This window comes from Hemitrygon akajei, unplaced genomic scaffold, assembly GCF_048418815.1.
Source record: "Hemitrygon akajei unplaced genomic scaffold, sHemAka1.3 Scf000089, whole genome shotgun sequence".
NCBI classification, from domain to species: Eukaryota; Metazoa; Chordata; class Chondrichthyes; order Myliobatiformes; family Dasyatidae; genus Hemitrygon; species Hemitrygon akajei.
Genome location: NW_027331975.1, coordinates 2889115 through 3033293, shown reverse-complemented (window position 1 = coordinate 3033293; position 144179 = coordinate 2889115). Strand labels below are relative to the sequence as shown.

The 144179-nt window shown below is 43.9% G+C and overlaps 2 protein-coding genes and 1 pseudogene across 12 annotated transcripts; 1 reads left to right on the top strand and 2 right to left on the bottom strand.

Moving 5' to 3' along the window:
* Nucleotides 1-25240: 25240 nt before the first annotated feature.
* On the bottom strand, nucleotides 25241-28278 carry LOC140722797 (uncharacterized). The gene is made up of 2 exons (XM_073037461.1): nucleotides 28258-28278; nucleotides 25241-27218 (listed from the first exon to the last, which is right to left on the bottom strand). Exons 1-2 carry the CDS (start codon nucleotides 28276-28278, stop codon nucleotides 25941-25943), a joined length of 1299 nt encoding a protein of 432 aa, XP_072893562.1. The 3' UTR covers nucleotides 25241-25940.
* Nucleotides 28279-42334: 14056 nt separating this feature from the next.
* LOC140722799 (uncharacterized) lies at nucleotides 42335-86964 on the bottom strand. 11 transcript variants are annotated; one of them, XM_073037464.1, is made up of 8 exons: nucleotides 86808-86963; nucleotides 82136-82308; nucleotides 80761-80937; nucleotides 71116-71411; nucleotides 62020-62127; nucleotides 58276-58435; nucleotides 53566-53653; nucleotides 44450-49431 (listed from the first exon to the last, which is right to left on the bottom strand). In XM_073037464.1, the coding sequence occupies exon 8, from the start codon at nucleotides 48581-48583 to the stop codon at nucleotides 46943-46945; it is 1641 nt and encodes a 546-aa protein (XP_072893565.1). In that variant the 5' UTR covers nucleotides 48584-49431; nucleotides 53566-53653; nucleotides 58276-58435; nucleotides 62020-62127; nucleotides 71116-71411; nucleotides 80761-80937; nucleotides 82136-82308; nucleotides 86808-86963; the 3' UTR covers nucleotides 44450-46942. The 11 variants fall into 11 exon arrangements, 10 of the variants coding, with proteins under 10 accessions (XP_072893565.1, XP_072893566.1, XP_072893563.1 ...); XR_012097748.1 differs by lacking the exons at nucleotides 44450-49431; nucleotides 62020-62127 and adding an exon at nucleotides 42335-44357 and having other exon boundaries at nucleotides 86808-86956; XM_073037465.1 differs by lacking the exon at nucleotides 62020-62127 and having other exon boundaries at nucleotides 71106-71411.
* Nucleotides 86965-124287: 37323 nt separating this feature from the next.
* Nucleotides 124288-128128, top strand: LOC140722796 (uncharacterized; annotated as a pseudogene).
* Nucleotides 128129-144179: the final 16051 nt, after the last annotated feature.

The following is a 144179-nucleotide window of genomic DNA, read 5'->3' as shown; positions in this document are numbered from 1 at the left end:
GCGATCTTTAAATGCTTGTGTTTGCATATCCACCGTCAACCCTTTAAGTATCATTTGCCAGTCTGTCTTAGCTAATTCACGTCTCATACCTTCAAAGTTACCCTTCTTTAAGGTCAGAACCTTTGTTTCTGAATTAACTATGTCACTCTCCATCTTAATGAAGAATTCCACCATATTATGGTCACTCTTACCCAAGGGGCCTCGCACGACAAGATTGCTAACTAACCCTTCCTCATTGCTCAATACTCAATGTGGAATGGCGTGCTCTCTAGATAGATAGATAGATACTTTATTCATCCCCATGGGGAAATTCAACCTTTTTTTCCAATGTCCCATACACTTGTTGTAGCAAAAACTAATTACATACAATACTTAACTCAGTAAGAATATGATATGCATCTAAATCACTAACTCAAAAAGCATTAATAATAGCTTAAAAAAAGTTCTTAAGTCCTGGCAGTTGAATTGTAAAGCCTAATTTCATTGGGGAGTATTGACCTCTTCATCCTGTCTGAGGAGCATTGCATCGATAGTAACCTGTCGCTGAAACTGCTTCTCTGTCTCTGGATGGTGCTATGTAGAGGATGTTCAGGGTTTTCCATAATTGACCGTAGGTTCCTCAACATTCATATGCAATGGCAAGCATTTAAAGATTGCATGGATGAACTACAACAAGTGTTCATCCCGGTTTTGCAAAAGAATAAACCAGGGAAGGTAGTGCACCCGTGGCTGACAGGGGAAATTAGGGATAGTATCAAGTCCAAAGAAGAAACATACAAATTAGCCAGAAAAAGTGGCACACCTGAGGACTGGGAGAAATTCAGAGTCCAGCAGAGGAGGACAATGGGATTAATTAGGAAAGGGAACAAAGATTATGAGAGAAAGCTGGCAGGGAACATAAAAACTGACTGTAAAAGCTTTTATAGATAAGTGAAAAGAAAAAGATTGGTTAAGACAAATGTAGGTCCCTTACAGTTAGAAACAGGTGAATTGGTCATAGGGAACATGGACATGACAGACCAATTCAATAACTACTTTAGTTCTGTCTTCACTAAGGAGGACATAAATAATCTTCCAGAAACAGTAGAGGACCGAGGGTCTAGTGAGATGTAGGAACTGAGGGAAATACATGTTAGTAGGGAAGTGTTGTTAGGTAAATTGAAGGGATTAAAGGCAGATAAATCCCCAGGGCAAGATGGTCTGCATCACAGAGTGCTGCAGCCCAAGAAATAGTGGATGCATTAGTGATAATTTTTCAAAACTCCTTAGGTTCTGGATTAGTTCCTGAGGATTGGAGGGTGGCTAATGTGACCTCACTTTTTTTAAAAAAATTGAGGGAGAGAGAAACTGGGGAATTATAGACCACTGATATTGATGGTGGGGAAAATGCTAGAGTTGGTTGTGAAAGATGTGATAACAGCACATTTGGAAAGAGGTGAAATAATCGGACAACTTCAGCATGGATTTGTGAAAGGAAAATCATGTCTGGCGAATCTTATAGAATTTTTTGAGGATGTAACTAGTAGAATGGATAGGGGAGAAAAAGTGGATGAGGTATATTTGGATTTTCAAAAGGCTTTTGACAAGGTCCCACACAGGAGATTAGTGTGCAAACTTAAAGCACACAGTATTGGGGGTATGTTATTGATGTGGATAGAGAATTGGTTGGCAAACAGGAAGCAAAGAGTGGGAATAAACGGGACCTTTTCAGATTGGCAGGCAGTCACTAGTGGGGTACTGCAAGGCTCAGTGCTGGGACCCCAGTTGTTTACAATATATATTAATGATTTAGACGAGGGAATTAAATGCGGCATCACCAAGTTTGCGGATGACACGATGCCGGCAGTGTTAGCTGTGAGGATGCTAAGAGGATGCAGGGTGACTTGGATAGGTTAGGTGAGTGGGCAAATTCATGGCAGATGCAATTTAATGTGGATAAATGTGAGGTTATTCACTTCGGTTGCAAGAACAGGAAAACAGATTATTATCTGAATGGCCGATTAGGAAGAGCGGAGGTGCAATGAGACCTGGGTGTCATTGTACACCAGTCATTGAAAGTGGGCATGCAGGTACTGGGATGGCAGGACTTTCATATGAAGAAAGACTGGATCGACTAGGCTTATACTCACTGGAATTTGGAAGACTGAGGGGGGATCTTATTGAAACATATAAAATTCAAAAGGAATTGGACAGGCTAGATGCAGGAAGATTGTTTCTAATGTTCGGGGGGTCCAGAACGAGGGGTCACAGTTTAAGGATAAAGCGGAAGCCTTTTAGGACCGAGATGAGGAAAAACTTCTTCACACACAGAGTGGTGAACCTGTGGAATTCTCTGTGACAGGAAACAGATGAGACCGGTTCATTGGCTATATTTAAGAGGGAGTTAGATATGGCCCTTGTGGCTAAAGGGATCAGGGGTATGGAGAGAAAGCAGGTACAGGGCTCTGAGTTGGATGATCAGCCATGATGATACTGAATGGCGGTGCAGGCTTGAAGGGCCTAATGGCCTACTCCTGCACCTATTTTCTATGTTTCTATGTGTGGAAAATTAAAACCTCCCACAATCACAACCTTGTGCTTACTACAAATATCTGCTATCTCCTTACAAATTTCCTCCTCCAATTCTCGCTCCCAATTAGGTGGTTTATAATACACCCCTATAAGTGTTACTATACCTTTCCCATTCCTCAATTCCACCCAAATAGGCTCTCTAAATGAGCCCTGTAATCTATCCTGTCAAAGCACTGCTGTAATATTTTCTCGGACAAGCATTGCAATACCTCCCCCTCTTGCCCTTCTGATTCTATCACACCAGAAGCAACGAAATCCAGGAATATTTAGTTGCCAATCACACCCCTCCTGCAACCATGTTTCACTAATAGATACAACATCATATTTCCAGTTGTCAATCCATACTCTAAGCCCATCCACCTTTCTCTCAATGCTCCTAGCATTGAAATAGATGCATTCAAGAAACTTTCCACCTCTTCCTCTCTGTTTATCCCTCACAGTGCAAACAACTTTATTATCTCTTTTTTTTCCTTCTCTCCTACATCTTCGGTCTGAGCGCTCCTACATCAGGGCGGAAGTTCAAATCAGCTCTGTGTTGAAAGTTTAGCCATCACAGTGACTGAAGGCAGCTGCAGGTTCATGAGGGACTGTTACTGTCAGATTCTGCAGTTCTTGTGGCTGCTCATCGCACCCAGGACTGAACCCTGGTCACTGAGCCTTGGAGGAGTCTGTTCTGCTGATGTTAGCCTTAACCTAGACTGGCATTTAATATTGTGTATCTGTGAACGATAAATCAGTTCTGTATCACATCCCGTGTCTGAGGTACTTACTGTCTCTACCACACTCACAATGTACACTAGAAAGGCCACTCAGCCCATCTGGTTCCTGCCCATGTTTCTGTTCCATATCAGTATATCAAAATCTACCCTGCCGTTCCCCTCTCACTCTCCCTGAGATAACAGGTTGCAACTAGTCACCACTCCGTGGGATAGGAGATTTCCCATGAATTTCATGGAAACATATAAATTCACAACACATTACAGATGCTTTGTCCCACATTGCTGTGCCGACCATGTATCTTACTCTAGAAGCTGCTTAGAATTACCCTGCCACATAGCCACCTATTTTCCTAAGCACTATGTACCTATCTGAGAGTCTCTTAAAAGACCCTATTGTATCCGCCTCTACCACCGTCGCTGGCAATGCATTCCACACACACACCACTCTTTGCTTAAAAAACTTAGCTCTGACATCTCCTCTGTACCTACTTCCAAGCAGCTTAAACCTATTCCCCCTCGTGTTAGCTGTTTCAGTCCTGGGGAAAAAGCCTCTGGCTATCCATACGACCAATGCCTCTCATCATCTTATACACCTGCATGATTTTCTCCAGGGTGAATAAGACGATGAGCTCACTGTGGTTTTGACGTTCTCTCTCTCTCTCTCCTTGTGTCTGACATCACAGTCCCGCCTCACTCATGCACTCAAGCGACACTCACAGTAAATGAACCTGCGGTCTTGTAACACAATGCACCTCTAAAGTCTGACAGCAGACTAGCGAGTGAATCTTTGATGGAGCAGAGTCAGAAACCAAAGTGTTGCCAGCCTGAGTCAGGGCTTTGGGGCTCCAGAGAGAGAGAGATGGGGTCTAGAGTTTACGAGGAGGAGGAGGAGGAATCAGACCAGCAGGATGTGGCTATAAAAGAAAGGTCAGAAACATTTGGAAACTGGTTGACCGGAAAAAAGGTTAATTTCAGGCAGCAATTGTGGAGAGAGGAATAAATAGAAAACGTTTAGGCCGAGCCCCTTCAGTGTGCCTAGACTGTGTATTCCTCTGCTTAGTTGCTCTCTGAATTGCAGAGTTCCTCCAGCATTTTGTGTGTGTGCGTCTCTGTATTTCCAGCAACTGCAGAATATCCTGTGTTTTTTATCTGCATTTAAATTTGGCGTTAGATACACGTTGGTATTGAGTATATTGTTTATGGGAGCCGATTTCTGCGTTAAAACAGCTGCTGATTTTTTCTATACACACACAAAAAAAAATGAGGTATGGGCATTGAAGAAATGTTGAAGGAAAGCTTGCAGAAATGTTTAATGGCACCGTGATTACCCATAGGGCCACGTGTTAAGAATTTCACCGGTGCTGAAGTGCCGATGAAATGCGCAGGCGTCAGGCTGAAGACGTCCCTGAGTTTCACGCATGCGCGCAGTACACAGAAGGCCTTGAAAATGTCGGCTGCCGGTAAGAGCAATTCTCCGTGTTTTTATATTAAACACTGACTTCGCGACAATTCCTGTGAAATCCAGACACCGTAGCCAACAATCCCAGGGCTGTCCTGCTCTCGTCCCTCTCTCTCAGCCCCACGATTCGTACACGGGCCCCGGGGAGCTTCCGGCTGATGAGGGAATGGGAACTGATGGATCTCTCAGACAGAGCTGAGCTCCAGCTATATAAATGCAAGGATTAGGAACTCAGAGAAAGGGAACAAAATCTTTTACATCACCAGTTGAGAAAATCACCTTTGTTCTACCTCCAATCACTAATAAGAGAAAATCTGCAGATGCTGGAAATCCAAGCTACACATATTGCTGGAGGAATTCAGCATTAGTACTCTTTTCCATAGATGCTGCCTGGCCTGCTGAGTTCCTCCAGCATTTTGTGTCTGTTGCTTGTTCTACCTCCTCTTGTTCTGGATTTTTCTACCTGTGAGAGCATGTTTTGTCCCATTCTCTCTGTGTACATGATGATATCAAACACCTTTGCCCTGGGCAGCAAGTAGCTGTCACATCACAAATGTGCCAGACTCCAGTGAGACAGACTACTGCCCTTCCCTTCATATTCATTGGCATTGCATTCACTGAGTTCACCACTGTCAGTCAATCGGGGGGGGGGGGGGGGGGTGGGGGTGGGGGAGGGTTCAGGGGAAATATTTATGTAGAATACAGAAACTGGTGATACTTGAGTCCCCTGTGTGCATGTGGTGTTGCAAAAGTTGCTGGAGAATTTACAAGTGGGAAGAAGTGGAGTGATACTTGGAAATATGACTTTTTAAAGCGTAAATTCGCAAGCAAACCACATATGGACAATATACAAAATCTTTGGTGAGAAAATCCTTCATTACCCATTACAGGCCTGCTACATAGGTTGTGTGAGAGTGCAGATGAACTGGATCGAACTCAGAGGAGATCAAAGTTCCTATTGACCGTGATTTGCTAGCTGTGAAAATGAATACCTCTCTATAAAAAATAAATAAATAATTACCAAGTGCACATCTTGTCACTGGGTAAAAAAAATGCACAGTGCAAGACTTATGTACACACTGGTTATTACAAATTAAAGTGGGTATTGGAGGGAAGATGGGGAGACCTGTAGTGTCCCTGATGCCCTCACTTACAAGATGTGCATCCAGCTGCAGCTTGTAACCCTGCACTTTAAGGAGTTGGAACTTGAAACACATATGGGGATTGATGGACATTCCAGATACCAGCACTCTGCCCAGTCAGGAGATTATTTCTCTTCCAACTTGGGTTTAACCTCACTGTAACAGTGTGATACCAAATTAAACCTTGGCAACTCAAGTAATCTCATCTGAAATGTTGTCCTACACCCATTGATGGATTTTGTAAATCTTTTGCAGGTTAAAAACGGGAAGGAATTTGTCTCCAGGAATCTCAAACACGACACGCCAGTTTTGTTGTCTCTGTCGAGATATTTAAGAAGTGGAGCAAGGGATTCAATTGACAATCCTTCCTGCTCAGACTGTAGGGAGGAATTCATTCGGTCATCTGAGCAACTAGCAAGCCCGGCATTTTACACAGGAGAAAGGCTGTTCACCTGCTCAGACAGTGGGAATGGATTCACTCGGTCATCTCAACGGAAGGTACATCAGCAAGTTCACACTGGGGCTGGTCATCTGCTGAATTTCGGGGAAGGGATTCTCTCGGTCATCTGACCTAATGGCACACCAACGTGGTCACACCAGGGGGCAGCCATTCACCTGCACAGTCTGCGGGAAGGGATTCACTCAGTCATCCCATCTACTGAGTCATCAGCGAGTTCACACTGGGGAGAAGCTGTTCACCTGCTCAGAATGTGGGAAGGGATTCATACTGTCGTCCTACCTACAGAGACACCAGCGAGTTCACACTGGGGAGAGGCCATTCACCTGCTCAGACTGTGGGAAGGGATTCACTCGGTCATCCGCCCTGCAGAGTCATCAGCGAGTTCACACTGGGGAGGAGCCGTTCAGCTGCTCAGAATGTGGGATGAGATTCACTCAGTCATCCACCCTACTGAGTCATCAGCGAGTTCACACTGGGGAGAAGCCATTCACCTGCTCAGACTGTGGGAAGGGATTCACTCAGTCATCCACCCTCCAGAGTCATCAGCGAGTTCACACTGGGGAGAAGCCGTTCACCTGCTCAGACTGTGGAAAGGGATTCATACTGTCATCCTACCTACAGAGACACCAGCGAGTTCACACTGGGGAGAAGCCATTCACCTGCTCAGTCTGTGGGAAGGGATTCACTCGGTCAACCCACCTACTGAGACATCAGCAAGTTCACACTGGGGAGAAGCCATTCACCTGCTCAGTCTGTGGGAAGAGATTCACTCAGTCATCCCACCTGCAGAGTCACCAGTTAGTTCACACTGGGGAGAAGCCGTTCACCTGCTCAGTCTGTGGGAAGGGATTCACTCAGTCATCCCACCTGCAGAGACATCAGCGAGTTCACACTGGGGAGAAGCCATTCACCTGCTCAGTCTGTGGGAAGAGATTCACTGATTCATCCACCCAGCAGAAACATCAGCGAGTTCACACTGGGGAGAAGTCGTTCACCTGCTCAGAATGTGGGAAGAGATTCACTGAGCTATCCAACCTACAGAATCATCAGCGAGTTCACACTGGGGAGAGGCCATTCACCTGCTCAGTCTGTAGGAAGGGATTCACTCAGTCATCACAACTACTGAGTCATCAGCGAGTTCACAGTGGGGACTGGCCGTTGTTCTGAATCCCTGGGTTTCATTTGCTGTGGACTGTCATTTTAAGAGAGAGAGATTAAGAAGGCGAATCAGTCTGACTTGCAGCTTGTTTACATCGCTCGCAGCTTGTTTAGTTTTAACCGAGAACACAGACACTCGGAGTCAGACGGAGACGAAGGAGGAAAAACTGAAGGATCAAAACCAGGGAACTAGTGGCCAAGGGTCACTGTTTGGAACTTTCCTATGCCCACAAGATGGGTTAATTATCGATTCACCGTACATCGAATATGTGGTTGTCACCTTGTTTGATCCATAGTGGATCTGATTTGGCACATCCTGTGGAGACCACTGATGTGTTAACCCTTGACTGGCTGTGGTGTGGTAGTTCATTTGAAGACGATAAACCTTGTGACAAGTCACTTTCAGTGATAATTTGTATGTGGATTTGGAATGATGACTGTAAAATCTACAGCGACTGTTCTCTCATTTTACCACCATGGAACCTGTGGAATTCTACATAATTGCCTTCTCTCACCATTTACCCTGGATTACAAATCTCTCTCTCTTATCTCCTATTCTGTAGTTGAAATGAACTTTCATACTTTACCATCTCAAGACTCAAAACTCGGGTTTCCCGCGAGCTCAATAGTTTGGGAGTTACATTTAAACACCTTTATAAACTCAACACTGTTAACTTCTGTTTATCTTCTTTAAGTTGCAATATTACAAGTAGATTCTAATAAAGATAGATTTAACATCAAAACCAGACTCCAGATGTAGTCTAATGCTGCTGGCTTGTTTCTAAAGCATTATGGTTCGTAACAAATTTGGGGCCTAAGTCTGGGATATGAACAAATTTGGGAGTTATTGATCGATGAGTTATCGATTTGATTGGGAAATCCCTTTTGATTTATTTGTGTGTGGAAATCAGCAGCAGTGGACATTTAAAAAATTTCTGGAAGCGCCAACCCCTGAGGCATTAGGAAAAGCCAAAAAGAATGTATTACTGACTGTTGCTAATGGGCTGAATCTTAAGCAGGCAAGCATAAAACTGGGAGAGGAGGTAAAGTTAAAACAATAGGGGTTTTATTATAAAATATAGGCATCCACCCCCTTTTTCAGAGACTGGGATCCCGAGTTCAACCGGTAATGATGTGCATTTCAATCTGTTCACCTCTCAGTCCTCGATTCTCTAAATGAAAGGATTATCACATTTGATCTTTCTTTATATGATGACCCAACCATTTCAGGGATCAGTCTATTGAAACTTCATTGCACTCTCTGGAATAAATACTCTCTAACCACTTTGTTAATCCTCTGTGAGAAAAATGTCCATCTTCCGCAGCCCCGTGTTGCCCCAACCACTCACCTCCTACCCCTGTCATTGGCCCCACTTGCAGGTCAACCGTCTACCGGTGTTTCCCCCCCAATGTGAATCCCTGTGTTCACCACCATCGTGGGCTCAGACATTTCCACAGATTTCCACCGGGACAAACATCCTGTCCGCCCCCTCTCACACCATCTTTTTCCTTTCAATAGAAACCCTCCTCTCCCTCCCCCGGGAACTGGCATCAAACCGACGGGCCGAGCGGTCTCCTACCTCTCGGCGACACATCAGACTCCGGCCGCAGAAGACGCTTCACAAACACCCCAACTTCCCTTGGAGGGAAATGGAAATAAATCAAAAAACAGACATTTACTCCACTGTGATGTGGAGTTTGAGGCCGGAGCGGGAGGCGAACACAGCGGGGGTAACGCCCTCTGGACTTGTCCACCTCTGCGACTGGTGGTAACAAGCGATTGACGTCGATTTGCACCAATGGGAATAGCGAAACCCCTGAATCCTCTGTTGACAGCGGTGGGGGGGGGGGGGGGGGAGGTGGGCTGGTCACGTGATTATTAGCCCAGCTATTAAACTAATAAAGCCCGAGCTCACCAGCGCATGGATGACGTAAGACGCTGTGCTCGTAAGGGCAGATCCCGGTGTGGGAAGCCCATGCGTGACGTCAGGCGCGAGGGGGTCTGTGTGACGTCACCTGTGGGGATGCGCTCGCATTTAAATGCACCTTAATGTGCGTTTCTTATGATTTGAGAGGGACAACAACATTAATCACGGGTTTCATTACTGAATCCAGTGTTGTGGGATGTAAAGTCCCCTGTTATGTGTCCGGCTGTGCCGTGTTGTTTGGGGGCTTTTGATCGATTAATTATCGTTTTGATTAGGCATATCCCTTTTGATTTATTTGTGTGTGGAAATCAGCAGCAGTGGATATTGATAAATTTCTGTAGGTTGGATGACTGAGTGAATCCCTTCCCACGTACTTCCTCATCCAGGTCATCCACTCTTGGTCTTCCTGGAATCATTCTTTGAAACTTCTGTGGACCCACTCCAATACGAGCACATCTTTTGCTCAGATAATAAGTCGGAAGTACAGGTCGGAATCTGCTCACCATACACCAACAGTGATCTGCCCAATGCGTTATAAAGCTATAGTATCGCATCCTTGCTCTTATATTGCTAACATTGCAGTTGTCATCCTTAATCAACTCAATCTGCAAGCAAACCTTTAGGGCCTCTTGCTCAAGGACTCACAAGCACTTATGCACCTCTAATTTTTTCAAGTTTCTCCCATTTATTTTTTTTCTACGCCCAATTACTTCTACCAAATGTACATGACTTGCATACACTGTATTTCAACTGCTACTTTGCTGGCATTCTCTAGACCTATCGAAGTCCTTCTGCAGACTCCCGCTTTTCTCTGAACTACCTGTCCCGTACCTATCTTTGTATCAACTGCAATGTTCGTCACCAAGGTAACAATTCCGTCATCCATATCATTCAGATTTAACATGAAACGATGCGGTCTCAATACTGACCCCTGCAGAACAGCATTAGTTACCGACAGCAAAACAGAATTGCCCACATTATTCTGACTCTTTCTCCCTTGTCAGTACAAGTTTCTTTCCTGTAATTCCATGAGCTGTGATCCTGTTAAGCAGCCTCACGTGCAGCACCTTAGAAACATAGAAAACCTGCAGCACGTTACAGGCCCTTTGGCTCACAAAGCGATGCCGAACATGTCCTTGCTCTAGAAATGCCAAGGGTTACCTACAGTTCTCTATTTTTCTCAGCTCCGTGTACCTATCCAGGAGTCTCTTAAAAGACCCTGTCGTGTCCGTCTCCACCACCATTGCCGGCAGCCCATTCCAAGCACTCACCACTCTCTGTGTAAAAAACTTACCCCTGACATCTCCTCTGTACCTACTTCCAAGCATCTTCAAACTATGCCCTCTCGTGCTAGCAATTTCAGCCCTGGGAAAAAGCCTCGAACTATCCACACGATCAATGTCTCTCATTTTCTTGAACACCTCTATCAGGTCACCTCTGATCCTCCATCACTCCAAGGAGAAAAGACTGCGTTCACTCAGCCTATTCTCAAAAGGCATGTACCCCAATCCAGACAACATCCTTGTAAATCTCCTCAGCACCCTTTCTATGGCTTCCACATCCTTCCTGTAGTTTGGCGACCAGAACTGAGCAGAGTACTCCAAGTGGGGTCTGACCAAAGTCCTATATATCTGCAACATTACATCTCGGCTTTTAAACTCAAGCCTGCGGTTGATTAAGGCCAATGCACAGTGTGGCTACTTAACCACAGAGTCAACCTACATAGCAGCTTTGAGTCTCCTATGGACTCCGTCCCCAAGGTCCCTCTGTTCCTCCACACTGCCAAGAGGCTTACCATTAATACTATATTCTATCATACTTGACCGAAGAAAATGAACCACATCACACTTCTTTGGGTTGAACTCCATTTGCCACTTCTCAGCCCAGGTTTGCAGACTATCAATATCCCCCTGCAACCTAACCCAACCTTTGTGTCATCAGCAAATTTACTAACTCGTACCTCCACTTCCTCATCCAGGTCATTTATAAAAGTCACGAAGGGTAGGGGTCCCAGAACCGATCCCTGAGGCAGACCACTGGTCACCGACCTCCATGCAGAATATGACGAGTCTACAACCACTCTTTGTCTTCTGTGAGCAAGCCAGTTCTGGATGCACAAAGCAAAGTGCCCTTGGATCCCATGCCTCCTTACTTTCTCAATAAGCCTTGCATGGGGTACCTTGTTGAAGATCATGTGAAAATCCAAGCAAACAAAATACACTGCCTCTGCTTTATCTATCTTGCCTGTTATTTCCGCAAAGTATTCCAAGAGATTTGTCAGTGAAGATTTCCTCGAAAGAATCCGGCTGACTTTGGCCTACTTCATCATGTTTCCCCAATTACAGTACCCAAAAAACACACTCTTAGTACACTCTAACATCTTCCTGACCACTAAGGTCAGACTAACTGTCCAATAATTTTCTTTCTTGTGCCCCCTCTCTTCTTAAAGAGTGGAGTGACATTTGCAAATTTCTGGTCCACCAGAACCGTTCCAAAATCTAGTGATTTGTGACAGATCATTACTCATCACTTGAAGAGAAAACTAAGGGGGAACTTCTTCATTCAGAGGCGGTGAGAGTGTGCACCGAGCTGCCAGAGCAAGTGGCAGGGACGATTGTAATCTTTAAGAGAAGTTTGCTTAGGTCACTAGATGAGAAGGATATGGAGGGCTATGGTCCAGGTGGAAGTAGTTGGAACTCGGAAGATGAATGCTTTAGCACGGACTAGACTGGCCGAATGGCATTTTCCTGTGTTGTAGTGTTTTATGACTCTAATGCCTTCACAATCTCTTAAGATACCTCTTTCTGAACTCTGCGGTGTCTTATCTACCTTCAGGCCTTTCAGCTTCAAAAACACCTTCTCTCCTTGGTAAAAGCATGTATCCTCACTTCTGCCCCAGGTACTGCTGAATGTTTGGCATTTATGTAATAAATTTAATGACACAACTGTAGTGGGTGAGTTCAATCTGCAGGAGGATTGGGAAAGTCAGATTGGTGTGAGATCGCAAAAGAGGGGATGTATTGAATGCTAACGAAATGGCTTTTTAGAGCAGCTGATGGTTGAGCCTACTCGGGGAAATGCTATCTTACATTGGGTGCTGTGTAATAACCCAGATCTTATTAGGGAGGTTAATGTAAAGGAACCATTAGAAGGCAGTGATCATAATATGATTGAATTCCTACTGCAATTTGTGAGGGAGAAGCACAGGTCACATGTGGTCAGCAGCACAGGAGCGCCGCAGGGGACCGTGCTCTCTCTGGTCATGTTCACCCTGTACACATCAGACTTCCAATATAACTCAGAGTCCTGCCATGTGCAGAAGTTCGCTGATGACACGGCCATAGTGGGGTGTGTCAGGAATGGACAGGAGGAGGAGTTTAGGAAACTGATACAGGACTTTGTGATATGGTGCAACTGAAACTACCTGCGTCTCAATATCACCAAGACCAAGGAGATGGTGGTGGACTTTAGGAGACCTAGGCCTCAAATGGAGCCGGTGATCATTAATGGAGAATGTGTGGAGCAGGTTAAGACCTACAAGTATCTGGGAGTGCAGTTAGACGAGAAGCTAGACTGGACTGCCAACACAGATGCCTTGTGCAGGAAGGCACAGAGTCGACTGTACTTCCTTAGAAGGTTGGCGTCATTCAATGTTTGTAGTGAGATGCTGAAGATGTTCTATAGGTCAGTTGTGGAGAGCGCCCTCTTCTTTGTGGTGGCGTGTTGGGGAGGCAGCATTAAGAAGAGGGACGCCTCACGTCTTAATAAGCTGGTAAGGAAGGCGGGCTCTGTCGTGGGCACAGAACTGGAGAGTATAACATCGGTAGCAGAGCGAAGGGCGCTGAGTAGGCTACGGTCAATCATGGAAAACCCTGAACATTCTCTGCATAGCACCATCCAGAGACAGAGAAGCAGTTTCAGCGACAGGTTGCTATCGATGCAATGCTCCTCAGACAGGATGAAGAGATCACTACTCCCCAATGCCATTCGGCTTTACAATTCAACCGCCAGGAGTAAGATATGTTAAAGTGCCGGGGTTAGGAATGAGCTTAAGTTACCATTCAATGTATTTAAATAGTTAAGTGTTGTATGTAATTAGCTTTGCTACAATAAGTGTATGGGACATTGAAAAAAATGTTGAATTTCCCCATGGGGATGAATAAAGTATCTATCTATCTATCTATCTATCTATCTATCTATCTATCTATCTATCTATCTATCTATCTATCTATCTCAATGGAATGAAAGTGAATTTCAGAGGCATGAGAGAGGTGATTCCCCAGGTGGATTGGAGGATGCTGGTGGAGATGACGCCAGAGCAGAAATGGCTGACGTTTCTGGGAATAGTTCATAATGTACAGGATAGATATGTCGCACAGGCGTAGTTCTCAAACAGCGGGGCTAGGCTATCGTGGCTGACAAGGCAAGTTAAGGACTGTATAAAAATATATAAGGTAGCAAAAGTGAGTAGTAGGTTGGATAATTGGGTAGCTTTTAACATCCAACAACAGGCAAATTTAAAATAAAAGCTGTAAGGGGAAAGGTGAAATATGACAGCAAACTATACAATAATATAAACCAGTTATAAAATATACAAAAGGGAGGCGAGAGTTGATATTGGACCACTGGAAAATGATGCTCATGGGGTACAAATGGGGAAGAGCTGGTAGATGAATTTGATAGGTACTTTGCATCCGTCTTGTCTGTGGAAGACACCACCAGTGTGCCAGAGATCCGTGAGTGTCAGGGAGCAGGAGTGAGTGCCATTGCTATTACAAAGGAAAACGTGCTCGGCAAACTCAGGGTCTTACAGTGGATAAGTCATCTGGACCAGATGGACCTCATCCCAGAGTCCTGAGAGAGGTTGCTGGAGAGATAACAGATGCATTGTTCATGACCTGTCAAGAATCACATGATCCTCGCATAGTCCTGGGGGACAGGAAGATTGCAAATGTCAATCAACTCTTTGAGAAGGGAGGAAGGCAAAGTAAAGCAAATTCTAGTCCAGTAGGCCTAACCTCAGTGTCTGGGAAAGTGTGGAGTCATGATAACAGATGAGGTTTTGGGGTACTAGGAGACTAATGATATAATAAGACAAAGCCAGCATAGGTTCTGTACAGGGAAATCTTGCCTGACAAGTCTGTTACAGATCTTCGAGGAAGTCATAAGCAGGATGGACAAACGAGAGGCGGTGGATATCATTTAATTGGATTTTCAGAAGGCATCTGATAAGGTGCCACACATGAAACTGCTTAACAGGATAAAAGTCAGAAGTAATACTGGCATGGACAGAGGAATGGCTGACAGCCAAGAGGCAGCAAGCGGGAATAAAAGGGTCCTTTTCTGGTTGGCCAGCAGTGACTTGTGGTCTTCAGGGGTCAGTATTCGGTCCGCTACTTCTCACATGGTTTGTCAGTGATCTGGATAATGGAACTGATGGGGTTGTGTAGCTCAGACTGTGGGAAGGGATTCACCACATCATCTCACCTACTGACTCACCAGTCAGTTCACACTGCAGAGAAAGATTTCACCTGCTCAGTCTGTGGGAAGAGATTTGCTCAGTCATCTAACCTACAGAGACACCAGCAAGTTCACACTGGGGAGAAGCTGTTCACCTGCTCAGACTGTGGGAAAGGATTCATTCGATTATTCAACCTACAGAGTCACCAGCGAGTTCACACTGGGGAGCGGCCGTTCACCTACTCAGACTGTGGAAAGGGATTCACCAAATCATCTCACCTAGTGACTCACCAGTCAGTTCACACAGCAGAGAGGGATTTCACCCGCTCAGATTGTGAGAAGGGATTCACTCAGTCATCTGATCTGCTGGCATACAAGTGAGTTCCACTGGGGAGAGGCCTTCGACCTGTGAATGTGGGAAGGCATTCACACGATCATCTCATCTATTAAAACACCAGCGAGTTCACACCACTTAGAGGCCGATCGTCTGCTCAGACTTTGGGAAGAGATTCTCTCAACCGTCTCCACCAAGGCTGCATCATTGTGTTCCACTGGGGAGAGGCCCTTCACCTGCGGTGAATATGGGAAGGAATTCACTCAATAATCTAACCTTGTAACACACGACCGGGTTCACATTGGGGAGAAAGTTTCAATAAGCTGTAGGCTGGATATTTGCCCATACCCGTTGCTGAATGCAATTTCGAGAGTGACTGGGGGAGTCTAGTACAAGAGGGCATGACTTAAGGTTTACAGGGCACCCATTCAGAACAGAGATGCGAAGAATTTTTTTTAGTCAGAGAGTGGTGAATCTGTGGCATTTGTTGCCACGGATAGCAGTGGAGGCCAAGTCATTGGGTGTGTTTAAGGCAGAGATTGATAGGTATCTGAGTAATCAGGGCATCAAATGTGGGGGAATTGGACTAAAGGGCAGATTGGATCAGCTCATGATGAAATGGTGGAGCAGACTCGATGGGCCAAATGGCCGATTCTGCTCCTGTGTCTTATGGTCTTATGTGATTTTTTTTTCTCATTTGTGTTATTCCTCTTCCTCCTTCTGTCCAAGGTCGTGTTAATCTCAGTGGGTTTGAGTGTAAATATTCTTTTCTAAACTTGTCATTTCAGTTCTTACTTATCTTTGTAAATTTTACTGATTGAAATGGGACTAAGATATTTTCATTAAAAAAAGTCAATGTCGGTATTGATGGAAGTGTTTATTGCCTTTGTTGTAATTGTTAACTATTGAGCTCTGTTCGGCAGTTTTTTAAAGCCTTGAAATAAATTTTGTCGACGATTTTCCCAATATTGCACTACTTTCTGTTGTTTTTGCTTGTTGATTTTTCAGATACGTGGTTATCACGAGTCCCGGTGAAGGGTCATGGTCGGAAATGTTGATTCCCATCCATAGATGCTGCCTGACCTGCTGAGCTTCTCCAGCACTTTGTGTGAATTTCTCTCGATTTCTTGCATCTGCAGGTCCTCCTGTTTCCCAGATCTTTATATGTTTAGTGAAATAACAAGCTGGTCGTGGGGTTGTGTGGCTCTGTTGGTGAAATATTAAGTAAAATCATTAAATAAGAGGTGGCATAGGGTTGGGCGGTGTAGAATCTGTGGGTAGTATTAAGGAATAGCAAATGTACAAAAAGACCCTGATGGGAATTGTATAGTGACCCCAAAACAGTAGTAAGTATGTGGTCCACAAATTACAATGAGAGATAGAAAATGAGTGCCAAAAGGGCAATGTTACAATAGTCATGGGGGATTGTCATGCAGATGATTAGGAAAATCAGGATGGTGTTGGTCTCAAGAGGAGGAATTCCTAGAATGTCTACAAGATGCTTTTTAAGAGCAGCTCGTGGTTGAGCCCACTCGGGGATCAGCTATTCTGGATTCGGTGTTGTAATGAACCGGAATTAATTAGGTCACTTGAGTTCAAGGAACCCCCTTCGGGACAAGTGATCTTAATCTGATCAAATTCACCCCGACATTAGAGAAGGAGAAACTAAAGTCAGATGTGGAATAAAGAGAATTAGAGAGGCATGAGAGAAAAAATTGTCAAAATTGATTTGAAAAGAACACGGGCAGGGATTAAAACAGAGCAACAATGGCTGGAATTTCTGAAAGCAATTCGGAAGTCACAGAGAGGAAGTGGTATTCTAAAGGTAAGGTGACAAAACCGTGGCTGATAAGAGAAACCAAAGACACCATATAAAACAAAGAGAGTGCATAGAACAAAAAATACTGGGAAGTTAGAGGATTGGGAAGCTTTTAAAAATGATCAGAATGCAACTAAAATCATTAAAAAGGAAAAGATGGAATACTTAGGTGAGCTAGCCGGTAATATTAAAGAGGATATCATTTTTTTCTTCAGATACATACAGTGCAAAAGAGAGGCAGAATTGGATATCAAACCACTGGGGAATGATGCTGGAGAGGTAGTAATTGGGTGGGGGTGAAAGGTGATGGCTGATGTACTGAATCAGTATCGTACTCTTTGGATGACGCTGGCAGGAGTATCGAAGTCCCAGATGTCAGTGGTCAGAATGTGTAAAGTTACGTTACTTGGGGGAAAGTAGAAGGAAAGGCGATAAGCTGTGATTTTTTTTACTGGAAGGAGAAATCGATATTCATGCCTTCAGGTTGGAGCTATGCAGTTGGAATATGATGTGTTTCATTTCAACCCTGAGGCTGTCACGTTGAACAACTCCAGCCATTGCTATTCTGCCATCATCCCTGCTAGTGTCCCCTTCCAATCAACTTCGGTAAGCTCTTCTCCCGTGCTTCTACGTAGTTCCCCTCACCCTACTAATAAAGATGCATCTTGTTGTACCTTTCCCCTCTCAAAGTGCAGGGTGAATTGCAACATGTTATGATCACAGCGTCAACATGGTTCCTTTCCCATAAGCTCCCTAATCAAATTTGGTTCTTTGGACAACACCCAATCCAGAATTAACATTTCTCAAGAGAGCACAAATACAAGCTATTCTAAAAGGCATTTCATTAGTATTTTCCAAATGCCCTCTCTTGAGATCAAACACCAACCTAATTTTCATAATCTACCTCCACCCATCCCGCTCATGGACTGTTTGTCCCAGTCACATCGGGGGGTAGATACGCAGCATCCTCACCAGGACTACCAGCCTTTGGGACAGATACTTTTCCCAAGCAGTAAAGCTAATAAATATCTCTACCCACTAACCCACCCTTCCACACCACCAAACACCTCTAACATTTCCAGTCTGTCATCTTATATGCAGGCATCGTATGCCGAGCGTCACTTTATGAACATATAATCAATCCGTGCACAGTATATAAGCCGTGGATATATGTTGCTTTTATTGTGTTTCTGTATTGCATTGGAACTGGAGTAATAATTATTTCAACCTCATTTACACCTGTTTGCTGGAAATGAAATTAAACAACCTTGAATCTTGAATAAACATTTCAGTAGGCTGCAGCGTCACATTTCTGTTTCTCAGCGTTATTGCGACAGAGCGCCATCGGGTGACAATGGACTCCACCGATCTGGGGGTCCTGTTATTATGGCACATCACCACTAAGTGGCAGTGTTGTCCACAAAAGGGAGAGGTTTACAGTGATAAAGAGTGGTGTAGTGGACTGGAAGCCAACTGCAAGTGGATGAAGTGCCAGAGATGCCCCAAACCACTCTCCTCACCTCTAGTCAGGGTCCCAAACAGTCCTTCCATTTGAGGCAAATTTTCAACATCGTGCCTGTTGGGATCATCTACTGTTTCCAGTTTTCCAGGTGGGGCCTCCTCGACATCAGTGAGACCCGGTGAGATTCTGCAGATGTTGGAGATGCAGAGTAACAGACACAACATGTTGGAGGAAGTCAGGAGGTCAGGTAGCTTCTATAGAGGGAGATAAAGCAAAACAGAGATTTGCTGCGGAGACCCTTCATCAGGACTGGAAGTGGGGAGAAGCCGGAATAAGATGGTGTGGGGAGTGGAAAGAGTCCAAGCTGGTAGGTGATAGGTGAAGCCAGATAAGAGTGAAGGTGAATGGGTGGGGGAGGTGGGAGATGAAGTGAGACACTGTGAGGTGGTAGGTGGAAAATGCAAAGGGCTGAAAAGGAGGAATCTAATAGGACAGGAGAGTCGACAATGGGGAAGAAAGTAAAGGGGAACCAGAGGAAGACGATCCGCAGTGGAGAAGAGAGAAGTGAGGAGACAGAATGGAGGAGACTGGCGTGTGGGTTGATGAAATGAAAAGGTGGAGATAGAAGTTAAAGGTATCGATGCTCATGCCATCCGGATGGAATATGAGGTGTTGCTCCTCCAACCTGAGATTGCACTCATCGTGTTAGTTAAATAATGAACCGGAAGGGAGAGTGGATTAATAGTTTTCCCCTGGGATCCCTTTTAATTCAATCCTCTCTCACCTTAAACCAGTCCTCTCTGTTTGTTGATTCCACAAAAATGGGGTAAAAGAAAAAAATAAACATAGAAAACCTACAGCATAATACAGGCCCTTCGGCCCACTAAGTTGTGCTGAGCATGTCCCTAAATTACGAGAATTTACGAGGGTTACCCATAGTCCTCTATTTATCTAAGCTCCATGTACCGATCCAGTAGTCTCTTAAAAGACCCTATCGTAGTCGCCTCCACCACCATTGCCGGCAGCCCATTCCACACACTCATCACTCTGAGTATGAAACTTACCCCTGACATCTCCTCTGTACCTGCTCCCAAGCACATTAAACCATTGCCCTCTGTGGTAGCCATTTTAGCCCTGAGGAAAAGCCGCTGACTATCTACACGATCAATGCCTCTCATCATCTTGTACACCTCTATCAGGTCACCTCTCATCCTCAGACGCTCCAAGGAGAAAAGGCCGAATTCTCTCAACTGCGCACATTCTCCGTTTCTGTACACATATAGTTTGGAACACCTGCATAATGTCAGCCTCATTAGTAAATCTTCGGAATCTGTTGAATTTATAACACTGCTGTGTACTGTAGAGAGTCATCTCAGGCCTGCTAAACCCTACCACTGATTCTGTTCCACGACAGTCCTTTTAAATCCTCCCCTGTTGCTCCCCTCTCGTTCTCCCGGTGGAATGGGTTGCAGTCACCACTCTGTGGGTGAAGATGTTTCCCTTGAATTTTCTGCAGACTGAAGAAGTCGAGCTGACTACAGTTCTGTCTGAGATGTTCTTCGCCCCTCTCATCTCTGGGCTGAGGAAGAATGACATTGGTAGTTAACCTCCTCAATCATGACTCATTTCCACATTATGGGTCATTTTCCCTGCTTCTGAAGGGTTGTTGAAAATACTACTGTACTCTAAAGACTGAAAGCAGAATGGGAAACTATCTGTTGGATGTTCAACGAAGCTGGGTCAGAAACCAGAGGTGAGTCTGCACAGGGCAGAGTTTGGGGCTCTGGACAATGGTCGGAGTAAGAAAGTACGATGAGGAAAAGGGAATGAGCAGCGGGGCGTGGCACCGAATGGCAGAGTAGCAACACTTGGAAGCTGATTGACAGAAAATAATTTGGTTGTCTGATGACACAAACAATACCTGTGGTGAGGTGCACCACTGGTTGAGGAACACGTGTGTGTTGGGAATGGTTTTATCTATTGGGGGAGTTGTTCCTGCTTGTTTATCCTGTAATATTATATCCGGATGGTTATTATGGATTGTCCTATCTGAAATAATGTATTGATTATTATATAATTTGTAAGATTTTGACACTAAAACTGTATCGGGCTTGAATTTATGGTACCTTTATGAAGTGATGGAGGGCATTCATGAGTTTGTGTTTTAAAGCAAGATTTTGGTGAATGATATTTGCCATTTGTTTGTACCTTTGTAAGTAATCAGATTGAGTTACTGCTGCAAGATCCTGGAATGTGTTGGATTGTGTCTGGTTTCTCTGGCATTTTCTGCACTAACTGCCTCGTTTGTTAATATTTCTTGTATTTTTGATGTTTCCCCCCCTTTTGTCAAACATCTTGTCCTGTATTTCTGCAGGGAACCCCTTTGTTTTTTGGGGAGAGGTCTCCAACTCTCAGTCAGGTGCTCGAGGCTTCCTTGTCACCATCTAGTCTGCTCAGATCGTTGGGATGTCTCCCATGGAGGGTCATACGCATTCCACTGGTTCATGTTTTCTTCCAGAGTGATGATTTATTGTTCTGAGTTGGCCTCTCATGTACGTTTTCTGGTCTGTATTTCTTATCACGATTGCAAATACACACATGGAGTGCTGAATCCTGTTCATTTTTGATGAAAATATATACTTAAAAGTTTTATGACTGTTTTTTCTTGTTTTTTTTTATTGAAGTTCATCATCAAACAAACATTTCCAGAAGATGTATTTCAGACATTGTATATATATCATATGATCATATATGCCACAAATCTCCGCATAGAATTTATCTGAGGTATACACTTATAGAAAAGAGTGAAAGAAAAAACAAGCAAAAGGAAAAAAAAACTATGTACAAGTAGGGAGTGATCTTTTTTTAACAACATATTCATTGATTTGTGAGAATAAAATCAGGCCTATGAGGCATTACATAGTTAAACCATTTTTCCCAGTATGAATCAAATTGTTCCAGATTATGATTATCTTCTCCATTTTGTAAATGTCCATTGTAATTTCCATCCATGCATTTAAACTTGGGCTCTCCTGTGATAACCATTTCCTAGTAACAGTCTTTATACCAGCCGCCAACAATATATTCATTAAATATTTTTCTTTTTTCATGAGGTATATTTGTCTTGAGGTATATATCCAAAATATATGGTCTTACTCCTCAAGGGTATTTCACATTTAAAGATGCCATGTAGGGCATTGTGTATCCCCCTCCAATAGTCTTTGATAACAGGGCAGTCACAAAAAATATAATAATGATTTGCATTTCGATTTCCACAGTTTCTCCAGCAAACAGGGAGGTTACTATCATAATGGGATTTCTGGGAGGGTGTAATAAAATATCTTATCAAGTTTTTCCATCCGAACTCCCTCCATTTCTGAGAACTGATACACTTCCATTGATACCTCCATATTATTGTCCATTCTTCCTCAGATATAATTATCCCTCCTTGCTTCTCCCATTTTGTTTTAATGTATGAAGTCAAATATGTTTTAAGATTTGACAAACCCTGATGCATGCTTGAAATAATTCTACTACCGTTATCTGAATTATATGCTTTTCTAACTAGCTCTATCATGCATGTGCTTGCCTTGGTTAAAATTTTAAGCATCCTATTTACATACTGTCGCATCTATAAATATTGATAAAAATCTTGTTTTTCTAAATGTTTCTCTTTCAGCATTTCAAAGCTGAACAGTGTTCCTTCTTTCATTATGTTGCAAAGAACTATTATTCCTTTAGCTGTCCAGTCCTTAAATCTAGCATCCAATTTATTTGGTGTAAAATCCGAGTCATATGCACACCATTTAAGAATTGCGGTATCTCCCTCTAGGTTATATTCTTTTATAGCAGTTTTCTATATTTTAAGAGTCAATTTCATCCATGGATTATCAATAGTATTTATGTACCTTTGCAAGTTATTATCAGCCAAAATTGCTTGTATGGGGAATGGAAGTACCCGCTCCTCAATGTTTTTCCATTGAGCGTCATATGATGGTTTGCTCCAGCATATCACAGCTCTCAACTGTGCTGCAAAATAATAACCTCTAAGAGAAGTTAGGCCGCATCCACCCTTTTCCTTTGCTAATTGCAAAGTTTTGAGATGAACTCTAGGCCTTTTACCTTGCCAAATATACCTTGATAACATCTTGTTCCAATCATTGAATTGATTTTGATTAATCTCTATTGGTAGGGGCTGAAAGAGCTATAACAGTCTGGGCAGTATATTCATTATAATAGACTCAATCCTTGAACTGAAACTAAAAGAAAGGAATCAGGTTCCATCTTGCTATATGTTCCTTAATGTTTTTTTTTATATAAAGGCTGATAATTACATTCTGATAATGTTGCCTAATCTTTTGGCATAATGATGCCCAAATATTTGAAAGACTCTGTTGCCATGCCCAGGGATACCTACTTTCAATTTCTCTTTGTGGGCTATAGTAATATAAAAGTAATTGGGTTTTATCTATGTTGATCTTGTATCCTGATAATTGACCATATTGTTCAAAGGATTGCATCAATCAGGTAAAGAGTATGTTGGTTGCCCTAGATAGATCAAAATGTCATCCACGTAACAAGCCAATTTATGCTCTGTCCCTTTACTAGTAATTCCCCATTTTGTCTGATGTATTGAGCTAATGGTTCCAGATATAATGCGAAGAGTAGTGCTGACCATGCACAACCCTGTCTTGTGCCCCTTTCTAGGGTGACTATTTGATAAATATCCATTGATTTTAATCCTAGCGGTAGGGTTGTCATATAGTGCCTGTATAGTTTTAATAATTGTTATGAAAACCAAATCTATGTAAAACTCTGTAAAGAAAATTCCAATTAACCGAATCAAATGCCTTTTCAGCGTACACGCTTATCACTATTGCTTTGATTTTATTTTTTTGTATATATGATCCATAATGTGAAGTATCCTTCGTATATTGTGCAAACACGAGGAAATCTGCAGATGCTGGAAATTCAAACAACAACACACACAATGTTGGTGGAACACAGCAGGCCAGGCAGCATCTATAGGGAGAAGCACTGTCGATGTCTCAGGCCGAGACCCTTCGTCAGGACTAACAGAAAGGAAAGATACTAAGAGATTTGAAAGTAGGAGGGGGAGGGGGAAATGCAAAATAGTAGGAGAGGACCGGAGGGGGTGAGTGAAGCTGAAAGCTGGAAAGGTGATTGGCAAAAGTGATACAGAACTGGAGAAGGGAAAGGATCATTGGACAGGAGGCCTAAGGAGGAAGAAAGGGGGAGGGGAGCACCAGAGAGAGATGGAGAACAGGCAGAGTGATGGGCAACTAAATATGTCAGGGATGGGGTAAGAAGGGGAGGAGGAGCATTAACGGAAGTTAGAGAAGTCAATGTTCGTGCCTTTCTTTCTCCCTTATCACTATTGCTTTGATTTTATATGAATTTGTATACAAGTTCCCTCTCTTCAGCAAGAGTCATTCCTTTGCCGCCCGGCTGGCAGTTTCCGCAGCCGCAACCCCCATATTTTGGCTCGCATGCTGCGCCAATACTATCCCACTTCCGATTTCCACGCTCGATTTCCATAGTGGTTTTCTAGAACACGGAAGATGTCATCTGCAGTTTTATAAGTATTGAGGCGAAGGTCTCTTCTGACTTTGTCGTCAAGACTGTCCAGCAGTTGAACCTTTTTCACCTCTCTTGAACCGGCTCTCCCTGCCTCTGGAGTGCTTCCCAGTCCTTTCTCCACCTGTGAAAATCACGTCTGCTGCCAGTAAACTTGGGAAGGGACGTCGGTTTCAGTCTGATGGCTGGCGTGGGAAAATTGGAGGAAAAGCCCAACGCCGTCGGTGTTAGTCTTTCAGCATTCTCCTTTCTCCTTGCCTGTATGAAGTGGGCCTTCTTGGAAACCAATTTGGGGACGTTGAGTTCGAGCCCCTTTAGGCGACTCTGAAGGTGCTTCCGATCCCCTGGCGGGATCCATCGTTCCCAACTCCTTTGCTGTCATTACCAGTCCTTGCAGGTGGTTAAGCATGAAGACATACGCCTCCTGGTGGCCATCGGGATGTACAGCAGCGACGTCTTCACATTCATCCTCTGCTGCTTGTAGTGCTGTGAGCAACTCAACATTTCCAAAGTTGGTCCAAAGAGTCTCCTGGATCAGCCTTCTGATTTCCTTTAGTTTCAACTCACACTCATTTGCCGTCTTTGCCAGGTCGGCTTTTTGCTGTTCAGTTGACACAGCTACTTTCAGCTCCGCCTCCCGTTCTGCAGTGAGTCCGGCCTCCACATCATCATTGGCTTCCATGACTCTCTCGGCTTCCATTGTGAGTTTATTGTAACTCACTCTGAGCTCCTCTTCAGACATGTCTTCATAGGTCCTGGTGATGCTGTTGGCCAGATGAGAAAACAATCTTTTTGCTGTCATTCTCTCCAGCTTGAGTTGCTCAACCGATTTCCCAATAGCTTGCTCAGCCATGTTTGATTCCCTCTGCAGGCTGTTCACAGGTGAGAGTACAACTTTTTAGTGATGCTTTGATGTTGTTTTATCTGAACTTGATTTCCTTCCTTCTTCAGGACTCCAGGTTATTGCTCTTGCTGTTCCAGCTCAAAGCTCCCAGATTTCTGTTTCCTGGTCAAACAGTTTTGTCAAGCAGTATTTTCACTGTCAACCAGTTTTTCACTGTCAAGTCGGAGTTCTTGCTCCCATGTGCAGCTTCCCCACTTGAAAGGGACTGAATACGCCTACCCGAAGGTTTTAACGGGATTCCACTCAATGACCAAACAACTTTCCTTCTTTTTTCTTTTTTATTTTTATTTTCGCAAGTGTGGCAGTTGGTAATTATTAGTCTGTAGTCATAAATAATCAGCGGTAAGTCAGTCATTAGTCTAGTCAAGGATAGTCATAAGGCATTAGTCAGAAGGCAGTGGCAGTAGCATTAGGATTAGGATCAGGTGAGAAACTGGCTACCTCTCGGACTTCGGAGACGATTTCGGACCTGCACCTCCGTTTCTCTACTGGACCGTTATGGTTCCAAACTGGGTGAACTCTCTTGAAGGTTCACGAGCTCTTCTTAAGCCTCGCGCCGTTTTCCAGAAGTACCTGTGTGCGATGATCCCGATGGCGGAGTTAACCCAAACACAGTGACAGCAGTGCTCCTTTCCCTGAAACAGTCTCAACAATTATTTAAAGTTCGGCAACTTACCGCGGGTTGTGACGCTGCTCCTGGCTGCCCCTGTGACGCTGCTCTTGGACTGTCACTGTGACGCTGCGGGTTCTGCCCAAATGTTCTGGGCAGAAACCACCCTCAGGCAGCAGGTTCCGTCCTCTCTGCCAGTGAATTCTTGCTCTTTCTTAATACCTTCCTGAAACTCAAGTTTGACTTGACAATCATGCACATTTGGTGGAGGTAGCCGAGAGAATCTCTTCCCAAAGACTGAGCAGGTGATCGGCCTCTACCCAGTGTGAATTCGCTGGTGTCTGCGTAGGGCGGATGAATCTCTGAATCCCTTCCTACATTCTGAGCAGGTGAATGGCTTCTCCCCAGTGTGAATTAGTTGGTGCCTGTGTAGGCTGGATAACTGTGTGAATCCCTTTCCACAGACTGAGCAGATGAATGGCCTCTCCCCAGTGTGAACTCGTTGGTGACTGTGTAGGGTGGATAACTGAGTGAATCCCTTCCCACAGTTCGAGCAGGTGAACGGCCTCTCCCCAGTGTGAACTCGCTGGTGATTTTGTAGATCAAATAATTGAGTGAATCCCTTCCCACAGTTCGAGCAGGTGAATGGCTTCTCCCCAGTGTGAACTCGCAGATGTCTCTGTAGGGTGGATGAATTACTGAATCCTTTGCCACAGTCTGAGCAGGTGAATGGGCTCTCCCCAGTGTGAACGTGTTGGTGACTCTGTAGGTTGGATGATCGAGTGAATCCCTTCCCACATTCTGAGCAGGTGAATGGCCACACCTCAGTGTGAACACGTTGATGTACCTTCAGTGTGGATAACTGAGCGAATCCTTTCCCACATTCTGAGCAGGTGAATGGCCTCTCCCCAGTGTGAACTCGCTGATGTATCTTCAGTTGAGATGACGAAGTGAATCTTTTCCCACAGTCTGAGCAGGTGAATGGCCTCTTCCCAGTGTGAACTGACTGGTGACTCTGTAGGTTGGATGACCGAGTGAATCCCTTCCCACATTCTGAGCAGGTGAATGGCCTCTCCCCAGTGTGAACTCGCTGATGTATCTTCAGTTGAGATGACGAAGTGAATCTCTTCCCACAATCTGAGCAGGTGAATGGCCTCTTCCCAGTGTGAACTGACTGGTGTCTCAGTAGGTGAGATGACTGAGTAAATCCCATCCCACAGTCTGAGCAGGTGAACGGCCTCTCTCCAGTGTGAACTCGCTGATGTACCTTCAGTGCAGATAACTGACTGAATCCCTTCCCACAGTCTGAGCAGGTGAATGGCCTCTCTCCAGTGTGAACACGTTGGTGTGCCAGTAGGTCAGATGACCGAGTGAATCCCTTCTCACAGTCTGAGCAGGTGAATGGCCTCTCTCCAGTGTGAATTCGCTGGTGTACCAGTAGGTAAGATGACTGAGTGAATCCCTTCCCACAGTCTGAGCAGGTGAATGGCCTCTCTCCAGTGTGAACACGTTTGTGTGCCAGTGGGTCAGATGACCGAGTGAATCCCTTCTCACAGTCTGAGCAGGTGAATGGCCTCTCTCCAGTGTGAACTCGCTGGTGTACCAGTAGGTAAGATGACCGAGTAAATCCCTTCCCACAGTCGGAGCAGGTGAACGGCTGCTCCTCAGTGTGAACTCGCTGGTTAGCCATTAGGTCAGATGACCGAGTGAATGCTTCCCCACAAATTCAGCAGATGACCAGCCTCTGCCCAGTGTGAACTGACTGGTGTGTCCACAGGTGGGATGACCGACTGAATCCCTTCCCACACACAGAACAGATGAATGGCCTTGTCCAGTGTGAACTTGCTGATGTACCTTCAGTTGAGATTACCGACTGAATCCATTCCCACTGTCTGAGCAGGTGAACGGTCTCTCCCCTGTGTAAAATGATGGACGTGCCAGTTGGTCAGATGACCGAGTGAACCCCTCCCCACAGTCTGAGCAGGAAGGATGGTTGATTGAATCCCTTGCTCCTTAAATATCTAGTCAGAGACAGCACAACTGGTGTGTTGTGTTTGAATTCCCATAGACAAATTCCTTGTCGATTTTAACTTGTTAAAAGATTTAAAAATCAATCAGTGGGTGAAGGACAACATTTGAGATGAGATCACTTGAGTTGCCAAGGTGTGATCTGACATCACACTGTTACAGTGAAGTTCAACACATTGGAGAACGAAATCTCCTTCTAACTGGGCACAGTGCTGGTATCTGAAATGACCCCCAAACTCTCTGATGCTCTATAAGAATGGGGCACTTATGCCATCTCCAATCTGTGACTTGGCTCTGTTTGACTCTGTCCATTTGAATTATTCCCTCTTCCCACTGAGCTGAAAGGGTGTCTGGCCCCACAGTAACAGAAACCCTCTCACATAAATAGCCTTTGTTGATGTGCAGCTAAAGTTTTCCTTTATGTAATGTTCATTTAAAGTGCCACAGTTTCAATGCCATGTCAATATCTCCTGACCTGGCTGGTGGCGTAGTGGCATCAGTGCCAGACTTCGGGACGAAAGGTCCTGAGTTCGAATCCAGCTGGCTCCCCTGCACGCTTTCCTTCCGTGCTGGGTTATGAGCTGGTGATCACTTTGGAAACTCACCCGGCAGATGTTTCCCCTCATGTTCCCCTGAATGTTTCACCTTTCACCCTTAACCCATGGCCTCTGGTTGTAGTCCCACCCCATCTCAGTGGTAAAAGCCAGCTTGCATTTACCCTCATATAAACCTCATAATTGTAGTATACCTCCATCAAATCTCCCCTCAGTCTTCTACATTCCAAGGAATAAAGTCCTGGCCTGTTCAATCTCTCCTTATAACCCAAGTCCTCCAGACCTGGCAACATCCTTGTGAATTTTCTCTGAATTCTTTCAAAATCTTTACATCTTTCCTGTAGGTTGGTGGCCAAAACTGCAAATACTCCAAATTAGGCCTCACCAATGTCTTGTACAAAGTCAACATAACATACCATTCAGTGCTTTGGTTTATGAAGGACTATATGCCAAAATCTTTCTTTCTGTCCCTATCGAACTGTGACACCACTTTCAGTGAAATATAGACCTGTATTCCCAGATCCCATTCTTTAACAACACTCCTCCATGTCCGACCAGTCACTGTGTAAGACCCACCCTGGTAGGTCCCACCAACATGCAACACCTCGCACTTGTCTGCATTGAATTCCATTTTCCATTTCTCAAGCCATATTTCCACCTGGTCCAGTTTGCACTGCAAGCCATGATAGTCTTCTCGCAGTCCGCTGAATCCCCAGTCTCGGTTTCATCCACAAATTTGCTGATACCTAACCATCTTATCATCCAGATTACTGATATAGATGAGAAACAACAACAGATCCAGCACTGATCCCTGTGGCTCACCACTAGTTACAGGCCTCCAGTCAGAGAGGCAATCATCTGCTACCACACTCTGGCTTCTCCCAAAGACAGTGTCTCATCCAATTTACTATCTCGTCTTGAATGCTGAGTGACTGAACCTTCTTGACCAACCTGCCATATGAGACTTTGTCAAGTGCCTTGCTAAAGTCCATGTAGACAACATCCACTGCCTTGCCTTCATCCACTTCCCTGATAACTTCCTCAAGAGACTGGTTAGACATGACCTACCATGCACAAAGCCATGCTGTCTATCCTTAATCAGTCCACATCGATCCAAGTACTTATATATCCGGTTCCTGCACATATGTTCTAATAACTTTCCCGCAACTGATGTCAAGCTCAGTAACATAACATTTTCCTGTTTCTCCTTAGAGCCCTTCTCGAACAGCAGAACAACATCAGTTGTCCTCCAATCCTCCAGTACCTCACCTGTCACTAAGGATGATTTCAATATCTCTGCTTGGACCCCGACAATTTCTGCACTTGTCTTCCGCAGGGTCCCAGGGAACAACTTGTCAGGCCCTGGGGATTGATCCATGCTAATTTGTCTTAAGGCAGCAAAAACCTCCACCTCTCTAATCTGTCCAGGGTCTTTGAAGTTGATGCTGCTTTGCCTCACCTCTATCGACTCTGTGTCCATCTCCTGAGTAAAAATGGATGCAAAACTGCTATTTAAAACCTCCCCCATCTATTTTGTGTCCCGTATAGATTACCATTCTGATCATACAGAGGGGGCATGTTTCTGTTCTGATCTTCTCCATGTTTCTGTGACAGAGAAGCTGGCCAAACCTGACTGGAAGGGGAATCTGGTAGGAGTGACGACAGAGCAGCAATGGCTGGAGTTTCTGGAAGCAACTTGGGAGCTGAGTGATAGACACATCCCAAAGAAGTGGAGCATTGGAAAGGCAGGAGGACACAATCATGAAATGAGAAGCCAAAGCCAACATAAAAGCCAAAGGGAGGGCAAATAATAGAGCAAAAAACATTGGGAAGCTTTTCGAAACCAACAGAAGACAACTAAAGAAAGTCAGATGAGTTCAGGGTGTGGAAATATGATATTGTAGTCATTAATGTGTCTTGGGAGCACCCAACAGCCTGAGGAATTTGGAGGAACAAAATATCCGGGGCCTTGCTACCTCTTGAAAACAAAGGTTCCCTGCACCAGTTACCTTTCAACTTTTATTTTGGTAGGCACATACAAACTCTACACCCTCAAAATTTCACTTCTGAAGAACCCCCACTTACCAAGAACTCCTTTGCCAGAAAACAGCCTGTCCCAATCCACCCTTGTCAAATCCTTGCAAATACCATAAAAATTGATCTTTCTCCAATTTAGAATCTCGAGAGGTCCAGACCTCTGTTTTTCCGTACTTACTTGGAATCTCATGGCATTATGATCACTAGACACAAAGTGTTCCCATTCACTAATTTCTGTCACCAGCCCTGGATCGTTTCCCAACAGCTTATTGCACACTTCTACGCCGGATGTTTTACGTACTGATTAAGGCTCATTTGACAAACTCGACCCCATCTAGTCCTTTTACAGTATGGGAGTCCCAGTCAATATATGGAAAGTTAAAATCACTTACTATATCAACAATTGTTTCTTGGTGTAGTCTGTGAACTCTCTACAAATTTGTTCCTCTGAATCCCTCAGACTGTTGGGTGCAACCAATTCCCAGTAATGCCTACGATATCATAATTCCATGCCCTGGGCTCATCTGGCTTTCCTACGATGCTTCTTGCATCGTGATTTCTACAGCTCAACACATTCATCGCACCGTGCTCAAGCATTTGATGCTGACTCTATCTGAGCCCTGAACATCTGTCTGGTGTCAAGAAAACAACCTCTCCCTCAATGTCAGAAAAACCTCTGACACTGAATTTTGTGGTGGGGATGCAGGAAAGGTTTTCTTCTGATGACTCTTCCATGAAGGTCATATTTGTGCAGGTGTCGCTGCACAGTAGAACAGTGCACCACCACTCCAGAGGCTGCTAAATCTTCCTGAATATTTTTTTTACAGTCAAATGGGGGTTTTGATTTGCCTTTCTAGCAATCCTACAAGTAGTTCCCTTGGAAAGTTTTCTTGGTCTTCCAGACATCAACTTGACCTCCACCATTCCTGTTAACTGCTATTTCTTAATTACATTACAAACTGAGGAAACGGCTACCTGAAAACACTTTGCTATCTTCTTATAGCCTTCTCCTGCTATGTGGGCATCAATTATTTTAACTTTCAGAGTGCTAGGCAGCTGCTTAGAGGAGCCCATGGCTGCTGATTGTTGGGACAAGGTTTGAGGAGTCAGGGTATTTATAAAGCTTTGCGTTTTGCATAACCTGGCCTGTCCTAACGACGACTGTGAACAAGCCATTGTCCTAATAAGCTAATTCAGGTCTAAGACCTTGATAAAATTTAACTGAGAGCTCAAATCTCTTGGGCTGCCCAAACTTTTCCATGGTGCTCCTTTCCTTTTTTTTCCCACTCTAAAATTGTACAAAACAGAAATAATACACTAAACTCCTCATGAAGGGTTTCAGCCCGGAACGTTGTCACAACCTCCTCCCATAGATGCTGTCTGGCCTGCTGAGTTCTGCCAGCATTTTGTGTTTTTAATAATACACTAATCTTGCTTAAAATGTTGAAAAGAATGTTTTGTCTTTAATTTTATGACTTTTGGAGACCAGTTCACCTTCTACTCACTTAACTATTCACAGTAACAGAAAGTTTGACCAGTGGTGCCCAGCCGTTTGCATACCACTGTATGGGATGGGGTGGAGAGCGCAGGGTGTGACGGGAGAGAGGGGGAGGAGGAGGAGTGGGACTGACAGGGAGCGAAGAGGGAGAACGCGTGGGGTGATTGGTAGATTTAGAGGGTGAGAAAGAGGGGAAGACAATGTGGGATACAGGAGGCAGCAGGGAGAGTGTTTGAGAAAGGGGGGAGGGTGGGATGTAGAGAGAGAGATAGAGAGGTTGAGAGCTGGAAATGGAGGCGGTTACAGAGTGGCGGAGGTGAGTGAGTGAGAGAGACAAGTTTGATTGAGGTGCGTGAGAGAGGAAGAGATGGAGAGGAGAAGACAGGGTGACAGATTGAGAGTGAGGTGGCGGGTGATAGGGTAGGGATAGGGATTGTGGGATGGGAGAGAGAATGGAAGAGTAAGAGAAACATGGATAGAGGGGAGAGAGTGTGAGAGAAATGAAGAGAGGTATGAGAGAGTGAGGAGATGAAGAGAGACGAGAGAGGAGTACGATTTGTTACTAGAGGAGTAGAGAGAATGGCAAAAAAGGAGAGCACGAGGAAAGGGACGAAAGAGAGTGGGAGACTGGTCGAGTAGCAGTGTAACTGAGTGGGACAGAGAAGAGGGAAGGGGGAGGGAAAGAGGCGGTGAGGAAGCAAGAAAGGCAAGGAGATGGTGTGTATGATTAGAATTGTTAGCCTAACTATTTATTCAGTCCCCAGTTGCAGGGTCATTAATCATGTATGTTCACAAGTCACCGAACAAATCCACAGTGGGATTACGGTTCCATGCTGGGAATTATGAGTGTGAGGGCAGCTTGCTGTTCTCGGTGTCGGATGTGGGAGGTCCTGGAGTCTCCTAGCTTCCCGGACGTTCACATCTGCGCCAGGTGCGCCAAGCTGCAGTTCCTTAGGGACCGAGTTAGGGAACTGGAGATGCAGCTCGATGACCTTCGTCTGGTCAGGGAGAGTGAGGAGGTGATGGAGAGGAGTTACAGGCAGGTGGTCACACCGGGGCCATGGGAGGCAGACAGGTGGGTCATGATTAGGAGGGAGAAGGGGAAGAGTAAGGTATTAGAGAGTACCCCTGTGGCTGTACCCCTTGAAAATAAGTACTCCTGTTTGAGTACTGTTGAGGGGGGGCAGCCTACCTGGGGGAAACAACAGCGGCCGTGCCTCCGGCACAGAGTCCGGCCCTGTAACTCAGAAGGGTAGGGAAAAGAAGAGGAAGGCAGTAGTAATAGGGGACTCAATAGTTAGGGAGTCAAATAGGCGATTCTGTGTATGCAGTCAGGAGACCCGGATGGTAGTTTGCCTCCCTGGTGCCAAGGTCCTGGATGTTTCTGATCACGTCCATGATATCCTGAAGTGGGAGGGTGAGGAGCCAGAGATCGTGGTACATATAGGTACCAATGACATAGGTAGGAAAAGGGAAGAGGTCCTGAAAGGAGAATATATGGAGTTAGGAAGGGAGTTGAGAAGAAGGTCCGCAAAGGTAGTAATCTCGGGATTACTGCCTGTGCCACGTGACAGTGACAGTAGTAATGGAATGAGGTGGAGGATAAATGCGTAGCTGAGGGATTGGAGCAGGGGGCAGGGATTCAAGTTTCTGGATCATTGGGACCTCTTTTGGGGCAGGTGTGACCTGTACAAAAAGGACGGGTTGCTCTTGAAACCGAGGTGGACCAATATCCTAGTGGGGAGATCTGCGAAGGCTACTGGGGATACTTCAAACTAGAATGAATTGGGGGGGGGGGATCAAATTGAAGAGACTAGGAGAGAGGAGGTTAGTTCAGAAATAGAGAAAGCTTGTAGACAGTGTGAGGAAATCTAGGAATAATGGTGCATATTTCCCTGAAGGTGGAATCTCCTGTGGTGGTGAAGAAAGCTTTTGGTATGCTGACCTTTATAAATCAGAGCATTGAGTATAGGAGTTGGGATGTAACGTTAAAATTGTACAAGGCATTGGTGAGGCCAGATTTGGAGTATTGTATACAGTTCTGGTCACCGAATTATAGGAAAGATGTCAACAGAGTACAGAGAAGATTTACTAGAATGTTGCCTGGGTTTCAGCACCTAAGTTACACAGAAAGGTTGAACAAGTTAGGTCTTTATTCTTTGGAGCATAGAAGGTTGAGGTGGGACTTGATAGAGGTATTTAAAATTATGTGGGGATTGATAAAGTTGATGTGGATAGGCTTTTTCCTTTGAGTGTAGGGGAGATTCAAACAAGAGGACATGAGTTGAGAGTTAAGGGGCAAAAGTTTAGGGGTAACATGAGGGGTAACTTCTTTACTCAGAGTGGTAACTGTGTGGAACGAGCTTCCAGTGGAAGTGGTAGAGGCAGGTTCGATTTTGTCATTTTTAAAGAATTGGATAGGTATATGTACAGGAAAGGAATGGAGGGTTATGGGCTGAGTGCAGGTAAGTGGGACTAGGTGAGAGTAAGCGTTCGGCACAGACTAGAAGGGCCGAGATGGCCTGTTTCCGTGCTGTAATTGTTATATGGTTTTACCGCGTATGATTCTGGTCTCCATATCCGACAGCGGGGAGTTTTAACACATATGGGGACCAACTGCAACTTGCCGAACTGCAGCTCAACCCCAGCTGATGCGGGTGTTTCTCCTGTTCAGTTGGCAGTGAGAAAGGGGTTAATCTTGGGTTTTTGAAAATCGAGGACGGGTTGCAGTGGGAAAGGGCCGGGACCGAGCCGGACAGCTGGAGGCTCCGGGCTCTCCAGTCTTGCATCCCTGGTTTTAGTTTTCCACTGAGTTGAGATTGCGGGATCAGTTTGCTCTGGTTCCCCAAGCTGGGAGGGTGGATGTGGGTGAAGGGGGCCTGTCCATGTGTCGGTGTGGGGTGAATGCTCAGAAGGGTGTGGGGCCACTGGGGGGACGGAGGGTGGTTGGGGTACTGTGGGTTATCGGAAGTAACATGACCTGGGTGGATGGGCAAGGGGTAAATTACATTGTCAACGAGGGTGGATCTGGTCCAATGAATCAGACAGTTCAGCTCGCGTGTCCTTTCAGGAGGCCACAATTCTCTCTTCATCTTAATTACTGACTAATCTTCCTGTTAACATTGAGTTTGTTACAGAGCCCCAGGGTCTGGGAATGGCTGGGTGGTAGGAGGCACTGGGTGATGGTGAGAGGCTGTTTCTTGGACTCGAGTCCCGTGCTTAGTGACGTTCCCTGAGGTTACACCCATTGCTACTTGTCATCTATGTCAATAATCTGGTTGAGAAAGTACAGGGTATGGGTAGAGAGTTTGCAGCAAGTTCAAATAAATACTGTTTTTGAAAGACAGTCAGCATAAACACTCCCCTCTCCTTCCGTCTCCCCACTCAGAACTGACCAAAAGCTACATCAGAGGATGCAGGATCTTGAACTGAGTGACAACTGTGAGGGAATGGGAGTGGTTTCAAAGGGCTGGGCTGCTGGAAGCACATTACCAGACCTGGAGTGATTGCAACTGGGTCTGACAGAGGCATAACTGGTTCTTCTGGGCACATTCTGTCTCACTCCCAACTATTTCCTACCTTCCTTTGTACAGGTATGTAATGTCTAAAGGACCAGTGTTTGAGTAAATGAGACTCACCAAACTTTCTCCTGACTGAATCAATGGAAACCCTGAGTCAGATGGGTTCTCTCCAGTTGGTGCTCTCAGTCCTCGGGCTGGTTGACTTGTTGCTGTTCCCTCGACTTCAGTCGTCGTTTGCCTCCAGTTGGGGTTTTTCTTCAAATAAATCTCTCATCACAGGTCTAACTTTAACCAGAGAGACAATGAAGCACATTAATAATGAAAAGGAGAACTAAACATTTCTGCTTAATGTTACTAAGAACAAAACTCACTGAAATTTAAACACTGAAGGCAGATTTAATGATCTCAGTGAACAATCTTTTATTGTCCCTCACACGTCACAGAATGATATGGGATAAGAAGGAGTCATCATTCAATCATGGTAAGACATAAGATACAGGAACAGAATTAGGTGATTCGATCCATCTGGTCTGCCCCACCATTCAACCACGGCTGATTTTTATTCCAACACCATATTCCTGTCTTCCTCCTGTAACCCTGAAGCTACTTAGCAATCATGAATATATTAATCTGTCATAAATATACCCAAATGGCAGCCTCAACCAACCTCTGTGGCAACAAATTCCACAGATCAGACATCTTTTGGCCAAAAAATTTTTCTCATCTGACTTTTAAGGGGAAGCATCTTTATTCTGAGACTGTGCTGTCAGATCACAGACTCCCTGTCTAATGGAAACATCCTCTCCATGTCCACTGTATCCAGGCTTTTCAGCATTCAGTAGGTTTACTTAACCATACATCCCCCCACCACCCCCACCGTCCCTCTGAACTCCATCGAACACAGGCCCAGAACCATCAAATGCCCCACCGATCATTCCTGAGATTACTTATGTAAATCTTGTTAGCAACAACTGTACTGAACACATTTCCAGGAATAACAGACAAATTGGTACCAGGATAATTGACAGGGAAACGTTGTGCTTTCTTTACTGTTCTACTATCACATGTGCTGGCGCGTGGCCAAGTGGTTAAGGCATTGGTCTAGTGATCTTAAGGTTGCTAGTTCGAGCCTTGGCAGAGGCTGCGTGTGTGTCCATGAGCGACGACACCGGTGCCAAGCTGTATGGGTCCTAATGCCCTTCCCTTGGGCAACATCAGTGGTGTGGAGAGGGGAGACTTGCAGAGACTCTAACGGAGGCCTACAAACTATCACAGCCATTTTCATTTCCAGGTTAAAACAGGTCTATTTCATGAAATATAAACCAAGAAATAAAAAGAAACTGGAATTACCAGAAACACTCAGCAGGTAAGGAACAGCTTACAATACAATTCAATTAATAACATTTCATCAGAATGACTTGAAACATTTTCAGTTTTTAGTGCAGATCTCCAGCACAGCTGCCTGATTTCCACTGTGTGACAGTGGGGGGGGGGGGGGATTTCCAAACACAGTTTGAACACCAAACTCAGGGTCTATTTCTACTGTTGTAAACACGGAACAGCCCATTTATTCACAGCCTCTCCCTGTGAGGATGGAATGGGAACTCATCCTCTCCTCAGATTGGCAGTCATTGCTTCCAAAGGAACTCCAGAAACAAACATCTGATCCCAAACCAGAAATACCCGATCAACACCTCACAAGCCCAAACAGCTCAATCCCTGGGTCCACTTTACCTGGATCAAAAACCGTGATCTCCCAGGACCCAACCTCACAGACTCACACAGCTGAATCTGCCACTCACCGACCCTGAGAGTCTCACGCATCGTCCCCACATCTCATACTGGGTAGTGCAATCTAGGATTTCACCACAACCAATGTCCAGCTGTAGAAGCACTAACCAAAGTCAAAGCCAAACCACCAACAGTTCCATTTGCCTGGAATGCCGATCACAGGATTAGAGCCCAAGCACCAACTCTCCCAGTACTCTTTGCTGCCAGTAAAATGCTGCAGTGTGTCAGCCCGTCACTGTTCATAGCACCTCCACACCAATGCACAACAGAACTGGTACCTGATGACCCTTCAGCATTCCAGCTAACAATAACCGATCCTGGAAATGACTCAGCGAGGCCAAAGGTACAAAAGAACACGTCACAATGAAGACAAGGGTTGGAGGAAAGTTTGCTGATATATAACATTGAGGAGGTGAGATACAAGGCGGACTGAGGATGACCCAGATGGTTGATGTAAATCACTGAAGCGGGGTTGGGGGGGGGGGGGTGTGAGGAGACTGGACAGAGGTTGAACAAGATGAGAAGATGGAACCAGGTGGGAGAAGGGATCAAGGACAATCACTGATGGTCCTCCAGCAACACATAGGTACTGAATGAATAGTACATACTACTGTACAAAAAAATTCTAGAATGTCAGAATTAGCAAAAACAACAAGAACTTTGCCATATATACTTTGACCCTCACCAGATTTTTATCAACACACCATAGAAAGTTTCCCATCCGGACACTTCACGCTTTGCATGGTAACTACTCTGCCCGTGACTGCGAGGAACTGGTAAGACCTTTAGATCCAGATCAGCAGATCACAGAAACCACTCTCCCCCCTAGACTTCCCAGTCCATCGGTAAAGCAGGCAGTGAAATCAAAGATCCCCACAACCTGGGACGTTCTCCTTTCTCACCCACCCCAGTCCGGGAGAAGACACAACCGCCATAAAGCTCCAGGACAAATGTGAGGAGCCTCAGGAAGCGAGGCGAGTTCGGGGGAAGTTAACGGGACTCAGTGGCCGACATCAGATTTCCCAAAACAACATGGAGGATGCGTGACCACCCACCTGGAGATTGTGAACATGCACAAAGAGATCGTTACATCTGCGGTTAAATGGGAGGGGCAAATGGGATCACGTGACCGGTGGGGTATAACACCCCAGGCATAGACTCCAGCTTCCCAGCATTCTGTGGAAATAAACAGATGCGCCTCACATCTCCTCTCACCTTAAATGTGTCAGACATTTCAAACCCCCAGGAAAAAACATACCCTCTGTCCACTCTATCTATTCCTCTCGTAATCTGATCAACGTCCATCCAGCCTCACCCCAGCCTGTGCCGCTCTGGAGAAAACAACACAAGTTTGTCCTGCCTCCCGTTATAGCTCATGCTCTCTAATCCAGGCAGTGTCCTGGTAAACCTCTTCTGCGCCCTCTCCAAAGCCCCGAGATCCTTCCGAGAATGGGGGCGACCAGAACTGTATGAAACACTCCAGATGTGATCTAACTAGTTTTTCAAAGCTGCAACACAACTTCATGAGTTTTGAACTCAGTCCTTCAACTAATAAAGACAACCATGCCATTTGCCTTCTTAACCACCCGATCAATCTGTGCAGTCTCTTTCAGGGAGCGATGAACTTGGAGTCTAAGATCCCTCTGATCATCGACACTGTTCAGGGTTTTGCATTTAACACTGTACTGTCTCATACATTCAGGGGTGCAGTGCTACCAGAGCTCACCGGAGCGCCGCTCCGACACCTCTGTAAAAAAGTCAAAATAAACAAGCACGGAATTTAACAACCCCGGATATTAAATAGAGGGAATTTTACGGAAGCGGGGGTGTTGGCTGGTGGGGAAAAATACCACTCATAACATTAGGATATTTGATCGTTTTTGGTGAAATCCTGGAGCTGTGACTGTTTTTAATTTAGGTATTTGTGAAATTCCTTCTCACTCGACCCGTTGTCCAAGGAAGCTGGGAAATACCTGTACACAAATGTGAGCATTCTTCCGCTCTTTCCAATTTGTACCATTGGATACCAGGAAGGAGCTATATTAAGCACGGAATGAACATCGAAACCTACGTTTAAGCGTCGAAAATAATGAAAGAAAAATTCACTGCTCGCTCATCTTCGGCCTGATTTTGATGAAATATTCAAGGTAATCATCCAAAATCCTCTTCTACACCTGGATAAATTTAGTTTTGTTTTGGAAGCCAAATGGAAAAAAAAATTCTAGGCTACAAGCTAGTTTTACGTCATTTCATATAATTAGTGGCTGATTAAATCCTTGGCCTCGCTCCACCAACTGCAGTTGATTGAAAAGAGGCTCTTTTTCTCTTTGTGTTGATAGGAAAAAGAGTACTTTAGTGAGGCAATGAACGAGATGAAATGCATTTCCAAATCTCCCAGATGGTTGCTCTCCTCCCGTTAACATTTGTCACTTCCAAAATACAATATTTTCTATTCGTATAGTTGCGATAATAATTTATGTAAAGATTCAAGCTTCTTTAACTTTTTATATATTTAAACACTAAAGAGCATGTATAAAGGTCGAACCATGTAACACCTGACGTGTGAGGATATTTTGAGTATCGACACTCACAGGTACACTTCAATATATTGAGAAAGGGATGGAGCAGTGGACCCAGAGTGAAGTGATAAGCAGGTGAGAGGACACACAAAGACAGAGAGGATGAGAGGGAGTGGGAGGGAGGGGTGTGAGGTAAATTTGTTCACCGGAAGGGGAAATCGATATTCATACCATCAGGTTGGGTGGGGGCACCCAGACGGAATATAAGTTGCTGATCCTGCACCCTGAGGGTGGCCTCATCTTGGCAAGGGATGGGATGACACGTCGGAACGGGAATGGGAATCGGAATTGAAATGTTTGGACACCGGGAAGTCCCGCTCGGATTGTATAGTTCAAAAGTTAATTTATTATCAAAGCAGGTATTCATAAATAATGCCATTTTTTCTTCTCCAGAGAACCACGAAACAAAGAAAGCATGAACATCGTTCAGAGAGAAAAAAAAAACTCCCTCCCCCCTCCGCATCAAAAAGACGGCATCCCGATCATCAACCTCCAAAACCCACCCCTCCCGCACAAAAGGGTAGAAAAATATCGACACCCGTTAAAAACATTCCTACCCGATACAACTACGGAGGAGCCGGTATCACTAGTGTGGAGGCGGCCGCATCGGGAGCAGCCGACACAATAGGCGACCCCGGAAGATTCACAGGTGAAGTGTCGCCTCACCTGGAACGATGATTGGACAACAGAGAGAATTCGGCCGTCCGGCCCTTTCACTGGGACACCCCGAACTCCACATCAAATCCGTCCAAACGAATCTGCGTGAACTTTAATGATCAATAAATATAATTCCTCACAGCGATTAGCTGTCTGAGTGATCCCCTGACTCTGAGAGGAAGGGGTATCTATGATCTACATTGTCAGGGTGTTGAGTTTACCAGGAGTCAAAGACTGCAGGGACGGGAGGTTTTCTGTTGACTAATACACTGTGTGTGGACCCCACTGGCAATTCTGGTGTTGAGACCCGAATCGAGACAAACACCACGCTACCCACTCCACCAACAACACGGTACAGCCAGACACATAACAGGGGACTTTACATCCCACAACACTGGATTCAGTGATGAAACCCGTGATTAATGTTCTTGTCTCACCGAAAAGTACATTAACCCTAACCCTAACCCTGCAATATGGTGTAAAATCCCGCTCCCCATACTAACACGGGTTTTTCAGACCAAATAACAAACTGCCGGAGGAACTCAATGGGTCGGACAGCATCTGTGGAGGGAAATGGATCTTCAACATTTCGGGCCGAGACCCTCCGTCTGGACTGAGAGTGGACGGGAAATAGTCAGAAAAGAGGTGAGGGGTGGGGATGGGGCAAGAGCTGGGGAGTGAGTGGTGGATCCAGGTGAGGGGGGAGGTGGGAAGGTGGAAATAGTGACAGGGGTGGGAGGTGAGTGGTTGGGGCAACACGGGGCTGCAGAAGATGGAAATTAATTTCATAGAGGATGAACAAAGAGGTTAGAGAGTATTTGTTATAGAGAGTGCAATGAAGATTCACCTGACTGATCCCTGGAGAGGTGGGGTCATAACCTGAAGAAAGATCAAATGTGATAACTCTAAATGTCATTTGGAGAATCGAGGACTGAGAGGTGAACACATCGAAATGCAAAGCATCTTTACCGTTTGAATCAGGGATCCCAGTCTCTAAAAAAGGGGATGGGAATCAAGCCCGTGACTCTGTGACCTGGGGGTGGAGGGAAAGGGATCGGTGTAGATATGGTGTGGAAAAGTAGACATGTATCTGGAGTAAATATGGAATAATGTGGGGAATGCGGCGGATGGGTCGGGCAGTGTGTGAGGGGTGAGGAGCAGAGTCACCGGTTCAGGAGGGAGTCCCTCCACCCGTCACCTGATCCCGTTTCCTGTTCACTTTTTTCTGCAGATCTGCAGCATTTGTGGGTCACTTCTCGACGTGTACGTGTAGCTTCACCTTTGTCCCCTTCAGACAATGCAGTGGATCCGGAACAAATAGTTCCACACAATTAAAATAGTTTATTACTTTTACACAATTAGAATACTTTATTACATTTTTATTTTTTCTATTTTTGTACTATATATACTTATTTAAAATCACAATTGTTAAAATCTTTTGTTAAGAATTAGGTTCTACTGCTACCGCAGAGACAACGAATTTCATGGCATATTCCGGTGCTACTAAACCTGATTCTGATATTGATATGGGCGACCCACCACCGGTCACCTGATCCCAGTTACTGCAGATCGTAAAGTGAGATTGAAGCATTTTCCATATATTTGCTTTCCACAGAAATGACAACAGTTCAGTTTCCTTCTGTGGTTCCGGAGCAGAAGCTCAGTCTATCTAATATTTCCACACAGTTAAAATGGGGAATTTGTTTATTATCATCACGTACTGAGCTACAGTGAAAATCTTGCCTGATGTACCATCCACAAAGATCGATCCATTACAACAGTACATTGAGCTGATATACAACAGAAAAATAACTGTAACAAAGCATTATGCTGCAGAGAAAGTGCAGTGCAGATAGACATATGGTGCAGGGTCACATCAAGTTACATTGTGAGGCCGAGTCCATTTTATCATTCATTTGGCTTATAACCACAGACAGGAAGTCATTCTTCAGCCTGGTGGTACATCAGGTACACCTTTAAGGCTTTTGTATCTCTCTGCCAATGTGGGAGCGGATTTGCAGCAAGAATGTACATGGCCTGCTTTTCCGAGGGAGGGGAAGTGTAGGGAGAGTCCATGGAGTGGAGGCTTGTTTCTCTGATGTTCTCTGCTCTCCAAAGTTCTCTGCAGTTCCTTGCAGTCATGGGCAGAGCAGTAGCCATACAAAGGCATGAAGTATCGACAAGGAGCTCTGAGACCTCGGCCTTCACCCTGCTTTGTGCAGCTGGATCCTGGACTTCCTGTCAGATCGCCGGCAGGTGGTAACAGTGGGCTCCATCTCCTCTGTCTCACTGACCCTCAGGACACACAACCCATAGGTTTGTCTGTTTTGCCCTGTCATTTACTTTCTGTGCACCCGTGACTCGTGTTGCCACCCACAGCTCCAATCTGCTAATTAAATTTGCTGAGAATACTACATTGATTGGCCTAATCTCAAATAATAACTTTCAATCGATCAAATGCCTCCTGACAAGGTTCAGTCCAAACAAACATTTCACCCTTCTTCAGGAGATTAGTCAGAGGAAGAGCGACAGCAGCAAATTTCTTACAGAACTTACGGTAATATCCATTCATTCCCAGAAACCTTCTAAGAGCCTTCTTAGCAGTCAGAATAGGAACTTGAGAAATTGCCTGAACTTTTGCCCGAACAGGAGCCAACTTGCATTGACCTACAACATAGCCAAGACAGGTCACAGTGGCATGGCCAAATTCACTCTTAGCCAAGTTAACTGTAAGGCTGGCCTTGGAAAGCCTGCCAAACAACTTTTCTACTGCAGAGATATGCTCTTCCCAAGTGTCACTCCCTGTGACTAAGTCATCAATATAGACATCTGTGTGTTCTAACCCTCGAATTTCAAAATCAATCTTTCTCTGGAATGTTCCTGGAGCATTTTTCTTTCCAAAAGGCAAAACATTGTATTCATACAACCCAGATGGTGTCACAAATGCAGAAATTTCTCTACCTCTGTCCGTCAATGGAACACACCAATACCCCGTCAACAGATTAATCTTTGTAAGAAATTAGCTATTCCAACCTTATCGATGCAATCATCTATCCTAGCGATCGAATAGGCATCTGTTTTTGTTACTGCATTTACCTTCCCATAATCAGTTCCTCTAAGACCTACTGATTTTGTTTCAACACTTTCAACAATTGCTCAGCCAATTTACATTTTCTACGTTCATGCGATATGGGTGTTGTTTAATCAGTTTGGCTTGACCAATATCTGCGTCATGTACTGAGACCGTGGTTTGCTTGGGAACATCGGGAAATAAATCTTTAAACTTCAGAATTAATTTCTTCAGCTGTTGTTGTTGCTTTGGCTGCAGATCAATATTTTCTGGAACAATGGAGTTCATTAGTCTAACTGGGACCATGTTTGGCTTGTGAAAAGTCTCAGACGAGTCAATTGTTTCATTCTCAGGGTTGCCAGATTCATATATTTTGACAACAACACATACAGATGGTGCCTGATTGTCAAAATAAGGCTTTATCATATTCATGTGTACCAGCTGTGTTAGTTTACTTCGGTCGTGTGTTGTAATAACATAATTCACATCATTAAATTGAGAGACTATTTCATACGGTCTATTGAATTTCACCTGAAGTGAATTCGTCAACATAAGGCAAGCACCTTATCCCCCACCCGGTATTTTCTTTCGCAACCCTGCTTATCAAACCAACACTTCATTTTGTTTTGAGAAATCTTTAAGTTTTGTCTTGCTGGGCTACAGAATTGGTGTAGTTTATTTTTGAACTTTAAAACATAGTCTAACAAGTTAACATGTACATCGCCATCAATCCACCGCTCCTTTTACAAGGTCAAAGCTCACCTCACTCTGCGACCAAATACGAGTTCAAATGGAGTAAAGCCCAATGATTCCTGAACCGACTCTCTTACTGCGAACAAAAGCAAATGTATTCCTTCATCCTTGTCGTTTCCATTTTCAACACAGTATGTCTTAATCATTGTTTTGGGGCTAGAGTGAAATCTTTCTAAAGCCCCTTGTGATTCCGGATGGTATGTAGACGATGTAATTTGTTTTGCTCCCAGTTCATAAACTACCTGCTGGAATAATCCAGATATAAAATTACTTCCTTGATCAGACTGGATTTCTTGAGGCAAATCGAATAAAGTAAAAAAAAAACTCGGTAAGCGCCTTCGACACATATTTAGCTTTAATATTTCTAAGAGGCATTGCCTCTGGGAATCTGGATGCAGTACACATAATAGTTAGCAGATACTGATGGCCTGCTTTAGTCTTTGGCAATGGGCCAACACAATCCACTATAACGTTGGAAAAGGGTTCACCGAATGCAGGTATAGGCCAGAGTGGGACCACTGGGATGACCTGATTAGGTTTAGTCAAAACTTGACAAGTGTGACAAATCCCAGCATTAATTTCTGGTTTACCCTGGTTATCCCTGCTACTCTTTTCGAAACTCTTATTCAGGGTAAACATAACCTTATGAGTTAAAGCAAACTGATCTGCTAATCTAGCAGACTCCTGCATAGTGGCAGCATCATTTCCATCTAAATACGTCTTTATGTAATCAGGGACGCACTTTTTGAATTCTTCAATTAAAACCAACTCTTTCAAGCTGTTAAAATCATCATTTACATTTTTATATGTGCACCAGTGGGCAATACACACAAATTTCTCATAAGCAAATTCCATTTAAGTCTGGTTCACAGATTTCTTCAAATTTCTAAACTTTTGCCTGTATGCTTCTGGGACCAACTCATAAGCTTTGATCACAGCCTGCTTTTCTAGGTCATAATGTGTGGTGCGTGGCCAGCTGGTTAAAGTGTTGAACTAGCGATCTGAAGGTCATGATTTTGAGCCTCAGCCAAGGCAGCGTGTGTGTCCTTGAGCAAAGCACTGAACCACACACTGCTCCTGCACGTTTATAGCCCAGTGGCGATGATTGGGTCAGCATAAATAAATAAATAATCAGCTGCTTCAGCAACTGTCAAAGCAGAATAGGCATGCTAAGCCTTCCCCTTTATTACACTTTGAGACAATTTTCTGTCTGCTTTTCTGCCTCTCTAGCCTCAAACTGCCTCTGCCTTTCCACAGACTCCAGCTTTAATTTTTCTCACTTGTACTGGAGCTCAAGCTCACTAGGTTTCCTTAAACAAGTTAAACAAAGATTAACAGTGTTATGTGTATATATGTGTGTAAATATAACTCCCAAACTATTGAGCTCGGGGAAAATAAGGCTTGGAGTCTTCAGATGGTAAAGTATGAAAGTTCAGTTCATCCACAAAATAGGTGATGAGAGAGATATTTGTAATTCAGGGTAAATGTCGAGAGAAGGCAGTTATGTCGAACAGCAAGGGAGATGAGGCTGAGTACAGAGCTATGGTGGAAATCTTGTCACATGGTACGAGCAGAATCATCTGCAGCTTAATGTGAAAAAGACTAAGGAGCTGGTGGTGGACCTGAGGAGGGCTAAGGCACCAGTGACCCCTGTTTCCATCCAAGGGGTCAGTGTGGACATGGTGGAAGATTACAAATACCTGGGGAGACGAATTGACAATAAACTGGACTGCTCAAAGAACACTCAGGCTGTTTACAAGAAGGGTTAGAGCCGTCTCTATTTCCTGAGGAGACTGAGGTCCTTTGACATCTACCAGACGATGGTGAGGATGTTCTACGAGGCTGTGGTGACCAGTGCTATCATGTTTGCTGTTCTGTGCTGGGGCAGCAGGCTGTGGGTAGCAGACACCAACAGAATCAACAAACTCATTCGTAAGGCCAGTGATGTTGTGGGGGTGGAACTCTCTGACGGTGGTGTCGGAAAAGATAATGCTGTCCAAGTTGCATGCCATCTTGGACAATGAATCCCATCCAATCCATAATGTACTAGTTAGGCACAGGAGTACATTCAGCCAAAGACTCATTCCACCGAGATCTAACACTGAGCATCACAGGAAGTCATTCCTGCCTGTGGCCATCAAACTTTTCTAATCTTCCCTCGGAGTGTCAGACACCCTGAGCCAATAGGCTGGTCCTGGACTTATTTCCACTTGCAAAGATTAACTTATTATTATTTAATTATTGATGGTTTTATATTGCTATATTTCTACACTATTCTTGGTTGGTACGACTGTAACGAAACTCAATTTCCCTCAGGATCAATAAAGTACATCTGTCTGTCTGTCTGTCTGTTCTCCAGGTTCCATAGTGTTAAAATGAGAGAACAATTGCTGTAGATTTTATCTGTGATCTTTACAAATCTACATACGAATTATCACCGAAAGTGACTTGTCATGAGGGGTATCATCTTCAAATGAATGACCACATCACACCCAGGCAAGGGTTAACACATAAGTGGTCTCGACAGGATATCCCAAATCAGATCCACTCCTATGGGTTAAATGAGGTGACAACCATACATTCGATGTACGGTGAATGGATAATTAACTCACCCTTGTGGGCATAGGAAAGTTCTAAACAGTGACCTTTGGCCACTAGTTCCCTGGTTTCAATCCTTCCATTTTTCATCCGTCTCCATCTGACTCTGAGTGTCTGTGTCCTCAGTTAAATCTAAACAAGCTGCGAGCAATGTAAACAAGTGCAAGTCAGACTGATTCACCTTCTTAATCGCTCTTAAAATGACAGTCCATATCAAACAAAACCTAGGGATTCATAACAATGGCCACTCCCCAATATGAACTGACTTGTGTTCCAGTAGTTGGGATGACTGAGTGAATCCTTTGCCACATTCTGAGCAGGTGAACGGCCTCTCTCTAGTGTGAACTCGCAGATGTTTCTGTAGGTTGGATGACTGAGTGAATCCCTTTCCACAGTCTGAGCAGGTGAACAGCCTCTCCCCAGTGTGAACTGACTGGTGTGCCAGTAGGTGGGATGACCGAGTGAATCTCTTCCCACATTCTGAGCAGGTGAACGGCTTCTCCCCAGTGTGAACTCGCTGATGACTATGTAGATTGGATGAATGAGTGAATCTCCTCCCACATTCTGAGCAGGTGAATGGCTTCTCCCCAGTGTGAACTCGCTGGTGTACCAGTAAGGTGGATGACTCAGTGAATCCTTTCCCACATTCTGAGCAGGTGAACGGCTTCTCCCCAGTGTGAACTGACTGGTGTTCCAGTAGGTGGGATGACTGACTGAATCCCTTCCCACATTCTGAGCCGGTGAACGGCTTCTCCCCAGTGTGAACTCGCTGATGTCTCCGTAGGTGGGATGACTGAGTGAATCTCTTCCCACATTCTGAGCAGGTGAACGGCTTCTCCCCAGTGTGAACTCGCTGATGTCTCTGTAGGCTGGATGACTGAGTGAATCCCTTCCCACATTCTGAGCAGGTGAACGGCTTCTCCCCAGTGTGAACTCGCTGATGACTCTGTAAGGTTGAAGAGTCAGTGAATCCATTCCCACATTCTGAGCAGGTGAAAGGCCACTCCCCTGTGTGAACTTGCTGATGTGCCAGTAGTTGGGATGACCGAATGAATCCCTTCCCACACTCTGAGCAGGTGAATGGCCTCTCCCCAGTGTGAACTCGCTGATGAATATGCAGGTGGGATGACTGAATGAATCCTTTCCCACATTCTGAGCAGGTGAACGGCTTCTCCCCAGTGTGAACTCGCTGGTGTACCAGTAAGGTGGATGACTCAGTGAATCCTTTCCCACATTCTGAGCAGGTGAACGGCTTCTCCCCAGTGTGAACTCGCTGATGACTATGTAGATTGGATGAATGAGTGAATCTCTTCCCACATTCTGAGCAGGTGAATGGCTTCTCCCCAGTGTGAACTCGCTGATGAATATGCAGGTGGGATGACTGAGTGAATCCTTTCCCACATTCTGAGCAGGCGAACGGCTTCTCCCCAGTGTGAACTCGCTGATGTCTCCGTAGGCTGGATGACTGAGTGAATCCCTTCCCACATTCTGAGCAGGTGAATGGCTTCTCCCCAGTGCGAACTCGCTGATGTACCAATAATGTGGATGACTCAGTGAATTTCTTCCCACATTCTGAGCCGGTGAACGACTTCTCCCCAGTGTGAACTCGCTGATGTCTCCGTAGGTGGGATGACTGAGTGAATCTCTTCCCACATTCTGAGCAGGTGAACGGCTTCTCCCCAGTGTGAACTCGCTGATGTCTCCATAGGCTGGATGACTGAGTGAATCTCTTCCCACATTCTGAGCAAGTGAACGGCTTCTCCCCAGTGTGAACTCGCTGATGACTCTGTAAGGTGGAAGAGTCAGTGAATCCTTTCCCCCATTCTGAGCAGGTGAACGGCCTCTCCCCAGTGTGAACCCACTGGTGTGCCATTAGGTCAGATGACTGAGTGAATCCTTTCCCAGATATTCAGCAGATCACCAGCCTTTGCCCAGAGTGAACTGACTGGTGTGTCCACAGGTGGGAAGAATGACTGAATCCTTTCTCACACACAGAACAGGTGAATGGCCTTGCCCAGTGTGAACTTGCTGATGTACCTTCAATTGTGATAACCGAGTGAATCCATTCCCACTGTCTGAGCAGGTGAACAGCCTTTCTCCTGTGTAAAATGACGGGTTGCCAGTTGGTCAAATGACCGAGTGAATCCCTCCCCACAGTCTGAGCAGGAAGGATGGTCGATTGAATCCCTTGCTCCACTTCTTAAATATCTGGACAGAGACAACAAAACTGGTGTGCCGTGTTTGAACTTCCTGGAGACAAATTCCTTCTTGTTTTGAACCTGTAAAAAGATTTACAAAATCCATCAATGGGTTTAGGAAAACATTTCAGATGAGATTACTTGAGTTGCCAAGGTTTGATCTGGTATCACACTGTTACAGTGAGGTTCTATCCAAGTTGCGCAGAGAAATCATCTCCTGACTGGGCAGATTGCTGGTATCTGGAATGACCATCAATTCCCCGATGCTCTTCCTGTCTCTATAAGAATGGGGCATTTCTGCCATCTGCAATTTGTACCTTGGCTGAGTTGGACTCTCTCCATTGTTATTATTCCCTGTTCCTGCTGAGCTGCATGGGTGCCTGGCCCCACAGTAACTGAAACAGTCTCACGCAATTAGCCTTTCTTGACGTGCATCTGGAATTTTCTTTTATGTATTATTAAAGTGCCACAGATTTAATGCCATATAAAAATTCCTGTTGAGGTGAATGGTTGGTCCGCACAGCTGTTAAAAAGACAGAGTGAATTTTTATAGTATAGTATTTCACATTCTTGTAGAAAATTACAACACAGAAACATGCCCTTTGGGCCATCTAGTCTGTGCTGAACTATTTAATCTGCCCACTCCCATACCCCTACCATGCAGGTACCTACATGAACCTCTGAAATGTTGAAATCGAGCTTGCATGCACCACTTGTGCTGGCTGCTCATTCCACACCCGGATGACCGTTTGTGTGAAGAAGTTTCCCCTCATGTTCCCCTTAACATTTCACCTTTCACCCTTAACCCATGACCTCTGGTTGTACTCCCACCCCATCTCAGTGGTAAAAGCCAGCTTGCATTTACACCATCTATGCCCCTCTATCACAATCAAATCTCCCCTCAATCTCCTACAGTCCAAGGAATAAAGTCCTGACCTGTTCAATCTTTCCTTATAACCCAAGTACTCCAGACCTGGCAACATCCTTGTGAATTTTCTCTGAACTCTTTCTAAGTCCTTACATCTTTCCTGTAGGTTGGTGACCAAAACTGCACTTAGTACTCCAAATTAGGCCTCACCAATATCTTCTATAAGTCAACATAACATCCATCTATTGTTGTCAGTACTTTTGTTCATGAAGGCCATTGGGCTAAAATCTTCCCTTCCATCTCTATCTAACTGTGATACCACTTTCAGTGAATTAAGGACTTTCTTCTACAAGAGGTCCCTTTCTTCTACAACACTCCTCCGTGCCCGACCAGTCACTGTGAAAGACCTCCCTTGGTAAGTCAGACCAAAGTGCAACAACTCACACTTGTCTGCATTAAATTCCTTTTTCCATTTCTCAAACCATTTTGCCAGCTGGTCCAGATCGCACTGCAAGTTTAAATGTTTTTTTGGCATTGACTAGATGGGACAAATAGCCTGTTTCTGTACTCAACTTCTCCATGTTTCTATGACAGAGAAGTTGTACAAGCTTGTTTGGAAGGGAAAAGGTAGAAGTGACAATTGAGCAGCAGTGGCTGGAGTTTCTGGAGCAATTCGGGGCCTGAGTGATTCCACAGAAGTGGAAGCATTAGAAAGACAGGAGGACACAACTGTGGCTAAAATGAGAAGCCAAAGCCAACATAAATGTCAAAGAGAGGGCAAACAAAAGAACAAAAACTATTCAGAAGCTTTCAGAAACCAAAAGAAGACAACAAAAAAATTCAGCTGAGCTCAGTGCGTGGAATCATGACTTGTAGTCATTAATGGGTCTCGGTAGCACCCAACAGTCTGAGGCATTTAGAGGAACAAAATATACGAGGCTTCAATTTCTCTTCAAAAGCAAGGTTCCCTGGACCAGTTACCTTTCAACTTTCATTTTGGCAGCCACATACAAACTCCGCATCCTCAGAAATTCACATCTGAAGGCCTCCCACTTACAGGTACTCCTTTGCCAGGAAACAACCTGTCCCAAACCACACTTGTCAGATCCTTTCTGATACCTTCAAAATTGACCCTTCTGCAATTTAGTATCTCAACCCGAGGTCCAGACCTCTGTTTTTCCATATTTACTTTGAATCTCATGGCATTCTGTCACCACCCTGGATCATTTCCTAACAGCTTCTACATCGGGAATTCTACATACTGATTAAGGTCACATTTGACAAACTTTACCCGATCTAATCCTTTTACAGTATGGGAGTCCCAGTCAATATATGGAAAGTTAAAATCACTTACTGCAACAACCTTTGGTTCTTGGCATGGTCTGCAATCTCTCTACAAATATCTCTAAATCCCTCAGACTGTTGGGTGTAAACAAGCCCCTATAATGGCTACAATATCATAATTCCCTGTCCTGAGCTCATGGGGCTTTCCTACGATGCTTCTTGCATTGTGATATACACAGCTCAGCACATTCATCGCACCATGCTCAACCATTTGATTGCTGACTCTGTCTGAGGTCTGAACAACATCTGACTTGTGTCAAGAAAACAAACTCCCCCTCAATGTCACAAAAACAGAGGAGCTGATTGTGGATTGCAGGAGGAATGGAGACACTCTAACCCCTGTTGACATCAAAGGATCTGGGGCTGAGAGGATGAACAGCTTTAAGATCCTCGGCATAAACATCACCAAGCATCTCACATGGTCTGTACATACCGGCTGTGTTGTGAAAAGAGGACAGCAGCACCTCTTTCACCTCAGATAGTTGAAGAAGTTGGGAATGGGGCCCGAAATCCTGAGGACTTTCTACAGGGACACAATTGAGAGCATCCTGACTGGCTGCGTCACTGCCTGGTATGGGAACTGTACTTCCCTTAATTGCAGGAACCTGCAGAAATTGGTGCGGGACAGCCCAGTGCATCTGTAGATGTGAACTTCCCACTATTCAGGACATTTACAGAGACAGGTGTGGAAAAAGGGCCCAAAAGATATTGGGGACCCAATTCACCACAACCACAAACTGTTCCTGCTGCTACCATCCAGGAAATGGTACCACAGCAAAAGGACCAACAGGCTCCAGGACATCATCTTCTACCAGGCTATCAGACTGATTAATTCATGCTAATACAATTGCATATCTATGTTATACTGACTGTTCTATGCACAAACTATTTATTATAAATTACTATAAATTACACATTGCACATTTAGATGGAGATGTAACGTAAAGACTTCTACTCCTCATGTGCATGAGGTATGTATGTAAGAAAGTCAATTCAATTCAAATCACCCTCTCCACTATCTGTCCTGTCATTCTGGCTCCCATTCCCCCTACAAATCATTTTAACCACATCAGCACCCCCCTCCACCACACTTGCTCTCGCAGCCTTACCACTAGGATATTAGTCCCCTTCCTGTTCTGTTCCCCGAACTAATGAATCCCCTATCACTCCTTTGACTTTCCTCTGCCAGGTAATCCCCCCCCCCAATACTTTCTAAAGTGTTCCACCTGTTGTTGTGTGGGATGGCCACAAGAGTGCTCTGCAATGGGTATGTAACCTCATTCCCCTTCCTGATTCTCGCCCAGTTTCCTGTGTCCTGCACCTTGGGTGGAACTCACCTCTCTTCATGTCATATGTATTACCCCCTCCAACTCCCGGATGATCCGGAATTCATCCATTTCCAGTTCCAATTCCTTAAAGTGCACATAAATTATGTACTGTGTATTTTTTTTTTTTTACCCAGTGACAACATGTGCACAGTGAATTTTATATAGAGAGGTATTCATTTTCACAGCTAGCAAATCACTGTCAATAAAAACTTTGATCTCCTCTGGGTTCTATCGAATTCATCTGCACTCTCACACAGACTATGTAGCAGGCCTATAGCGGGTTATGAAGGATTTTCTCGCCAGAGCTTTTGCACACTGTCCATATGTGACTTGCTTGCTAAATGACGCTTTAAAAAGTCAAATTTCCAAATTTCACTCCACTTCTTCCCATTTGCAAATTCTCCAGCAACTTTTGCATCACCACAATACAGACAGGTAACAGCAGTTTCTGTGTTGTACATAAATATTTCCCCTGAACCCTCTCCAGATGACGGACGGTGATGAACTCGGTGATGGCAATGCCAAGGCAGTAGTCTGTCTCACTGGAGTCTGGCACATTTGTGATGTGAAAGATACTTGTTGCCCAGGACAAAGGTGTTTGATATTATCATGTACCCAGAGAGAATGGGTCAAAACATGTTCTCACCTGTAGAAAAGTTCAGAACAGGATGAGGTAGAACAAACAACACAGACACAAAATGCTGGAGGAACTCAGCAGGCCAGGCAGCATCTATGGAAAAGAGTACTAATGCTGAGTTCCTCCGGCATTTTGTGTGTGTCGCTTGGATTTCCAGCATCTGCAGATTTCCTCTTGTTTGTGATCGGAGGTAGAACAAAGGTAATTTTCTCTACTGCTGATGCAAAAGATTTTGTTCCCTTTCTCTGAGTTCCTAATCCTTGCCTTTATTATGGCCGGATCTCAGCTCTGTCTGAGAGATCCATCGGTTCCCATTCCCTCAGCAGCCGGAAGCTCCCCGGGGCCCGTGTACGGATCGTGGGACTGAGAGAGAGGGAAGAGAGCAGGACTGTCCCGGGATTGTCGGCCACGGTGTCCGGATTTCACAGGAATTGTCCCGAAGTTGCTGTATAATATAAAAACACGGAGAATTGCTCTTACCTGCACCCGATACTCGGGGACGTCCTCAGCCTGACGCCTGCGCATTTCATTGGTGCTTCAGCGCCGGCGAAATTCTTAACGCATGGCCCTATGGGTAATCACGGTGCCATTAAACATTTCTGCAAGCACCGGTTCAATGTCCATACCTCATTTTTTTCCCTGTGCATAGAAAAATCTGCAGCTGCTTTAACGCAAAAAGCGGCTCCCATAAACAATATACTCAATATCAACGTGTATCTAATGCCAAAGTAAAATGCAGATATAAAACACAGGAGATTCTGCAGTTGCTGGAAATACAGAGACGCACACACACAAAAGCTGGAGGAACTCTGCAATTCAGAGAGCAACTAAGCAGCGGAGTACACAGGCTAGGCATGCTGAAGGGGCTCGGCCTAAACGTTGTCTATTTATTCCTCTCCACAATTGCTGCCTGAAATTAACCACCTTTTTTTCCGGTCAACCAGCTTACAAACGTTTCTGATCTTTCTTTTGTAGCCACATCCTACTGGTCTGATTCCTCCTCCTCCTCCTGGTAAACTCTAGACCCCTTCTCTCTCTCTGGAGCCCCAAAGCCCTGACTCAGGCTGGCAAATCTTCGGTTTCTGACTCTGCACCATCGAAGATTCACTCGCTAGTCTGCTGTCAGACTTTAGAGGTGCATTGCGTTACGAGACCGCAGGTTCGTTTACTGTGAGTGTCGCTTTAAATGCCTGAGTGAGGCGGGACTGTGACATCAGCCTCACAAGGAGAGAGAGAGAGAAAGTCAAAACCACAGTGAGCTCATCGTCTTATTCACCCTGGAAAAAATCATGCAGGTGTATAAGATGATGAGAGGCATTGGTCGTGTGGATAGCCAGAGGCTTATTCCCCAGGGCTGAAATGGCTAACACGAGGGGGAATCAGTTTAAGCTTCTTGGAAGTAGGGACAGAGGAGATGTCAGAGCTAAGTTTTTTAAGCAAAGAGTGGTGTGTGTGTGGAATGCACCACCAGTGACAGTGGTAGAGGCGGATACAATAGAGTCTTTTAAGAGACTCTCAGATAGGTACATGGAGCTTAGGAAAATGGGTGGCTATGTGGCAGGGTAATTCTAAGCAGCTTCTAGAGTAAGTTACATGGTCGGCACAGCAATGTGGGACAAAGCATCTGTAATGTGTTGTGCATTTATATGTTTCCATGAAATTCACGGGAAATCTCCTATCCCACGGAGTGGTGACTACTTGACAGATAGACCTCAGTATGTGCGGTTGGGAGACTGTAGGTCTGACACGGTGGTCAGCAGCACAAGAGCGCCGCAGGGAACCGTACTCTCTCAGGTCCTGTTCACCCTGTACACATCAGACTTCCAATATAACTCGGAGTCCTGCCATGTGCAGAAGTTCGCTGATGACACGGCCATAGTGGGGTGTGTCAGGAATGGACAGGAGGAAGAGTATAGGAAACTGATACAGGACTTTGTGATATGGTGCAACTCAAACTACCTGCGTCTCAATATCACCAAGACCAAGGAGATGGTGGTGGACTTTAGGAGACCTAGGCCTCATATGGAGCCAGTGATCATTAATGGAGAATGTGTGGAGCAGGTTAAGACCTACAAGTATCTGGGAGTACAGTTAGACGAGAAGCTAGACTGGACTGCTAACACAGATGCCTTGTGCAGGAAAGCATAGAGTCGACTGTACTTCCTTAGAAGGTTGGCGTCATTCAATGTCTGCAGTGAGATGCTGAAGATGTTCTACAGGTCAGTTGTGGAAAGCGCCCTCTTCTTTGTGGTGGCGTGTTGGGGAGGAAGCATTAAGAAGAGGGACGCCTCACGTCTTAATAAGCTGGTAAGGAAGGCGGGCTCTGTCGTGGGCAAAGTACTGGAGAGTTTAACATCGGTGGCTGAGCGAAGGGCGCTGAGTAGGCTACGGTCAATTATGGAAAACCCTGAACATCCTCTACATAGCACCATCCAGAGACAGAGAAGCAGTTTCAGCGACAGGTTACTATCGATGCAATGCTCCTCAGACAGGATGAAGAGGTCAATACTCCCCAATGCCATTAGGCTTTACAATTCAACTGCCAGGACTTAAGAACTTTTTTTAAGCTATTATTAATGCTTTTTGAGTTAGTGATTTAGATGCATATCATATTCTTACTGAGTTAAGTATTGAATGTAATTAGTTTTTGCTACAACAAGTGTATGGGACATTGAAAAAAAGGTTGAATTTCCCCATGGGGATGAATAAAGTATCTATCTATCTAGTTGCAACCTGTCATCTCAGGGAGAGTGAGAGGGGAATGGCAGGGAGAGATTTTGATAAACTGATATAGAACAGAAACATGGGCAGGGACCAGATGGGCCGAGTGGCCTCTCTAGTGTACATTGTGAGTGTGGTAGAGACAGTAAGTACCTGCGACATGGGATTTGATACAGAACTGATTTATCTTTCACAGATCCACAATATTAAACACCAGTCTAGTTTAAGGCTAACATCAGCAGAACAGACTCCTCCAAGGCTCAGTGACCAGGGTTCAGTCGTGGGTGTGATGAGCAGCCGCAAGAACTGCAGAATCTGACAGTAACAGTCCCTCATGAACCTGCAGCTGCCTTCAGTCACCGTGATGGCTAAACTTTTAACACGGAGCTGATTTGAACTTCCTCCCTGATGTAGGAGCGCTCAGACTGAAGATGTAGGGGAGAAGGAAAAAAAAGAGATAATAAAGTTGTTTAGGGATAAACAGAGAGGAAGAGGTGGAAAGTTTCTTGAATGCATCTGTTTTAATGCTAGGAGCATTGTAAGAAAGGTGGATGAGCTTAGAGTATGGATTGATAACTGAAAAATGATGTTGTATCTATTAGTGAAACATGGTTGCAGGAGGGGTGTGAATGGCAACTAAATATTCCTGGATTTCGTTGCTTCTGGTGTGATAGAATCAGAAGGGCAAGAGGGGGAGGTATTGCAATGCTTGTCTGAGAAAATATTACAGCAGTGCTTTGACAGGATAGATTACAGGGCTCATTTAGGGAGCCTATTTGGGTGGAATTGAGGAATGGGAAAGGTATAGTAACACTTATAGGGGTGTATTATAAACCACCTAATTGGGAGCGAGAATTGGAGGAGCAAATTTGTAAGGAGATAGCAGATATTTGTATAAGCACAAGGTTGTGATTGTGGGAGATTCTAATTTTCCACACATAGAAACATTGAAAATAGGTGCAGGAGTAGGCCATTCGGCCCTTCGAGCCTGCAACGCCATTCAGTATGATCATGGCTGATCATCCAACTCAGAACCTTGTACCTGCTTTCTCTCCATACCCCCAATCCCTTTAGCCACAAGGGCCATATCTAACTCCCTCTTAAATATAGCCAATGAACCGGCCTCAACTGTTTCCTGTGGCAGAGAATTCCACAGATTCACCACTCTCTGTGTGAAGAAGTTTTTCCTCATCTCGGTCCTAAAAGTCTTCCCCTTTATCCTTAAACTGTGACCCCTCGTTCTGGACTCCCCCAACATCGGAAACAATCTTCCTGCATCTGTCCTGTCCAATCCCTTTAGAATTTTATACGTTTCAATAAGATCCCCCATCAATCTTCTAAATTCTAGTCAGTATAAGCCTAGTCGATCCAGTCTTTCTTCATATGAAATCCTGCCATCCCAGGAATCAATCTGGTGAACCTTCTTTGTACTCCCTCTATGGCAAGAATGTCTTTCCTTAGATTAGGGGACCAAAACTTCACACAATACTCTAGGTGCAGTCTCACCAAGGCCTTGTACAACTGCAGTAGAACCTCCCTGCTCCTGTACTCAAATCCTTTTGCTATGAATGCCAGCATACCATTCACCTTTTTCACCGCCTGCTGTACCTGCATGCCTCTCTTCAATGACTGGTGTACAATGACACCCAGGTCACCTCCCCTTTTCCTAATCGGCCACTGTTCAGATAATAATCTGTTTTCCTGTTCTTGCAACCAAAATGGATAACCTCATATTTATCCACATTAAATTGCATCTGCCATGAATTTGGATCACCACAATACAGACAGGTAACAGCAGTTTCTGTGTTGTACATAAATATTTCCCCTGAACCCTCTCCAGATGACGGACGGTGATGAACTCGGTGATGGCAATGCCAAGGCAGTAGTCTGTCTCACTGGAGTCTGGCACATTTGTGATGTGAAAGATACTTGTTGCCCAGGACAAAGGTGTTTGATATTATCATGTACCCAGAGAGAATGGGTCAAAACATGTTCTCACCTGTAGAAAAGTTCAGAACAGGATGAGGTAGAACAAACAACACAGACACAAAATGCTGGAGGAACTCAGCAGGCCAGGCAGCATCTATGGAAAAGAGTACTAATGCTGAGTTCCTCTGGCATTTTGTGTGTGTCGCTTGGATTTCCAGCATCTGCAGATTTCCTCTTGTTTGTGATCGGAGGTAGAACAAAGGTAATTTTCTCTACTGCTGATGCAAAAGATTTTGTTCCCTTTCTCTGAGTTCCTAATCCTTGCCTTTACTATGGCCGGATCTCAGCTCTGTCTGAGAGATCTATCGGTTCCATTCCCTCAGCAGCCGGAAGCTCCCCGGGGCCCGTGTACGGATCGTGGGACTGAGAGAGAGGGAAGAGAGCAGGACTGTCCCGGGATTGTCGGCCACGGTGTCCGGATTTCACAGGAATTGTCCCGAAGTTGCTGTATAATATAAAAACACGGAGAATTGCTCTTACCTGCACCCGATACTCGGGGACGTCCTCAGCCTGACGCCTGCGCATTTCATTGGTGCTTCAGCGCCGGCGAAATTCTTAACGCATGGCCCTATGGGTAATCACGGTGCCATTAAACATTTCTGCAAGCACCGGTTCAATGTCCATACCTCATTTTTTTTCCCTGTGCATAGAAAAATCTGCAGCTGCTTTAACGCAAAAAGCGGCTCCCATAAACAATATACTCAATATCAACGTGTATCTAATGCCAAATTAAAATGCAGATATAAAACACAGGAGATTCTGCAGTTGCTGGAAATACAGAGACGCACACACACAAAAGCTGGAGGAACTCTGCAATTCAGAGAGCAACTAAGCAGCGGAGTACACAGTCTAGGCATGCTGAAGGGGCTCGGCCTAAACGTTGTCTATTTATTCCTCTCCACAATTGCTGCCTGAAATTAACCACCTTTTTTTCCGGTCAACCAGTTTACAAACGTTTCTGATCTTTCTTTTGTAGCCACATCCTACTGGTCTGATTCCTCCTCCTCCTCCTTGTAAACTCTAGACCCCATCTCTCCCTCTGGAGCCCCAAAGCCCTGACTCAGGCTGGCAAATCTTCGGTTTCTGACTCTGCACCATCGAAGATTCGCTCGCTAGTCTGCTGTCAGACTTCAGAGGTGCATTGTGTTACGAGACCGCAGGTTTGCTTACTGTGAGTGTCGCTTTAAGTGCCTGAGTGAGGCAGGGCTGTGACGTCAGACACAAGGAGAGAGAGAGAGAGAACGTCAAAACCACAGTCAGCTCATCGTCTTATTCAGCCCGGAGAAAATCATGCAGGAAATTCATGCAGGTGTATAAGATGATGAGAGGCATTGGTCGTGTAGATAGCCAGAGGCTTTTTCCCTAGGGCTGAAACGGCTAACACGAGGGGGAATAGGTTTAAGCTGCTTGGAAATAGGTACAGAGGAGATGTCAGAGCTAAGTTTTTTAAGCAAAGAGTGGTGTGTGTGTGGAATGCACAGCCAGCGACGGTGGTAGAGGCTGATACAATAGTGTCATTTAAGAGACTCTTAGATAGGTACATGGAGCTTAGGAAAATGGGTGGCTATGCGGCAGAGTAATTCTAAGCAGCTTCTAGAGTAAGATACATGGTCGGCACAGCAATGTGGGACAAAGCATCTGTAATGTGTTGTACATTTATATGTTTCCTTGAAATTCACGGGAAATCTCCTATCCCACGGAGTGGTGACTAGTTGCAACCTGTCATCTCAGGGAGAGTGAGAGGGGAATGGCAGGGAGAGATTTTGATATACGGATATGGAACAGAAACATGGGCAGGAATCAGATGGGCTGAGTGGCCTTTCTAGTGTACATTGTGAGTGTGGTAGAGACAGTAAGTACCTGAGACACGGGATTTGATACAGAACTGATTTATCTTTCACAGATCCACAATATTAAACACCAGTCTAGTTTAAGGCTAACATCAGCAGAACGGACTCCTCCAAGGCTCACTGACCAGGGTTCAGTCCTGGGTGTGATGAGCAGCCGCAAGAACTGCAGAATCTGACAGTAACAGTCCCTCATGAACCTGCAGCTGCCATCAGTCACCGTGATGGCTAAACTTTTAACACAGAGATGATTTGAACTTCCTCCCTGATGTAGGAGCGCTCAGACCGAAGATGTAGGGGAGAAGGGGAAAAAAAGAGATAATAAAGTTGTTTGCACCGTTAGGGATAAACAGAGAGGAAGAGGTGGAAAGTTTCTTGAATGCATCTATTTTAATGCTAGGAGCATTGTAAGAAAGGTGGATGAGCTTAGAGTATGGATTGATAACTGGAAATATGATGTTGTATCTATTAGTGAAACATGGTTGCAGGAGGCGTGTGATTGGCAACTAAATATTCCTGGATTTCATTGCTTCTGGTGTGATAGAATCAAAAGGGCAAGAAGGGGAGGTATTGCAATGCTTGTCCGAGAAAATATTACAGCGGTGCTTTGACAGGATAGGTTACAGGGCTCATTTAGGGAGCCTATTTGGGTGGAATTGAGGAATGGGAAAGGTATAGTAACACTTATAGGGGTGTATTATAAACCACCTAATTGGGAACGAGAATTGGAGGAGCAAATTTGTAAGGAGATAGCAGATATTTGTAGAAAGCACAAGGTTGTGATTGTAGGAGATTTTAATTTTCCACACATAGAAACATTGAAAATAGGTGCAGGACTAGGCCATTAGGCCCTTCAAGCCTGCACCGCCATTCAGTATGATCATGCCTGATCATCCAACTCAGAACCCTGTACCTGCTTTCTCTCCATACCTCTGATCACTTTAGCCACGAGGGCCATATCTAACTCCCTCTTAAATATAGCCAATGAACCGGCCTCAACTGTTTCCTGTGGCAGAGAATTCCACAGGTTCACCACTCTGTGTGTGAAGAAGTTTTTCCTCATCTTGGTCCTAAAAGGCTTCGCCTTTATCCTTAAACTGTGACCCCTCGTTCTGGACTCCCCCAACATCGGAAACAATCTTCCTGCATCTAGCCTGTCCAATCCCTTTAGAATTTTATACGTTTCAATAAGATCCCCCCTCAATCTTCTAAATTCCAGCGAGTATAAGCCTAGTCGATCCAGTCTTTCTTCGTATGAAAGTCCTGCCATCCCAGGAATCAATCTGGTGAACCTTCTTTGTACTCCCTCTATGGCAAGAATGTCTTTCCTCAGATTAGGGAACCAAAACTGCAAACAGTATGCCAGCTGTGGCCTCACCAGGGCCTTGTACAACAGCAGTAGAACCTCCCTGCTCCTGTACTCAAATCCTCTTGCTACGAATGCCAACATACCATTTGCTTTTTTCACTGCCTGCTGTACCTGCATGCCCACTTTCAATGACTGGTGTACAATGACACCCAGGTCTCGTTGCACCTCCCCTTTTCCTAATCGGCCATTCAGATAATAATCTGTTTTCCTGTTCTTGCAACCAAAGTGAATAACCTTACATTTATCCACATTAGATAGATAGATAGATAGATAGATAGATAGATAGATACTTTATTCATCCCCATGGGGAAATTCAACATTTTTTCCAATGTCCCATACACTTGTTGTAGCAAAACTAATTACATACAATACTTAACTCAGTAAAAATATGATATGCATCTAAATCACTTTCTCAAAAAGCATTAATAAAAGCTTTTAAAAAGTTCTTAAGTAGTTTACTTAAATACATTAAATACAATCAACCCCGGCACTTTAACATATCTTACTCCTGGCGGTTGAATTGTAAAGCCTAATGGCATTGGGGAGTATTGACCTCTTCATCCTGTCTGAGGAGCATTGCATCGATAGCAACCTGTCGCTGAAACTGCTTCTCTGTCTCTGGATGGTGCTAGGTAGAGGATGTTCAGGGTTTTCCATAATTGACCGTAGCCTACTCAGCGCCCTTCGCTCAGCTACCGATGTTATATTCTCCAGTACTTTGCCCACGACAGAGCCCGCCTTCCTTACCAGCTTATTAAGACGTGAGGCGTCCCTCTTCTTAATGCTTCCTCCCCAACACGCCACCACAAAGAAGAGGGCGCTCTCCACAACTGACCTATAGAACATCTTCAGCATCTCACTAGAGACATTGAATGACGCCAACCTTCTAAGGAAGTACAGTCGACTCTGTGCCTTCCTGCACAAGGCATCTGTGTTGGCAGTCCAGTCTAGCTTCTCGTCTAACTGTACTCCCAGATAATTGCATCTGCCATGAATTTGCCTACTCACCTAACATATCCAAGTCACCCTGCATCCTCTTAGCATCCTCACAGCTAACACTGCCGCCCAGCTTCGTGTCATCCACAAACTTGAAGACGCTGCATTTAATTCCCTCGTCTAAATCATTAATATATATTGTAAACAATTGGGTTCCCAGCACTGAGCCTTGCGGTACCCCATTGGTGACTGCCTGCCAATCTGAAAAGGTCCTGTTTACTCCCACTCTTTGCTTCCTGTTTGCCAACCAATTCTCTATCCACATCAATACCATACCGCCAATACCGTGTGCTTTAAGTTTACACACTAATCTCCTGTGTGGGACCTTGTCAAAAGCCTTTTGAAAATCCAAATATACCACATCCACTTGTTCTCCCCTATCCATTCTACTAGTTACATCCTCAAAAAATTCTGTAAGATTCGCCAGACATAATTTTCCTTTCACAAATCCATGCTGATGTTGTCCGATTATTTCACCTCTTTCCAAATGTGCTGTTATCACATCTTTCACAACCAACTCTAGCATTTTCCCCACCACCGATGTCAGGCTAACCAGTCTATAATTCCCCGGTTTCACACTCCCTCCTTTTTTAAAAAAGTGAGGTTACATTAGCCACCCTCCAATCCTCAGGAACTAATCCAGAATCTAAGGAGTTTTGAAAAATTATCACTAATGCATCCACTATTTCTTGGGCTACTCTGGGATGCAGACCATCTGGCCCTGGGGATTTATCTGCCTTTCATCCCTTCAATTTACCTAACACCACTTCCCTACTAACATGTATTACCCTCAGTTCCTCCATCTCACTAGACCCTCGGTCCTCTACTATTTCCAGAAGATTATTTATGTCCTCCTTAGTGAAGACAGAACTAAAGTCGTTATTCAATTGGTCTGCCATGTCCTTGTTCCCTATGATCAATTCACCTGTTTCTAACTGTAAGTGACCTATATTTGTCAACCAATTTTTTTCTTTTCACTTATCTATAAAAGCTTTTACAGTCAGTTTTTATGTTCCCTGCCAGCTTTCTCTCATAATCTTTTTTCCCTTTCCTAATTAATCCCATTGTCCTCCTCTGCTAGACACTGAATTTCCTCCAGTCCTCAGGTCTTTGGACTTGATACTATCCCTAATTTCCTTTGTCAGACACGGGTGCACTACCTTCCCTGGTTTATTCTTTTGCCAAACTGGGGTGAACACTTGTTGTAGTTCATCCATGCAATCTTTAAATGCTTGCCATTGCATAGGAATGCTGAGGGACCAACCAGAGAGCAGGCCATTCTACATTGGGTATTGAGCAATGGGGAAGGGTTAGTCAGCAATCTTGTCGTGCGAGGCCCCTTGGGTAAGAGTGACCATAATATGGTGGAATTCTTCATTAAGATGGAGAGTGACATAGTTAATTCAGAAACAAAGGTTCTGAACTTAAAGAAGGGTAACTTTGAAGGTATAAGATGTGAATTAGCTAAGATAGACTGGCAAATGATACTTAAAGGGTTGACGGTGGATATGCAATGGCAAGCACTTAAAGATCACATGGATGAACTACAACAATTGTTCATCCCAGTTTGGAAAAGAATAAACCAGGGAAGGTAGTGCACCCGTGGCTGACAAGGGAAATTAGGGATAGTATCAAGTCCAAAGAAGAAACATATAAATTAGCAAAAAAAAAAAGCGGCACACCTGAGGACTGGGAGAAATTCAGAGACCAGCAGAGGAGGACAAAGGGCTTAATTAGGAAAGGGAAAAAAGATTATGAGAGAAAGCTGGCAGGGAACATTAAAAACTGACTGTAAAAGCTTTTACAGATATGTGAATAGAAAAAGATTTGTCAAGACAAATGTAAGGACCTTTACAGTCAGAAACAGGTGAATTGATCATAGGGAACAAAGACATGGCAGACCAATTGAATAACTGCTTTGGTTCTGTCTTCACTAAGGAGGACATAAATAATCCTCCGGAAATAGTAAGGGACCGAGGGTCTCGTGAGATGGAGGAACTGAGGTATAGGTAAATTGAAGGGATTAAAGGCAGATAAATCCACAGGGCCAGATAGTCTGCATCCCAGAGTAGCCCAAGAAATAGTGGATGCATTAGTGATATTTTTTCAAAACTCCTTAGATTCTGAATTGGTTCCTGAGGATTGGAGGGTGGCTAATGTAACCCCACTTTTTAAAAAAGGAGGGAGAGAGAAACTGGGGAATTATAGTCCGGTTAGTCTGATGTCAGTGGTGGGGAAAATGCTGGAGTCGGTTATCAAAGATGTGATAACAGCACATTTGGAAAGAGGTGAAATCATCGGACAAAGTCAGCATGGATTTGTGAAAGGAAAGTCTTGTCTGACGAATCTGTTATGTACCCGTGACACATGACAGTGGTACCCTTGTCATGTGACTGGTGTTGAAGTTATACTGGACTTGAGGTAATGGTCTTGTGATGGTGGAGTGATGTCATTTTCCCGCCAGTAGAGGTCATGTGACAGGTTTTTTTTTTACAGGGTATAAAAGGAAGACCCACCCTGTCAGGTGGGGCAGTTCGTGGCTAGATTTGCCAAGATGACTTCATGTCACTGCGTGATTTAATATGATGACGCAGTTTAGTTGAAAAATGAAGTTTTATCTAATGCCTAAAGTTTAAAAGGTCATTGCCAGCGGTTTCTTTGCTGGTGGAGAGTGAAGATAAGAATCTGGAAGATAAAGATCGAGGAGAATCGATTTTCGACGGTGGAAAGTTCGACCTTGTGTGATCCTCATTTGGAAGGATTTCGTTGACTGTTCTCGTGTTAATCTCCGCTGGGATAGTGGGAGATTGAGAATAGTGTGGAAGGAAGGTCAGTGCCTTTAAGCCGTTATATTTCATAAAATTCTTCGTGGGAAAGTTCGATGCTGGGGATAGAAGGACAACGACGTGGAAGAGAATTTAAATCGCCTTAAAAAGTCTCTCCTTTTAAATGGACTGTGAGCTTTTGAACTTTCGGCATACCGCTTTAAAGAACTGTTTTTTTTCAATACCGCTTTAAGAACTGTTTGAACTGCAATGCTATTAAGAACTGTGAATCTGCCGCACAGCAGCTGAATTCCGGTTAAGCTAATGTTTGTTTACTTTTGGGGGGTTTGTTTTCAGTGTTTAATAAACGTGTTATTTGTTATAAAAACCCTTGCCTAACTCATATATATTTATTGTTGCCTGAATACGTAACAAATCTTATAGAATTTTTTGAAGATGTAACTAGTAGAGTGGATAGGGGAGAGCCAGTAGATGTGGTATATTTAGATTTTCAAAAGGCTATTGACAAGGTCCCACACAGGAGATTAGTGTGTAAACTTAAAGCACATGGTATTGGGGGTATGGTATTGATGTGGATAGAGAATTGGTTGGCAGACAGGAAGCAAAGAGTGGGAGTAAAAGGGACCTTTTCTGAATGGCAGGCAGTGACTAGTAGGGTACCGCAAGGCTCAGTGCTGGCACATCAGTTGTTTACAATATATATTAATGATTAGATGAGGAGATATATGACAGAAGAAAAACGAAGACAACTTGTTAATAAAAAACTACAATATAATACACTCCAGACATATAGTACAGAAAAAGTAATTATGAGAACTAAACAGAAATATTACAAATTAGGTGAAAGATCACATAAAATTCTTGCTTGGCAGTTGAAAACAGAACAGGCTTCTAAAACAATAAATGCAATTAGAACAAGTGTAAATAAGATTACTTATAAACCTTTAGAAATTAATGAAACTTTAAAAAAATTTATACTGAACTGTATCAATCAGAATCACAAAATAAGATTGCTGAGATAGATAAATTTTTATCACAAATAACCCTTCCAAAATTAAATTTGGAAGAACAGAAATGATTAGATAGGCCCTTTATATTAAAAGAGGTTGAAGAAGCTTTAGGATCACTTCAGAGTAATAAATCTCCAGGAGAAGATGGTTTTCCTCCTGAATTTTATAAAAAATTTAAAGATTTATTAATTCCTCCTTTTATGGAATTAATATACCAAGTGGAAAGAATGCATAAACTCCCACAATCTTTTTTAACAGTGATCATAACTGTATTCCCAAAAAAAGATAGGGATCCTTTAAAACCAACATTATATAGGCCTATTTCTTTGTTGAATACAGATTATAAAATAATCGCAAAAATTTTATCTAATAGAATATCTAAATATTTACCAAAATTAATACATATGGATCAAACAGGTTTTATTAAAAAACAGACAATCAATGGATAATATAACCTGGTTACTTAGTATAATTAATTTGGCACAAAAAAGAGAGGAAATGAGTGTGGCAGTTGCTTTGGGTGCAGAAAAAGCATTTGATAGATTGGAATGGGATTTTTTATTTAAGGTATTGGAAAAATATGAGTTAGAAAAATCTTTTATACAATGGATTAAAACCTTAAATACTAATCCTCAAGCTAAAGTAGCTACAAATGGTCAGATTTCAACACCATTTTGCTTAACGAGGTCAACTAGACGAGGCTGCCCATTATCACCTGCTTTATTTGTATTGGCAATAGAACCATTAGCTGAATGAATTAGAACAGATTCAGACATTGGGGGCTTTAGAGTTAATCAAGAAGAATATAAGATTAATTTATTTGCTGATAATGTTTTGATTTATTTAACAAACCCATTGCAATCTTTGCAAAGATTATCTTTTAAATTGGAAGAATATGGGAAAGTATCAGGGTATAAAGTACATAAGAACATAAGAGATAGGAGCAGGAGTAGGCCAATCGGCCCCTCAAGCCTGCTCCGCCATTCAACAAGATCATGGCTGATCCAATCTTAACTCTAGTTTTCACCGAATTCCACAAGGCAACAGTGCCAATCAACAGGGCACCATGCCGCCCATTTTATTTTATTATTCATCCCGCCCAAACCCATGTGATCACCCGGGGAAAAAAAAAACAAGTTGCCAATTGAGGAGAAAAAATCTGGAAAATTCCTCTCCGACCCATCCAGGCTATCGAAAACTGGTCCAAGAGATCACATGGCTGATCTAAACCTAGCCTCATGTCCACTTACCTGCTCGCTCACCATATCCCCTAATGCCATTTTTATCCAGGAAAATGTCTATCTCCGTTTTGAATTTATTGAGTGTAGTAGCTTCCACAGCTCTCTGGGGCAGTAAATTCCACAGCCCCACTACCCTCTGAGTGAAGAAATTTCTCCGCATCTCAGTCCTGGAACGGCATCCCCTTATTTTAAGATTATGCCCCCTAGTCCTAGTTTCACCCATCATTGGGAACATTCTCCCCGCATCCACCGATCAAGCCCCTTCACAATCTTATATGTTTCAATAAGATCGCCTCTCATTCTTCGGAACTCCAATGAGTAGAGACCCAATCTACTTAACCTCTCATCATACATCAACCCACCCATCCCCGGAATTAACCTAGTGAACCTTCTCTGCACTGCCTCGAGAGCCAGTATGTCCTTTCTTAAATATGGACACCAGAACTGCACGCAGTACTCCAGGTGTCGTCTCACCAATACCCGGTACAACTGCAGTAAGACCTCCCTGTTCTTATACTCCATCCCCCTAGCAATAAAAGCCAGCATTCCATTGGCCTTCTTGACCACCTGCTGCACTTGCATACTAACTTTTTGTGTTTCCTGCACCAGGACCCCCAGATCCCTTTGCACAGAAGCACTTTCCAGTTTCTCTCCATTTAGATAATAACTTGCTCTATTATTTTTCCTGCCAAAGTGCAAGACCTCACACTTGTCAGTATTATATTTCATCTGCCAAATGTCTGCCCAATCACTCAGCCTATCTATGTCCCCCTGCAGGGTTTCAATGTCCTCTGCACTCATTACACTCCCTCCCATCTTTGTGTCATCAGCAAACTTCGATACGTTGCACTTAGTCCCTTTCTCCAAATCATTAATATAGATTGTAAAGAGTTGGGGTCCCAACACCGACCCCTGCGGAACACCACTAGTCACCAACTGCCAGTCTGAGAATAAACCATTTATCCCAACTCTCTGTTTTCTGTTAGAAAGTCAATCCTCCACCCATGCCAGAGTATTATCCCCAATCCCATGATTTTTTACTTTAAGTAATAATCTTTGGTGTGGCACCTTGTCAAATGCCTTTTGGAAGTCCAAATACACCACATCCACTGGTTCTCCTTTATCTACCCTATATGTTATGTTGTCAAAGAACTCCAACAAATTTGTCAAACATGACTTCTCTTTTGTAAAGCCATGCTGACTTTGTCCTATTAAGCTATGTTTATCCAAATGCCTTGTTACTGTTTCCTTAATTATCGATTCCAACATTTTGCCAACCACAGATGTTAGGCTAACTGGCCTATAATTCCCCGCCTTCTGACTATTGCCCTTTTTAAACAAAGGAGTTACATTAGCATTTTTCCAATCTGCCGGGCCACTGCCGAGTCCAGCAAGTTTTGAAAAATTATCACTAATGCATCCACAATCCCGACCGCCACTTCCCTTAAGACCCTAGGATGCAAGCCATCTGGTCCAGGGGATTTATCCACCTTCAGTCCCATTAATTTATCAAGTACCATTTCCTTGGTGATTTGAATCGTAGTTAGCTTCTCTCCCCCTCGAGCCCCCTGTTTATCGAGTGTTGGGATAATTTGAGTGTCCTCTACTGTAAAAACTGATACAAAATATTTGTTCAGCGTTTCCGCCATCTCCATGTCCCCTACCATTAATTTCCTGGTCTCATCTTCTAGGGGACCAACATTTACTTTAGCCAGCATTTTTCTTTTTATGTAACTATAAAAACTCTTACTATCTGCTTTTATGTTTATCGCCAATTTACTTTCATAATCTATCTTCCCCTTCTTAATCAATCTTTTTGTTATTTGCTGCTGATCTTTAAAAGCTTCTCGATCTTCAATCTTCCCACTAGATTTAGCTACCTTATATAACTTTCTTTTTAGTCGTATACTTTGCTTTATTTCTTTACTTAGCCATGGATAACTATTTTTTCTTTTACACACTTTTTTCTTCAGTGGAATATATTTTTCTTGATAGTTGTAAAATAACTCCTTAAATATACACCACTGATCAAGTACCGATCTACCCTTTAATCTATTTTCCCAATCCATCTTAAGCAATTCCGCTCTCATACCATCATTGTCTCCTTTATTTAAGCTCAGTACGCTTGTTTGAGATCCAACCCTCTCATCCTCTAATTGAATATGGAATTCGACCATGCTATGGTCACTCATTCCAAGAGGATCCTTTACTAGGACGTTTTTTTATTAGTCCTGTCTCATTACACAGGACCAGATCTAAGACTGCTTGCCCCCTTGTCGGCTCAGTAATGTATTGTTCAAGGAACCCATCCCGAATACACTCAATAAACTCTTCTTTAAGGCTGACGTGTCCGACTTGATTAGTCCAGTCAATATGAAAGATAAAATCCCCCATAATTATAGCTGTTCCCTTATTACAAGCCCCAACTATTTCCTGATTTATGCTCCGACCAACTGAGTTACAGCTGTTTGGAGGCCTATAGACTACTCCCACCACTGCTCTTTTCCCTTTACTATTTCTTATTTCTACCCAAATTGTTTCGTTATCCTGATCCTTTGAGCCAATATCATTTCGTTTTATTGCAGTGATTTCTTGCTTTATTAACATAGCCACCCCACCTCCTTTTCCTTCTTGCCTGTCTCTCCTAATTGTCGAATACCTTTGTATGTTTAATTCCCAGTCCTGGTCACCCTGCAGCCATGTTTCCGTAATTGCCACAATATCATAACCATACGTAATTATTTGTACCGTCAACTCATCAATTTTATTCCTAATACTACGTGCATTCAAATAAAGGACTTTCAAATATGTTTGACACTTATTTCCTACCTTTTCCTTTTGTACAACTTTACGCTTATCTCCGTACATTCTTTCCCCTCCTGACACACTCTGTCTTTTTATTCCTCCACTTTTACCTACATCCATTACCTTCTCCATTGTCTTTTTAATTATTTGCTCTCTAGAATCCTCCCCCCCCCCCCACTAGTTAGTTTAAAGACCTCTCTGCAGCCCTAGTTATATGATTCACCAGGACACTAATCCCAGCCCGGTTCAGGTGAAGCCCGTCCCTCCGGAACAGTTCTCTCCTGTCCCAGTACTGGTGCCAGTGTCTCAAGAAGCAAACCCCACTTCTCCCACACCAGTCTTTGAGCCACGCATTTAACTCCCTAATTTTATTTAACCTAGCCAAATTTGCTCGTGGCTCAGGTAATAATCCAGAGATTATTACCCCTGAGGTTCTGTTTTTTAATTTGACCCCTAGCTGCTCATATTCCTGTAACAGAACCTTCTTCCTTGTCCTATCTATGTCATTGGTACCGACATGTATTAAGACAACTGGATCCTCCCCCTCCCACTGCAAGTTTCTCTCCAGCCCAGAAGAGATGTCCTTAACCCTGGCACCAGGCAGGCAACATAGCCTTCGGGACTCTCGCTCTCGGTTGCAGAGAACCCTATCTATCCCCCTGACGATACTGTCCCCTATTACTACAACATTTCTATTGACTCCCCCCTCTGGAATGGCCCCCCACTCCATGGTGCTATGGGCAGGTTGCTCATCCTCCCCACAGTCCCCGCTCCTGCCCTCACAGGGAGTTAAAGCCTCGAATCTGTTGGACAAGAGCAAGGCCTGCATCTCTTCCAGCCCTACCTCCTGGATTCCCCTACTTGCCTCACTCATAGCCACACCATCCTGTGCTTGACTGCAATCTACATTAGTTAATCTATTAGGTGTGGCTATCTCCTGGTACACAGAGTCCAGGTAACTCTCCCCCTCCCTGATGTGTCGCAGTGTCTGAAGCTCGGACTTCAGCTCATCAATATGAAGCTGGATTTCCTCGAGCAACAAACACTTGCTGCAAATGTAGTCGCCGTGTCCCTCAATGGTGTCCACCGGTTCCCACATCTCGCAGCAGTAACACATCACCTGCTCCATGCTATATAGTTAATTTAATGTACTAGTATTAGTTATGCAAGAACCCTTTGCCCCAATACAGCTAACTATCACACTATTTAACAATAATTTTAAAGTCATAAGTGTAAAAGGAAGCAGGACTACTTACCAATACTTACCAAGCAACTAGCTGTGAGAGCTCTGCAGCTCCGGTCTTCCTCGCCTCGCCCGGTTCCGCCGAAGCCCGTTGAGCCAAAGCCCTTAGGCCTCCACTCTACTCCCGGCTCACTCCACTGCCCGCAACGACGCTGCCCGCTGTATCGGGCTGTGTTCCTTTTAAATCTCCCGCACTTCACTGCCCGACGTCACACGCCTGCACAGTCCCGCCTCTCTCAACTCAGATGAAAACCGGTAAAATTCAAAATGGCTTCCGCCTCACTCTTGCTCCGATTCTCAGAAGTCCTTCTCCGAAAATCTGAAAGGAGTGAAATTTTACCCCTTACCAAAGGAAATTATAATCAATGTTGATTAGTAACTCAATTTCGATGGTCAATAAACGGGATAAAATATTTAGGTATTAGAGTTGATAATGATGTAAAAAATTTATATAAACAAAATTATTTGCCATTATTAAAAAAAAGAGGATCTTGATAAATGGATGATGTTACCAATAACATTAATAGGTACAGTTAATGCTGTAAAAATGAATATATTTCCTAGATTGCAATATTTATTTCAAACTTTACCAATACAATTACCTCAGAAGTTTTTTCAAGAACTGAATAAATATGTAAGGAAATTTCTTTGGAAAGGAAAGATGTCAAGAATATCATTGGAAAAATTGACATGTAAATTTGATTTAGGAGGGTTACAACTTCCAAATTTTAAGAATTATTATAAAGCAAATCAACTTAGATTTATTGCGTCTTTTTTTGATGAAGAAAAACCGGCATGGATTAGAATAGAATTAGATAAGATAGGAGAAAATATACCAGAAGATTATATATGTAAATGGGAATCTAAATGGATACGGGAAAAAAAGAATCTCCTATATTAAGACACTTGATTGATTTATGGAATAAGGTAACTATGGACGATGAGATAAAGAAATCTTTATTAGCAAAAAGAACTTTAATTCAAAATAGGCTTATTCCTTTTAGAATAGATAATAAACTTTTACATAATTGGTTCCAAAAGGGGATTAAATATATAGGTGATTGTTTTGAAGGAGGTATATTGATGTTGTTTGATCAATTAAAAAATAGATATAAAATATCAAATAACACTCTGTTCTGTTATTTTCAATTAAAGGCTTATTTACGAGAAAAGCTGGGTCAAACAACGTTGATGCCAAAATCTAGTGAAATAGAAATATTAATTCGAAAAGGTAAAATTAAAAAATTTACATCTTGCATGTATAATTTGATTCAAAAACAGACAATTAAATCAGGAATTCATAAATCAAGACAAAATGGGAATTTGATTTGAATGTTAAAATTGATGGAAAAAACTGGTCAAGATTATGTTCTGATAGTATGATAAATACAATAAATGTTCGACTTAGATTAATACAATATAATTTTTTACATCAATTATATATAACACCACAGAAAATAAATAGGTTAAATTCAAATATGTCTGACCAATGTTTTCGATGTAATCAAGAAATTGGTATTTTTTTACATTCTACTTGGTCTTGTTTTAAAATTCAACCATTTTGGATAAATCTAAGACTTTTATTGGAACAAATTACTGGAGTACAACTCCCACATAGTCCAGTATTATTTTTATTAGGAGACATTGAAGGGACAATACCAAAACTTAAATTGAATAAGTATCAGAAAAGATTTATAAAAATTGCATTGGCAGTAGCCAAAAAAGTTATCACAGTTACTAGGAAATCTGATTTATATTTAACTATGGATTGTTGAATTAATGAAATACATAGTTGTATTCCACTTGAAAAAATTACATACAATCTAAGAAATGAATATGATAATATATTTTTTAAAAATTTGGCTCCCATACCTACAAAATATAGGATTAAATACATAGGTCCTTTGAAGATAAAATTATAAAGTAATTGGGGAAAGTAAAAATAAATATTAAAATTATTTTGAACTCCATGGAGCATGTGGGGATCCTCCGATATCCAGGCAAACTTTCTCTTTTTTTTCTCTCTTTAGATAAGGTTTAAGGGGGGAGGGGGGAGGGTTAATATTATTTTTCTCACTATTTATCATCACATTTATTCTTTGTAATTTCCTAAAATTTAATAAATAAATAAATATTTTTTAAAAAGAAGCATTTGAAAAATTGAAAACTATGATATGTCAACAACCTGTGCTTAAGGCACCTGACTTTGAAAAACCTTTTTCATTAGCTGTAGATGCTAGTGATGAGGCTGCAGGAGCAGTATTAATGCAAAGTAATGAGGGTGATGAGGTTGATCATCCAGTAGCTTACTTTTCTAAGAAATTTAATAAGCATCAAAGAAACTATTTGACAATAGAGAAGGAATTGTTATCTCGTTTTTTGGTTGAAAGTTTGGTTGAAAGGTGGAGTTTTAATTAATGCCTAAAGTTTAAAAGGTCGTCGACAGCAGTTTCTTTATAATACTGCCATTTAAAAATCAGTGGAGAGTGAAGATCGGAGTTCGGGAGCTAAAAGATCAAGAAAAGTCGACTTCGACGGTGAAACAGGTTCGACCTTGTTTGATCCTCATTCAGAAAGAATTCGTTGGCTGTCCCCATGTTAATCCCTGCGAAATATAGCAGAGAGGATTGGGCACAGTTTTGTAAAGAAAAGGTCAGTGCCTTTAAGCCGTTTCATTTTCATCTTCGTAAATTCTCCGGGAAAAGTATAGTTCGACTGGGTACCACAACAACACGACGTGAAAGAGAATTTAAATTGTCTAAAAAGTCTCTCCTTTAATGGACTGTAAGCATTTTGAACTTTTGCAGTACTACTTTGAAGAACTGTTTTTGCAACATCGTTTTAAGAACTGTTTAAGCTTTATTGCTTTAAGAACTGTTTATGCTGCCGCACAGCAGCTGATTTCCGGTTACGTTAGCGGTTTGTCTACTTTTGGGAGTTTGTTTTTCAGTGTTTAATAAATGCTTTATTTGTTATATAAAAAAATGATTTAGACAAGGGAATTAAATGCAGCATCTCCAAGTTTGCGGATAACACGAAGCTGGGCGACGGTGTTAGCTATGAGGAGGATGCTAAGAGGATGCAGGGTGACTTGGATAGGTTAGGTGAGTGGGCAAATTCATGGCAGATGCAATTTAATGTGGATAAATATGAGGTTATCCATTTTGGTTGCAAGAACAGGAAAACAGATTATTATCTGAACGGTGGCCGATTAGGAAAAGGGGAGGTGCAACGAGACCTGGGTGTCATTGTACACCAGTCATTGAAGGGAGGCATGCAGGTACAGCAGGCGGTGAAAAAGGTGAAAGGTATGCTGGCATTCATAGCAAAAGGATTTGAGTACAGGAGCAGGGAGTTTCTACTGCAGTTGTACAAGGCCTTGGTGAGACTTCACCTAGAGTATTATGTGCAGTTTTGGTCCCCTAATCTGAGGAAAGTCATTCTTGCCAGAGAGGGAGTACAAAGAAGGTTCACCAGATTGATTCCTGGGATGACAGGACTTTCATATGAAGAAAGACTGGATCGACTAGGCTTATACTCACTGGAATTTTGAAGATTGATGGGGGATCTTATTGAAACGATTACAACTCTAAAGGGATTGGACAGACTAGATGCAGGAAGATTGTTTCCGATGTTGGAGAAGTCCAGAACGAGGGGTCACAGTTTAAGGTTAAAGGGGAAGACTTTTCGGACCGAGATGAGGAAAAACTTCTTCACACAGAGAGTGGAGAATCTCTGGAATTCTCTGCTACAGGAAACAGTTGAGGCCAGTTCATTGGCTATATTTGGATATGGCCCTTGTGGCTAAAGGGATTGGGGGTATGGAGAGAAAGCAGGTACAGGGTTCTGAGTTGGATGATCAGCCATGATCATACTAAATGGCGGTGCAGGCTCGAAGGGCCGAATGGCCTACTCCTGCACCTATTTTCTATGTTTCTATCCTCTGTCAACCCTTTAAATATCATTTGCCAGTCTGTCTTAGCTAATTCACATCTCATATCTTCAAAGTTGCCCTTCTTTAAGTTCAGAACATTTGGTTCTGAATTAACTATGTCACTCTCCATCTTAATGAAGTATTCCACCATATTATGGTCTCTCTTACACAAGGGGCCTCACATGACAAGATTGCTAATTAACCCTTCCTCATTGCTCAATACCCAGTCTAGAATGGCCTGTTCTCTAGTTGGTTCCTCGACATGTTGGTTCAGAAAACCATCCCGCACACATTCTAAGAAATCCTCTTCCTCTGCACCCTTACCAATTTGGTTCACCCAATCTATATGTAGATTGAAGTCACACATTACAACTGCTCTTCTTTTTGCACGCATTTCTAATTTCCTGTTTAATGCCATCTCCAACTTCACTACTACTGTTAGGTGGCCTGTACACAAATCCCACCAGCGTTTTATGCCCCTTAGTGTTACGCAGCTTTACCCATATCGATTCCACATCCTCCAGGCTAATGTCCTTCCTTTCTATTGCGTTAATCTCTTCTCTAACCAGCAACGCTATCCCACCTCCTTTTCTTTCCTGTCTTTCCCGCCTGAATATTGAATATCCCTGGATGTTGAGCTCCCATCCTTGGTCATTCTGGAGCCATGTCTCTGTGATTCCAACTATATCATGTTCATTAATAACTATCTGCACATTCAATTCATCCACCTTATTACGAATGTTCCTTGCATTGACTCACAAAGCCTTCAGGCTTGTTTTTACAACACTCTTAGCCCTTATACAATTATGTTGAAAAGTGGCCCTTTTGAATTTTTGCCCTGGATTTGACTGCCTGCCACTTTTACTTTTCACCTTACAACTTTTTGCTTCTACTCTCATTTTACACCCCTCTGTCTCTCTGCACTCGTTCCTATCCCCCTGCCACATTAGTTTCAATCCTCCTGAACAACAGTAGCAAACGCTCCCCCTAGGATTAGGAGGAGGGACAGCCCTCAGTGATTCCTGTGTATGCACCCTGGAAGCCTCAAGAAATGATAATGATCATGAATCAGGCCCCAGATAGAAAAGAAAAACCAGCACAGTTTGCTCAGTGTGTCCACAGTACTACACAAAAGTTTAATGTGACTCCGCAAGATTTATTTGGTCTCTGCTGCATGATTCTCTCAGCTGATGAGGGGTGGAAATGGAAGGCAGAATTGAGATACCAAACCTATCAGCAGTCACAGGTGGAAAAACATAATGAGAATGAACAGATGGACCAAATCATTCAAGCTTTGGAAAGGGCTCTCCAGCAACCTGTAAACATCACTAAAGTACCTGAATGCAAACATAAGGCTGGGAAATCAGGACCAGACTATTGAGAGCGATTTGTGGCCTGCTACGGCACCTTCGCAGGAGACCAAGACTTTAATGATGGGAATCTGTCCCCCCAGTTCAATGCCCTACTGCTCCAATGCTTAGCAACTAAGTTCGCCAACATGATTAAAACAAATAATATGGACTGGACTGACAATGACCGAAATCAAATGTGACGAGCTTTGACATATCATTAGGACCCAACTTTCGAATCTCGATCAACCCCGAAGGGAACTAATATTAAAGCTGAATATGCTCAGCGGGAAGAAGGACGCGAGCGGGCTATATCTGAGGAACAGAAATGGGAGAAAAAACCTAGCACAGGACAGGTAGGGACAACAACCCGTTTGGAAACTGACAAGAAGATGCTTCCAACCATGAGTGCCAACCCTCAGGAAGAGCCCAATGTAATATTGCAAGTTGCTGGAAATCCAGTTCTGTTTATGATTGATATGAGGCAACCACAACCACTCTCGATCAGGAACTAGTATTGGAAAAGGGATTCCAGCTATCAGACATTATAATCACTCTGTCAGGGTTCGAAGGCACGGAACGTACGTATTCACGTACCCAGCCACTGCAGGTGGAATTCCAGGGGTGCCAGTGTGAGGTTTCATTTACAGTCACCACCAGATGGGGGGGGGGGGGGGGTGTAATCTAGCAGGGAGAGACTTGCTCTGTCTGTTGGAAGTCGAGATTCTTTGCACAGACAATGCTGTCACCCTTGACAGGTGAACAACTGACAGCTTCCCCAGTTTCCGACCCCAAGTGGAGGGCACTTAATTTAGACTCCACTCCTTCTGCCAGCAGCCGACCCTCATGTGACTCTGTGCTTTGACCCTACGGGGTGCGCCACTGAGGAAAGCCAATATTATGCACCCCTCGATGGACAGAATTTCCCAGTCACGGTGATTAGACAGGTTAAAGGAAGAGACGGTATTGCATTACTGGCCGAATTTCCGGATTTCCTTTGGCGACAGACAGAACTGGTGGTTCCCCATACCACTGTTAGTGTTTGCCCTGGGTTCAAGCCAAAGAGCCCAGGGTTCCTGGCCTACACCCTAACGAAACAAGCCTCCAGCACCGAGGGAGACTGGCAAGACTTGGCCGCGGGTCTAGTCTAATACGGGAAGGAGTCTGAGGTGAAGACGGGATATCTGGTAAGACAACCTTTTAATAGTGTCCAATCCCAAGATGCTGTATCCCATCTCTGTGTAATTTCAGGCCAAGAAATCTGTCGCACCAACTGTCCCCCTGTCTGGATCACCACAGAAGAAGGACAGACTCTCCCATCCATTTAGCAATATCCCCTCAATCCCGAGGCAACGTTTTATGAGGAAGGAAGCTCCTTTGTGGATCCAGCAGGAAAACGATATCCTGGCTATGCGATAGTGATGGACAGTGAAGTAATTGAGCAAGCCTCTTTTGAAGCAGCTGTCTCTGCCCAGAAGGCTGAGCTGTTTGCTCTGACTCGTGCCTGTATCCCAGCAACAGACTAAAGTGGGAACGTTTACACAGACTCCCGTTATGCATTTGGAATTGTACATGACTACGGGGCTCTCTGGGAACATGGGGATTCCTGACTTCCTCTGGCCACCCCATTAGTAATGCCACCTTTGTAAACAACTTACTCACCGCTCTACAGCTACCTCGAGTTTTGTTCTTCTCAGGGGGACGCCACTGAGGAGGAGTGAAAACTGTGGTCCCAGATGGGGTGCCAGAAAGACCCCGACCTAGATTTTTGGATCACCCCAGCGGGACAGGTTTGTGTTCCTACACAGTTTTTACCAATATTGGTTGATTATATACATAATTGTACACACCTGGGAAAGGAGCGAATGGTTGGTAACCTGTACCCTGCACATCGGGTATGACTCCCTTGACAGGTGGACCTTTTTGTGTCTACAAGTTGATTTTATTGAATTGCCTAGAGTACATTGCTATAGATACCGCTTAGATATTATAGATGTGTTTAGTAGATGGGTTGAAGCTGTTCCAACTACCAATAATACTGTTATGACTGTTGTGAAGGTATTATTACGGGAAATACTTCCCGGGTACGGCCTGGCAGAGATGCTGAGCTCTGACAATGACCCACACTTCGTGATGAAAGTAAACAAAGGCATACGTAATGAACTAGCTATCAAGCAACAATTCCACTGTGTACACCACCCACGGGCCGCTGGCACAGTGGAGAGAGCCAATGGCACTCTGAAGAGTAAATTTGGCCAAACTAACAGTGGAGACTGGACTCGGTTGAAGGTCCTACCGTCACCCAGTTCCATATGAGGGTTACCCCACAGGGGAAAACAGGGTTGTCACCAGCTGAAATCATTTATGGATGGCCCATGAAGACACCCTGGGGACTAAGGCCTTGTGTACCATTGCTCCCAGAAAGTCTACCAGCAAAATTGGATATTCATACGCAAGGGGAAGACATGGGGAAATATATATACCAACTAACCAAAATTTTCCAAGCATACATTCACAGGTATGACAGGCTTACAAGGAAGAGAACTACTCCGCACCATGGAACCTGGGATTTTTTTTCCTGATGAAGAACTGGGATTAAGGGAATCTTGGACCTCGGAGGAGAGGACCATATCAGGTGTTACCGACCACCCCCACGGCTGTGAAACTGAAGGGGCAATCTCGGTGGATACATCATTAGGTGCCAAACATGTTACTGAAGGAACTGTGTAGAAGGTCTCTCTTGGACTAACGGGAATGTATTGGTTGTTAGTGGTGTTCATGTTTATGTCTTTGAGAGGGCTCACCCCAGCATCCGGGGGCCCCCATGTTAACACATTTCTGTCTTTCTGTCATACCTATGCCAAACAGGTAGAACTAGGGGCCTGCTGGGTTTGTGCTGAAATTCCACAGCATGGTAAAACTATGGTTCCAATTCAGTAATCCCGCTCAACCAGAGTGAGGAACTCTCAGCCTGGGCTTTCTCAAATAACATCCGGGGAAGTGAGAGGAGGACCTGTGGTCCAGTCATAGATGACTGTGGCTGTCAGTGTTTTGAGGAAAGGTGTCTCAGGCCCCCACCAAACGGAACTTCCAATACTGGGAAACATGCATCCTGGCCATACTTGCAGGTGCCCAGCAGCCGAGAGGAACAACTGAGACTGATTGATTTTGGATGATTACTTTTCTCTCCTATGGAGTAGCCGGGAATTCATGAGAGATGATCAATTTGGATACAGCACTTGAGGAGCTGGCCACAATACTGCAGGGGCCCTGACAGAAACACAGGCCCAAGTAACAGAAATATCCACTGAAATTATTGCAATATGACAAACAGTCCTACAGAATTGTATGGCTTTAGATTTTATCCTAGCTGAGAAAGGGGGAACCTGTGCTGTTATTGACACAGAATGCTGCACCTATATCCCTGATGAATCTACTAACATTACACTCCTCTCCGAGCACACTGCAAAGGAGATTGACAGCATCAAGAAAGTAGGGCAGGATTTACACGGGTTCACCGAAGGATCGAAACGGTGATCTTGAAGGCCTGTTTGGTAATATGTGGGGCATGATACTGCATTATGGCCTAATAGTTGTACATATCTTTGTTATAATTACTGTTGTACACTGTCATTACCCTCTGAGAAGTCAAAGCTGTACTCAGTTCCTTTCTCTGTTAAAAGTTACTGCTTTGTTGATCATGTAATGATCTAAAAGATGGAATGATAAAGTATGTAAAAGGGTTAACACTTCATTAAACAATAGCAGCCTGTTTTTCTGAAAGAAACTGCTGATGATCAACAGATGTGCTAAGCCATGCTCAGCCATGTTTCTTCTTAAGGGTAGCTAGCTAGGGTTTCAGGATGCTTATCTCCATGTGCACTCATGCGAAGAGATAGGACAGCTTCAGTCTGTTCTGTGTCTGGAAGCCATTATGACTGTTCTGTAACTTGTCTATAGGGGCTCCAGCCTGTCATGTAGTAAATATCTTTGGCTCCAGCCTGTGTTGCGTGGGGAGTATCTGGATGGATATATCTGTGGTGTAAGGGGAATTGTTAGTCAGTTAGTGGATTGGGTGGGGACAGTCATCGACTGTGTCTGTCTGAGTGACTAACTGAGTAAGCCTCAGGTGCTTGGAACAAAGCGTTTGTACTTATACGGTCTCTGAGTGACTCTCTCCAGATTCGACTTCCACAGAATAGGAGTGGTTTTAAAGGGCTGGAAGCTGGAAGCTCATTACCAGACCTGGAGTGATTGCAACTGGGTCTGACAGAGGCATAAATGGTTCTTCTGGGCACATTCAGTCTCGCTCCAACTATATCCCACCTTCCCGTATACAGGTATGTAATGTCTAAAGGATCAGAGTTTGAGTAAATGAGACTCACCAAACTTTCTCCTGACTGAATAAATGGAATCTCCGAGTCTCTTGAGGCAGAGCTGTTCTCTCCAGTTAATGCTTTCAGTCCTCAGGCTGTTTCACTTGTTGCTGTTCCCTCGTCTTCAGCCGTGGTTTGCTTCTAGTTGGGCTTTTTCTTCCAATAAACCTCTCACCGCAGGTCTAACTTTAACCAGAGAGATAATGAAGCACAATAACAATAAAAAGGAGAACCAAACATTTCTGGTTAATGTTACTAAGAACAAAACGTTGAAGGCTGATATAATGATCTCAGTAAACATTTTTTTATTGTCATTCACACATCACAAAATGATACAGGATAAGGAGGAGCCATCATTCAGTCAGGAACAGAATTAGATGATTCGATCCATCTGGTCTGCCCCACCATTTAACCACAGCTGATTTTCATTCCAACACCATATTCCTGCCTTCCTCCTGTAACCCTGAGCTACTCAGCAATCAGGAATATGTTAATCGCTGTCATAAATATACCCAAATGGCAGCTTCAACCAGCCTCTGTGGCAACAAATTCCACAGATCAGACATCTTCTGGCCAAAAAATTCTTCTCCTCTCAGTTTTAAAGGGAAGATTCTTTATTCCGAGACTGTGCTGTCAGATCACAGTCTAATGGAAACATCCTCTCCATGTCCACTGTATCCAGGCTTTTCAGCAGTTGGTAGGTTTACTTAACCATACATCCCTCCACCACCCCCACCGTCCCTCTAAACTCCATTGAGCACAGGTCCAGAGCCATCAAATGCTCCTCATACATAACGCCGAACATTCCTGAGATTATTTTTGTAAACCTTGTTCGCAGCAACTGTACTGAACACATTTCTAGGAATAACAAACTAATTGGTACCAGGGTAATTTGCAGGGGAAAGTTGTGGTTACTTTACTGTTCTACTTTCACAGAGTGAGCCATTTCCATGTCCATATTAAAACCGGTACATTTCAGGAAAAATAAACCAATCCAGAGTGAATGTAATAAAAAGAAATTGGAATTACCAAACTGCTCAGCATGTAAGGAACACCTGTGGGGAGAGGAACAATATTTACAATTCAGGTTAAAAACACTTTGTCACGATGACTTCATTTTCAGTTTTTAATGCAGATCTCCAGCAACTTGAGATTCTGCCCGATTTCCACCATTTTATCCAGATCCGACTTCCACAAAATGCAAGTGATTTTAAAGGGCTGGGCTGCTGGAAGCACATTACCAGACCTGCAGTGATTGCAACTGTGTCTGACAGAGGCATAAATGGTTCTTCTGGGCACATTCAGTCTCACCAACTATTTCCCACCTTCTATTGTACAGGTATGTAATGTATAAAGGACCAGTGTTTGAGTAAATGAGACTCACCAAACTTCCTCCTCACTGACTCACTGGGAACTCCAAGTCAGCTGATTCAGAGGTGTTCTCTCCAGTTGATGCTCTCAGTCCTTGGGCCAGTTCACTTGTTGCTATTCCCACATCTTTAGCCATGGTTTGCTTGCAGTTGGGGTTTTTCTTCCAATAAACCTCTCACTGCAGGTCTAACATTAACCAGAGAGATAATGAAGCACATTAACAATGAAAAGGAGAACCAAACATTTCTGCTTAATGTTACTAAGAACAAAACTCACTGAAATTTAAACGTTGAAGCCAAATATAATAATCTCAGTGAACAATCTTTTATTGCCCCTCACACATCACAAAACAATATGGGATAAGAAGGAGCCATCATTCTGTCATGGTAATACATAAGACACAGGAACAGGATTAGGTGATTTGATCCATCTGGGCTATAAACGTGCAGGAGCAATGTGTGGTTAAGTGCCATGCTCAAGGATACAACGCACTGCCTGACCTGAGGCTCAAACTCATGACCTTCAGATTGCTAAACCACTCGGCCACATGCACATCACAGAAACCACTCTCCCCCCTAGACTTCCCAGTCCCTCGGTAAAGCAGGCAGTGAAATCAAAGATCCCCAAAACCTGGAACGTTCTCCTTTCTCACCCACCCCAGTCCGGGAGAAGACACAACAGCCAGAAAGCTCAAGGACAAATGTGAGCAGCCTCAGGAAACGAGGCGAGTTCAGGGAAGTTAATGAACACAGTGGCGAAAATCACACTATGTGATCTTGCGTCACAAAGCGGAGGGCGGGGCAGATCTGCGGCACACAGCCTCACATGACCTATTGGCGGGACTTCCATTTCAACTCTGCAGAAATAGACAGCCTGGGCTCCTGGTTTGAATCGTTCAATGCAGGTTAAGTGAAGTCCACACATTTTTGACAAGCCCAGATAATCAGAAAATAAATGAGTAATTCGTGATCAGTTCAGGGCTCACGGCCAACAATGGATCTCCCTGCTCGGGACTGGTCTCAAGACTCACTGATGGGAATGCGATATCTTCGGCCCGCAGACAGTGATCCAGATCCCTGGCTCCCCCACCCAGAAGATGAGGACCCTTTCCCAATCCCACAGATGAAGTACTTCAGCACTGAGCGGAAATGAAAACACCGCCCAGCCGGAGACACAGAGCATGCGCGAAGTGAGTGCCTCAGAAACAGATGGGCAGATGCTGCCCATCTGTTGTTAAATGGGAGGGGCAAATGTGATCATGTGACCAGTGGGGTCTCCCACCACTCTGTGGAAAGAAGCAAACCTGCCGCTCAGATCTCCTCTCACCTGAAATGTATCAGACATTTCAAGCCCCAGGAAAAATGTATCATCAGTCCACTCAGAATCACAATCAGGTTTATTATGAATGGCGTGTGTCAGAAAATTTGTTAACTGTGCAGCAGCAGTTCAATGCAATACATAATATAGAACAAAAAAACCCTAATTAAAATAATAAAAATAACTAAATCAATTACAGTATACAAATATCTGGGGCCCTTACTCTTCGTAATTTTTATGAATGACCTGGATGAGGAAGTGGAGGGATGGGTTAGTAAATTTGCTGATGACACAAAGGTTGGGGGAGTTGTGGATAGGGTGGAGAGCTGTCAGAGGTTTCAGCGGGACATCGATAGGATGCAAAAATGTGCTAAGAAGTGGCAAATAGAGTTCAACCAGCATAAGTGTGAAGTGGTTCATTTTGTTAGGTCAAACATGATGGCAGAATATAGTATTAATGGTAAGACTCTTGGCAGTGTGGAGGATCAGAGGGATCTTGGGTTCCCAGTCCATAGGACATTCAAAGCTGCTACGCAGGTTGACTCCGTGGTTAAGAAGGTATATGGTGCATTGACCTCCCTCAATCGCGGGATTAAATTTAGGAGCCGAGAGGTAATGTTGCAGCTATATCTGATGCTGGTCACACCCCAATGTGCTCAATCTGGTTGCCTCACTACATGAAGCATGTGGAAACCATAGAAAGGTTGCAGAGATTTACACAGATGTTACCTGGTTTGGGGAGCATGCCTTTTTAAAATTGTTTGAGTGAACTCGGACTTTTCTACTTGGAGCAACAGAGGATGAGAGGTGACCTGATAGAGGTGTATAAGATGGTGAGAGGCATTGATCGTGTGGATAGACAGAGACTTTTTCCCAGGTCTGAAATGGTTATGACAAGACAGCACAGGTTTAAGGTGTTCGTGTGTAGTTGCAGAGGAAATGATAGGGATAAGTTTTTTACTCAGAGAGTTGTGAGTGTGTGGAATTGGCTACCAGCAATGGTGGTGGAGGTGGGTATGATAGTGTCTTTTGGATAGGTACCTGGAGACACTGGAGAAAAATAAAGAAAAACTAGCTTAGAACCATAGTAATTCCGAAGGTAGGGACATGTTGGCACAACTTTGTGGGCCGAAGGGCTTGTATTGTGCTGTAGGTTTTCTATGTTTCTGTTGTTAAGAGTGATGAACAGACCTGATGGACAATGGCTGCAGAGTTAACCATTCCCAAACCCCCTCCTGAGAACTACGAACTATTGCTGTTGTTATGCTGCTCATGAAAGAGAGAGATAAAGCCCAGGCAAGAACATCTGCTACAGATAAGAGGGGGAGAGAGACTGTTGATTTACTGTATTATGACTCTTCCTGGATTATTTACCTTCCACTACAAGGACTTCACTTTGCTCCTTAACATTCCTCAGGAGATAGCAGTAGTGGCCTGATTTGATGGACACGGTCATTCAGAGTTGATGGATAGCTGAGACCCCGTGAGTGGGGATAAAAGGCAGGTCTGGAGAGACACCCTTCAGACACCACCTTCGGAGACCGAACCAGGAGATCGGTCAGTAAAGCTCACAGTGTTACAGCAGGGCCGGTGGGGGCTTGTGTGTGTGTGTCCACTCATGCCAGAGTGATGAGTCCACCACAGAAGAATGGTCTAGCTGAAGGAGGGAGGGGTCATAACTGAATGGCCATAACGATATGATGGATTAAGAAAGCCACAAAAGGTTTGCCTGCCGCAGCTGTTGCTGTTACATCTCGCTCGCTCTCACTCTCTCTCCAACGATTTCAATACAACAGCCATAACCACCTCAGCATTTATGAACTGAACTCTATACTTTCCTATGACAATTCATTTACCCCTAGACATCGATAGAGCATGTTTATTATTTATTATTATTATTCCTACACTTTTAGGTTTATTACTGCTAACTTGTTTTATATGTATATTTGCAATTTTGATAGTGTATTGTGTAGTTTACTAATAAACACCTTTAGTTTGGTACCACCAGACTCCAACGTATTCTCCTTTCTCTGCTGGTCAGACACCCAGTTACGGGGTACGTAACACTGTGAATAAATTAAAAATCGTGCAACAAACAGAAATACTATATATTTTAAATGTGAGGTAGTGTTCAAGGGTTCAATATCCATTTAGCAATCGGATGGCAGAGGGGAAGAAACTGTTCCTGAATCACTGAGTGTGAGCCTTCAGACTTCTGTACCTCCTTACCTGCTGGTAACATTGAGAAAACCACATTCCCTGGGTGCTGGAGGTCCTTGATAATAGACGCTGCCTTTCTGAGACATGGCTTCTAATCCTCTGGTAATCTTATAAACGTCTATCCAGTCTCACCCCAGCCGGCACAGCTCCGGAAAAACAACACAATTTTGTCCAACCTCCTGTTATAGCTCAGGCCCTCTAATCCAGGCAATATCCTGGTAAACCTCTTCTGCGCCCTCTCCAAAGCCCCGACATCCTTCCGAAAATGGGAGCGACCAGAACTGTATGAAACACTCCAGATGTGGTCTAACTAGTTTTATAAAGCTGCAGCACAACTTCCCGACTTTTGAACTCAATGCTTCAACTAATAAAGACAACCATGCCATTTTCCTTCTTAACCACCCGATCAATCTCTGCAGTCTCTTTCAGGGAGCGATGAACTTGGAGTCTAAGATCCCTCTGATCATTAACACTGTTCAGGGATTTGCATTTAACAGTGTACTGTCGCATACATTCGACCTACCGAACTGCCAAGATGATCATCACTAATCAAATATCACTGAGATTTCTCAGGTCCTGTTGAATTTATTGCCAAGTGCACAAGTACGGGAAGGTACAGGTACAGAGAAACACTGACTTGTGGCAGCATCACAGGCAAGTACATTCAGATAACACACGGAACACAAATTATACAATTCTCTGTCAGTAACAATACAGAAATATGTTTTACTTCATCCTGCTAATAGGACCAGAACACCAGGGGCTGAGCGGCGGCTCATCTCAGACGGTTCGGTGTGAAGGTCTCACAACCCTGTCCGACCCCGGCAGATTCTGTGAAGGAAGCGAGGCGAGGCCGCCAGTTCGGGAAAGTTCATCCCCTCCCCCTTCAGGTTTCACCGATCACCCTGTGTTTCTCTCTTCCCTCCCCACCCCCATCTTTTATTCTCCAGTCCTGCCGAAGGGTTTCGGCCGGTAATGTCGACTGTATTCTTCCCCTAGATTCTGCCCGGACTGCTGAGTTCCTCCAGCATTTTGTGCGCGTTGCTCGAATTTCCAGCAACTGCAGATTTTCTTTTGTTTGAGTTCGGGAAAGTTAAGTCACTGCTCAACGTCAGACCTCCCCGCTCGGGACCGGCTTCAATACTCACCGAAGGGAAATTGTTGGTGTTGCCCCGCAGAGAATAATCCGTCTCCGGCTCGCCGTCCAAGGGGGCGAGGACCCCCTCCGGATCCCGATCCCGAACCCGGACCCACCGCTGACCCACTTCCACAAAGAACGAAAAAAACATCACTGCCTTGCTCGGGCATGTGAGCATGCGCACTGTGCTTCATGCGGCACAGGCGGTGGGCGGGGCCACGGAAACAACCCCGCAAATGCTGCCTATCTGCGGTAAAACATGATCACGTGACGCTGGAGGGTCTCCCATGTGACCGGTGACTGTTCCTCGCCCTTCACATACTGCCCTACCCACTGCCGCATTTCCCAAATTATTTCATTATTTCCCTATATCATTTCCATACGTATTTAGATTTTCCCTCGATATCTTCCCCGATCACTTTCCCTCCAGCCCCAGGTCACAGAGTTCTCAGAGTTATAGTTTCGATTCACTTCCCATCCCGACACACAATTCAGACCCACACAGAAAATGAGCAGGTTTCGTTTAAATCAGTCAACACACACAAAATGCTGGTGGCACGCAGCAGGTCAGGCAGCATCTATAGGGAGAAGCACTGTCGACGCTTCGGGCCGAGACCCTTCGACAGTCCTGAAACGTTCCGAAACGTGGACAGCGCTTCTCCCTATAGATGCTGCCTAACCTGCTGCGTTCCACCGGCATTTTGTGTGTGTTGCTTGAATTTCCAGCATCTGCAAATTTCCTCGTGTTTGTCATTTAAATCAGTCTATGTTTATAAACACTCATTTCTATTCACATTCCTCTGGCCTCACTGGACAGGAACACTGAAACATTAAGTGAGAAACAACAGGAGGAGGCCATTCGGCCCCTCCAACCATCAGCAAGATGGAGGCTACTCTCCCATCTCAGCCACATGCTTCTACCGATCCTCATTTTTTCGATCCCTTGGGTCTCCACAAATCTGCCAGCCTCTGTTTTATGTGAGGACGATCACCGAGTCATCACCGCCCTCTGTGGTGTGGATTTACAGACATTCACCACCCTCGGCGTGGAGACATTTCTCCTCATCTCAGTCCCGACATTTTCACTGCCATCATATTTGACCTACTAAAATGAACCACTTCACACTTACCTGAGCTGAACTCCATCTGCCACTTCTCAGCCCTGTTCTGCATCCTATCAATGTCCCGCTGTAAACTCTGACAGCCATCCACACTATCCACAAAACATCCAACCTTTGTGTCATCAGCAATCTTACCAACCCATCCCTCCACTTCCTCATCCAGGTCATTTAAAAAATCACAAATAGGTAAGGGTCCCAGAACAGATCCCTGAGGCACTCCACTGGTCACCGGCCTCCATGCAGAATATGACCCGTCTACAACCACTCTTTGCCTTCAGTGGGCAAGCCAGTTCTGGATCCACAAAGCAATGTTCCCTTGGATCCCATGCCTCCTTACTTAGTAAGCCTTTCATGGAGTACCTTATCAAATGCCTTGCTGAAATCCATATACACTACATCGACTGTTCTTCCTTCATCAATGTGCTCAGTCATATCGTCAAAAAATTCAATCGGGCTCGTAAGGCTCGACCTGTCCTTGACAAAGTAATGCTGACTATTACTAGTCATGTTATACCTCTCCAAATGTTTATAAATCCTGCCTCTCAGGAACTTCTCCATCAACTTACCAACCACTGAGGTAAGAATCACTGGTCTATAATTTCCTGGACTATCCCTACTCCCTTTCTTGAATAAAGGAACAACATCCGCAACCCTCCAATCATCTGGAAACTCTCTGGTCCCCATTGATGATGCAACGATGATTGCCAGAGGCTCAGCAACCTCCCCCCTCGCCCCCCACAGTAGTCCGGGGTACATCTCATCCAGTCCCGGCGACTTATCCAACTTGATGCTTTCCAAAAGCTGCAGCACATCCTCTTTCTTGATATCTACATGCTCAAGCTTTTCAGTCTGCTGCAAGTCATCACTAGATAGATAGATAGATAGATACTTTATTCATCCCCATGGGGAAATTCAACTTTTCTCCAATGTCCCATACACTTGTTGTAGCAAAACTAATTACATACAATACTTAACTCAGTAAAAATATATGATATGCATCTAAATCACTATCTCAAAAAGCATTAATAATAGCTTTTAAAAAGTTCTTAAGTCCTGGCGGTAGAATTGTAAAGCCTAATGGCATTGGGGAGTATTGTCCTCTTCATCCTGTCTGAGGAGCATTGCATCGATAGTAACATGTCGCTGAAACTACTTCTCTGTCTCTGGATGGTGCTATGTAGAGGATGTTCAGAGTTATCCATAATTGACCGTAGCCTACTCAGCGCCCTTCGCTCAGCTACCGATGTTAAACTCTCCAGTACTTTGCCCACGACAGAGCCCGCCTTCCTTACCAGCTTATTAAGACGTGAGGCGTCCCTCTTCTTAATGCTTCCTCCCCAACACGCCACCACAAAGAAGAGGGCGCTCTCCACAACTGACCTATAGAACATCTTCAGCATCTCACTACAGACATTGAATGACGCCAACCTTCTTAGGAAGTACAGTCGACTCTGTGCCTTCCTGCACAAGGCATCTGTGTTGGCAGTCCAGTCTAGCTTCTCGTCTAACTGTACTCCCAGATACTTGTAGGTCTTAACCTGCTCCACACATTCTCCATTAATGATCACTGGCTCCATATGAGGCCTAGATCTCCTAAAGTCCACCACCATCTCCTTGGTCTTGGTGATATTGAGACGCAGGTTGTTTGAGTTGCACCATATCACAAAGTCCTGTATCAGTTTCCTATACTCCTCCTCCTGTCCATTCCTGACACACCCCACTATGGCCGTGTCATCAGCGAACTTCTGCACATGGCAGGACTCCGAGTTATATTGGAAGTCTGATGTGTACAGGGTGAACAGGACCGGAGAGAGTACGGTTCCCTGCGGCGCCCCTGTGCTGCTGACCACCGTGTCAGACCTACAGTCTCCCAAACGCACATACTGAGGTCTATCTGTCAAGTAGTCCACTATCCAATCCACTAAAATCACTAAGCTCCTTTTCCATAGCGAAAACTGAAGTAAAGTATACATTAAGTACCTCTGCTCTTTCCACCGGTTCAATACACACTCTCCCACTGTCACACTTGATATTTCAGGGTGAAAGGTGAAATACTCTTGGGGAATCTGAAGGGGGATTCTTCACTCAGAGGTTGGTGAGAGTGTGGCATGAGCTGCCAGTGGAAGTGGTGGATGTGGGTTCAAGTTAGACACTAAAGAGAAATTTGGGTAAGGACATGGATGGGAAGTGTATGCAGGTATTTGGCAGTAAAAACAAAAACGGGTCGGTATTGACTAGAAGGGCCGAAAGGCCTGTTTCAGTGCTGCTGGTCTCTGTGACTCTAATAATATTCTGATTTGTAATTTCCACAGTCAGTGCTTTGCTGCTAATTACCAAACCCGATAATTTATAGAATGGGTGTAGAGGCTGCCCAGTGACTGTTCCTGTGTTCACCCCAAACCCTTACTGTCTTCCCTCTCTGCCCCATCCTCCCTCTCACCGTGACATTGGACATACGTTCAGGGTGAAAGTGAATTATTTTGGGGAATCTGAAGGGGGATTCTTCACTCAGAGGTTGGTGAGAGTGTGGAATGAGCTGCCAGTGGAAGTGGAGGATGTGGGTTTGATTTAGACACTAAAGAGGAATTTGGGTGAGGACGTGGATGGGAGGTGTATGGAGGCTCTGGTGCAGGTAGTTGGAACTAGGCAGTAACAACAAAACAGGTCAGTATTGACAGGAAGGGCCGAAGGGCCTGTTTCATTGCTGCTGCTCTCTGTGACTCTAATGGTAATTTCCACATCAGTACTTTGCTGTTTATGACTGAACCCAGACATTTACCCAACCAAGAATTGAAAGACTCTTGGCTGGCTACAGAAAGCGTTTACAAGCTGTGATACTTGCCAAAGGAGGTGTTACTAAGTACTGACCATGCAGGGCGTCCAAACTTTTGCTTCGCGCCCTTTCCCTTTTTTATTATTTTTAAACTGTAAAAGATGGAAATTAAAATGTAATCTTGCTTGAAATATTAAAGAAATGTGTCATCTTTGACTTTATGCCTTTTGGAAATCAGGTCATCTTTTACTCGCTGAGCAATTCACAGTAACAGAAATTTTGACCAGGGATGCCCAAACCTTTGCATGCCACTGCTGGACTAAGTGTGTAAATGTAGGACGGGACCACGTTGGGGGAAAAAATGTGCTCGGTTTTCTAAAATTGACTCCTTCCACCTGAGGCCACGAACATATCAATCACCCCTCGTGTATATTTTCATCAAAACATGAACAGGATTCAGCACTCCATGTGTGTATATGCAACTGCGATAAGAAATACAGACTAGAACGGGGATTGTGCCGGAGGATTGGCGTATTGCTCATGTGGTTCCATTGTTTAAAAAGGGTTCTAGAAGTAAGCCTGGCAATTATAGACCTGTCAGTTTGACATCAGTGGTGGGTAAATTAATGGAAAGTATTCTTAGAGATAGTATTTATAATTATCTGGATAGACAGGATCTGATTAGGAGTAGCCAGCATGGATTTGTGCGTGGAAGGTCATGTTTGACAAACCTTATTGAATTTTTTGAAGTAGTTACGAGGAATGTTGACCAGGGTAAGGCAGTGGATGTAGTCTATATGGACTTCAGCAAGGCCTTTGACAAAGTTCCACATGGAAGGTTAGTTAAGAAGGTTCAGTCGTTAGGTATTAGTGCTGGAGTAATAAAATGGATTCAACAGTGGCTAGATGGGAGATGCCAGAGAGTAGTGGTGGATAGTTGTTTATTGGGATGGAGGCCGGTGACTAGCGGGGTGCCTCAGGGATCTGTTTTGGGCCCAATGTTGTTTGTAATATACATAAATGATCTGGATGATGGGTTGGTAAATTGGATTAGTAAGTATGCTGATGATACTAAGGTAGGAGGTGTTGTGGATAATGAGGTGGGTTTTCAAAGCTTGCAGGGAGATTTTTGCCGGTTAGAAGAATGGGCTGAACGTTGGCAGATGGAGTTCAATGCTGAGAAGTGTGAGGTTCTACATTTTGGCAGGAATAATCCAAATAGAACATACAGAGTAAATGGTAGGGCATTGAGGAATGCAGTGGAACAGAGAGATCTGGGAATAACAGTGCACAGTTCCCTGAAGGTGGAGTCTCATGTAGATAGGGTGGTGAAGAAGGCTTTTGGAACGCTGGCCTTTATAAATCAGAGCATTGAGTATAGAAGTTGGGATGTAATGTTAAAATTGTACAAGGCATTGGTAAGGCCAAATTTGGAATATTGTGTACAGTTCTGGTCACCGAATTATAGGAAAGATATCAATAAATTAGAGAGAGTGCAGAGACGATTTACTAGGATGTTACCTGGGTTTCAGCGCTTAAGTTACAGAGAAAGGTTGAACAAGTTAGGTCTCTATTCATTGGAGCACAGAAGGTTGAGGGGGGATTTGATCGAGCTATTTATAATGTTGAGAGGGATAGATAGAGTTGACGTGAATAGGCTGTTTCCATTGAGAGTAGGGGAGATTCAAACGAGAGGACATGATTTGAGAGTTAGGGGGCAAAAGTTTAAGGGAAACACGAGGGGGTATTTCTTTACTCAGAGAGTGATAGCTGTGTGGAATGAGCTTCCTGTAGAAGTAGTAGAGGCCAGTTCAGTTGTGTCATTTAAGGTAAAATTGGATAGGTATATGGACAGGAAAGGAGTGGAGGGTTATGGGCTGAGTGCGGGTAGGTGGGACTAGGTGAGATTAAGTGTTCGGCACGGACTAGGAGGGCCGGAATGGCCTGTTTCCGTGCTGTGATTGTTATATGGCTATATAGAACACGTACATGAGAGGCCAACTCAGAAAAATGAATCATCACCCTGGAAGAAAACATGAACCAGTGGAATGAGTAAGACCCTCCATGGGAGACATCCCAACGATCTGAGCAGACGAGATGGTGACAAATGAGCCCTGAATAAGGACGTTCACTCCCAATGTCATTCTTCCTCAGCCGAAGATTTGAGGGGCGAAGAACATCTCAGACAGAACTGCAGTCAGCTCAACTTCTTCAGGAAATTCAAGGGACACCTCTTCACCCAGATCGATGACAATTTGGAACCCATCACCACAGAGGTGAACAACAGGGGAGGATTTGAAAGATCTGTTGTGGAACAGAATCAGGTCCAGCCGGCCTGAGTTGACACTCTACTGTACACTAGGTGTGTTATAAAATCACTAAGTACCAGAGACAGTGTTTAAAATAGAACTGATTTATTTGTCACAGATCTAGTCCCATTAAAGGTGAATATGCAGCAGAAGAAACTCCTTCTATGCCCAGTGACCAGGGTGCAGAACTGGGTGTGGTGAGCAGCAGCGATAAATGCAGAGTTCAGCACTGACAACTGCTACGAAGGATGAACAGCTCTGATGGGCAGAAGGGTGCAGAGTTGCCCATGTACCCCCCCCCCCCCCAGGGAGAATCACAAACTGTTACTGTTACCACGCTGCTAATGAGAGAGAAAGAGAGACAAAGGGAAAACATACTGGGACTGGAACATTTGCTTCAGATAAGGGGGAGATAACACAGGGAGGAAGAGACTTGTTGTTCCACCATATTATGACTCCTGAAAGACTTATGGCTCCGGAGAGGGCTGTTTACTTGGTACCATTCTGTTCATTAAAATTCCTCAGTGGACAGCCGGAGTGGGCTGGTTTGATGGGCTAAGCCATTCAAAACTGATTGACACCTGAGACCCCGTGAGTAGGAATAAAAGTGAGGTCTGGGAAGACACCCCTCAGACACACCAGGAGACACACTAGTGAGCACTGCTTGAGTGTTGGAACCCACGAGAAGGTGTGGGGCATCGGGGACCGAACAAAGGATCGGTCAGTTGAACTCTGTGTTTATAGCAGGGCCGGTGGGGGCTTGTGTGTGTGTCCGCCCTTGCCTGGGTGACGAGTCCACCACAGAAGAACGGTCTAGCTGTAGGACAGAGGGGTCATACCTGAATGGCCACAACACATCGACGGATCAAGAACGTAAAGGAAGGTTTGGCTGACTGTAGTTGTCACTGTTCGCTCGCTCTCTATCTCCAACGATTAAAACACAAGAACCAACAACTACCTCAGCACGTATGAACTGAACTGAACTTTATATTCACATATGACAATTCATTATCCCCTAGACATCGATAGAGCTTGTTTATTATTGATTATTATTATACCCACACTTTTAGGTTTAGTATTGCTAACATGTATTATCTATATATTTTCATTGTTGATATTGATTTGTATATTTTTACTAATAAACACTGTTTGAAAATAGTACCACCAGACTCCAAAGGATTCTTCTATCTTTGCTGGTCAGACACCCAGTTACGGGGTACGTAACACAACCACTCTCCAAATTGCATTTAGCAACAGTGATGGACAAATATCCAGCATGCAGCTCATTGAAACTTTCTCCCAAGTGTGAACCAGGTAGTGTGTCACAAGTGTAACACGCTGTAAGGTTTCACTGCTGATGCAGTGGACTCTCTGCAATGTTTCACTGCTGAGGTAATGGCTTCTCTGCAGCAGCAATGTTTAGGATAAGACTAGAGATAACAGGGTTTTGGAGTGTGGGACTATCCAATGACAGAAATGTTCTTCCTTGTGAGTCTGGAAGAGAGATTTTTGTGGTCTTTTGTTGGGGAGAGATGAGAAGAAGAGAGAGTGGGCCCTTTTTCTTTCTTTTTCATTACTTCCTTAACCATCTAGTCAAAGTAAGAATTATACATCTCAGTCGTTTAATCACATATTGTGTATCGTTTGTTACTGTGGGGGTACTGATTTGTAACAGGGGATACATCACACAGCATCCACCCAAACAAGATTTCTTAAGTTTGGCCGGGCTGGGGGGTTAACACCCCCTATATTTAGCTGCTAGCCGAAGCAAGAGTTGCGTAGGGTTAGATTACTGAGTGAATTGCTTCTGAAATACACAGCAGGTGAACGGTCTCTCCCCAGTGTGAACTCAATGATGCACATTAGGTTGATTTTGCTGAAGGAATATCTTCCCAAAGTCTGAGCATGAGATCGGTCTCTCCCCAGTGTGAACTCAGTGGTGTCTCTGCAGTTGAGATGTCCAAGTGAATCCCTTCCCACACACTGAAGCCTGAATTATGCTTCACCGTGTAAGCTACGCCGTACGCTCTGCATAGCCGTGTACCCGACGCGGCACCCTAGGCCATACCGTACGCCGTAGCCTAATGCACACCTTACGAAAATGTAACTGTGCGTCACAGACCGCGAGAACTGTGATCAGTCTGCTTGGTAGCAGCACATTTCCTCCTAGGGATTTCGTGTTGCTTCGAAGTTGGAAAATGGACCAAATCAAGGAGAGGTTAAATGAGGAAGTCAGAAAATATCTACATTTGTACGACTCTTCATTGGTATACTATAAAGACTTGCAAATGACATGAAATTTGTGCAAAGAAATTTCCACAAACGTCGGTTTGGACGTCACGGACTGCACAAAGAAATGGAAAAACTTCTCTCTTTTCTGCGCTGCAGTAATTTCAATAAAAGTAACTCTTGTTCAACATCAATTAGCTCCAACAAGATGTACTCAGCAGTCGCCATCGTTCCCAACTCCACACGAGTCAATTCAACACAGTGCCATAGAACCCCAACACCAACTAGCATTTTGCCAGAGCAACGCAGACACACAAACTCACAAGTAAAAATGCACACAACGGTGTAGGCCACTTGCGTGGGCTACTGTGTATGCTACACTGTAGCGTCTACACAGATGGATAATTCAGGCTTGAGTCTGTGAATGGCCTCTCCCCAGTGTGAACTGACCAGTGTGCTTGTAGGTGGTATGACTGAGTGAATCCCTTCCCACAGTCTGAGCAGCTGAATGGCCTTGCCCAGTGTGAACTCGCTGATGTACCTTCAGTTTAGATGACAGAGTGAATCCCTTCCCACAGTCTAAGCAGGTGAACGGTCGTTCCCCAGTGTGAACTCTCTGATGTACCTTCACTTGAGATGATTGAGTGAATCTTTTCCCACAGTCTGAGCAGGTGAATGGCCTCTCTCCAGTGTGAACTCGCTGATGCACCTTCAGTTGAGATGACCGAGTGAATCCCTTCCCACAGTCTGAGCAGCTGAATGGCCGCTCCCCTGTGTGAACTCGCTGGTGTGCCAATAGGTGGGATGACTGAGTGAATCCCTTCCCACAGTCTGAGCATCTGAACGGCCGTTCCCCAGTGTGAACTCGCTGATGTATCTTCAGTTGGGATGAGTAGGTGAATCCCTTCCCACAGTCTGAGCATGTGAACGGCCGTTTCCCAGTGTGAACTCTCTGATGTACCTTCAGGTCAGGTGAACAAGTGAATCCCTTCCCACAGACGGAGCAGGTGAACGGCCGCTCCCCAGTGTGAACTCGCTGGTGAGCCATTAGGGTGGATGACTGAGTGAATCCCTTCCCACACACTGAGCAGTTGAATGGCCACTCCCCAGTGTGAATAGACTGGTGTCTCAGTAGCTGCGATGACAAAGTGAATCCCTCCCCACAGTATGAGCAGGTGAACGGCCTCTCCCCAGTGTGAACTCGCTGATGTACCTTCAGTTTAGATGACAGAGTGAATCCCTTCCCACAGACTGAGCAGGTGAACGGTCGTTCCCCAGTGTGAACTCTCTGATGTACCTTCACTTGAGATGACCGAGTGAATCCCTTACCACAGTCTGAACAGGTGAATGGTCTCTCTCCAGTGTGAATTTGCTGGTGTGCCAATAGGTGGGATGACCGAGTGAATCCCTTCCCACAGTCTGAGCAGGTGAACGGCCACTCCCCAGTGTGAACTGACTGGTGTCTCAGTAGCTGCGATGACAAAGTGAATCCCTCCCCACAGTATGAGCAGGTGAATGGCCACTCCCCAGTGTGAACTGACCTGTGTGCTTGTAGGTGGGCTGACTGAGTGAATCCTTTCCCACAGTCCAAGCAGGTAAATGGTCTCTCCCCAGTGTGAACTCTCTGATGTAGCTTCAGTTTAGATGACTTAGTGAATCCCTTCCCACAGTCTGAGCAGGTGAACAGCCACTCCTCACTGTAGACTTGCTGGTGAACCATTTGGTCAGATGACCGAGTAAAACCTTCCACACAAATTCAGTAAATGACCAGCCTCTGCCCCAGTGTGAACTGACTGGTGTGTCCACAGGTGGGAAGACCAACTGAATCCTTTCTCACACACAGAACAGGTGGATGGCCTTGTCCCAGTGTGAACTTATTGATGTCGCTTCAGTTGAAATGTCCATCTGAATCCATTCCCACTGTCTGAGCAGATGAATGTGGACCCCCTACCTATTTAAAATGACAGGCGTGCCAGTCGATCAGATGATAGAGTGAATCTCTCTCCGCAGTCTGAACAGGAATGATGATCGAGTGAATCACTTGCTCCACTTCTTAAATATCTGGACAGAGACAGCAAAACTGGTGTGTTGTGTTTTAGATTCCCGTAGAGAAATTCCTTGTGATTTGTAACCTGTAAAAAGATATACAAAATCCATCAGTGGGTGTAGGACAACATTTCAGATGAGATCACTGAGTTGTCAAGGTGTGATCTGACATCACACAGTTACAGTGAGGTTCAACCCAAGTTGGAGAGAGAAATCATCATCTAACTGGGCACAGTGCTGGTATCTGGAATGACCATCAAACTCTCTGATGCTCCTCCTGTCTCTATAAGAATGGAGCATTTCTGCCATCTCCAATCTGTGACCTGGCTCAGTTTGACTCTCTCCATTGGTATTATTCCTGTTCCCACTGAGCTGCCTGGGTCCCTGGCCCCACAGTAACTGAAACACGCTCACCGAAAAAGCCGGCAGTGCATTCCACACATTTCAGCCCTGGGAAAACAAACCTCTGGCTATCCACACGATCAATGTCCCTCATCATCTTATACACCTAAAAAAGGCTCTAAACATAAACAAGGACATTATACATTGCTTTGAGGATTTGTCAGAAGTCTACAAAATCATGAGGGAGAAGATTGGGTAAATAAATGCAAGCAGCTTTTTCCACTGAGGTTGGGTGACAACTAGACGGCATGGGTAAGTGGGGAAGGTGAAAATTTAATGGGAACATGTGGAAAAGCTCTTCACTGAAATGGTTGTGAGAGTGTGGAATGAGATGCCAGCACAAGTGGTGAATATGAGCTCGGTTTCACCATTTAAAAGAAGTTTGGATGGGAGCCTGGATGGTAGGGGTATGGATTTGTGTGAAAATGGCCCAAAGGATATTGGGGACTCAGTTCACCACAACCACAAACTGTTCCTGCTGCTACCATCCAGAAAACGGTACCACAGCAAAAGGACCAACAGGCCCCGGGACATCACCTTCCACCAGGCCATCAGAATGATTAATTGATTTCTATTTTCTTGCCTGGCCTATATACAAACTAATTATTATGAGTTAATTTAAATTACACATTGCACATTTAGATGGTAATGTAATGTAAATATTTCTACTCCTCATCTATATGAAGGATATTTGTAATAGTCAATTCAATTCACCCTCTCCACTATATGTTCTGTCAATCTAGCTCCCATTCCCCCTACAACTTATGTAAACCACATCACCAACCCCCCCCCCCCCCCGCACTACCTCCAGTAAGCCTTATCACTAGGATATTAGTTGCCTCTTGGTCTATTCCCCTAACTAACAAATCTCCTATCACCCCTTTGACTTTCCTCTGTCAGGCAATTACCCCCAACAGTGTCTAAAGTGGTCCACCTGCTGTTGTGCGGGATAGCAACAAAGTACTTTGTGATGGCTATTTAACCTCATTCCCCTTCCTGACACTCACACAGTTTCCTGTGTCCTGCACCTTGGGTGTAACTCACCTCTCTTCATGTCATATCTATCACCCCCTCCAACTGCTGGATGATCCAAAATTCATCCATTTCAAGTTCCAACTCCTTAAAGTGCCGGGTTACAAGATGCAGCTAGATGCACATCTTGTAGGTGACGGCATCAGGGACACTGGAGGTCTCCCCTCCTTCCCTCCAATACCCCTCTAATTTGTAATATCCAGTGTGCAGATAAATCTTGTACCGTGCATTTTTTGCCCAGTGACAAGATGTGCACAGTGAATTTTATATAGAGAGGTATTCATTTTCACAGCTAGCAAATCACGGTCAATAGGAACTTTGATCTCCTCTGGGTTTGATCCAGTTCATCTGCACTCTCACACAACCTATGTAGCAGGCCTGTAATGGGTAATGTAGGATTTTCTCACCAAAGCTTTTGCATATTGTCCATATGTGGTTTGCTTGCTAAACTATGCTTTAAAAAGTCAGATTTCCAAATATCACTCCACTTCTTCCCACTTGCAAATTCTCCAGCAACTTTAGCATCACCACAATGCACATAGGTAACACCAGTTTCTGTATTGTCCATTAATAGTTCCCCTTAAGTCTCCCTCAAGTGACTAACGGTGGCGAACTCAGTGATGACAATGCCAATGAATATGAAGGGAAGGGCAGTAGTTTGTCTCAGTGGAGTCTGGCATATTTGTGATGTGAAAGCTACTTGTTGCCCAGGGCAAAAGTGTTTGATATCACTAGGTACCTAGAGAGAATTGGACAAAACATGTTCTCACCACTAGAAAAGTCCAGAACAAGAACACACACAAAATGCTGGAGGAACTCAGCAGGCTAGGCATCATCTATGGAAAAGTGTACTAATGCTGAGTTCCGCCGGCATTTTGTCTATGTTGCTTGGATTTCCAGCATTTGCAGATTTTCTCTTGTTTGTGATTGGAGGTAGAACAAAGCTGATTTTCTCAACTGGTGATATAAAAGATTTTGTTCCCTTTCTCCGAGTTCCTAATCCTTGCATTTAGATAGCTGGAGCTCAGCTCTGTCTGAGAGATCCATCGGTTCCCATTCCCTCATCAGCCGGAAGCTCCCCGGGGCCCGTGTACGGACCGTGGGGCTAAGAGAGAGGGGAGAGAGCAGGACGGTCCCGGGATTGTGGACTACGGTGCCCGCAGTTCACAGGAATCGTCCCTCAGTCGGTGCTTAAGATAAAAACACAGAGAATCGATCTTACCTGCAGACGCTATTTCGAAGGCCTTCTGTGTACCGTGCGCATGCGTGATACTTGGGGACGTCATCAGCCCTGACGCCTGCGCATCTGTTCGGTGCTTCAGCGCCAGCGAAATTTTAAACGCACGGCCTTATGGGTAATCACGGTACCATTAAATATTTCTGCAAGCTCTGATTCAATATTCATACCTCATTTTTTTCATGTGTGTATAGAAAAATCTGCAGCTGTTTTAACGCCTAAAGCTCCCATAAACAATATACTCGATATCAACGTGTATCTAATGCCAAAGTAAAATGCAGATATAAAACACAGGAGATTCCGCAGTTGCTGGAAATACAGAGACACACACACTCAAAATGCTACATTTTCGTGTGGATTTACAAATTTCTCCTCTCACTCACTTATTCCGTGGATTACTGAACTTTTCTACTTTACCATCTTACGACTTTAAGCATTGTTTCCCAAGCTTGATAGTTTGGGAGCTATATATACGCACAACACTGTTAACTTCTGTTTATTTCGTTTAATCTTTTATATTTGGAGTAGATACAGATAAAGCTAGTGGTTTTCACATCGAAACCAGACTCCATTAGTGATCTATTGCTGCTGGTACGTAATAATTGTGCTGTCTGAGGCACAGTCCTTTAAAATTGGTGAAAATGACCCAAAACGTTGAAAAGAGCAGGGAAGAAGGAGTTTAACCAACTTCGTCCGGAGCCCTGAAGAACGTTACAACCACAGTGAGCTCATCGTCTTATTCAGCCCGGAGAAAATCATGCAGGGAATTCATGCGGGTGTATAAGATGATGAGAGGCATTGGTCGTGTGGATAGTCAGAGGCTTTTTCCCAGGGCTGAAACGGCTAACACGAGGGGGAATAGGTTTAAGCTGCTTGAGAGTAGGTACAGAGGAGATGTCAGAGCTAAGGTTTTTAAGCAAAGAGTGGTGTGTGTGTGGAACGCACTGCCAGCGACGGTGGTAGAGGCGGATACAATAGGGTCTTTTAAGAGACTCTTAGATAGGTACATGGAGCTTAGGAAAATAGAGGGCTATGAGGTAGGGTAATTCTAAGCAGTTTCTAGAGTAGGTTACATGGTCGGCACAACATTGTGGGCCAAAGGGTCTGTAATATGTTGTAGATTTCTATGATTCTATGAAATTCAAGGGAAATCTCCTATTCCACGGAGTGGTGACTAGTTGCAACCTGTCATCTCAGGGAGAGTGAGAGGGGAATGGCAGGGATAGATTTTGATATTCTGATATGGAACAGAAACATGGGCCAGGAACAGAATGGCCGAGTGGCCTCTCTAGTATACACAGTGAGTGTGGTAGAGACTGTAAGTACCTGACACACGGGATTTGATACAGACTGATTTATCTTTCACAGATCCACAATATTAAACACCAGTCTAGTTTAAGGCTAACATCAGCACCAGACTCCTCCAATGCTCAGTGACCAGGGTTCAGTCCTGGGTGCGATGAGCAGCCGCAAGAACTGCAGAATCTGACAGTAACAGTCCCTCATGAACCTGCAGCTGCCTTCAGTCACCGTGATGGTTAAACATTTAACACAGAGCTGGTTTGAACTTCCTCCCTGATGTGAAGTTGCTGGTGTTGCAGCAGCTGGGATGACTGAGTAAAACTCTTTGCTCACTCCGGACAGAAATGTGGCCTCTATTTATTGTGAACTCACCGGAGCATCACAAGGTGGGTTAACTGAATGAGTCTCTTCCCACACACGGAGCAGGTGAACGGCCGCTTCCCAGAGCGAAGCTGTTGGTGTATCTGCGATGGCTGACTGAATCCTTTCCAAAATGAGAGCCAGTGAATGACGTCACAGTGCTCTGAACGTCATGGCGGTGTATCCAATCAGATCACGGACATGGACACATGGATCACTCCTTGCAGCAAGTGGGGCGCTGTCTTCTCCAGCATCTCCGCCTCCACATTCAAGGATCGGCGGCATTCAAGCGCTGGTGAACTGACAGATACAGCGGAACTAACGTGCTGTTGTGTTGGGATTCCCATACACAAATCTTTTGACTTTTCTACACTGCTAAAATTTTACAAAGCACGTCAGTGGGTGAAGAACAGCAATTCAACTGAAATAATTTGAGTCTTCATGGTGCCTTCTGATAAAAACAATGTCACAACTCAAAACATTTTGAAGGAACAAAGCTTCCCAATGCCATTAGGCTTTACAATTCAACCGCCAGGACTTAAGAACTTTTTAGAAGCTATTATTAATGCTTTTTGAGATAGTGATTTAGATGCATATCATATTTTTTACTGAGTTAAGTATTGTATGTAATTAGTTTTGCTACAACAAGTGTATGGGACATTGGAAAAAAAAGTTGAATTTCCCCATGGGGATGAATAAAGTATCTATCTATCTATCTATCTATCTATCTATCTATCTATCTATCTATCTATCTATCTATCTATCTATCTATCTATCTATCTATCTATCATCTTTTAACTGGCCACAGTTCCGGTATCAGGCACAATATCAAACTCTCTGCTTCCCTCTCTGTGTCAAAATGGATCATTCCTCCCCTTCATCAGACTGTGACTTGGCTCAGTTTGTCTGTCTCCTTCGCATTCTGAGCATGCGCCACACACCTACTGAGATCACATTTTATTTACACGGCTGTGACTAGAGACTTTCTGATTATTATGTATCTCCCGGCATTTGACGGTGGTAAACTCAGAGTCAACAATGGTATTGAAGCTCAGGAGTAGGTGATTAGGCTTTTTCGTTGGAGATCGATAAACTGCCGGTAGTGTGTGTCTGGATGAGTGGGTCGTTTTCAGACTGGAAGGAGGTAGCGTTTGGAGTACCCCAGAGATCAGTCCCTGACCACAGTTGTTCACAGTTTAATGTCCTGGCGGAGGCAGCGAGATGTGAGATGCCCCAGTCTGCTGGTGACGCAGAGAGTGGAGTTGGGGGAGGGGAGGCCATTCACATGCAATTTCGTAGCTTTGCAATCAGTACATGGTGCACTGTGGGGAGCAGTGGCGGGTTCCAATCTGCTAATTAGATTTGCTGACGGCACTACATTGATCCGCCGGATCCCAAATAATAACGAGGCAGCCTACAGAGAAGTCATCACCCCGACACAGTGGTGTCAAGAAATCCACCTCTCCCTCATTGTGGCAAAACAAAGGAGCTGGTTGTGGATTACAGGAGGAATGGAGACAGGGACCAAATTCAACATTTCCAACTCTGTTATTGACACAAAATGCACATTTTTATATTGATCATGACAAAATGTATTTTTTCATACCGTTAATGACATAAAGCATATTTATAGATTGTTACTGACAGAGAATCGTACAATTTGTGTTCCGTGTGTTATCTGAATGTATTTACCTGTGATACTGCCACAAGTCAGTGTTTCTCTGTACCTGTACCTTCCCGTACTTGTGCACTTGGCAATAAATTCAACAGGACCTGAGAAATCTCAGTGAGATTTGATTAGTGATGATCATCTTGGCAGCTCGGTAGGTCGAATGTATGAGACAGTACACTGTTAAATGCAAAACCCTGAACAGTGTCGATGATCAGAGGGATCTTAGACTCCAGGTTCATCGCTCCCTGAAAGAGACTGCACAGATTGATCGGGTGGTTAAGAAGGCAAATGGCACGGTTGTCTTTATTAGTTGAAGCATTGAGTTCAAAAGTCGGGAGTGGTGTTGCGGCTGTTACGAGCCTGCGGTCGTACTGTGACTGTTTCTTTAAGAGCGCCGGCATGAGGAGGCGGGATTATGACGTCAGTCACAGGCTGACAGCGCTGACTGTGGACTGAACCATAAGAGAGAGAGAGCGATCGGCAGACAGGCAGTCGGCCAGTCTAAAGAGAGAGAGAGAGAGAGAGACTGGAAAAGCTGATCGCTTCAGTTAGTCGCAGCTGAAGCTTGGAACTCTCCTATGCCCACAAGAGTGGGTTGATCATCGGTACACGGAACCACAACGAATGTGTGTGGCTGTCACTTCGTATAATCCATAGGAGTGGGTTTTGGAATATATTGTGTTAACCCTTGCCTGGGTATGTTGTGTGGTAACCCCTGGAAGACGGTATTCCTGTGACAGGTCACTTTCGCTGATAACTCGTCTGTGGACAGATTCAACGGATAAGAACTTCGTCTACGGTTATTTTGAAGTAACGGACTTTTCTCTACGTTTCACCCTGGATTACAAATATCTCTCTCCCTTCATTTATTCCGTGGATTTCTGAACTTTCCTACTTTACCATCTCAAGACTCAAAGTTTTGTTCCCTCAGGCTCGATAGTCTGGGAATTATATTTACACATATATACACAGAACACTGTTAACTTTCCTTTATTTCATTAAGTTACTACATCATAAGTAGATACTAATAAAGAGAGTAGTTTTAACATCAAAGTCAGACTCCACTGTGAACTATATTTCTGCTGTTTCGTTTCTAAAACGTTTCAGTTCGTAACACAGTTTTATAAAAGTAGTTAGACCACATCTGGAGTGTTTCATACAGTTCTGGTCGCCCCCATTCTCGGAAGGATGTCGGGGCTTTTGAGAGGGCGCAGAAGAGGTTTACCAGGACACTGCCTGGATTAGAGGGCATGAGCTGTAACGAGAGGCTGGACAAACTTGTGTTGTTTTCTCCAGAGTGGTGCAGGCTGGGGTGAGACTGGATGGACGTTTATAAGATTACGAGAGGAATAGATAGAGTGGACAGACGATATATTTTTCCTGGGGGTTGAAATGTCTAATACATTTAAGGTGAGAGGAGATGTGAGCGGCAAGTTTGCTTCTTTCCACAGAGTGGTGGGTAGCTGGTTCTCCGTCTGGGGTGGGAGACCAAACCGGTCACGTGATCCCGTTTCCTGTTCACGTTTTTCCGCAGATCTGCAGCATCTGCGGGTCACTTTACGTGTACGTGTAGCTTCATCTTTCCCCGTTCAGACAAGGCAGTGAGATCCGGATCTGTCACGTCCTCTCGTTGTGGTGGGCAATATGTTTTTTTTTCTGCAATATTTTCAGCATGTTTCATTCCACTGTTTTTATCTGCTGAAGTGCAGCCGATGTTTCTGGGTGTCTGACCCATTTATGTGAGAATTTAGCCTTCACTGCACTTCTTCCAAAGCAACAACCCAGTCAGTCAAATAGTCGACACAATTAAAATAGTTTATTACATTAAAAAATATTTTTGTACTATTTATATAATTTAACTACTTAAAATGTATATTTTTATTTTAAGTCACAATTGTTAAAATCTATTGTTATGAATTAGGTTCTACTGCTGCCGCAGGGACAACGAATTTCATGACATATGCCGGTGCTATTAAACCTGATTCTGATATTGATATGGGAGACCCACCACCGGTCACCTGTTCCCAGTTACTGCAGATCGTAATGTGAGTTTCAAGCCTTTTCCATATATTTGTATTCCACAGAAATGACAACAGTTAAGTTTCCTTCTGAGGTTCCAGAGCAGAAGCTCAGTCTGTCTAATATTTCCACACAATTAAAATGGGGAATTTCTTTATTCTCATCATGTAATGAGCTACAGTGAAAATCTTGCCTGACGTACCATCCACACAGATGGATACATTTCAACAGTACAATGAGCTGATATACGACAAAACAATAACTGTAACAAAGCATTATGGCTGCAGAGAAAATGCAGTGCAGATAGACATATGGTGCAGGGTCACGTCGAGTTACATTGTGAGGTCGAGTCCATTTTATCATTCATTTGGCTTATAAACACAGGCAGGAAGCTGCCCTTGAGCTTGTCATTACTAAGAACTGCAGGTCTTCTTTTTTTCACACTTTCTCGTGGCACTGGACAGGGATGTCCGTTAAGCCATTTATTATTTAATCTTGTATTGGAACCTTTAGCTATAACACTACGTGAAGCTAAAAATATTCTTGGTATCTCTATGAATGGAACCATACATAAGATTTCTCTTTATGCAGATGATCTTTTGGTTTTTATTTCAGATCTTGAGGAATCAATTCCTAATCTTTTGGAAAAACAAGATTTCGCTAAATTTTCTGGATATAAACTTAACTTGGATAAAAGTGAATTGTTTCCATTAAATGTCCCTGTTAGTATATATAACGACATTCCTTTTAGAACTGTTAATACATTTAGATATTTAGGTATTATAATTACTAAAAAAATATAAAGATCTCTATAAAGCGAATATAGTTCCTTTAATGGACTCCATGAAACAACAATTTTCTAGATGGAATCCACTTGCTTTTTCTTTAATAGGTCGTATTCATGCTGTGAAAATGATTTTACCTGGATTTTTATGTATTTTCCAAAATATACCTATCGTTTTAACTGAAAGAAAATTCGATCAAATTGACTCACTTATTTCTTCCTTTATTTGGAACAATAAGAGACCAAGAATTAATAAGTATCATTTACAAAAATCTGAAAAAGATGGTGGACTTGCACTTCCTAATTTAAGACTATATTATTGGACTGTGAATATTAGACAATTATGTTTTTGGTTATATTGGCTTGATAAGAACCAAAATCCATTATGGGTTGATTTGGAATTAAAAGCAGTTAAACTATTTCATTTAACTTCATTATTTGGAGCTCCATTACTTTTACAGCTCTCCAAAATTCCAAATTTAAATCCTTACGCAGTTATTAAACAATCCCTACGGATTTGGGTTCAGTTTCGATTTTTAAAAATTTTTAAAGAGTTTAAGATGACTAATTTTTTACATCGAAACTTCTCGTTTATACCTTCAACAACTGACCCCATTTTCCTCCTATGGAAAAATAAAGGGATCCATTCTTTTACAGATTTATTTTGTGATGGTCCATTATGATCTTTGAAGAGTTAATTAACAAATTTCCTCTCGCTCATACACATTTTTTGCAATATGTTCAGTTTAGACATTTTTTACAATATTTACCTAAGATTCCATGTTTACAAGAATCTGATTTGTTGGATACCATTTTGAAATTGAATCCCTTAGTGGAAGGTTCCATTGGCAGAATTTATAATTTATTTTTGTTACAAAACGAGAACCTATCACTAAAGATTAAACAAGATTGGGAGAGAGAACTTAATATGACCTTTGTTAATGAAGATTGGCTTCGAGTTTTGAAAAATGTAAATTCTTCTTCTGTATGTGCCAACCATTGTTTAATTCAATTTAAATCTGTTCACCGTTATTATTTAACAAAGGGGAGACTATCTAAAATATTTCCTAGCATAGACAAATGCTGAGATAGATGTAAAACTCAAGAAGCTACTTTGTCACATATGTTCTGGTCATGTTCTTCATTAAAATAGTTTTGGAAATCTTTATTTTCTACAAGTTCTAAAGCTCTGAAAATTAATTTACAACCTGATAGATTGACTGTTCTATTTGGAATAGTTCCATATCATATTCAGGGTATTTCATCTTCAGATCAACATGTAATTGCATTTGTTACACTACTGACAAGAAGGGCTATTTTATTAAAATGGAAAGATATCTCTTCCCCTACATTAATTGAATCGTTTTCTCAAGGAATGTTATGTCTTAGTTTGGAAAAACATAGAAGTAGAACTTTTGATCCTCGATTCGATTTTGAGAGAAGATGGGGTTCCTTTGCCAAATATTATCATTTAATTTGAATTATGTTATATGGTTTCCATCCATTTTTATATTTTATAAATACGAAATTACGGTTGATGATTCTTTTTAAAAAAAATTAGATGTTGATCAAACATATTGCTCCGGAGGGTTCATTCCTAATGGATTTTTCCTCTTTTTTTGTGGTTTCTGGGTTTTTCTCCGAGTTAGATGGGGTAATTTTTTCCCTTATTTTTCTATATATATTTTTTCCATTTTTATATTTTACGATCAGTTTTTTCAGCTTTATTAATTGTATACATATTAATCTATTGACGTTTTGTATCATTTTATAGCTGTAGAAGTTTATGTATCAATAAAAAAGATTCTAAAAATGAAAAATGAAACTGGCAAAACAATCACTAGACATATGGTGCAGAGTCACGACGAGTTACATTGTGAGGCCGAGTACATTTTATCATTCATTTGGCTTCTAACCACAGACAGGAAGCCGTCCTTCAGCCGGGTGGTTCGCGCTTTAAGGCTTTTGTATCTCTTACCCGATGGGAGAGCGGGTTTGCAGCAAGAATGTCCAGATTGTGAGGGTCTTTGAGTACATGACCTGCTTTTCCGAGGCAGGGGAAGTGTAGGGAGAGTCCATGAAGGGGAGGCTTGTTTCTCTGATGTTCTCTGCTCTCCAAAGTTCTCTGCAGTTCCTTGCAGTCATGGGCAGAGCAGTAGCCATACGAAGGCGTGAAGTATCGACAAGAAGCTCAGAGACCTCGGCCTTCACCCTGCCTTGTGTAGCTGGATCCTGGACTTCCTGTCAGATCCGCGGCAGGTGGTAAGAGTGGGCTCCCTCACCTCTGTCTCTCTGACCCTCAGCACACATACCCCACAGGGTTGTCTGTTTAGACCCCTCCTTTACTCTCTGTATTCCATGACGTGTCGCCACCCACAGCTCCAATCTGCTAATTAAATTTGCTGACGACACTACACTGACTGGCCTAATCTCAAATAATAACGAGGCAGCCTACAGAGAAGAAGTCATCACCCCGACACAGTGGTGTCAATAAAACAACATCTCCCTCATTGTGACAAAAACAAAGGAGCTGGTTGTGGATTACAGGAGGAATGGAGACAGGGACCAAATTCAACATTTGCAACTCTGTTATTGACACAAAATGTACATTTTAATATTGATCATGACACAATGTATTTTATATATTGTTAATGACCAAAACATATTTACAGATTGTTACTGAGAGAGAATCGTATAATTTGTGTTCCGTGTGTTATCTGAATGTACTTGCCTGTGATGCTGCCATAAGTCAGTGTTTCTCTGTCCCTGTACCTTCCCGTACTTGTGCACTTGGCAATAAATTCAACAGGACCCGAGAAATCTCAGTGAGATTTGATTAGTGATGATCATCTTGGCAGCTCGGTAGGTCGAATGTATGAGACAGTACACTGTTAAATGCAAAACCCTGAACAGTGTCGATGATCAGAGGGATCTCAGACTCCAAGTTCATCGCTCCCTGAAAGAGACTGCACAGATTGATCGGGTGGTTAAGAAGGCAAATGGCACGTTTGTCTTTATTAGTTGAAGCATTGAGTTCAAAAGTCGGGAGTGGTGTTGCGGCTGTTACGAGCCTGCGGTCGTACTGTGACTGTTTCTTTAACAGCGCCGGCGTGAGGAGGCGGGACTATGACGTCAGTCACAGGCTGACAGCGCTGACTGTGGACTGAACCATAAGAGAGAGAGCGATCGGCAGACAGGCAGTCGGCCAGTCTAAAGAGAGAGAGAGAGAGACTGGAAAAGCTGATCGCTTCAGTTAGTCGCAGCTGAGGCTTGGAACTCTCCTATGCCCACAAGAGTGGGTTGATCATCGGTACACGGAACCACAACGAATGTGTGTGGCTGTCACTTCGTATAATCCATAGGAGTGGGTTTTGGAATATATTGTATTAACCCTTGCCTGGGTATGTTGTGTGGTAACCCCTGGAAGACGGTATTCCTGTGACAGGTCACTTTCGCTGATAACTCGGATGTGGACGGATTCAACGGATAAGAACTTCGTCTACGGTTATTTTGAAGTAAAGGCCTTTTCTCTACGTTTCGCCCTGGATTACAAATATCTCTGTCCCATCATTTATTCCGTGGATTACTGAACTTTCCTACTTTACCATCTCAAGACTCTAAGCTTTGTTCCCTCAGGCTCGATAGTCTGGGAATTACATTTATACATATATACACTTAACACTGTTAACTTTCCTTTATTTCGGTGTTACTATATTATAAGTAGATACTAATAAACAGATTGTTTTAACCATCAAAACCAGACTCCAGTGTGAACTCTATTGCTGCTGGTTCGTTTCTAAAACGTTTCAGTTCGTAACACAGTTTTATAAAAGTAGTTAGACCACATCTGGAGTGTTTCATACAGTTCTGGTCGCCCCCATTCTCGGAAGGATGTCGGGGCTTTGGAGAGGGCGCAGAAGAGGTTTACCAGGACACTGCCTGGATTAGAGGGCATGAGCTATAACGGGAGGCTGGACAAACTTGTGTTGTTTTCTCCAGAGCGGCGCAGGCTGGGGTGAGACTTGGTGGACGTTTATAAGATTACGAGGGGAATAGATAGAATGGACAGACGATATATTTTTCCTGGGGGTTGAAATGTCTAATACATTTAAGGTGAGAGGAGATGTGAGCGGCAAGTTTGCTTCTTTCCACAGACTAATGAGTAGCTGGATTCTCTGCCTGGGGGGGGGAGGGGGTCACCACTCCTGACACGTGATCCCGTTTGCCCCTCCCATTTAACCGCAGATGGGCAGCATCTGCGCGTCTGTTACCGAGGCCCCGCCTCCCGATGATGTAACAATCTCTTCGCGCATGCTCACAGTCTCCGGGTGGACGGAGTTATCCTCTCCGCTCAGAGCTGAAGTGGGTCGGCTATGTGTTCGGGAAAGCCTTTCGTCTCTTCCGTCGGGATCTCTGTCTGCGGGCCGAAGGTATCACTTTCCCATCGGTGAGTATTGAGACCAATCCCGACCGGGGAGATCCGATGTTGGTCGTGAGCTCCGAACTGAGGGCTAGTTACTCATTTATTTTCCAATTATCGGGGCTCGTCAGAAATGTGTCGACTTCACTTAATCTGCATTGAACGATCCAAACCAGGAGCCCTGGTTGTCTGTTTCCGCAGAATTGAATTGTAAGTCCCGCCGACAGGTCACGTGAGGCTGTGTGCTGCACATTTGCCCCGCCCTCCGCTTTGTGACGCCAAATCACGTGGTGTGATTTTGCCCACTGAGTTCCATTAACTTCCCCGAACTCGCCTCGTTTCCTGAAGCTCCTCGCATTTGTCCTGGAGCTTTATGGCTGTTGTGTCTTCTCCCGGAGTGGGGTGGGTGAGAAAGGAGAACGTCCCAGGTTGTGGAGATCTTTGATTTCACTGCCTGCTTTACCGAGGAACCGTGAAGTCTCGGGGGGAGAATGGTTTCTGTGATGTGCCGATCTGTATCCAAAGGTCTCTGCCGTTCCTCACAGTCACGGGCAGAGTAGTTATCGTGCAAAGCGTGAAGTGTCCGGATGGGAAACTTTCTATGGGGTTTTGATAAAAATTTGGTGAGGGTCAAAGAATATATGACAAAGTTCTTTTGGTTTCTTCTAACTTTGTTATTTCTGAATGTTTTATACAGTAGTATGTATCATTAATTCAGTAGCTGTGGTGTGTTCTGACGTCTCCGGATCGGCTTTTCCGTGTTTACAACCGTAGAAATAGACCCGTGAGTCTGGTGTTCAAATCGTGTTTGGAAATCCCCCCCCCCCCCCTTCACTGTCACTAGTCTGTCATTCGGTGGAAATCAGGCAGAATCTCAAGTTGCTGAAGATCTGCACTAAAAACTAAATGTTTGAAGTCATTCTGACAAAACATCATTAGATAGATAGATAGATACTTTATTCATCCCCATGGGGAAATTCAACATTTTTTCCAATGTCCCATACACTTATTGTAGCAAAACTAATTACATACAATACTTAACTCAGTAAAAATATGATATGCATCTAAAATCACCCTCTCAAAAAGCATTAATAATAGCTTTTAAAAAGTTCTTAAGTAGTTTACTTAAATGCATTGAGTCCTAACCCCGGCACTTTAACATATCTTACTCCTGGCGGTTGAATTGTAAAGCCGAATGGCATTGGGGAGTATTGACCTCTTCATCCTGTCTGAGGAGCATTGCATCGATAGCAACCTGTTGCTGAAACTGCTTCTCTGTCTCTGGATGGTGCTATGTAGAGGATGTTCAGGGTTTTCCATAATTGACCGTAGCCTACTCAGCGCCCTTCGCTCTGCTACCGATGTTATACTCTCCAGTACTTTGCCCACGACAGAGCCTGCCTTCCTTACCAGCTTATTAAGACGTGAGGCGTACCTCTTCTTAATGCTGCCACCCCAACACGCCACCACAAAGAAGAGGGCGCTCTCCACAACTGACCTATAGAACATCTTCAGCATCTCACTACAGACATTGAATGACGCCAACCTTCTAAGCAAGTACAGTCGACTCTGTGCCTTCCTGCACAAGGCATCTGTGTTGGCAGTCCAGTCTAGCTTCTCGTCTAACTGTACTCCCAGATACTTGTAGGTCTTAACCTGCTCCACACATTCTCCATTAATGATCACTGGCTCCATATGAGGCCTAGATCTCCTAAAGTCCACCACCATCTCCTTGGTCTTGGTGATATTGAGACGCAGGTAGTTTGAGTTGCACCATATCACAAAGTCCTGTATCAGTTTCCTATACTCCTCCTCCTGTCCATTCCTGACACACCCCACTATGGCCGTGTCATCAGTGAACTCCTGCACATGGCAGGACTCCGAGTTATATTGGAAGTCTGATATGTACAGGGTGAACAGGACCGGAGAGAGCACGGTCCCCTGCGGCGCTCCTGTGCTGCTGACCACCGTGTCAGACCTACAGTCTCCCAACCACAGATACTGAGGTCTATCTGTCAAGTAGTCCACTATCCAATCCACCATGTGAGATTCTACTTCCATCTCCATTAGTTTGTGCCTTAAGATCTTGGGCTGGATGGTGTTAAAGGGACTACAGAAGTCCAGGAATGTAATCCTCACAGCACCACTGACCCCATCCAGGTGAGAGAGGGATTTGTGCAGCAAATACGTGATAGCATCCTCCACTCCCACCTTCTCCTTATACACAAACTGAAGAGGATCCCGGGCGTGCCTGGTTTGTGGCCTCAGATTCTGTATTATCAGCCGCTCCATGGTCTTCATCACGTGCAACGTCAAGGCAACAGGTCTGAAGTCATTCAACTCCTTTGGTTGTGGTTTCTTCGGTACCGGGACAATACAGGATGTTTTCCACTGTCTGGGTACTCTTCTCTGCTCCAGGCTCATGTTGAAGATGTGATGTAGTGGTTCTCCCAGCTCAGTCACACAGGCCCTCAGTAATCGTGGGGATACTCCATCCGGTCCAGCCGCCTTGTTGGTACAGATCTTCCTCAGTTGACCTTCCACCTGTGCAGCCGTAATCCTGGGTGTGGGCAAGGTCTCCTGTGAGTGGCTATTTTCCTGTGAGGGAAGTAAGAGGGAGGACAAGTAGAAAGACAAGCCTGGTGTGGAGTTCTGCGGTGAGGATGAGATTGTGCTGTCGAACCTATTGAAGAAGTTGTTCAGCTGGTTCGCTTTCTCCACATCTCCACTTATGTTTGCCCCCCCGCTTTGCACCGCATCCGGTGATGATCTTCATCCCATCCCACACCTCCGTCATGCTTTTTTTCTGCAGCTTTTGTTCTAGCTTCCTCCTATACTGCTCCTTTGCCCCCCTTATCTGTACTCTGAGTTCCTTCTGAACTCTTTTAAGCTCCAACCGATCACCATCTTTAAAGGCCCTCTTCTTCTGATTTAGGAGGCCTTTGATGTGACTAGTGATCCAGGGCTTATTATTGGGATAGCAGCGAACAGTTCTAACAGGAACAACGACATCCACACAAAAGTTAATATAGTCCGTTGTGCATTCAGTGACCTCCCCAACGCCCTCACAAAGCCCCCCTTGCAGTACATCCCAGTTAGAAGTACCGAAGCAGTCTCTCAGGGCCTGTTCAGCTTCAGGAGTCCACTTTCTAAAAGAGCGTGTAGTACTGGGATGCCTCATCACAATTGATTTATATCTGGGCTGTAACAAAACCAGGTTGTGATCAGCTTTCCCCAGTGCAGGCAGCGGGGATGCACTGTATGCATCCTCTACGTTTGCATACAGCAGGTCAATAGTCCTGTTACCCCTGGTGTAACAATCCACGTACTGGGAGAAAGCAGGTAGTGGGGTGAACCAAATTGGTAAGGGTGCTGAGGAAGAGGATTTCTTAGAATGTGTGCGGGATGGTTTTCTGAACCAACATGTCGAGGAACCAACTAGAGAGCAGGTCATTCTAGACTGGGTATTGGGCAATGGGGAAGGGTTAATTAGCAATCTTGTCATGCCAGGCCCCTTGTGTAAGAGTGACCATAATATGGTGGAATTCTTCATTAAGATGGAGAGTGACATAATTAATTCAGAACCAAATGTTCTGAACTTAAAGAAGGGCAACTTTGAAGATATGAGACGTGAATTAGCTAAGACAGACTGGCAAATGATATTTAAAGGGTTGATGGTGGATAGAAAATATTTGCAGGAATAGGCCATTCGGCCCTTCGAGCCTGCACTGCCATTCAGTATGATCATGGCTGATCATCCAACTCAGAATCCTGTATCTGCTTTCTCTCCATACCCCTGATCCCTTTAGCCACAAGGGCCATATCTAACTCCTTCTTAAATATAGCCAATGAACTGGCCTCAACTGTTTCCTGTGGCAGAGAATTCCACAGATTCTCCACTCTCTGTGAAGAAGTTTTTCCTCATCTCGGTCCTAAAAGTCTTCCCCTTTATCCTTAAACTGTGACCCCTCGTTCTGGACTCCCCCAACTTCCTGCATCTAGCCTGTCCAATCCCTTTAGAATTTTATACATTTCAATAAGATCCCACCTCAGTGTTCTAATTTCCAGCGAGTATAAGCCTAGTCGATCCAGTCTTTCTTCATATGAAAGTCCTGCCATTCCAGGAATCAATCTGTTGAACCTTCTTTGTACTCCCTCTATGGCAAGAATGTATTTCCTCAGATTAGGGGAACAAAACTGCACACAATATTATAGGTGTGGTCTCACCAAGGCCTTGTACAACTGCAGCAGAACCTCCCTGCTCCTGGACTCAAATCCTTCTGCTATGAATGCTAGCATACCTTTCGCCTTTTTCACCGCCTGCTGTACCTGCATGCCTCCCTTCAATGACTGGTGTACAATGACACCCAGGTCTTGTTGCACCTCCCCTTTTACTAATCGGCCACCGTTCAGATAATAATCTGTTTTCCTGTTCTTGCAACCAAAATGGATAACCTCATATTTATCCACATTAAATTGCATCTGCCATGAATTTGCCCACTCACCTAACCTATCCAAGTCATCCTGCATCCTCTTAGCATCCTCCTCACAGCTAACACCGCCGCCCAACTTTGTGTCATCCGCAAACTTGGAGATGCTGCATTTAATTCCCTCATCTAAATCATTAATATATATTGTAAACAACCGGGGTCCCAGCACTGAGCCTTGCGGTACCCCACTAGTCACTGCCTTCCATTTTGAAAAGGTCCCATTTACTCCCACTCTTTGCTTCCTGTCTGCCAACCAATTCTCTATCCACATCAATACCATACCCCCAATACCGTGTGCTTTAAGTTTACACACTGATCTCCTGTGTGGGACCTTGTCAAAAGCCTTTTGAAAATCTAAATATACCACATCTACTGGCTCTCCCCTATCCACTCTACTAGTTACATCTTCAAAAAATTCTATAAGATTCGTCAGACATGACTTTCCTTTCACAAATCCATGCTGACTTTGTCCGATGATTTCACCTCTTTCCAAATGTGCTGTTATCACATCTTTGATAACCAACTCTAGCATTTTCCCCACCACCGACGACAGACTAACTGGTCTATAATTCCCCAGTTTTTCTCTCCCTCCTTTTTTAAAAAATGGGGTTACATTAGCCACCATCCAATCCTCAGGAACTAATCCAGAATCTAAGGAGTTTTGAAAAATTATCACTAATGCATCCACTATTTCTTGGGCTACTCTGGGATGCAGACCATCTGGCCCTGGGGATTTATCTGCCTTTAATCCCTTCAATTTACCTAACACCACTTCCCTAATAACATGTATTACCCTCAGTTCCTCCATCTCACTAGACCCTCGGTCCCTTACTATTTCCGGAGGGTTATTTATGTCCTCCTTAGTGAAGACAGAACCAAAGTAGGTATTCAGTTTGGTCTGCCATGTCTTTGTTCCCTATGATCATTTCACCTGTTTCTGACTGTAAAGGTCCTTACATTTGTCTTGACCAATCTTTTTCTTTTCACATATCTGTAAAAGCTTTCACAGTCAGTTTTTATGTTCCCTGCCAGCTTTCTCTCATAATCTTTTTTCCATTTCCTAACTAAGCCCTTTGTCCTCCTCTGCTGGTCTCTGAATTTCTCCCAGTCCTCAGGTGTGCCACTTTTTCTGGCTAATTTATATGTTTCTTCTTTGGACTTGATACTATCCCTAATTTCCCTTGTCAGCCACGGGTGCACTACCTTCCCTGGTTTATTCTTTTGCCAAACTGGGATGAACAATTGTTGTAGTTCATCCATGCGATCTTTAAATGCTTGCCATTGCATATCCACCGTCAACCCTTTAAGTATCATTTGCCAGTCTATCTTAGCTAATTCACGTCTCATACCTTCAACGTTACCCTTCTTTAAGTTCAGAACCTTTGTTTCTGAATTAACTATGTCACTCTCCATCTTAATGAAGAATTCCACCATACTATGGTCACTCTTACCCAAGGGGCCTCGCACAACAAGATTGCTAACTAACCCTTCCTCTTTGCTCAATACCCAATGTGGAATGGCCTGCTCTCTAGTTGGTTCCTCAACATTCATATGCAATGGCAAGCATTTACAGATTGCATGGATGAACTACAACAAGTGTTCATCCCAGTTTGGCAAAAGAATAAACCAGGGAAGGTAGTGCACCCGTGGCTGACAGGGGAAATTAGGGATAGTATCAAGTCCAAAGAAGAAACATACAAATTAGCCAGAAAAAGTGACACACCTGAGGACTGGGAGAAATTCAGAGTCCAGCAGAGGAGGACAATGGGATTAATAAGGAAAGGGAAAAAAGATTATGAGAGAAAGCTGGCAGGGAACATAAAAACTGACTGTAAAAGCTTTGAGAGATAAGTGAAAAGAAAAAGATTGGTTAAGACAAATATAGGTCCCTTACAGTTAGAAACAGGTGAATTGATCATAGGGATCAAGGATATGGCAGACCAATTGAATAACTACTTTAGTTCCGTCTTCACTATGGAGGACATAAATAATCTTCTTGAAATAGTAGAGGACCGAGGGTCTAGTGAGATGGAGGAACTGAGGGAAATACATGTTAGTAGGGAAGTGGTGTTAGGTAAATTGAAGGGATTAAAGGCAGATAAATCCCCAGGGAACTCAGAGTACAGATAAGGGGGGCAAAGGAGCAGTATAGGAGGAAGCTAGAACAAAAGCTGCAGAAAAAAAGCATGAAGGAGGTGTGGGATGGGATGAAGATCATCACCGGATGCGGTGAAAAGCGGGGGGGCAAACATAAGTGGAGATGTGGAGAAAGCGAACCAGCTGAACAACTTCTTCAATAGGTTCGACAGCACAATCTCATCCTCACCGCAGAACTCCACACCAGGCTTGTCTTTCTACTTGTCCTCCCTCTTACTTCCCTCACAGGAAAATAGCCACTCACAGGAGACCTTGCCCACGCCCAGGATTACGGCTGCACAGGTGGAAGGTCAACTGAGGAAGATCTGTACCAGCAAGGCGGCTGGACCGGATGGAGTTTCCCCACGATTACTGAGGGCCTGTGCGACTGAGCTGGGAGAACCACTACAGCGCATCTTCAACATGAGCCTGGAGCAGAGAAGAGTACCCAGACAGTGGAAAACATCCTGTATTGTCCCGGTACCGAAGAAACCACAACCAAAGGAGTTGAATGACTTCAGACCTGTTGCCTTGACGTCGCACGTGATGAAGACCATGGAGCGGCTGATAATACAGAATCTGAGGCCACAAACCAGGCACGCCCAGGATCCTCTTCAGTTTGCGTATAAGAAGAAGGTGGGAGTGGAGGATGCTATCACGTATTTGCTGCACAAATCACTCTCTCACCTAGAGGGGGTCAGTTCTTCTGTGAGGATTACATTCCTTGACTTCTCTAGTGCCTTTAACACCATCCAGCCCAAGATCTTAAGGCACAAACTAACGGAGATGGGAGTAGACTCTCACATGGTGGATTGGATAGTGGACTACTTGACAGATAGACCTCAGTATGTGCGGTTGGGAGACTGTAGGTCTGACACGGTGGTCAGCAGCACAGGGGCGCCGCAGGGAACCGTACTCTCTCCGGTCCTGTTCACCCTGTACACATCAGACTTCCAATATAACTCGGAGTCCTGCCATGTGCAGAAGTTCGCTGATGACACGGCCATAGTGGGGTGTGTCAGGAATGGACAGGAGGAAGAGTATAGGAAACTGATACAGGACTTTGTGATATGGTGCAACTCAAACTACCTGCGTCTCAATATCACCAAGACCAAGGAGATGGTGGTGGACTTTAGGAGATCTAGGCCTCATATGGAGCCAGTGATCATTAATGGGGAATGTGTGGAGCAGGTTAAGACCTACAAGTATCTGGGAGTACAGTTAGACAAGAAGCTAGACTGGACTGCCAACACAGATGCCTTGTGCAGGAAGGCACAGAGTCGTCTGTACTTCCTAAGAAGGTTGGCGTCATTCACTGTCTGTAGTGAGATGCTGAAGATGTTCTATAGGTCTGTTGTGGAGAGCGCCCTCTTCTTTGTGGTGGCGTGTTGGGGAGGAAGCATTAAGAAGAGGGACGCCTCACGTCTTAATAAGCTGGTAAGGAAGGCGGGCTCTGTCGTGGGCAAAGTACTGGAGAGTTTAACATCGGTAGCTGAGCGAAGGGCGCTGAGTAGGCTACGGTCAATTATGGATAACTCTGAACATCCTCTACATAGCACCATCCAGAGACAGAGAAGCAGTTTCAGCGACAGGTTACTATCGATGCAATGCTCCTCAGACAGGATGAAGAGGTCAATACTCCCCAATGCCATTAGGCTTTACAATTCTACCGCCAGGACTTAAGAACTTTTTAAAAGCTATTATTAATGCTTTTTGAGATAGTGATTTAGATGCATATCATATTTCTTTACTGAGTTAAGTATTGTATGTAATTAGTTTTGCTACAACAAGTGTATGGGTCATTGGAAAAAAGTTGAATTTCCCCATGGGGATGAATAAAGTATCTATCTATCTATCTATCTATCTATCTATCTATCTATCTATCTATCTATCTATCTATCTATCTATCTATCTATCTATCTATCTATCTATCTATCTATCTATCTATCTATCTATCTATCTATCTATCTATCTATCTATCTATCTATCTATCTATCTATCTATCTATCTATCTATCTATCTATCTATCTATCTATCTATCTATCTATCTATCTATCTATCTATCTATCTATCTATCTATCTATCTACCTATCTATCTATCTACCTATCTACCTATCTATCTATCTATCTATCTATCTCTGCATCCCAGAGTGCTTTAGAAAGTAGCCCAAGAAATAGTGGATGCATTAGTGATAATTTTTCAAAACTCCTTAGATTTTGGATTAGTTCCTGAGTATTGGAGGGTGGCTAATGTGACCTCACTTTTTTAAAAAATGAGGGAGAGAGAAACCGGGGAACTATAGACTGGTTAGCCTGACATCGGTGGTGGGGAAACTGCTAGAGTTGGTTGTGAAAGATGTGATAACAGCACATTTGGAAAGAGGTGAAATAATAGGACAACATCAGCATGGATTTGTGAAAGGAAAATCATGTCTGGCGAATCTTACAGAATTTTTTGAGGATATAACTAGTAGAATGGATAGGGGAGAACAAGTGGATGTGGTATATTTGGATTTTCAAAAGGCTTTTGACAAGGTCCAACACAGGAGATTAGTGTGGAAACTTCAAGCACACGGTATTGGGGGTATGGTATTGATGTGGATAGAGAATTGGTTGGCAAACAGGAAGCAAAGAGTGGGAGTAACTGGGACCTTTTCAGATTGCCAGGCTGTCACCAGTGGGGTACTGCAAGACTCAGTGCTGGGACCCCAGTTGTTTACAATATATATTAATGATTTAGATGAGGGAATTAAATGCAGCAACTCCAAGTTTGCAGATGACACGAAGCTTGGCGGCAGTGTTAGCTGTGAGGATGCTAAGAGGATGCAGGGTGACTTGGATAGGTTAGGTGAGTAGGCAAATTCATGGCAGATGCAATTTAATGTGGATAAATGTAAGGTTATTCACTTTGGTTGTAAGAACAGGAAAACAGATTATTATCTGAATGGCTGATTAGGAAAAGGGGAGGTGTAACGAGACCTGGGTGTCATTGTACACCAGTCATTGAAAGTGGGCATGCAGGTACAGCAGGCGATGAAAAAGGCAAATGGTATGTTGGCATTCGTAGCAAGAGGATTTGAGTACAGGAGCAGGGAGGCTCTACTGCTACTGTACAAGGCCCTGGTGAGGCCACAGCTGGTGTACTGTGTGCAGTTTTGGTCCCCTAATCTGAGGAAAGACATTCTTGCCATAGAGGGAGTACAAAGAAGGTTCAACAGATTGATTCCTGGAATGGCAGGACTTTCATATGAAGAAAGACTGGATCGACTAGGCTTATACTCGCTGGAAATTAGAACACTGAGGTGGGATCTTATTGAAACGTATAAAATTCTAAAGGGATTGGACAGGCTAGATGCAGGAAGATTGTTTCTGATGTTGGGGGAGTCCAGAATGAGGGGTCACAGTTTAAGGACAAAGGAGAAGGCTTTTAGGACCAAGATGAGGAAAAACTTCTTCACACACAGAGTGGTGAATCTGTGGAATTCTCTGCCACAGGAAACAGTTGAGGCCGGTTCATTGGCTATATTTAAGAGGGAGTTAGATATGGCCCTTGTGGCTAAAGGGATCAGAGGTATGGAGAGAAAGCAGGCACAGGGTTCTGGGTTGGATGATCAGGCATGATCATACTGAATGGCGGTGCAGGCTCGAAGGCCCTAATTGCCTACTCCTGCACCTATTTTCTATGTTTCTATGTGTGGAAAATTAAAATCTCCCACAATCACAACCTTGTGCTTACTACAAATATCTGCTATCTCCTTACAAATTTCCTCCTCCAATTCTCACTCCCAATTAGGTGGTTTATAAGACACCCCTATAGGTGTTACTATACCTTCCCCATTCCTCAATTCCACCCAAATAGGCTCCCTAAATGAGCCCTGTAATCTGTCCTGTCAAAGCACCGCTGTAATATTTTCTCGGACAAGCATTGCAATACCTTCCCCTCTTGCCATTCTGATTCTGTCACACCAGAAGCAACAAAATATTGGAATATTTAGTTGCCAATCACACCCCTCCTGCAACCATGTTTCACTAATAGATACAACATCATCTTTCCAGTTATCAATCCATACTCTTAGCTCATCCACCTTTCTTACAATGCTTCTAACATTAAAATAGATGCATTCAAGAAACTTTCCACCTCTTCCTCTCTGTTTATCCCTAACAGTGCAAATAACTTTATTCTCTATTTTCTTGCCTTCTCCCCTACATCTTCAGTCTGAGCGCTCCTACATCAGGGAGGAAGTTCAAATCATCTGTGTGTTAAAAGTTTAGCCATCATAGTGACTGAAGGCAGCTGCAGGTTCATCATGAGGGACTGTTACTGTCAGATTCTGCAGTTCTTGCGGCTGCTCATCGCACCCAGGATTGAACCCTGGTCACTGAGCATTGGAGGAGTCTGTTCTGCTGATGTTAGCCTTAAACTAGACTGGTGTTTAATATTGTGGATCTGTGAAAGATGAATCAGTTCTGTATCAAATCCCGTGTCTCAGGTACTTACTGTCTCTACCACACTCACAATGTACACTAGAAAGGCCACTCAGCCCATCTGGTTCCTGCCCATGTTTCTGTTCCATATCAGTATATCAAAATCTCTCCCTGTCATTCCCCTCTCACTCTCCCTGAGATGACAGGTTGCAACTAGTCACCACTCCGTGGGATAGGAGATTTCCCGTGAATTTCATGGAAACATATAAATGCACAACACATTACAGATGCTTTGTCCCACATTGCCGTGCCGATCATGTAACTTACTCTAGAAACTGCTCAGAATTACTCAACCACAGAGCCACCTATTTTCCTGAGCTCCATGTACCTATCTGAGAGTCTCTTAAAAGACCTTATTGTATCCGCCTCTACCACCGTCGCTGGCGGTGCATTCCACACACACACCACTCTTTGCTTAAAAAAGTTAGCTCTAACATCTCCTCTGTCCCTACTTCCAAGAAGCTTAAACCTATTCCCCTCATGTTAGCCATTTCAGCCCTGGGAAAAAGCCTCTGGCTATCCACACGACCAATGCCTCTCATCATCTTATACATCTGCTTGATTTTCACCAGGCTGAATAAGAGGATCTCACTGTGGTTTTGATGTTCTCTCTCTCTCCCTCTCTCTCCTTGTGTCTGACGTCACAGCCCCGCCTCACTCAGGCACTTAAAGCGACACTCACAGTAAATGAACCCGCGGTCTCGCAACACAATGCACCTCTAAAGTCTGACAGCAGACCAGTGAGTAAATCTTCGATGGTGCAGAGTCAAAAACCAAAAAAGTTGCCAGCCTGAGTCAGGGCTTTGGGGCTCCAGAGAGAGATGTGGTCCAGAGTTTACCAGGAGGAGGAGGAATCAGACCAACAGGATGTGGCTACAAAAGAAAGATCAGAAACATTTGTAAACTGGTTGACCGATAAAAAGGTGGTTAATTTCAGGCAGCAAATGTGGAGAGGAATAAAAAGACAATGTTTAGGCCGAGCCCCTTCAGCATACCTAGCCTGTGTACTCCGCTGCTTAGTTGCTGCCTGAACTGCACAGTTCCTCCAGCATTGTGTGTGTGTGTGCGTCTCTGTATTTCCAGCAACTGCAGAATCTCCTGTGTTTTATATCTGCATTTTACTTTGGCATTAGATACACGTTGATATTGAGTATATTGCTTATGGGAGCCGCTTTCTGCGTTAAAACAGCTGCAGATTTTTCTATACACACGAAAAAAAATGAGGTATGGACAATGAACCGGTGCTTGCAGAAATGGTTAATGGCATCGTGATTACCCATAGGGCCATGCGTTAAGAATTTTGCCGGCGCTGAAGCACCGATGAAATGCGCCAGCATCAGGCTGAGGACGTCCCTGAGTTTCACGCCTTGAAAATGTCGGTTGCAGGTAAGAGCGATTCTCCGTGATTTTATCTTAAACACCGAATTCACAACAATTCCTGTGAAATCCGAACACCGTGGCCAACAATCCCGGGACAGTCCTGCTCTCATCCCTGTCTCTCAGCCCCACGATCCGTACACGGGCCCCGGGGAGCTTCCGGCTGATGAGGGAATGGGAACCGATGGATCTCTCAGACAGAGCTGAGCTCCAGCTATCTAAATGCAAGGATTAGCAACTCGGAGAAAGGGAACAAAATCTTTTACATCACCAGCTGAGAAAATCACCTTTCTTCTACCACCGATCACAAACAAGAGAAAATCTGCAGATGCTGGAAATCCAAGCAACACACACAAAATGCCAGCGAAATTCAGCATTAGTACTCTTTTCCATAGATGCTGCCTGGCCTGCTGAGTTCCTCCAGCATTTTGTGTCTGTTGCTTGTTCTACCACCTCTTGTTCTGGACTTTTTTACCCGTGAGAACATGTTTTGTCCCATTCTCTCTGAGTGCATTATGAAATCAAACACCTTTGTCCTGGGCAACAAGTAGCTTTCACATCACAAATGTGCCAGACTCCAATGAGACAGACTACTGCCCTTCCCTTCATATTTAGTGGCATTGCCATCACTGAGTTCACCACTGTCAGTTTTTGTCTGATGTGTGTATTGTGGCGATGCAAACATTGCTGGAGAATTGGGGGAGGCTTCAGGGGAATATAGAAACTGAGTTCACCACTGTAGTCATTGGCGGGGGGGGGGGGAGAGTTCAGGGGAAATATTTATGTAGAATACAGAAACTGGTGATACTTGAGTCCCCTGTGTGTATTGTGGTGTTGCAAAAGTTGCTGGAGAATTTGCAAGTGGGAAGAAGTGGAGTGATATTTGGAAATCTGACTTTTTAAAGCGTAACTTAGCAAGCAAACCACATATGGACAATATGCAAAATCTTTGGTGAGAAAATCCTTCATTACACATTACAGGCCTGCTACATAGGTTGTGTGAGAGTGCAGATGAACTGCATCGAACCCAGAGGAGATCAAAGTTCCTATTGACAGTGATTTGCTAGCTGTGAAAATGAATACCTCTCTATAAAAAAATTCACTGTGCACATCTTGTCACTGGGTAAAAAAAATGCACAGTGCAAGACTTATGTACACACTGGTTATTACAATTAGAGGGGGTATTGGAGGGAAGATGGGGAGACCTGTAGTGTCCCTGATGCCCTCACTTACAAGAAATGCATCCAGCTGCAGCTTGTAACCCTGCACTTTAAGGAGTTGGAACTTGAAACGCATATGGGGATTGATGGTCATTTCAGATACCAGCACTCTGCCCAGTCAGGAGATGATTTCTCTTCCAACTTGGGTTTAACCTCACTGTAACAGTGTGATACCAAATCAAACCTTGGCAACTCAAGTAATCTCATCTGAAATGTTGTCCTACACCCATTGATGGATTTTGTAAATCTTCTACAGGTTAAACACGAGAAGGAATTTGTCTCCAGGGATCCCAAACACAGCACGCCAGTTTTGTTGTCTCTGTCTAGATATTTAAGAAGTGGAGCAAGGGATTCAATCAACCATCCTTCCTGCTCAGACTGTGGGGAGGGATTCACTCTGTCATTTCAACTGAAGGTACATCAGCAAGTTCACACTGGGCGAGGCCATTCATCTGTTCTGTGTGTGAGAAAGGATTCTGCCGGGCATCCCACCTGTGGACCCAAGAGTCAGATCACACTGGGCAGAATTTCAGAGCCATCTGCTGAATTTCGGGGAAGGGATTCTCTCGATCATCTGACCTAATGGCACACCAATGTGTTCACACCAGGGGGCAGCCATTCACCTGCACAGTCTGCGGGAAGGGATTCACTCAGTCATCCACCCTACTGGTACATCAGCGAGTTCACACTGGGGAGAAGCCATTCACCTGCTCAGAATGTGGGAAGAGATTCACTCAGTCATCCACCCTACAGATTCATCAGCGAGTTCACACTGGGGAGAAGCCGTTCACCTGCTCAGTCTGTGGGAAGGGATTCACTCAGTCATCCAGCCTACTGAGTCATCAGCGAGTTCACACTGGGGAGAAGCCATTCACCTGCTCAGACTGTGGGAAGAGATTCACTCAGTCCTCCCACCTACTGAGTCATCAGCGAGTTCACACTGGGGAGAGGCCATTCACCTGCTCAGTCTGTGGGAAGGGATTCACTCATTCATCCCACCTACTGAGTCATCAGCGAGTTCACACTGGGGAGAAGCCGTTCACCTGCTCAGAATGTGGGAAGAGATTCACTCAGTCATCCCACCTACTGAGTCATCAGCGAGTTCACACTGGGGAGAAGCTGTTCACCTGCTCAGTCTGTGGGAAGGGATTCACTCGGTTAGCTAACCTACAGAGTCACCAGCGAGTTCACACTGGGGAGAAGCCATTCACCTGCTTAGAATGTGGGAAGGGTTTCACTCATTCATCCAGCCTTCTGAGTCATCAGCGAGTTCACACTGGGGAGAAGCCGTTCACCTGCTCAGAATGTGGGAAGAGATTCACTCAGTCATCCACCCTACAGATTCATCAGCGAGTTCACACTGGGGAGAAGCCGTTCACCTGCTCAGAATGTGGGAAGAGATTCACTCAGTCATCCACCCTACAGATTCATCAGCGAGTTCACACTGGGGAGAGGCCGTTCAGCTGCTCAGAATGTGGGAAGAGATTCACTCAGTCATCCCACCTACAGAATCATCAGCGAGTTCACACTGGGGAGAGGCCATTCACCTGCTCAGAATGTGGGAAGGGATTCACTCAGTCATCCAACCTACTGGTACATCAGCGAGTTTACACTGGGGAGAAGCCATTCACATGCTCAGAATGTGGGAAGGGATTCATACTGTCATTCTACCTACAGAGACACCAGCGAGTTCACACTGAGGAGAGGCCATTCACCTGCTCTGTCTGTGAGAAGTGATTCGCTCAGTCATCCAACCTACTGGTACATCAGTGAGTTCACACTGGGGAGAAGCCATTCACATGCTCAGAATGTGGGAAGGGATTCATACTGTCATTCTACCTACAGAGACACCAGCGAGTTCACACTGGGGAGAGGCCATTCACCTGCTCAGTCTGTGGGAAGGGATTCACTCAGTCATCTAACCTACTGGTACATCAGCGAGTTCACACTGGGGAGAAGCCGTTCACCTTTTCAGTCTGTGGGAAGCGATTCACTCAGTCACACCATCTGCAGAATCATCAGCAAGTTCACACTGGGGAAAAGCCGTTCACCTGCTTAGACTGTGGGATAGGATTCACTCAGTCATCACAACTACTGGCACACCAGTCAGTTCACAGTGGGGACTGGCCGTTGTTATGAATCCCTGGGTTTTGTTTGCTGTATACTGTTATTTTAAGAGAGAGAGAGATTAAGAAGGCGAATCAGTCTGACTTGCAGCTTGTTTACATCGCTCGCAGCTTGTTTAGTTTTAACCGAGGACAAAGCCACTCAGAGTCAGACGGAGACGAAGGAGGAAAAACTGAAGGATCGAAACCAGGGAACTAGTGGCCAAGGGTCACTGTTTAGAACTTTCCTATGCCCACAAGGTGGGTTAATTATCGATTCATGTACATAGAATGTGTGGTTGTCACCTTGTTTGATCCATAGGAGTGGATCGGATTTGGTGTATCCTGTGGAGACCCCTTATGTGTTAACCCTTGTCTGGCTGTGGTGTGGTAGTTCACTTGAAGACGATACACCTTCTGACAAGTCACTTTCGGTGAGAATTTGTATGTGGATTTGGAACGATGATGGATAAAATCTACAGCAACTGTTCTCTCGTTTTACCACCGTAGAACCTGTGGAATTCTACATATTTGCGTTCTCTCGCCATTTACCATGGATTACAAATCTCTCTCTCATCGTCTATTCTGTAGTTGAACGGAACTTTCATACTTTACCATCTCAAGACTCCAAGCCTTGTTTCCCCCGAGCTCAATAGTTTGGGAGTTACATTTACACACATCTATAAACTTAACACTGTTAACTTCTGTTTATCTTGTTTAAGTTGCAATATTACAAGTAGATTCTAATAAAGATAGATTTAACATCAAAACCAGACTCCAGGTGTAGTCTATTGCTGCTGGTTTGTTTCTAAAGCATTATGGTTTGTAAAAAATTTGGGGCGTGGGTCTGGGATATGAACAGATTTGGGGGCTATTGATCGATGAATTATCGATTTGATTGGGGAAATCCCTTTTCATTTATTTGTGTGGAAATCAGCAGCAGTGGAGATTTATAAATTTCTGGAAGCGCCAACCCCTGAGGCATTAGGAAAAGCCAAAAGGAATGAATTGCTGACTGTTGCTAATGGGCTGAATCTTAAGCAGGTAAGGGGGTGTGAAAGACGAGGGAAGCATAAAACTGGGAGAGGAGGTAAAGGTAAAACAATAGGGGTTATATTATAAAATATAGGCATCCACCCCCTTTTTCAGAGACTGTGATCCCTGTTTCAACCGGTAAAGATGTGCATTTCAATGTGTTCATCTCTCAGTCCTCGATTCTCTAAATGCAATGGTTATCACATTTGATTTTTCTTCATATGATGACCCAACCATTTCAGGGATCAGTCTATTGAAACTTCATTGCACTCTCTATAACAAATACTCTCTAACCACTTTGTTAATCCTCTGTGCAAAAAATGTCCATCTTCTGTAGCCCCAACCACTCACCTCCTACACCTGTCATTGGCCCCACTTGCAGGTCAACCGTCTGCCGGTGTTTCGCCCCCAACGTGAATCCCTCTGCTCGCCACCAGCGTGGGCTCAGACATTTCCACAGATTTCCACCGGGACAAACATCCTGTCCGCCCCCTCTCACACCATCTTTTTCCTTTCAATAAAATCCCTCCTCTCCCTCCCCAGGGAACTGGCATCAAACTGACGGGCCGAGCGGTCTCCTCCTACCTCTCGGCGACACATCAGACTCCAGCCACAGAAGACGCTTCACAAACCCCCCAACTTTCCTTGGAGGAAAATGGAAATAAATCAAAAAACGGACATTTACTCCGCATGATGTGGAGTTTGAGGCCGGAGCGGGAGGCGAACTCAGCGGGGGTAACGCCCTCTGGACTTGTCCACCTCTGCGACTGGTGGTAACAAGTGATTGACATCGCTTTGCACCAATGGGAATAGCGCAGCCCCTGAATCCTCTGTTGACAGCGGTGGGGGAGGGCTGGTCACGTGATTATTAGCCCAGCTATTAAACTGATAAAGCCCGAGCTCACCAGCGCATGGATGACGTAAGATGCTGTGCACGTAAGTGCAGATCCCGATGTGGGAAGCCCATGCGTGACGTCAGGCGCGACGGGGGTCTGTGTGACATTACCTGTGGGGATGCGCTCGCATTTAAATGCACCTTAATGTGTGTTTCTTATGATTTGAGAGGGACAACAACATTAATCACGGGTTTCATTACTGAATCCAGTGTTGTGAGATGTAAAGTCCCCTGTTTTGTGTCCGGCTGTGCCGTGTTGTTTGGGGGCTATTGATCGATTAATTATCGATTTGATTGGGGAAATCCCTTTTGATTTATTTGTGTGTGGAAATCAGCAGCAGTGGAGATTGATAAATTTCTGTAGGTTGGATGACTGAGTGAATCCCTTCCCACGTATTTCCTCATCCAGGTCATCCACTCTTGGTCTTCCTGGAATCATTCTTTGAAACTTCTCCGGACCCACTCCAATAAGAACACATCTTTTGCTCAGATAATAAGTCGGAAGTACAGGTCGGAATCTGCTCACCATACACCAACAGTGATCTGCCCAATGCGTTATAAAGCTATAGTATCGCATCCTTGCTCTTATATTGCTAACATTGCAGTTGTCATCCTTAATCAACTCAATCTGCAAGCAAACCTTTAGCGCCTCTTGCTCAAGGACTCACAAGCACTTATGCACCTCTAATTTTTTCAAGTTTCTCCCATTTATTTTTTTCCTACACCCAATTACTTCTACCAAATGTACATGACTTGCATACACTGTATTTCAACTGCTACTTTGCTGGCATTCTCCAGACCTATCGAAGTCCTTCTGCAGACTCCCGCTTTGCTCTAAACTACCTGTCCCGTACCTATCTTTGTATCAACTGCAATGTTCGTCACCAAGGTATCAATTCCGTCATCCATATCATTCAGATTTAACATGAAACGATGCGGTCTCAATACTGACCCCTGCAGAACAGCATTAGTTACACCAACAGCAAAACAGAATTGCCCACATTATTCTGACTCTTTCTCCCTTGTCAGTACAAGTTTCTTTCCTGTAATTCCATGAGCTGTGATCCTGTTCAGCAGCCTCACGTGCAGCACCTTAGAAACATAGAAAACCTGCAGCACGTTACAGGCCCTTTGGCTCACAAAGCGATGCCGAACATGTCCTTGCTCTAGAAATGCCAAGGGTTACCTACAGTTCTCTATTTTTCTCAGCTCCGTGTACCTATCCAGGACTCTCTTAAAAGACCCTGTCGTGTCCGCCTCCACCACCATTGCCGGCAGCCCATTCCAAGCACTCACCACTCTCTGTGTAAAAAACTTACCCCTGACATCTCCTCTGTACCTACTTCCAAGCATCTTCAAACTATGCCCTCTCGTGCTAGCAATTTCAGCCCTGGGAAAAAGCCTCGAACTATCCACACGATCAATGTCTCTCATTTTCTTGAACACCTCTATCAGGTCACCTGTCATCCTCCATCACTCCAAGGAGAAAAGGCAGAGTTCACTCAACCTATTCTCAAAAGGCATGCTCCCCAAATCAAACAACATCCTCGTAAATCTCCTCAGCACCCTTTCTATGGCTTCCACATCCTTCCTGTAGTTTGGCGACCAGAACTGAGCACAGTATTCCAAGTGGGGTCTGACCAAAGTCCTATATAGCTGCAACATTACATCTCGGCTTTTAAACTCAAGCCTGGGGTTGATTAAGGCCAATGCACAGTATGGTTTCTTAACCACAGAGTCAACCTACATAGCAGCTTTGAGTCTCCTATGGACTCTGTCCCCAAGATCCCTCTGTTCCTCCACACTGCCAAGAGGCTTACCATTAATACTAACAACATCACACTTCTTTGGGTTGAACTCCATTTACCACTTCTCAGCCCAGGTTTGCAGACGATCAATGTCCCCCTGCAACCTAACCCAACCTTTGTGTCATCAGCAAATTTACTAACCCGTACCTCCACTTCCTCATCCAGGTCATTTATAAAAGTCACGAAGGGTAGGGGTCCCAGAACCGATCCCTGAGGCAGACCACTGGTCACCGACCTCCATGCAGAATATGACCAGTCTACAACCACTCTTTGTGTTCTGTGAGCAAGCCAGTTCTGGATGCACAAAGCAATCTGCCCTTGGATCCCATGCCTCCTTACTTTCTCAATAAGCCTTGCATGGGGTACCTTGTTGAAGATCATCTGAAAATCCAAGCAAACAACATACGCTGCCTCTGCTTTATCTATCTTGCCTGTTATTTCCGCAAAGTATTCCAAGAGATTTGTCAGTCAAGATTTCCTTGCAAGAATCCGGCTGACTTTGGCCTACTTCATCATGTTTCCCCAATTACAGTACCCAAAAAACACACACTTAGTACACTCTAACATCTTCCAGACCACTAAGGTCAGACTAACTGTCCAATAATTTTCTTTCTTGTGTCCCCTCTATTCTTAAAGAGTGGAGTGACATTTCCAAATTTCTGGTCCACCAGAACCGTTCAAAATCTAGTGATTTCTGATAGATCATTACTTATCACTTGAAGAGAAAACTAAGGGGAAACTTCTTCATTCAGAGTCGGGGAGAGTGTGCACCGAGCTGCCAGAGCAAGTGGCAGGGACGATTGTAATCTTTAAGAGAAGTTTGCTTAGGTCACTGGATGAGAAGCATATGGAGGGCTATGGTCCAGGTGGAAGTTGTTGGAACTCGGAAGATTAATGCTTTAGCACGGACTAGACTGGCCGAATGGCATTTTCCTGTGTTGTAGTGTTTTATGACTCTAATGCCTTCACAATCTCTTCAGCTACCTCTTTCTGAACTCTGCGGTGTCTTATCTACCTTCAGGCCTTTCAGCTTCAAAAACACCTTCTCTCCTTGGTAAAAGCATGTATCCTCACTTCTGCCCCAGGTACTGCTGAATCTTTGGCATTTATGTAATAATTTTAATGACACAACTGTAGTGGGTGACTTCAATCTGCAGGAGGATTGGGAAAGTCAGATTGGCGTGAGATCGCAAAAGAGGGGATGTATTGAATGCAAACGAAATGGCTTTTTAGAGCAGCTGATGGTTGAGCCTACTCGGGGAACTGCTATCTTAGATTGGGTGTTGTGTAAGAACCCAGATCTTATTAGGGAGGTTAATGTAAAGGAGCCATTAGAAAGCAGTGATCATAATATGATTGAATTCCTACTGCAATTTGTGAGGGAGAAGCACAGGTCACATGTGTAGTATCGCAATGGAATGAAAGGGAATTACAGAGGCGTGAGAGAGGTGATTCCCCGGGTGGATTGGAGGATGCTGGTGGAGATGACGCCAGAGCAGAAATGGCTGACGTTTCTGGGAATAGTTCATAATGTGCAGGATAGATATGTCCCACAGACGTAGTTCTCAAACAGCGGGGCTAGGCTATCGTGGCTGACAAAGGAAGTTAAGGACTGTATAAAAGCATATAAGGTAGCAAAAGTGAGTAGTAGGTTGGATAATTGGGTAGCTTTTAACATCCAACAACAGGCAATTTTAAAATAAAAGCTATAAGGGGAAAGGTGAAATAAGACAGCAAACTATACAATAATATAAACCAGTTATAAAATATACGAAGGGAGGCGAGAGTTGATATTGGACCACTGGAAAATGATACTCATGGGGTACAAATGGGGAAGAGAAGGTAGATGAACTTGATAGGTACTTTGCATCCGTCTTGTCTGTGGAAGACACTACCAGTGTGCCAGAGATCCGTGAGTGTCAGGGAGCAGGAGTGAGTGCCATTGCTATTACAAAGGAAAACGTTCTAGGCAAACTTCGGTTCTTAAAGTGGATAAGTAACCTGGACCAGGTGGACTACATCCCAGAGTCCTGAGAGAGGTTGCTGGAGAGATAACAGATGCATTGGTCATGACACGTTAAGAATCACTTGATAACAGATGAGGTTTTGTGGTACTAGGAGACTAATGATATAATAAGTCAAAGCCAGCATAGGTTCTGTACAGGGAAATCTTGCCTGACAAGTCTGTTACAGATCTTCGAGGAAGTCATAAGCAGGATGGACAAATGAGAGGCGGTGGATATCATTTACTTGGATTTTCAGAAGGCATCTGATAAGGTGTCGCACATGAAACTGCTTAACAGGATAAAAGTCAGAAGTAATACTGGCATGGACAGAGGAATGGCTGACAGCCAAGAGGCAGTGAGTGGGAATAAAAGGGGCCTTTTCTGGTTGGCCAGCAGTGACTTGTGGTGTTCAGGGGTCAGTATTCGGTCTGCTACTTCTCACATGATTTGTCAGTGATCTGGATAATGGAACTGATGGGGTTGTGTGGCTCAGACTGTGGGAAGAGATTCACCATATCATCTCACCTAGTGACTCACCAGTCAGTTCACACTGCAGTGAGGGACTTCACCTGTTCAGTCTGTGGGAAGAGATTCACTCAGTCATCTAACCTACAGAGACACCAGCAAGTTCACACTGGGGAGAAGCTGTTCACCTGCTCAGACTGTGCGAATGGATTCACTCGATCATTCAACCTACAGAGTCACCAGCGAGTTCACACTGGGGAGAGACTGTTCACCTACTCAGACTGTGGAAAGGGATTCACCAAATCATCTCACCTAGTGACTCACCAGTCAGTTCACACAGCAGAGAGGGAATTCACCCGCTCAGATTGAGAGAAGTGATTCACTCAGTCATCTGATCTGCTGGCACACCAGTGAGTTCCACTGGGGAGAAGCCGTAGACCTGTGAATGTGGGAAGGCATTCACACGATCATCTCATCTATTAAACACCAGGGAGTTCACACCACTTAGAGGCCGATCGTCCGCTCAGACTTTGGGAAGAGATCATCTCCACCGTCTCCACCAAGGCTGCATCATTGTGTTCCACTGGGGAGAGGCCGTTCACCTGCTGTGAATATGGGAATGGATTCACTCAGTAATCTAACCTTGTAACACACGACTGGGTTCACATTGGGGGGAAAGTTTGAATTAGCTGTAGGCTGGATATTTGTCCATCCCCGTTGCTGAATGCAATTTCGAGAGTGACTGAGGGAGTCTAGTACAAGAGGGCATGACGTAAGGTTTACAGGGCGCCCATTCAGAACAGAGATGCGAAGAGATTTTTTTTGTCAGAGGGTGGTGAATCTGTGGAATTTGTTGCCACGGGCCGCAGTGGAGGCCAAGTCATTGGGTGTGTTTAAGGCAGAGATTGATAGGTATCTGAGTAGTCAGGGCCTCAAAGGTTACGGTGAGAAGGTGGGGGAATGGGACTAAAGGGCAGATTGGATCAGCTCATGATGAAATGGTGGAGCAGACTCGATGGGCCAAATGGCCGATTCTGCTCCTTTGTGTTATGGTCTTATGTGATTTATTTTCTCATGTCTGTTATTCCTCTTCCTCCTTCTGTCCAAGGTAGTGTTAATCTCAGTGGGTTTGAGTGTAAATAGTCTTTTCTAAACTTGTCATTTCAGTTCTTACTTATCTTTGTAAATTTTACTGATCGAAATGGGACTAAGATATTTTCATTAAAAAAAGTCAATGTCGGTATTGATGGAAGTGTTTATTGCCTTTGTTGTATTTGTTAACTATTGAGCTCTGTTCGGCAGTTTTTTAAAGCCTTGAAATAAATTTTGTCAAAGGTTTTCCCAATATTGCACTACTTTCTGTTGTTTTTGCTTGTTGATTTTCCAGATACGTGGTTATCATGAGTCCCGGTGAAGGGTCATGGCCGGAAATGTTGATTCCCATCCATAGATGCTGCCTGACCTGCTGAGCTTCTCCAGCACTTCGTGTGAATTTCTCTCGATTTCTTGCATCTGCAGGTCCTCCTGTTTCCCAGATATTTATATGTTTAGTGAAATAACAAGCTGGTCGTGGGGTTGTGTGGCTCTGTTGGTAAAATATTAAATAAAATCATTAGATAAGAGGTGGCATAGGGTTGGGCAGTGTGGAATCTGTGGGTTGAATTAAGGAACAGCAAATGTACAAAAAAATCCTTGATGGGAATTGTATAGTGACCCCAAAACAGTAGTAAGTATGTGGTCCACAAATTACAATGAGAGATAGAAAATGAGTGCCAAAAGGGCAATGTTACAATAGTCATGGGGGATTGTCATGCAGCTGATTAGGAAAATCAGGATGGTGTTGGTCTCAAGAGGAAGAATTCCTAGAATGCCTACAAGATGCTTTTTTAGAGTAGCTCGTGGTTGAGCCCACTTGGGGATCAGCTATTCTGGATTGGGTGCTGTAATGAACCGGAATTAATTAGGTCACGAGTTCAAGGAAACCTTCGGGACAAGTGATCTTAATATGATCAAATTCACCCCGAGATTAGAGAAGGAGAAACTAAAGTCAGATATGAATAAAAAGAGAATTAGAGAGGCCTGAGAGAAAAATTGGTCAAAATAGATTTGGAAAGAACACGGGCAGGGATGAAAATAGAGCAGCTATGGCTGGAATTTCTGGAAGCAATCTGGAAGTGACGGGATATACACATCACAAAGAGGAAGTAGTATTGTAAAGGTAAGGTGACAAAACCGTAGCTGCTAAGAGAAACCAAAGACAACATAAAGACCAAAGAGGGCACAGAACAAAAATTACTAGGCAGTTAGAGAATTGGGAAGTTTTAAAAATGCAGAATGCAACCAAAACCATTAAGAAGGAAAAGATGGAATACATAGATGAACTAGCCAGTAATATTAAAGAGGATACCATTTTTAATTTCAGGTACATATTGTGTAAAAGAGAGACAGAAATGGATACCAAACCACTGGAGAATGATGCTGGAGAGGGAATAATGGGGTGAGGGTGAAAGGTGATGGCTGATGAACTGAATAAGTATTGTACTCACTCTTATCTGTGGAAGGCACTGGCAGGAATATGGAAGTCCCAAATGTCAGTGGTCAGAATGTGTAAAGATACGTTACTCGGGAGTAAGTAGAAGGAAAGGCAATGGGCTGTGAATTTTTTTTTACTGGAAGGAGAAATCGATATTCATGCCTTCAGGTTGGAGCTACGCAGGTGGAATATGATGTGTTTCTCTTCAACCCTGAGGCTGTCAAGTGGAGCAACTCCAGCCATTGCTATTCTGCCATCATCCCTGCCAGTGTCCCCTTCCAATCAACTTTGGTAAGCTCTTCTCCAGTGCCTCCGTAGTTCCCCTCACTCCACTAATAATGATGCATCTTGTTTTACCTTTCCCCTCTCAAAGTGAAGGGTGGATTCAGTCGTGTTATTATCACTGTATCCACATGCTCCCTTTACCAAAAGCTCCCCAATCAAATTTGGTTCATTCCAGAATTAACTTTTCCCTAGTGGGCACAATCACAAAGGGAAGGTAGGTCACATCCGGAATTTTCAATTTAGCGGGCGATTTCCTCTGACGTATTGGGAAATCATGTACGAGGATAGTTACAGCAATGGCTTGCCATTGTTGTATTTGCCTTCTGCCGGGTGAGATTTTTTTTAAGAGATCAACAGCTCTTAACCCAGCACGGATGGAGAGCATGCAAGGGTGCCGGCTGGATTCAAACTCAGGACCTCCCGCCACTGATGCCACTACGCCACCAGCCGGCCGCACAATTCCAAGCTGTTCTAAAAGGCATCTCATTGGTATTTTCCAAATTCCCTCTCCTGAGATCAAGCACCGATCTTATTTTCACAATCTACCTTCACCCATCCCACTCATGGACTATTTGTCTCACTCCCATCGGGGGTAGATACACAGCGTCCTCACCAGGACTACCAGCCTCTGGGACAGCTACTTTTCCCAAGCAGTAAAGCTGATAAATATCTCTACCCTCTAACCCACCCTTCCACAACACCAAACACCTCTATCATTTCCTGTCTGTCATCTTATATGCAGGCATCCTATGCCGAGCGTCACTTTATGAACATACAATCAATCCGTGCACTGTATATAAGCTGTGGATATATGTTGTTACCGTTGTGTTTCTGTGTTGCATTGGAACCGGAGTAATAATTATTTCGACCTCATTTACACGTGTCTGCTGGAAATGGAATTAAACAACCCTGAATCTTGAAGAAACATTTCAGCAGGCTGCAGCATCACATTTCTGTCTCTCAGCGTTATTGCGACAGAGCGCCACCTGGTGACAATGGAGTCCACAAATCAGGGGGTCCTGTTATTGTGGTAAATCACCATCAAGTGCCAGTGTTGTCCACAAAAGGGAGAGGTTTACAGCAATAAGAAGGGGTGTAGGGGCTGGAAGCCAACTGCAAGTGGATGAAGTGCCAGACCTGCCCATAACCTCTCTCCTCATCACTAGTCAGGGTCCCAAAATGTCCTTCCATATGAGGCAACTTTTCAACATCGTGCTTGTTGGGGTCATCTACTGTTTTCAGTTTTCCAGGTGTGGCCTCCTCGACATTAGTGAGACCCGATGTAGTCTCTGCATTCTGCTCTCTGTCCCGATGGGATTCTGCAGATGTTGCGGATGCAGAGTAACATACACAAAATGTTGGAGGAAGTCAGGAGGTCAGGTAGCTTCTATAGAGGGGATAAAGCAAAACAGAGATTTCCTGCCGAGACCCTTCATCAGGACTGGAAGTGGGAAAAGCCGGAATAAAATGGTGCGGGGTGTGGAAAGAGTCCAAGCTGGTAGGTGATAGGTGAAGCCAGATAACAGTGAAGGTCAGTGGGTGGGCGGGGTGGGAGATGAAGTGAGAGGCTGTGAGGTGGTAGGTGGAAAATGCAAAGGACTGAAAAGAAGGAATCTGATACGATAAGAGAGCGGGCCATGGGACGAAAGGAAGTAAAAGAGGAACCAGAGGGAGACAATCCGCAGTGGAGAAGAAAGAAGTGTGGAGACAGAATGGAGGAGACGGGCCTGTGGGTTGATGAAAAAAAAAAGGTAGAGGTAGAAGTTAAAGATGTCGATGTTCATGCCATCAGGTTGTAAACTACCCGGATGTAATATGAGTTGTTGCTCCTCCAACCCGACAGTGCACTCATCATGTTAGTTAAACAATGAACCGGAAGTGAAAGTGGATTAATAATTGTCCCCCGGGATCACTATTAAATCAATCCTCTCTCACCTTAAACCGGTGCCGTCTGGTTGTTGATTCCACAAAAATGGGGTAAAAGAAAAGTAAACATAGAAAACGTACAGCACAATAAAGGTCCTCCAGCCCACAAAGTTCTGAGGAACATGTCCCGACCTTAGAAATTACTGGGCTTACCCATAGCCCTCTATTTTTCTAAGCTCCATGTACCTATCCAGTAGTTTCTTAAAAGACCCTATTGTAGCCGCCTTCACCATCGTTGCCGGCAGCCCATTCCACGCACTCACCACTCTCTGTGTAAAAAAACTTACCCTTGACATCTCCTTTGTACCTACTCCCCAGCAACTTAAACGTGTGTCCTCTTGTGGCAACCATTTCAGCCCTGGGAAAAAGCCTCTGACTATCCACACGATCAATGTCTCTCATCATCTTATACACGTCTATCAGGTCACCTCTCATCCTCAGTCGCTCCAAGGAGAAAAGGCCGAGATCACTCAACTGCGCACATTCCCCATTTCTGTACACTCATAGTTTGGAACACCTGCATAACGTCACCTCAATCTCCTGCACTTCAAGGTGTGAAGTCCCAACCTGCCCAACCTCTCTCCAGAACTCAGTGCCTCGAGTATCGGCAGCATTCTCGTAAATCTTTTCTGCACTTATTCCAGCTTAGCGTCCTCTTTCCTATAACTGAATACAATAATCCAGACGTGGATACCCTAACAATATCCTAACCCTAATGCAACCTCACTAGCCTCTTCTTCAGACCATGAGCCATGAGATATCAGACAGGGGCTGGTCAGTCAATCGAGTCTCCTCCGCCATTCGTTCCTGTCCAATTGATTATCTCTCAACCCCATTCTCCTGCCTTCTCCCCATAATCTTTCAACATCCATTTAAAATACACTCAATGACTTGGCCTCTACTCCGTCCGTGGCAATAAATTCTAAAGATTGACCACTCCCTGATTAAAGAAAATCCTCCTCATCTCTGCTCTCAGTGGGTGTCCGATACATTGAGGTTGTGACCTGTGGTCCCAGACTCACACAGTATAGTGTGCATCTTCTTCAGAGCCACGCTGTCGAGGCCTTTCAATATTTAATAGGTTTCAATGAGTTCCCCTCTCTTTCTTCTATACCAGCGAGTGCAGGGTCAAAGCTATCTAACGCTCTTCATTCGTTAGCCCTTTCGTTGCTGGAATCATTCCCGTAAACGTTCTCCGGACCCGCTCCAATATGAGCACATCTGTTTTTGCAAGTTGTAAACTGTTCACAATACACCAAGAGCGATCTGACCAATACGTTTTAAAGCCACAGTGTCACATCCTTGTTCTTATATGCTAACATTACAGTTGTCATCCTTCATCAACACAATCTGCAAGCAAACCTTTAGGGACTCCTGCTCAAGGATTCCCAAGTACTTATGCACCTCTGATTTTTGAATTTTCTCCCATTTATTTATTTTTTCTCTACCCCCTATTCCTTCCACAATTGTACATGACCGTACATTTGCATACACTGTACATTTCCGTACATTTCATCCACGACTTCGTTGTCCGTTCTCCAAACCTATCGAAGTCATTTTGCAGACTGCAGCTTTACTCCAAACTATCTGTCTCTTAAATCTGTATCAACTGCAAAGTTCTGTGGATGCTGGGAATCCAAGCAACACAAACACAAAATGCTGGCGGAACCTAGGAGGCCAGGCAGCATATATGGGAAATAGTAAACAGTCGACGTTTCGGGCCGAGCCCCTTCATCAGGACTGGGGGGAAAAAAGATGAGACGTCAGAGGAAGACGTGTGGGGGTTAAAAGGGTAGAAGAAGTGGTCGGTGATAGGTGAAACTGCGAGAGGGGGAGTAGTGAAGGGAAAACTAACTTAGGATTTTATTTCCTTAACGATACTCGAAAAATCATTGCTAACGCCTCCACATCTCTTCAGCCACCTCTTTCAGATCTCTGGGGTGTATACCATCTGATCCAGGGAACCTATTTACCTTCAGACCATCTCTGTTTCCCAAGAACCTTCTCCCGAGTAAAGTAACTTCACACATTCAGTCCACTGACATCTAGTACTTCCATATTCCTGCCAGTGTCTTCGAGAGATATTCAGTTCATCTGCCATCACCTTGCACCCCCAGCCCATTACTACCTCTCCATCATCACTTTTCAGTGGTTCGATATCCGCTTCTGTCTTTCTTTTACAGTACAATTACCTGAAGAAACATTTGGTATCCTCTTTAATATTACCGGCTAGCTCACTTAAGTGTTCCATCATTTCCTTCTTAATTATTTTAGTTGCATTCTGTTGGTTTTTAAAATCTTCCCAATCCTCCAACATACTAGTGATTTTTGCTCTATGCCCTCTCTTTGGTTTTTATGTTTTCTTTGGTTTCTCGTATCAGCCACGGTTTTGTCACCTGAGCTTTAGAATACTACTTCCTCTTTGTGATGCATAGAGATTTGAGGGGCGAAGAACATCTCAGACAGAACTGCAGTCAGCTCGACTTCTTCGGTCTGCAGAGAATTCAAGGGAAACCTCTTCGCCCACAGAGTGGTGACTGTTTGGAACTCATTCACAGGGACAGTGAGAGGTGAACAGGGGAGGATTTGAAAGATCTGCTGTGGAACAGAATCACTGGCAGGGTCCAGCCGGCCTGAGTTGACTCTCTACTGTACACTAGGTGTGTAATAAACTCACTAAGTACCGGAGACAGCGTTTAATATAGAACTGATTTATTTGTCACAGATCTAGTCCCATTAAAGGTGAACATGCAGCAGAAGAAACTCCTCCCATGCCCAGTGACCAGGGTGCAGAACTGGGTGTGGTGAGCAGCAGCAATAATTGCAGAGTTCAGCACCGACAGTCACTCTCGAAATTGCATTCAGCAACACTGATGGATAAATATTCAGCATGCAGCTTATTGAAACTTTCTCCCCTGTGTGAACCCGGTAGTGTAACACGCTGTAAGGTTTCACCGCTAAAGTAACGGCCCCTCTGTAATGTTTCGCTGCTGAGGTAATGGTTTCTCTGTAGCAGCAATGTTTAGGTTACGACTAGAGGAAGTTGGGTTTTCCAGTGTGGGGCTGTGCAATGACAGAAATATTATTTTTTGTGAGTCTGGAAGAGATTTTCACGGTTTTTTGCTGGCGAGAGATGAGAAGACGTGAATGGAGAGAGCGGGCCCTTTTTCTTTTTCTTCCAGTTTCTTTACTAACCCTATAGTCAAAGTAAGAATTATAGAGCTCAATCGTTTAATTGCATATTGTGTATCGTTTGTAATTTCAGGGTACTGATCTGTAACATGGGACACATCACACAGCATTCACCCAAATGAGATTTCTTAAGTTTGGTCGGGCTGGAGGTGTGGGGTGGGGGGGGGGTGGCTATCACCCCCTATATTAAACTGCTCTACCCAGTGTGAAGTCGCTGGTGTCTCAGTAGTTGAGATGACCAAGTGAATCCCTTCCCACACATTGAAGCCTGAGTTATTCTTCTCCGTCGAGGCTACGCCGTAGGCTCTACGTAGCCGCGTACCCGACGCTGCAACCTGGGCTGTACCGTATGCCGTAGCCTAACGCGCACATTCCTAAAAATGCAACTGCGCATCGCAGCGACGCAGACTGCAAGAACTGTGATTGGTCCACTTGGTAGCAGCCAGTTTCCTTTTCTTTTTCAATCTTTTTATTAAGTTTCAAATTTAATAAGCATAGCAATAATATAATGATACAAAGAGATCGGGATTACATTAATGTCGGTTAACATATAAAAGCACAGATTCCAAATGACAAATATAGTTTAACCTCCCAATCTCATAGCAACTAACCATGAAAGAGATATCATATAAGGAGAAAAAAATCGTAAACTAGAAAAAAACACTAAACTAAAAAAAAAACCAGACAAAATTGGGCTGTCATATTACAACGGCTGAAATTATCTGGCGTTAACTCCGCTCCTCTGAACATGAACAAAAACTTGTTACACAAGATTCGGAAAGGGTCAACTTACATCATATGAAAAAATTGAATAGATGGCCTCAAAGTCTCTTCAGATTCAACCGAAGGAACCACAGTACCACTCCTAATTTTTTCCAAGTTTAGACATGCTATGGTTTGGGAAAACCATTCAAATGTAGTAGGGAGATTGGAATCTTTCCATTTAAGTAAAGTAGATCTGATGGTTCTTAATGTAACAAATGCAATTAGACAACAAGCTGACGAGGATAAATGACTAGAGTCTATCACCGGTCCTCCAAAAATTGCGGTAATAGGATGTGGTTGTAAATCAATACACAGACCTACTGAGATAATATCTCAAAATACCCCTCCAATATTTTTTTTAGAAGAGGACAAGACCAGAACATATGTGTGAAGGAAGCTACCTCGGAATTACATCTATCACAGACAGGATTTATATGGCAGTAAAAATGTGCTAACTTATCCTTGTACATATGAGCCCGATGAACCACCTTAAATTGCATGAAGGCATGTCTGACACACACTGAAGAGGTATTTTCTAGTTCAAGAATTTTCTCCCATTTCTGTATAGATAAAGGTATCCCAAGTTCTCTTTCCCACTCATTCTTAATTTTATCAGAAGTATCTAAGCGTATTTTCATAATTAAATCATAAATAAATGATATTAAACTCTTCTGATATGGATTTAAACTTATTTTTTTCCGTAACTTCAATTTGATGTGATATCGGAACGGAAGGTAAAATAACATTCAAAGGTTTCTAATCTGTAAATATCTGAAAAAGTGTGATCCAGGCAAATTATATTTATTAGAAAACTGTTCAAAAGCCATAAAAGATCATCCATAAATAAATCACGAATACATGATATTCCCTTTGTTTTCCATAAAAGAAAAGCTTGATCAATTCTAAATGGTTGAAAGAAAAAAATAGATGTCATAGAACTTGACAGTATATATTTATTTGGTCCAAAAAATTGCCAACATTGAAACCATATTCCTATTGTATGCTTAATTAGTGGAATTACCATTTGCTTATTAAATTTAGGGTAAGTGCAAAGGGAAGCACAGCCCGTAAAATAGAAGCCAATGAAAACTCCTGTCGAGACTCACGCTCAAGGTTCATCCAACTCTTGTATCCAAAACATTAAATATCGAATATTAATTGCCCAATAATAAAATCTAGGATCCGGCGAAACTAAGCCGCCTTCCTTTTTTTTTGATTTCTGTAAATATTTCTAATATAGCCTGGGATTTCTATTCTGCCATATATATGCAGAAATTTTAGAATCAATAATATATAAAAAAGTTAGAGATAAAAATTGATACCGCCTGAAATAGGTACTGATATTTAGGTAAAATAATCCTCTTAATAGCATTAATGGAACCAATCAAGGATAAGGATAATGGGGACCATTTAGTAAACAATTGTTTAGCATGATCAATTAAGGGTAAACATTAACTTTAAATAAATCGTTGTGCTTCTTAGTAATTTTAACAACCAAATAAATAAAATAATCAGCAAGCAATCTAAATGGTAACTGTCTATAAATTGAGACTTACATATTTAATGGAGAAAGCAGACTTTTATTAAGATTCAGTTTATAAGCAGAAAAACTACTAAACTGAGCAAGTTGTGTTATTACTGCAGGAATGGATTTCTCTGGATTAGAAATATATAGCGAAAGGTCATCTGCATATAGTGATACTTTACGCGTCCCATTCCCATGAGTAACACCAAATATATTGGGTGAATCACGAATAGCAATTGCCAAGGTCTCCAGGCTAATATCTGATAGTAAGGGTTTCAAAGGACAGCCTTGTCTAGTACCTTGGAAAAGCCTAAAGAAAGGGGATCTCTGATCATTAGTGAAACAGACGCCAAAGGTATACGTTATATCAATTGGATCCAAGATATAAATTTTGGACTAAAATTAAATTTCTCAAGAATTTTAAACAAGTATTCCCATTCAAATGTATCAAACGCCTTCTCGGCATCGAGGGAGAAAACACGTTCTGGAGTCTTAGATAAAGTAGTGTATACAATGTTCATTAACCTCCAAACATTAAAATGTGTATAATGATTTTTAATAAATCCTGTCTGATGCTCGGAGACAATTTGTGGCAATATCTTCACCAATCTAATTGCTAATATTTGAGAAAGGATTTTAGATTCAACATTCACAAAGATATAGGTCTGTCTGATGCACATTCAGTGAGATCTTCACCATTTTTAGGAATTAAATAAATAGATGCTTCATAAATTGTTTCTGGTAACTTACGTACAAATAAAGCATCTATAAAAATTTTACCTAACCAGCGAGAAAGTAAATCGGAAAAAGATTTTAAAAATTCAGCTGTATACTCATCCAGACCAGGTGCTTTAGCAGAATTCATTGAATAAATTGCATTCTTTATTTCCTCTTCAATAATGGGTGTGTCTAATAATAAATGTTCATCAACTGATAATTTCAGAATATTTAATTTCCTTAAAAAATCATGCGTTATGGTAGAATCATCAGGAAATTCTGATTGGTATAAATTGGTATAAAATTCTTGAAAAAAAATTGTTAATTTCATCATGGTCAACCGTCAAAGTGCAATCCTGTTTAAGAACCCTATTAATCTGAAGTTTCGCCAAAGCAGTTTTTAATTGGTTAGCCAATAATTTACCCAATTTATCACCAAATATATAAAATGACTCTTAGTTTTAAGTAACTGATTTTCAATCGGGGATGTTAATAACAAATTATGTTGCATCTGAAGTTCAACTCTCTCTTTATAAAGCTCCAAATTGGGAGTAATAGAATATTTTCTATAAATTTCTTTAATCTTCTCAACCAATGTACGTATTTCATTATTAATTTGTTTTTTTCAATCCAGCAGAGTGTGAAATAATTTACCCTCGGTTATATGTTTTAAAGGCATTGCGTGATATCCCACTGAAAATGTCTCCCGTT

Bases quoted from the DNA above. Each gene is read 5' to 3' on its own strand.
- LOC140722797 (XM_073037461.1), bottom strand. From the start codon at position 28,278: ATGAGGGGAAACATCTGCCGG. The intron at 27,219-28,257 runs GTGAGTTTCCAA...CTGGTACACCAG, and splicing joins TGAGGGGAAACATCTGCCGG to CGAGTTCACACTGGAGAGAG.
- LOC140722799 (XM_073037471.1), bottom strand. From the start codon at position 48,583: ATGGCACACCAGTGGGTTCACACTGGGGAGAGGCCGTTCACCTGCTCA.